This window comes from Camelus dromedarius, chromosome 34 (assembly GCF_036321535.1).
Source record: "Camelus dromedarius isolate mCamDro1 chromosome 34, mCamDro1.pat, whole genome shotgun sequence".
Taxonomy (NCBI): domain Eukaryota; kingdom Metazoa; phylum Chordata; class Mammalia; order Artiodactyla; family Camelidae; genus Camelus; species Camelus dromedarius.
The window spans coordinates 19,960,633-20,099,823 of NC_087469.1; the positions used below are offsets into that span (position 1 = coordinate 19,960,633).

General features: G+C 56.4%; 2 protein-coding genes and 1 long non-coding RNA gene across 6 annotated transcripts; 2 read left to right on the top strand and 1 right to left on the bottom strand.

Moving 5' to 3' along the window:
- Positions 1-508: 508 nt before the first annotated feature.
- On the top strand, positions 509-31,263 carry LOC105104230 (beta-galactosidase-1-like protein 2). Its single transcript, XM_031443339.2, has 19 exons — positions 509-607; positions 9,575-9,772; positions 10,686-10,754; positions 11,332-11,427; positions 13,369-13,477; positions 17,884-17,976; positions 18,568-18,649; positions 21,637-21,707; positions 24,327-24,411; positions 25,672-25,809; positions 26,277-26,357; positions 26,751-26,857; positions 27,389-27,529; positions 27,702-27,773; positions 28,023-28,101; positions 29,346-29,433; positions 29,670-29,781; positions 30,148-30,264; positions 30,455-31,263. Exons 1-19 carry the CDS (start codon positions 522-524, stop codon positions 30,539-30,541), a joined length of 1,911 nt encoding a protein of 636 aa, XP_031299199.1. The 5' UTR covers positions 509-521; the 3' UTR covers positions 30,542-31,263.
- Positions 31,264-32,858: 1,595 nt separating this feature from the next.
- Positions 32,859-54,721, bottom strand: B3GAT1 (beta-1,3-glucuronyltransferase 1). 4 transcript variants are annotated; one of them, XM_031443337.2, is made up of 8 exons: positions 54,342-54,721; positions 44,893-44,979; positions 41,070-41,162; positions 40,796-40,942; positions 37,380-37,888; positions 36,596-36,892; positions 35,738-35,838; positions 32,861-34,824 (listed from the first exon to the last, which is right to left on the bottom strand). In XM_031443337.2, exons 3-7 carry the CDS (start codon positions 41,071-41,073, stop codon positions 35,752-35,754), a joined length of 1,044 nt encoding a protein of 347 aa, XP_031299197.1. In that variant the 5' UTR covers positions 41,074-41,162; positions 44,893-44,979; positions 54,342-54,721; the 3' UTR covers positions 32,861-34,824; positions 35,738-35,751. The 4 variants fall into 4 exon arrangements, with proteins under 4 accessions (XP_031299196.1, XP_031299197.1, XP_010996214.2 ...); XM_031443336.2 differs by having other exon boundaries at positions 32,859-34,778; positions 41,070-44,979; XM_010997912.3 differs by lacking the exon at positions 44,893-44,979.
- A 37,773-nt stretch (positions 54,722-92,494) lies between these two features.
- LOC135319928 (uncharacterized) lies at positions 92,495-97,277 on the top strand. The gene is made up of 3 exons (XR_010379005.1): positions 92,495-92,774; positions 93,132-93,261; positions 97,216-97,277. It is a non-coding gene; the product is annotated as an uncharacterized LOC135319928 (long non-coding RNA).
- The last annotated feature ends 41,914 nt before the right edge of the window (positions 97,278-139,191 follow it).

Here is a 139,191-nt window from a genome sequence, read left to right on the forward strand (position 1 = left end):
ATAAGTCACCACTTAAGAAATTTTTTACTTCAACCCCCGAATTGTTCTAAGATTTTGTGTTGGCTTTTCAGGAGCCTTTAAGCACCTGCTCGCTAATGCAGCGCAGCGGGGTGACTTCATCCCTGTGCTCTGCGAGTGTGCAAGGGCTGGGTGTGCAATGCGCGCCCTGTACGCCTGCACCTGTTTGCACATCGCGAGCAGGAAAGGAGCCCCCAACACTCGGAGTCCTCTCGGGGCGCGGGAGGCAGGCGGGGACCCGGGGCGCGGGGGAGCTGCAGACCGCCGGACCCCCACCAGCACCCCTACCTGCGCCCCTACCGGCGCCCCTCCGGCGAGGCCCCGCCCCTGCCGCGCTAGGCCAAGCGGCGCGGGGGCGGGACCGTGGGCAGCAGCCAATGAGCGCAGACGGCCGGGCGGGCGGGGACGCGTTGCCCCGGCGACCGGCCCCGCCCCCGCGGCGAGCCTCGGAGAGGAGTGCTGGCTGGAGCTCTGTGAGCAGGTGAAGGAGCCGCGGACGCGCGATGCCCACGTGGAGCGCTCGGCGGCGGCCGGGCCGCACACTCGGACTGCTGCTGCTGGTCATCTTGAGCTTCTTGGTGCTCCGCAGGTGAGCAGACTCCCAGCCCTGCACACCTGCGTTCTCGCCTCCCCTCGCACCGGGGAGCCAGCCCATGAGCCCGCGCACCGCCGCCCGCGAAGCCCGAGTCCCCACGGGACCCGCTCTCCAGCCTCTCTGATCTGGAGCGCCGGCACCCGGTCCCTCTGCGCTCCCAGCGGCCTGGGTGACGCCAGGTGCTGCGCTCCCGGTCCCCGGGCGTCTGTGCCCAGGGCTCCCCATTCCTCCTCCTCCTGGAGGTCCCCAGAACGGGCCTTCAGACCCCTCTCCGACGTCCCCAGAGCCGCGCGCCCCTAGTCTTCCTGCGGAGCCCCCTCTGCTCTTCTCCCAGGTCCCCACATTTCCTGCCAAGCCTAGTGCTAGGCTTCTCTGTTCGGCAGAGGCCAGAGCTCCAGGGCTCACACTAAGGTCAATTTGGCCTGCCCAGTGCAGTCACGAGGACTCTGTCCCAAGGGTCCTCCAAGATCCTACCCTGGGTGCATTTGCCCTGTTCTAGGATTGATGAGCCTTCTCTCTCCACTCTCCCACCAGTCACCGGCTTACCCCTCTGCACTAGCCCCTTACAAAATGTTTGGGGGTGCATTTAGTGATAGAATAATTTACCCACAGCCAGTGTGGATGCTGGAGCCCCAAATTTTCCTAAACTGTGTCTGTTTATAGGATGCTACAGCCCTGACCCTATCTTTGAGGTCAATGACTCGCACTTTCCATATTCAAAACCTCCGGTGTTGCTGGGAAGGCAGGCCACAGTATCCAGTGCTTTGGCAGGAAAGTTAGTGTTGCAGCTGAAGGCTGAGCCCTTGGACCTGGCGGCAGGCATGCCACCATCGCCACCATCGGCTTTATCTTTTGCTTCTTCTCTGTCCCCGTCGGAGGTTCTCTGGACTTCCTCCAGGAGATAGGGAGGGACACTTTTGATGGAGGGCCCCTGACTCTTCCCATTACCCCTTTCCAAGACCTAGGTGTCGTCTTTGTTTGGGAGGTAGGACGTCACGGTGTTGTTTGGGATAAGGAGATGGTGCGCTTCTCACTCTGGGGCCCAGAAGATTTAAGGGGTATTTTGTTTTCCACTTGTTCCCAAGATGTCTTCTTTCCTGTCTGTGGCCACTTACCCCTTCCTGGTTGACTGGTCCTGGCACCTGTAGTTGCGAGGCTGATGCAAAACCCAGGGGGATTCCTCAGCACCTGTGGCCTACGGCAGGATGTCCAGGAACCAGTCCCCCAGGAAGAAAGGCCAGAAGTGTGCAGGGAGCATGTGCTGTGCCCACTGTTGGAGGTCAAGGACGTGGCAGTTCTGCAGGGGACCCAGACAGGTCACTGGGGGGTGGCTCTGAGGGGCCTGAGACAGGCAGGTGGTACACCCTGGCCATCCAGGGGAAGTGGGGGTGGGTGCTTGTGGGTGTCTGGCAGGACAGAGGGCAAGGTGTCAGGCAGCCGAGTGGCCATGAGGAAGCCTGGGCTCTCAGGGTGAGTGAACATGTCCCCGGGTGGAGTGGCCTCAGTAGGAGTTGGTTGGGGCTCGTGGGGCTGCTGGGAAGAGCCACAGAGAAAGAACGGCTGTGTCTTGAGCCCCGGAAGCGGTGGGAATGCTTAGGAAAGGTGTTTTTCCCGCTGAGCCTTCTTTCTGAGCAGGTAAGACAGAGGCCAGAGCGGCTCTGAACCTAGCTCAGGGCCGCCTCTTAGCGTCCTCTGGATGACTCGTCTTCCGGGTGTCTTTTGGACTGCATCACCCTCCCAGGGGGCCTTCCACCCAGCTTGCGCTGGACAGCAGGGATTACGTCTGGGGGCCTAAGCAGAACATCCTTTGTGGCTTCCTCTCCCTGCCCTACTCTAGGTTGACTGAGTCATTAACTGAGTGGGAGGTGGGGCCTCTGCCAGCTGGTGTTGGGGATGTGGGTGTGGCCAGTGGGACAGAGGTCTCCTGGGGACTGGCTACTTGGCTGATGACTTTGTGGGGCGAAGCTGTCAGGATCAGAGGCAGGTATTTGGATGGGGGAGGGGCTGCTCGGCTGCAGCTTTTGTGTCTGAGTTTTTTTTAATTTAAGTATATTCAGTTTACAATATGTCAATTTCTGGTGCACAGCATAATGTTTCAGTCATACATGTACATACATATATTCGTTTTCATTATAAGTTACTTCAAGATATTGAATATTGTTCCCTGTGCTCTACAGAAGAAACTTGCTTATCTATTTTATATATAGTAGTTAGTATCTGAAAATTTCAAACTCCCAATTTATCCCTTCCCACCCCCTTCCCTTCTGCTGTAACCATAAGTTTGTTTACTATGTGTATGAGTCTGTTTCTGTTTTGTAGATAAGCTCATTCATGTCTTCTTTTTTCTTTTTTTAGATCCCACCTATGAGTGGTATCATATGGTATTTTTCTTTCTCTTTCTGGCTTACTTCACATAGAATGATGATCTCTAGGTCCATCCATGTGGCTGTAAATGGCATTATTTCATTCTTTTTTATGGCGGAGTAGTATTCCATTGTATAAATATACCACAGCTCCTTTATCCAGTCATCTGTTGACGGACATTTAGGTTGCTTCCACGTCTTCTTAGCTGTCGTATATAGTGCTGCACTTTTTAAAAAATGATCTTTACCTTGGGCTGGTTCCTGGTCAATCACAGCTGTTTGATTACATCATATCCAAGAAACAGGAGGACCGTGAGGACTTTTCAGGAAGATTTTACCCTTTGGTTTTTAGTTGAAGAAAGGTCTTTTAAAAAGTTACCTTGATAGCAGGGTGATTGTCATGCAATAACCACGTGTTTGGCAGGGAGAATCTGCCAGGTTTTGATATGTGGACCCGCCCATGGACCCACCGCTGCAGTGAAGATAGTGAAAGTACCCATCAGCCCCAGAAAGTGCTTGCGAGGCCCTGGCGTCTCCCTGTACCCACCTCCCTAGCCGTGACGTGCTGCTTTCTGCCACCACACATTAGTTTGCATTTTCTAGAGTTTTTCAGAAGTGTGACCCTGAGGTACATCCTCTGTCTCGTTGGCCTCCTTCTGTCAGCATGTTGTCTGAGGTCCAGGACGCGTGGGTCTATGTCGGGGAACCACGGCTCTGGGCCTCACTCTCCCGCCTCTTCCAGCTGCCTGGACACAGGGATGCGAGCCGGTGTTGTCAGGGTGTGGTGCCCACTCAGGGCTTTCTTTTAATATCAGTGCATCCCTGAGCAGTGGTCTGGTTGGCTCGGCACCCATCACACCTGAGAGCTTAGCTGGCAGAGTCAGCAAAGAGGAGGCCGTCAGTTAGACCACACACCTCTCGCCTTCTCTGGTGCGTTCGTGTCTCCCCTGCCCCAGCACTGTTTGGATCTCAGGCCCCAGATCCTCTCAGAGGACAAGGACCCCCCCAGACCCCTTGGGGTAGATGGGTCACTCAGCCACAGAACCAGGTCACTTTGTTTGGGCCGAATCATGGCCAGTCTGTCTTCGAAGGACAAGTGCACAGCTCTGCCTCTCATCCTGGGCTCCTGAGAGGTCACTGATTTGATGAGTTTTGCCTGTTCTGGGCTCTGTGCATGAGGCCTGAGTTGCGTTCCCTGGGGGGGCTCTCTGCACGCTGTCCTATTCATCTGGCAGTGGAAGTGCCACCCCTCTGACCCCTGGGGGGGAAGCTCACACCCGAGGCAGTGGCACAGGTGGGGAGGAGGTGTCTGAGCCACCCTGGGCCGGAGGGTGGCGTGGGCTCTGAGAGTCTCGGGACAGTCCGAGCTGGCAGCTAGAGGGGACCAGAGGGTCTCAGCAAGCACGCGGACAGTGAGGGTGTGTTGTCCCAGGAGACCACTGGGAACTCAGCACTAAGGAGCCACAGGTATCAGGAAATTGGCCAAGGAGTTCTCTCCCTCTTCGTGCAGGTAAGGGGCTGGTGAGATAAAAGCTTTTCATCTTCCATTATGTCACCTTGAGTGCTCTTCTGATGCAGATTTGGGAGATGCTGGAGCTTAGAGAGATCTTTTCGGAACATGTAGTACCTGCCAAGGACTCTGGAGTCCGCCCCCCCGCCCGCCCCCTTGATCCTGCTGAGTTCTTTTGGAGAGGGGGCGTCTGCTGCTTCCTCTCCACTCCGTTCTACCTTTTGCTTAAATTGATTGCCTGGATATTAAAGGCTGTGTTGGCAGAGTCCCCTGGGGAGGGGCCCCCCCTGGGATGGAAGGGCGGGGTGGGGTCCCCAGAGGCCCATGGTGGGGAGGCAGGCCTGTCTTGAGGGGGTCTCGGGTGGTGACTATGGGTTGGTACCCGCTGCAGGACGGTGGCCGGGCCCCCCTTACAAAAGCACATTGTGTGTTCATGCCAAATTTACTTTGTGCCTGCATCATCTGTGAAGAGGATGCAATAGCTGAATAAAATGAGCTTCTCCCGCTCCTGGCCCCTGGGCGCCCTCTCCCCCACCGGAGGAGGTCCCAGCAACCGCTTCTCTTGGGGCCCCGCACAGAGGCCGGAAGCTGTAGCGTCTCCCCTTGTGTCCGAGGCTCAGGCTTATTCAAACAGCCCTCCTCCTGGGCATTGGTTGCTGCAACGTTGCAGGGAGTATCTGTTGGGTGTATTTCTGTGCCTAGAATGGCTGACCCTGGGAGATACTCATTTTAAATCCTGACGGACATTTGAAGTAAGTAAAAATAAGTTAGAGTAAGTAAATCAACATCATGTTCCGTTTCTGTTGGATCGGGCTGCGCTCTGAACCTGACGGGGAAATTCTGTTTGTGCTCAGAGCGTCTTGTAAGAACGAGCCCCACTCTTACATACCCAGGTCTGTCGGCCCCATGTGGTGGATTTTAAAGGCTGTTCACCACATTGTCCCCTGTTTGATGAAGTCCTTCCTTTCCGACTCCGCAGGCGTCTCCCAGTGTGGAAGCCCGTCGTCAGGGGAGCCCTTGGGGTTATCTTACAGAGCCGTCCTCTCCCCCGGGGCTCAGATGTGGCACTCTTTCTGTTTACGATGCTGGCAATGGAAATTTTTCCCAAAGAAAGAGTGCGGCGGCTTGTAACGTCAGGTCACTTTTGTGGTTGTTGTGTGGGTGATCACTAAGGAGGCGATATCGTCATTTCACAAGGGGGTCTCAAGCCTTTCTCTGGTACACGCTTGTTTGCGCACAGAGCCCTGTGGTCTCTAGATGTGGCCCCACCTGACCTGCCGCAGCCTGGTGCCGGCCGGTGCCTGGCGTGCCTGGGGCCTTCCTGGAGCCGCAGCCGCGCCACAGACCTGAGTGGTGCTGCAGGACGACTGGGCATCCCCGCGGAATCAGTGGCTTGCTTTTGGATGGAAGGCCAAGCCCTTTGGAAGTATTCAGTACCTCTCCCAGCAAAGGAGGAGTCAGACCCTCGGGCCCAGGCCAAGGAGCACATCCAGGAAGCTGGGCCAGGCCTGCGCACAGAGCTCCGTCTCCCGGGGCCGAAGTCCTTGGGGCCCAAGGGTTGATCCAGGAGGCAGTCTTTTGGAGCAGAGGCATTAGGGACACCGGCTGGGGCCAGGGAGTGGGTGGTCCCTCCTTCCCCAGCTGAGGGGGCATGTACAGGGCTGAAGGCAAGGCCCAGACATCCCCGGTGGGCAGTTCAGGGGGTTGGGGTGGCCAAGGAAATTGGAGCCACATCAGAATCTTGAGAGTGATAGACAGAAATTTGTATTTTGGACCCAAGTGAGGATGTGTCGTCCGGGCAGTTTAACGTGTCCGTCTGAGTGAACCCGGCCACTTGGACGGGTGGAGAGGTGACAGCGTTCTTGGTCAGCATCTTTAGTACGATGCCTTCGACCCAGATTCCGTTGACCCTCTGCTTAGGGGCCCTAGTGGGTCCCAGAGCACCTGGAAATTGGGTTTGTTAAGTCATCATCTCAGATTAGCAAGTGCATGTTATGTGTGGAACCAAGCCATTCAACCCTCAGGACCAGCAGGGACTCAGGTTCTGGGAACCAAACTGAGGACCATTTCTGCAGGTTCCTACCTCGCATACCAGCTTGTCCACAGCCTTGGTCAGCCTGAAATTGTGTGAGTGCTGCCCTGTCGCTGCTGGAGACAAACACCCTGCAGGGCTTGATGACTCTGTCTCTGCCGCTTCTGGGTGCGTGGACGCCAGCCTGTCTGGATCTGGGCACGTCTGTGTGACCCCATGGCAGGCCCGCCTATCCCACCCCGACCCAGTCGTGGTCACCATTTGCTGCACCTACAGGGGACGCAGGGACGCCCTGCGGCAGGGCAGGGGGTGCTCCAGGCCTGTCCTGATTAGCGCACTTTGTTCAAGGAGGGGATGGGGTCTGGCCCTCCCCCCCCACCGGCTGGGAACCCACTTGTGGGCCCGGCTCATGGGAGGGGTGCTGTGAGACTGTCACCTGCTCATCTGCCCATTTTCAACCAAATGTGTCCACTCGGTCCCTCTGACCACATCCCGTGACCTGCAGACCGTGCCCTCTGTCCTCAAGGATGGTGCGAAGTATGAGCAGGCTCCTCCCTCCCCCCTCCCTCCCCCCGTCCCCTCCCGACGACACCCCTGCTCCAGGAGGGTCTCTGCTCCACGTTTCCCTGGCAGCCTGCGCTGTGCCTGCAGGAGGGGTGCCAGTGACAGGATCACGGAGACCGTGAGGCTGTGTGAGGCCCCGCCGGGGTCCTGACACGGGACCTCCTGCCAGGAGCCTCTCAGGAGGCTGCAGACAGAGCAGAATAGTCCAGAGGACGATCAGGTCGGGGTTGAGGCCCGCTGTCCAGGTTGTTCTATGACCGAGAGGCTGCTCACCCACAACGAAGCAAAGACAAAGGCAACAGGAATTCAGAAGGTGTTAATATGAGCTCCGGCCGGAGAGAAGGCAGGTGCCCTGGTCAGCGAGCCTGCCGTCCGTCCATGTGTCTCAGTGGCCCCAGGCCCGCCCACGGTTCCCGTCCAAAGCCGTGCTTCCCAGTCTGTTACTACACAAAACACAATAGAAACAAGTGACTGGAGAAAGGACACAGACAGAAAAGTATACAAGGTACCGCCCAGCCTTTCATGACTGGCGTCAGTGGACACATGGTCACTGCCATCGCAGGGAAGCGTCCCCACCTCTGGATGGACCCGGCAAGGACCAGGCGCTGGCTGTGTGGTGAGGCCAGCGGGCTGGAGTGGACCATCTACACCCTCTCCCGCCCGTCTGCTGGCCGTTCCCCGAGGACACTGGCCTTCACGTCTGTGCTGTTGCCCCCGGTTTACTGTGTGTTCTTGTATCCCTGGGTTCAAGCGCCCTCTTCTCCCCGAAGTCCCCTCCGGCTCTGCCCAGCTGGTTTAGGTGGTTTAGGTGGGTTCTTCGTTCAGCAGTTACCTGTGCTCTTGGCCGCTGTCCTCTGTCGTCATGAAGCCGGCTGCCCAGTGGGGCCCAGCACATGATGAAAACGGGGGCCTCGTTTAAGCATCACTAAGACTTTCAGGGTGGGGATATGTTTGCATGTGGTGACGTGGTGGCCACTGTAGCCACGTCTTGTGCCATCAGGGTGTGGGGTTGCTTGTCAGGCCCCAAGCTCACTCTCACGGGGGCCTCCTGAGTGTGGGGCCCTGGAGCTGCATGGTCCCTGCTGCAGAGCCGGCCTGCCGTGTGTGTGCGCGCGCGTGCGCTCACGCGCGCACGTGTGGCTGTGTGTGTGACTCCCTGCAGCTCTCAGGACTGGAGCTGTCCTCCCTGGCCTGCCTGGGCGGTGGAGGCCGCAGATGTCGGGGTCCTCCCAGGGCTGTGTGCTCGGAGGGGCTTTGGCGGGATGGGAGCGGGCTTTCTGAGGAGCTCACGCTCGTGCAAGCAGCTGTGTGTGTGCGCCACATACAGTTGCTGAAGTGTGAACTGTTAAAGACTGCGGCCAGTGAGCAGCAGGGCCCTGGCTGCTCCACAGCACAGAGTGTGCATGTGGACAGTCAGAGCTGAGGCCCTTGGCCTTGTAGGTGGAGGAGAAGCCACGGGCACGTGGGAGAAGGAGGCCAGTGCTGGTGGCGGAGATGGGGGCACCCAGAGCTGGAGAGGGGCCCGCCCGCAAGCTCAGTGGGTGTTGGCCATGGGCCTGCGGGTCCGCCCAGGGCCTCCACCCGAGGCGCTGCAGGAGGAGCCGTCCTGGAGGGGAGTCTGGAGTCAGGACTTCTGGTTCTCACATGACTGTTTCAACCAGCGTGTGGTTTTAGCCATTGTTTCAAAATGAGTGGAAAGACCAGAGTGGTTTAGGGACTTTTAAAGCAAAGGAAAATCTGCTTTCGCACCAGATGCACTCACTCTGGTTGTGTGTCTCCAACTTTCCGAAACTCCTGGCTGGAAACTCCTGCTCCCACCTCTCTCGCTGCTCCCTCTGGCCGTCAGGAGACGGGGCGCAGCAGAGAAGGAGGGGTTCTTGGAGCCCTGAGTCTCAGGGTCAGTTTGAGGGCCTCCCCATGGCCAAACCGCTAGATGCCAAGAGGTGCTTCTTCCAGGATTAAGACTTTCCAGCGTCCCCCAAACCCGCCCTGGGGCTCCCTGTCCTGCCGGCTTGTCCCTGGGCCAACACTCCATCTTCAGGTCACAGTAAGACCTGGAATCTGGTCAAGAGCTGACACCGTTCCTAACCAGGTGCCTCTTTCCAGGTCTCTGCCCCTCACGCCCGGCAGCTGTGACCATGAGGTGGCTCGGAGGTACTGTTCCAAGCAGTCGCTGCTTCGGTGTTTAGTCAGATGGCCTCGTCAAGCTGGCCATCGTAGGAAGCCGGGTCCTCCCCCGAGTTCCCCCCCGAGTCCCAGCACCCACAGGCAGCTTCTCAGCCCTAAAACCCCTCCCCGTGCAGTGTGACCCTTCCTCCTTGCTGTGAGCACATTCTCCGTGTGAAACACCGCGTGTGTCTTGTGCATGGGCTGGAGGGTGAGGGTGTGGAGCTGGACGCCGGGCAAGAGGAAGCCTGTCCCGGCTGCACTCTCACTGCCTGGACACCAGCTCGCCCCCCAGGATGGGTGTCCGACGACTGCTCTCCTTGCAGGTGGAGCTGGCGCGGCCTGGTCCCCACGTGGCTGAGACACCGGCACTCGGGGCTGCAGGCCAAAGGCCAGAACTTCATGCTGGAGGACTCCACCTTCTGGATCTTTGGGGGCTCCATCCACTACTTCCGGGTGCCCCGCGAGTACTGGAGGGACCGCCTGCTGAAGCTGAGGGCCTGCGGCTTGAACACCCTGACCACGTGAGTGCGGCCGCCCTGGCCACCAGGCCGCTTTCCTGGGAGAGGTCCTGGGGTCTGCGTCCCGGGCCTCTTGGTGTTTTGTGGACTGGCTTTGAAGACAGTTCTAAAAAGAGTTACAGGGATGTTCTGAGCTAGGACAGCATAGCTGAACAAAGTGTGTAATTTTCCAGGAAGACTACCTAATAAGGTCCTTTTATTGCAAATGTGAGTTCTGATCCGGGGGGGATGTCCTCATGTGGTAGGGCTCCTGGAGCCGGTGGCAAGATTGCAGGGTGAGCATTTTGCTTTATTAAAGCCAGATAATCTGTATAATCTCTTGAGTCTGAACTGGAAGCTGGCAAGCCTCTCCCTTTACCTGTGCAGGCTTGGCAGGGGGGGAGGCTCCACCACAGCGGGGGCGGGGGGGGGCCGGTCCAGGAGAGAAGCCGCCATCCTTACTGTTACCACGTGTGACTCCACGCCTCTGCCTCCTGAGCGGGGTCCCTTAAAGGACCTGCTTCGTGTCCTTGTCTTCTCTTTAGAGTAAGAACCTCCATTCTGTCACCGGGTTTGGGATTCTGGAGGCAGCGGCAAACATGGGCTGATGATTGAGGGTTCCTCTTACCCTCCGTTGAACTGGGTTTCCTCTGAAGCGACTTCTCTGGCTGGGAGGGAGGGGGACGCGCTCGGGCTCCCCTGTGGCCTGTTTCACCCCCCCCCTCCCCACAGGAGGTGGCTTACCCTGGTTTCTCTGAGGTCCCTAAATCTCCTCAATTAGTTCTCGGTTCCAGTGCTGACACCATTAAGACAGTGCACCTAGGAAACACATCTTCAACCGTCATGACGGGTTTTGGGGATAGAAAGTGCTAATTTTTAGGGAGATAAAGTGGAATAAATGAACAGCTCATGCCTGTAATTCTCTTTCCTGCCACAGCTACGTCCCGTGGAACCTCCACGAGCCAGAAAGAGGCAAGTTCGACTTCTCCGGGAACCTGGACCTGGAGTAGGTGCTGCTGCTGCGCCCGCGACCCTGCGGGGCGGGGCGGGGCTCCTTGGGGCGGGCGGGGACCGTGGGCGTCTGCACTCTGCCCCCCCCCCCCCCCCCCCGAGAGCCAGAGAGAGACTGGGGTCTGGAGCCTGTTCCCAGGACCCGGGGGACTCGCTCCCGTGGTGACCCTGTTACTCCCAGGGCCCAGGCCATCTCCCCGTGCCCAGAGGTGTCCGTCCCCGTCCCCGGGGTGGGCCCCCCTCTGCAGTGCGGCCCATGCGTTCCGGCCGCCTGGGCGGGGACGGGGGCTGCCCCTCCAGGGCCGCAAGGCCATCCGGGCCAGTCTCCCTGTCGGACCCCCGTACCCCTCTGTGCCCCTCCTCCTGCCCCAGAGGGCTGTGCAGACGTCCTAGGCTGGGGGCCTCTGCTGTGACCTGGTGGGGGTGTCCCCTGCTCTGTGTGTGGGGGCCGCGTCCTGCCCTCAGTGCCACCAGCCCTGTGAGAAGAGGGGAGGCGAGGAGGGGGCGCGGTGGTGCCGAGCTGTCCACCCCTTGGCTCTGAGGCCTGAGCGCTGGTGACTCTGGCTCCCTAGGGCCTTCGTCCTGCTGGCCGCGGAGGTCGGGCTGTGGGTGATCCTGCGTCCGGGCCCCTACGTCTGCAGTGAGCTGGACCTCGGGGGCTTGCCCAGGTGAGTGGGGCTGGGGGTGGGGGCGGTGGGGCCTCCGGCAGTGGCTTGACTTGAATTCTGTGCTTGTGCAAAACGCTAATCAGAAATGTAGGTTTAATTTCATTGTCAAAGTTTATTTTTCATTCTGTCCTGAAGTTCCTTTTCAGAATAAGTGGCCCATTTAAGTGATGCCCCAGTTGTGGCCCTGGTCAGATTCCACGTGGTCCTTTTGTGGCGAGCAGCAGGGCCGCCATCCTCCCAGCCCTGGGCCTCCGTGTGGAGCCGGAACTCCGCGGGTTATTTGTCTGCCCCTGACCGGCCTCGCTTTCTGATAAGCAGGTTTTTAAAGCCCCAGTGTTGTGAGGAAGTGTAGGGGAAGCAGCTGCTTTGCTTCCTCCTTCGTCTTCAGATCTCAGACCTTAGTGCGCCGTCGTGGTGTGTGGTCTCCACGGGGGTCAGCAGTGTGTCTGGTCAGATGCGGACTTGGGCCAGAGTCCCCGGGCAGCACATCCAGTCCTCGTCCTCATCCTCGGGGCCACTGATTTCCAGCAAAAAGGTCTTCCTGTGAGCAGGAAGCCACCCTCAGTGCTCCAGCCAGTTAGCCTCCCCTCCCTGCCCCGCCGCTGGCGGGGGAGGGGAGGAGGCTGGTCCCGTCTGCTCTGTCTGCTGGGCCTTCTCCTGGGGGGCCCTCACACTCTCATCTCTGGAGTGACCCCACCCCACCCTAGGGGCCCAGGCAAGCAGTCTCCTCTGTCCCTGGGCCATTCAGCTTGGCCAGGGCACCCCCAGCAAGGCTCACACAGCCAGAGTGGCCTCCCCACACCTGGGGATTAGAAACCTGTGTGTCAGCGATGTCTCCGGCTCAGGCCCCAGTCGGGAGATGGGGGGAGGACAGGATTAAGTCTTGGCCGAGTAGCAGCAGGGGCTCCAGCGCTCAGACCTCCCTGCACTCACCTGTCCATGCAGGTCTGGGTCGCGGGGAGGACAGGCTCGTGGTGGTGGGGCAGCCCCGGGGAGGGGGCGAGCTGGGAGCACTGGGAATCCCACAGGATCCCGGTGAGGATGAGAGACAGAGCTTTCTAGATAAGACGGGGTCAGACCCGAGGGAGCTGCCGTCTCCTTGTCCAGGGTTACCTGACTCAGATCGATGGCTTTCTGACCCCGTTCCAGACTTCAGATCAGGATGAAAGATGCATCAGAGCCTCTTGTAAAAATACCAGTGTTGCTCAGAATTTCATGTGAGAGGGGAAACACCCTGGCTCCAGCTCTGGGAGTGACGCTCTGCTCACCTGGGGAGCAAGGTCACACAGGCAGGTTGCAGGAGGGACTAATCTTGGTCTCCAGCTCCTCCCATGAGTGGGCTCTGAATACTGATGAGGGGAAGGTGGGCATGGAGGCGGCTGGACCAGAGTTGGCCTCTCAGCTGCATCTCATGCTTCTTCTTCTGGGTGACCTGGAAGGTGGCACCTGTGTCCTCTGACCCTGTGATTCCTCATTCCATTCTCCTCACCCCTTTGTATTGAGACTGGAGTAAACGCTTGAAAACTGGGCCTTGAGTTCAATGAGAAGCCTTTCTCACGCTGACTGGCAGCCAGCCCTGAAGCTGGAAATAGAGTGGCCTCAGGGCTGTGACTTCTGGGGACACGGGGCCGTGACCTCGGGGGATGCAGGGCTGTGCCGTTTGCGGGAGGCAAGCATGTGACCTCAGGGGGCGCGGGGCTGTGACCTCAGGGGTTGCGGGGCTGTGACCTCGGGGGGCGCAGGGCTGTGCCAGGCCTGAGCCAAGCGGTGTCTGCCCCCAGTCTGTGGTGTAGCACCCTGCCTGCCACCCCCGCCCAGTGGAGGTGGCTCAGAGGTCCTCACTCGTTCCCAAGCTCTCTGACCCTGCCTCTTTCTCACGCATCACCCTGCCCAGGGCGAACCCACAGACAGCAAAACTAACCACCCTCCCCTTTGTTCAAGCTGGCTACTCCAGGACTCCGGCATGAGGCTGAGGACAACCTACAAGGGCTTCACTGACGCAGTGGACCTTTATTTTGACCACCTGATGTCCAGGGTGGTGCCCCTCCAGGTAAGGGTGGGCACGCTCTCCCTCCCCCTCCCCGTCCCCCAGTGGTGGCCGCAGCCTGGGTGGAGCCCTCAGGCCAGGGGCTCGCAGCACCTTTGACACAGGGCCCAGCCCTCCCCACGGCGGGGTCTCTTTGGAGGTCTATTTCAGTGTTGCCTCCAGGGGCCCTTGACGCCCGGATAACTGGAAACCCCCGTCTGTGTCCCCACAGCCCAGTGGCTCTGCTCTGCTGGGGGGAGTGTACGTGGGGAGGCCCCTGCCTGGGGGACGGCAGGACTTCTTGTAGTTGTAAAGTTACCACTGAGGACATTGCACGGTACATCCTTCTGCTACCAAAAAGGTGCCGCATGACACACCCAACATTCAAAGCATAGGCGTTAAAGCGAATTTTGGGGAGTATCTTAACATTGCATGTAATAATCGGAAACAGTGAAAAAGCAGGAATGAAAGTAATTAACCCAGTTGCTTCTGTAAAAATAAGAAGTGTGACGCCAAGAAGTTAGAACATCAGTAAAAACTGCTTTGAGTCAATGGTTTGGGATACTCCCAGCACACACAGATCAAAGGAACTGCTGGTCATTTGCATGGTAGGCAAATAAAACACAGGATACCCGATTAAATGTGATTTTCAGATAAGCAAGGAGTAAATTTTTTTTAGTATAAATGTATCTCCATCTGTTTTGTTTCTGATTTTTAGTTATTTGAGTTTTTTCTCTCCTATTAATCTGACTAAAGTTTTGCCAATTTTGTTGATCTTTCCAAAGAACCAGCTCTTGGTTTTGTAGCTTTTTCTCCATTGTTTTTCTAGTCTGTATATTTTCTCTGCTCTAAAATTTATTATTTCCTTCCTCTGCTACCTTTGAGTTTAGTTTGTTTCTCCTTTTCTAGTTCCTTAAGGTGAAAAGTTAGGTTGTTGAGTTGAGAGCTCTTATCTCTTCTAATGTGTTTACAGTTGTGAATGTCCCTCTGAGCACTGCTTTCACTGCATCTCATACGTTTGTTCTGTTGTTTTCATTTTAATTTGTATCAAGATATCTTCCAACTTCCCTGTAATTTCTCCTTTGAGATACTGGTTGTTTATTCACATACTTAGGAATTTTCCAGTTTCCTTTCTGTTGCTGGCTTCTAGTTTCATCTTATTCTGACTGGAAAAGATACTCCATATGATTTCAGTCTTTTAAAATTCATTAAAACTTGTTTTGTGGCCTAACATATGGTTTATTCTAGAGAGTGTTCTGTGTACATTTGAGAAAAACGTGTTCTGTGCTGTTGGGTGCTGTGTCCTCCATGCACATGTGGGGTCCATTTGGTCTGTGGTACTGTTCAAGTCTCTGTATCCTTGCCTTGCTGATCTTCTATCTGGTGGTTCTATTACTGAAGATGGGGCGTTGAAATCTCCTGTTTTTATAGAGCCACTTTTTCCTCTTTAATTGTCAATATTTGCTTCAAATACTTTGGAGGTCTGATGTTCTGTGCATATATGTTTATAATTATTATATCTTCTAAATTGACCCTTTTATCATTGTGTGAATATATATATGTATGTATATATGTGTATGTGTGTATACACACATACACACACACACACACACACCCATGTATATTATACAATGTCCTTCTTTGTGTCTTCTAACAGCTTTTGACTTTAAGTCTATTTTGGTTGGTATTAGTCATCCCTGCTCTCTGTTGGTTACTATTTGCGTAGAATATTTTTTTCCATCCTTTCATTTTCAACCTGTGATTGTCCGTAGATCTAACATGAGTGTCCTGTAGACAGCACATAGTTGGATACTGTTTTTTTATCCACTCTGCAAATCTGTGTCTTTTGGTTGGGGAGTTTAATCCATTTACACTTAAAGTAATTACTGATAGGAAAGCACTTACTTTTGTTATTTGTTTTCTGTATGTCTTATAGTTTTTTTTTATCCCTCATCACCTTCATTACTACCTTCTTTGTATTTAGTTGATTTTTTTTAGTGATAAGTTTTGATTCCCTTTTCATCTCCCTCTGTGTATATTCTGTCGATATTTTGATTGTGGTTACCATTGGGATTACATATACTGTCCTAAAGTTATGGCATTCTGTTTTATGTTGACACCAGCTTAACTTCAGTCACAAAGGCTCTACTCCTTTACAGCTCTGCCCCCTTTTTATTACTGTTGTCACAAATTATACCTCTATATATTGTGCCAGTTAATACAGATTCATAATTATTTTATGCATTTGTCTTTTTAAATCCTGTAAAAATAAAAAATGGAATTATAAACTAAAATTATAATAGTGCTGGTTTGTACATTTTTTTTCACATATTTACCTTTACCGGAGAACTTTATATCTTCATTTGGCTTTGAGTTCTCGTCTAGCATCTTTTTATTTCACCTTGAGGGACTCCATGTAGCATTTCTTGTAAGGCAAGTCTAGTGGTAATGAGTTCCCTCGGGTTTTGTTTGTTTGAGAATATCTTAAAGTTTTCTCTTATTTTTGAAGGATAGTTTTGCTGGATATAGAATTCTTAGCTGGTAGTTTTTGTTTTTCCTTCAGCACTTTAATATATTATCCCACTGCCTTTGTCCTGCAAGATTTCTGATGAGCTATCCACTGATAGTCTTATTGGGGATGGTTAGCAGACATTTGGTCCTGTCCAAAATGTGCATAAGACATTTGGTCCACGCTAAAAGGTCTTTGATGTTTGGTCTTGTCCAAGACCATTTGGCATGGTCCAAGTATGCACATCGACATTTTGGACAGGACCAAATTTCAAGGACCTTTTGGCATGAACTAAATGTCTTATGGACTGAATGTCTTATGGATGTTTTGGATAGGACCACGTGTCCTGCAAGGTTGGGGACCCTTTGTCCATGTCAAGTTACTTTTCTCTTGCTCCTTTTAAGAATCTCTGTCTTTGGCTTCTGACCATTTGATAATGTGTACTGGTATGGGTCTTTGATTTAATGCTCCCTGGAGTTCACGGAAGCTTCTTGGATTTGTATATCTATGTCTCCTCAAATTTGAGAGGTTTTTAGCTATTATTTCTTCAAATAATCTCTCTGCCCCTTTCTTTATTATCCTTTTAGGGTGTCTGTACTGAATATATTAGTCTGTTTACTGATGTTGCTTAAGTCCCTCAGGCTCTGTTCACTTTTCTTCTTTCTTTTTCCTTTTTGCTCCTCAGACTCAATACTTCAAAATGACCTGTTGTCAAGTTTGCCCGATCTTTCTTCTGCCTGTTTGAATCTGCTGTTGAACTCCTATGGTGAATTTTTCTATTTAGATAATGTACTTTTCAGCTCCAGAATTTCTGTTTAGTTTTTGTAATAGTCTCTGTCTCCTTATTGATACTCTCACTTTGTCTGTATGTCCTTTTCCGGATTTCTCTGTCCATGTTTTTCTTTAGCTCTTTGAGCATATTTATGACAGTTATTTTAAAATCTTTGTCTAGTAAGTTCAGTGGTGTGTTTCTTTAGAGACTGTTTCTGGAGATTTATTTTGTCCCTTTGAATGAGGTATGTTTTCCTGTTTCTTTGTATGCCATGTTTTTTGGTTGAAAACTGGGCATTTGAGGAAACAGCCCCTCTCCCAGTTCTTGCAGTCTGCAGGGACACCTTTACTATTCAGGGGGCTCTTGGAGATCAGCCTGGGATGAAGGCTTGAGATCATTTCACATGTTTCCTTGGCATGTATCCTATCCGGCTAGTGTGTATGTTTTTATTTATTTTATTTTTAATTTCCCCCGGCTGCTTTTATGCCTTGATTCCCAGAGTCTCACCCTGGCTTCTTCCTGTGGCCTGAGGTGTTCTTTGTGTTCCTCTGCCTGTGACACTTTGCCGCCAGGCATCCTTGGGTCTGTAGTCCCCAGAGTGCTGACATGCTGTGGGCCATGCCTGTCTTCTGCAGCTCCCAGCCAGAGGTCCAAACTGTACCAATATGCTCTGTCTGATCTCAAAGTCAGATAGCAGCGGCTAGTCCACCAGGCAGCGGGCAGCCTACAGACAGCTCTGAATGTTGCAAACAAGCTCTGTCCCTTCTATCCTGGGGAAGGGGACTGTAATCGGGGTGGGTCCTTCTGACTGTACCATGAGATACCAGGGAGGGGGCGGGACACCATGGAATTTCCTGCCATTTAAAAAATGTCTTCTTCTTGATTGGGCATTCAGTTGTTTGCTTAAACACTTGGCTTCTTTCCAAAGCCCCTACAAAGTTATTTTAGTCAGTGTGTAGTTGTTCATTTGATGTTTCCACAGGGGAACAGAGGCCTGGAGCCTCCTGCTCTATGTCCTCTGACGTCACTCAATTATACACCAAGCTTTCTGAGACCTGCTCTTTGAAGTGGGATGTATTTCTGGTATTCGGCGACGATCTTCTGTGGCTCCCATGACACCCATGCCCTGACTGTTTCTCTCTTCCCCAGTACAGGTACGGAGGACCTGTCATTGCTGTGCAGGTGGAGAACGAGTATGGCTCCTATAACAGAGACCCTGCCTACATGCCCTATGTCAAGAGAGTAAGCGTCAGCTTGGGCCCTGTCTCCATGCTCTTTCCGTGGGGTGTGTTACGGGCTCTGGTGTGGTGTGCGGGTCTGGTGCTCCTCTCCGGTCAAGACCACATCTCCCGGCACCATTTAGTAATTAGTGAACCCATTCTCCCTCCCTTTAGTTCCACAGAGTCCTCACCTGTTTACCCTTTGTTGGTTGACATTAGTGGAAGCACAGTTTACACGTGGTGTTGCCAGGGCCAAGGGTAAAGGATCCTTAACTGGGTGGCAGTGGTAGGGGGTCTTCCTGGGGGGCTGCTCTCACTCCGGCACCTGAGGCCGTGGCCGCACCCTCCGCCGCACGTTGGCTCCGTATGGGGAGTTGCTTCAACTCGCTGCGCTCGGGCTACATGCTCTGCCGGTTAAATGAGGGTCCCTGGGGTGGAGTCAGATATTTGGGTCCAGTGTATGGTGCAGTCGGGAGTGCCACGGTGGGAGCTCAAGCTGACTGGAGCTTTGTTGAAATGCAGGCAGCTTTCTGCACAGAACAGTCGTTTGCGGAGACTCTCCCCCTTTCTCTCCTTTGAGGAACGGCAGGCTGACTTGTCTGATCCCTCACAGGCCTTGGAGGACCGGGGTATCGTGGAGCTGCTCTTGACCTCAGACAACAAGGACGGCCTGAGCAAGGGGGTCATGGATGGAGGTACTTGCCTGTTGGGCATGTAGGGGATGGGGGACTGGGGCGGCACCCTGGCCTGGCTGTGCTCCCCCAGACGGCCTGAGCCACAGCGGAGTTCTCTGTTGCCTGTTCTCCTGTGTGCGTGGGTCTGGGCCTCAGGGGGTAGGGGAGGCTGGGACAGGTGGACTTGGGTAGACCCTGTGGCTGGCCTCTCAGTCCCCACACCGGGCCGTCGCCCTGCGTCTCCCTGTCCTGTGGACGTGCTGCTCCCACACAAGCAAGCCCTTTCTCCCCAGCCCCGTCCTGTTGGCATAACCAGGTTTTCTCCCTCCTGGTCCGTAACACCCGCACATAAACGTGCTGCTCTTTCTCCCCCCGATAGGGCTCTGCTGGCCCACGTCCCTGCAGGGTGTTCTGTTTCTCCGCTGTCCCCTTGACCGTCCCCTCCTCCATGCTCCCTGGCCCCTGGCCCCTTGCCTCCCGGTCTTGGCCCCAGGCGAGCCCAGTACCACCCTCCTCTCTGCACCAGCCCTGCCCCTTTCGGGGTCGCGGTGGCCTCCCCATGCATGACACTGTCCCCGACCTCCGTGGTACCTTCAGTGTCTTTTCCTTGAAACGTCGTCGTTCTCCCTGGCGTCCGGGGCGATTCTCGGACCTGGCTGGTCTCCTGGGGGCCTGTCCTCCCACCGTAAGACGGGCGCAGTTCCCGTCGCTTCCACGCGGGGCGCTGTGTCCCCGGCTGCTTCCTGGGCTCCGCGCACTGGCTCAGCACCTGGAGGGGCTGCGGCCGTGCTGGGGCTGGGCCCTCTGGGCGGGGCGGGCTTAGCTGCCGGCCTGTCCGCCGAGGCGCAGGGAGGGTGGATGCGCGCTGGTCCCCGCCCCTCGCGCCCCCGCCTCTCCTCCTCCCACTCTCGTCCCCGCCCCCAGCCTCCGGATCGCTGCCTGCCCCCCGGAATTACTTATTTTAAATGATTTAGTTCAAATAAAGTAAAGTAAGGCTTTCCCAAGGTGTAAAAGTAAAATCATAGGAACGCGCATAAAGAAACAGTGTGGCCCTCCGCGCCCAGCAGTGACCATTCTGAACGTTTACGCTTCTCGGGCATCTTCTCCGTAAATCTCGGTAACGTGGGACTGCGCGCTCCTTCCCGCCGAGGGTTCAGGTCTCCTCTGCCGCTCTGGCCCCGCGGCCTTCCTGGCGGTGCAGACCCCTCCCCGCCCTGACTGGCGGCCGCACTGCTGCTGTAATTACCCCGTTTATTTTCCTCTCCTGTTGAGGGCTTTTCTCTCCCTCTTCCTCCCTCCCTCTTTCCTCTTCCAAACTCCTGTCGCGGTGTTGACAGGTTTTGCGCTGTCAGATTCTGATCCAGCCCGATGGCGCCGGCGCCGCGCTGTCCCGGGCCTGACCACGGCCGGCACGCCTTCCCTGGGACTGGGCCTGGGTCCCCATCCTCTTGTCTGTCCGCCTGTCTGTCCAGGTTTCCCAGTGGTGGTCTCTGCGGGGCGCCCCGTCTGAGCTGCAGGGCGGGGCGGCCAGCTGGCCCCTCCCGGCTGTGCCGTCCCGTCTGGTCTCTGACCGCTTGTGGCCGTGCCGCTATGGTGACCCTCCAAGTGCTCAGTGGTTCATCCCCGCCTTCCCTGCTGTGTCATGGGTGACATCCTCAGCTGTTTTCCTCCAGTCCTAGTTCCTGGGTCACACTCACTTTTCTCTTCAACGTATTTCTTTCCTCACAGCCTGCTTATTCAGGGACTCTGTCTTTCTCATCTCTCTCAGGGTATTTCACTGTTTTGCACATTAACTGGTTCTGCTCTGTTCCCCATGTCTGGGAGCCTCTTGATGGATCATCCGGCGCTGACCCAGCAGTTTAGGGAAGAGGCACCGAGTGGCCCTGGGGGCTGGTGGGGGTGTGGCTGGTGCTCTCTCTGTGGGTGATGGGCGAGTCCGTGTTCCAGTGAGAGGAACCACGTATGTGCTGCGGGTGCTGCTTCGCAGGATGAAGTGATGCTTGAGGAGAACCCTCGGGCCGTCACTGCGCGTGTCTGGCAGTAGGAACGGCAGGGGTCACCTGTTCATAGTGTCCTCTTCCCACCAAGCCTCTGCTTTCCTGGGCTAGAGGGGGCGTGAGTCTGGGATGTGGAGATGCAGGGGGCTGGGGTGGGGGCCGGCGGTCCCCTCGGCTCTCAGGTGGGTTCCAGACCCACCGCCCCTTTCCAGGCACCCGAGGTATCCTTGAACTACCGTCCCGTCTCCCGTTCTTGCTCCCTACTGTCTCCTCCTCCGTCTTGTTTCCTGGGCTGTCACGGAGGACGGAGCAGGTGCAGGGTTCGCTTGGCCGTGCTGACTGGGCTCTGAGACCCTGCCAAGGTTTCAGACCAGCCCCCTGTCTCAGGTGTCCACTTCTGGTGAGGAGGGCCTGGATGTGCAGTCTTACCCAGACTGGTGGGTTACTCACCAGTGGTGTGACCTGAGACAAGTCGTTTAACCTCCCGGAACCCCAGCTATTGTCTGTCTGTCTGTAATCACTGGTGCGTCGGGGGGCCAGCTGCCCAGGTGGCTGCCCTGCCTCCCCAGGCCCCCCATCTAGGGGCAAGACGCAGGCAAGGAGCCTCAGGGCCACGTCCATGGTCTCTTTCTCAGGGATCCCGTCCTCTGGCAGAAAGCCGTTTAAAGATCTTGGGGGTGGAACAGAAAATCAGCCATTCCCTAAGATGTAAAAGGGAGCCTTGGTTTAGAAGGGCACCCTGTACTGGGCACTGGACGTGCAGTGTAGGCTCCAGGCTCCGGTCTAAAGAGTATGTCGATCGAGAGCAGTGCAGGGTGGGTGCGTCTCTGGGGGGTACGCCTCTCGGGGGGGCTCTGCCAAGTGGTGGGGTTTCTCCTGATGTTACAGGAAGTCAGCTGTGACTGGAGGTGGGAGACAGAGGCGAGATGAGTTAGTTGATTTGCCGGTGGGGTGAGGAGGGTCCAGGTCTTCCTGGATTTGGGGAGAACTCTCTGTTCTCCTCCATTGCAGTGCTGGCCACCATCAACCTGCAGTCACAGAGCGAGCTGCAGCTGCTGGTCACCTATCTGCTAAGTGTCCAGGTGAGTCAGTGAGCACGGACCAGGTTCCCAAAGCGGGGCTGAGCCTCCATGTGGGGAGCCTGCCCCTGGCTTGGGTCCGCAGACTGAGGGAAGGCCCCGGCTCAGCCCCGGCTCAGCCCTGGGCTTCAGCCTCCCTTCCCCAGGGCCCATCCCACCCCCGTGCCCCTCTTCCTGCCCTGGCGAGGTTGCTCTGAGGGGTCCCTGTGTCGGCTGGTGCGTGAAGCTAGTTTCCTGCCTCTTGAGAAAGGGGCACTTTGTGAAGCTCTGGGCTTGGTGCGCTGTGTCCCAGAGGCCTTTTGTCTGGAAGTTTGTAGACTCAGGAGTTCCAGGTGTGCTCATTTTGGCCCTAGGGGTTGAGGGAAGAGACATTCCCTGCCCGTTTGTGTCTGACCTTAACCTGCTCTGGGCCCGGAAAGACGGTTGTCACCAGAAAACGGGAGTCCTAGTCCCTTCCAGGCCAGGAGGAGAGGAGCTCCTGGATGTATCCAGGAACTTATGGTGAAGTCCTACCCTGACTGACTCCTCCGGTCTTAGGTCCGCGTCCTCTCCCAGGGAGAGCGATGATCTGGCCCAGGCCACTGTGACCATTTGGGGAGCAGAGGCTGCATCTCACCCTGTGTTATGGGGCTGTTGGTGGGGGAGGCTGGGTTGTCCCCTGTTCCAGCTGTTCCTTTTTGGAGCAGATGTGGTATCCAGAGGGACAGCCACGTGAAGCCATAACCACAGTGTGAAGCCGCCAGGGTGAGGGCCCCGGTGTGTGGGAGGTGCTACTGGAGTTTAGAGGGACCAGCAGGATGCAGAGAGGTGCCCAGGACGAGGTGGGACAGAGTGGGCCCCTGGACAGCTGCTCCACAGGTCCAAGAAGACAGCATGCAGGCGGCCCCGGCCCAGCTTGTGTCCCCGCTTCCTCCGCCTGCCCAGCAGGGGTCTGAGACGACAGGGTCTCTGCCCACCGGGGAAGAGACGTGTTAGGGAAACAGTTGCCCAGGAGCCAAGTGGGCTTGTCCTGGAGTTTTCCCAGGATAGGGATAGTGTTGTGCCCCTCACCTTCTCTGCCCTCTTCTGTGAAGTGGGGGTCACAGTGGGACCCCTCATAGGGCAGTTAAAGGTCAAGTGGGTGATGTCTGGGGGGAACTCAGGCAGCCATGATCCCCAGAGGCTCCTGCAGCGTCGTCCGCAGAGGGGTGGCCCCAGGCCATTCGTCCTGTCCACAGCACTCGTGGCCACAACGTGTGCTTTCATCCAGGAAGGGGCCGTTCAGATCAGAGGTCCTTCAGGGGGTCAGTGCCCCTGCCCTGCTTTACTTGGGGTGCCAGGCTGTACCTTGCCGGCCTGGGTCTGTCCAGTGCCTAAAAAGATGAAAGCAGGTATCCCTGAGCACATCTTCAGGGGGCAGCGTGTGCTGAGGGCTCCAGTGTCCCATCCCCTGTGATTCTCCCAGTGGCCACAGGAGACAGATTCCAGGACGGGGAACCCCTGGCAGGGGCAGGTCAGGGAGTCCTGCACAGTCCAGGTACAGCCAGCTCTTGGCTACGTCGGGCCATTGGTGGACAGCCCGGCCCCTCAGGTGAGGGACCCCTCCTGGCACTGGAGGCTGCTGACGTGTGTGACTTACTGACCTAAACGAGGTATAGGGTGTCCCCTTGGAGGTAGGCATCCATAAGGAAACCAAGCCACTGGTCTTGCTAGAAAATTGTCGCGACTTCTGTGGCCTTTCCTGCGGCATGGTGGGGACCTTCTACTCAACGGACCACAAACCTGCCACCATCCTGAAGGGACAGTGACGCCCTGTGCCAGGGGCCCCTGACTGCCAGGCTGTCAGTGGCAGAGGGGGTGCTTGATGGGCGAGGAAGACCTGCGGTACAGAGCCAGCGACACCAGCATCAGCCCCAACGCCTCTCTGGTGCTCTGGCGCTTCTGCGAACGTGGCTGTGCGGAGCTGGTCCCGGGAGTGATCTCTGTGTCCCTGGGGCAGTCCTGTGCCAAGTCAGGATCTGGAAGCAATACTAGACTCTGGACCGTCCTGCGAGGCATCGTGGTGGCAGTCTGCGCTGGGACAGCTGTGGTGCCCTGGTCTTCTGGTCTGGTTTTGCAAACTTCTGATGAAACTGACCTGGGCCTGGTGGAGGGCCCACCCCACAGCCCCCGACCCCTCCAGCCAAAGGGACGTGGCAGCTGCGGGTCTGTGTCCACATGAGCCTCTCAGAGAGGGTGACTCTGGTGGAAGGCTCTCCCTCCCTGGAGAGGACACATAGAGCTTGGCTTGATCTAGAAAGCAAACCGGTGTGAGGACCACACGGCTGTGCTGCTGGGAAAGGCTCACCTCAGGCGGAACCCGGGGTTCTCCACCAGCACCGTGGGCAGCATTGACACCACATCCACGGGGCAGTGTCTGCTGTGTCCACTTCGGTAGCCCCAGCCACTCACTCTACTCCGGGTGGAGGCTGCACATGGGGGACGAGCAGGTGCAGGTGCATTTGGTGCTCACCTGTGCCCTGCTTACAGGTGTCTGAGGCTAGGTGTGCAGCTGGGAAGGGTCCAGAAGTCGGAGGTGCTGGACTCCTCAGGAAGGGCCCCCATCTCCCTCAGCCAGCTAACATCTGCTTTTGTGGTGCGCAGAGCGTTCAGCCCAAGATGGTAATGGAGTACTGGACCGGCTGGTTTGACTCGTGGGGCGGCCCACACAACATCCTGGACTCCTCAGGTGAGCGCCGTGCGGGGCCGTGTCCAGCGCGAGTGTGAGATTAAGTTCTGGCTTGGCTGCTACGTGATGCAGAGGAGCTGCCGGGCTCCGGGGAGTCTCTGCCGCATAGTCAGGTCTTGATGGTCCGGAGTCACCAGTCCTGACGCATGAGGTGAGCGGTCGAACGGGGCTCTGGGACGCCTTTGTGAACAGGTGAGGACGCGTGTCTCTGGAGACACCTGGCCAGCACAATGTGTCAAGAAGAAGCAGAAGCCCTGGAGTGCAGAGCAGACATTGGGACGTGTGTGGCCCAGGCATCCTCCGTCTCCGTCCTCAGCCCTGGGCGCACCTGCAGACGGGTGTGGGCAGAGGTGGGCGCACCTGCTCCTGCAGCCTTGCGTGCCCATGAGGGACACAGGTGCACAGCTTCCTACATGGTTAGGTGTGGATCCCATCACCACTTGAAGGAAAGCAGACAGCCTGGAGGGCTGATTCGGTCTCTTGTTGATGAGGACCTGGGTGGCCCTCCCGTGGTCAGGTTAGCTCACCTGGCCTGTCTCCTGCAACACCTTCCCAGCAACAGCCCTGCTTCGTTAATGCACGTCTGACCGTGCTTACTCACCTGCCCCAGGAAGAGCCTAGCCATCCCATTTCCAGCAGGCGCATCGACACTGAGTGTGAAAGTAGTTTTGGTGCTTGGTGGTCTGATAGGTCCTCGTTCAGCCCTCATGTCTTGGACCAGTGCTGAGGTTTTAAACCGTATGTATGTTTGTATTTATCAGCCATTTAGATCATTGGTCTGCTGTTACTGAGTGCTGAGGGTTCACTCTCCAGTCCAGTGGGACCAGGGAAAGGAGGGGGTCAGAACCACATCTCTCTTTCTGAATCTGGTCTCCCTGTCTCCTAAGTGGGCGTCACAGGAGAGGCCCGCCAGGAGGAGGGGCCCGCCAGGAGGAGGGGCCCGCCAGGAGGAGGGGGCCGCCGTACTGTGGGCTGCAGACTTGGGTCAGTGCAGACTTGCCTGGGGTTCAAGAGCCCTGGAAGCCCAGGCCATGGGTCCGAGATCTGTCGTCTTCCCCCACAGCCTATGGTTGGGTTTAGTGGCAGCTCTAGGACGAGCGGTGAGGGGGTCGGAAGAAGGCCTCAGCGCGTGGCCCTCCCTCTCTCTGTCTCTCTCTCTCCCCCTCTCTCTGTCTTTGTCTCTCTCTCCGTCTCTCTATCTGTCTCTGTCTCTCTCTCTATCTCTTTCTTTCCTTCTCTGACTCCGCACCCACCTGCCAGAGGTTCTCAAGACGGTGTCTGCCATCGTGGACGCCGGCTCTTCCATCAACCTCTACATGTTCCATGGGGGCACCAACTTTGGCTTCATGAACGGGGCGCTGCACTTCCAGGACTACAAGTCTGACGTCACCAGCTATGGCAAGTGTCCCCAGCTCGGGCCTTTCCTGTGCACCCAGCTTTGTGGGTTTGGCCTTTGAGGGGAACTCCTCGGGACGGCTTATGGCCCCATCAGTGTGATGGCCAAGGTTCTGTCTGCGTGATCACTTCTGAACTTTCAGAGCTGTTGGAGACGGGAGGTCTTCGGAAGTCAGCCAGGGGAAGAGGGGGCACGGGCTGGGGAGGGAAGACCCTCAGGTGGGGGAACCCCCCTCCCTCCTCAGGCCTTGAGATGAGGCACCCCTGGCCCCCTGCCTGGAAATTCAGGGCCTGGCATTCTGGGTGGCGTTCAGTAGTATTTAGTAGGTGTGGTGTCTCGACTGATGACGCCCAAATTGCTGGACGAGGACCCTGCTGTCTGCTCAGCTTCTCCCCCTCCATCTGCTGCCACGCATGACATGTCCTGGGGCCCAGGGTCCAAGGCCATGACGGTGCTGGGTGTCTTGCAGACTATGACGCGGTGCTGACGGAGGCTGGGGACTACACCGCCAAGTACGTCAAGCTCCGGGAATTCTTCGGTTCTGTTTCAGGTACCTGCCTGTGTGGACCCAGGCCCTACTGGGCCCGGCTTCTGCTCTGAGACCCCAGATTTTGCTCTGAGTTGCTCCCCTCAACCCCAGCCTGCACCCCAGCTGGTCTGTGTGTGGGAACGTTCCAGACGAGGACAGGCATGTGTGAGGGGCAGTTCTCATCAGAGTTGGGGTCCCGCCAGCCCCACCTTCTCACAAGTGACAAGGTCCCTGAGGACATGTGGATGCCCCTGCCCGCCCCCGGCCTTGCCTTCCCAGTGGCGTCTCGGCTCGACTGAGAGTGGCCTGGGCCAGGGGCGTGATGGGCTGTGGGCAGGAGCCGGGCCCAGGGAGGCTGGAGGCGCCGTGACCGGGGGATCCTCTTGGACGGCCTTCTGTCTGCTTGTGTCACAGGGGCCCCTCTGCCTCTCCCACCCGACCTTCTTCCCAAGACGGCATACGAGGCAGTGAAGCCAGTTTTCTGCCTGTCCCTGTGGGATGTGCTGCCCTACCTGGAGGAGGTGAGAGCCACCCGCGGCCCTGAAGGAAGAGAAGCTGCTTGGCCGCGTCACGGTCTGGTCCCCACCTTCAGAACTCAGAGCAGAGAACCCACTCGTGCTGGAGCATGAGGCGGGAGGGACAGAAAGCAGCAGAGGAGGGGCTGGTCACACAGTCGGGACCTGGCCTCCAGCCTCGGAGGAGGTGGGGGATGGGGCTTCAGCCTCTTGAGAAGGGCGCCCCTCCTGGAGCCGCTTCCGAGCTGCCCTGGTGCAGAAGGTGTGGTGGATACAAAGCCGTCAGTCACTGCGCATTGGGCTTCGTGCTGCTCCCCCCCATCCCCACCCTGGTGACCGTGGGGAGCCATGCAGGCAGTGGGACGAGAAGTCAGGAGCAGAACCACGGAGCTCAACTGTGTGATGAGAAGTCAAGTGGAAGAAGTGTTCCTGCTGCCCAGCCGCCCCTGCCACCAGAGAGCTAACCCTGGGTCGGGGGGGTGCCTGCTGCCCGCCACCCCCGGGAGGCGAGGCCCTGCCCGTCTCTTCTCCATGCAGCCAGTCAGCTCGGAAAAGCCAGTCAACATGGAGAACCTCCCGATAAACGATGGGAACGGGCAGTCCTTCGGGTACACGCTGTACGAGACCACCATCACCTCGTCTGGCATACTCAGTGGTCTCGTGCGCGACCGGGGGCAGGTAGGAGCGGCCTGTCTGTCCCGCATGCCTGACCCTCCCCTGAGCGTCAAGGTGTGGAGAAGGCCCCTTGGCAGGAGTTGCGGCCTCCACCTCCTCCCAGGCTGGTGCATATGGCTCCCTCTGCCTGCCCCAGCCAATGGGGTGCGTCCTGGTCTGTCTGCTCGCTTGGCAGGTGTTTGTGAACACAGTCTCCGTAGGGTTCCTGGACTACAAGAGGAAGGAAGTCGCCATCCCCTTGATCCAGGTGTGCCCTGGGGCTGGTGGCGGGTGCTTGCCAGCTGCGCTCTGGGCAGGTGTGGGGGCGCCAGGCAGGGAGGCTGAGACACAGAGCTGCTGATGGGGAGGTGAGCGTGGCTTTCTGACCAGCGGGAACCCTCCCTGCCGTCCTCAGAGCTTAGGGAGAACTGGGGCTCCACGGAGAAACCCCGAGGGGCAGTTGTACCTGTGTGGCTGGGAATCAGGCTTTCCTCAGTAACAGCTGCATTCCTGGCAGGGGTTCATTTTGCTAAGGATCTTGGTGGAGAATTGCGGGCGAGTCAACTATGGGGATAACATCAACGACCAGCGCAAAGGTGAGTCACGACACATGCCTGGCTGTTCCTTCTCCATGGCAGCACACGGAGGCTGAGCTGTAGGTGGGGTCACGGGGGCCACTGGGGGGAGGGGGTCACGGGGGCCACTGGGGGGATGGGGGTCACGGGGACCACTGGGGGGAGGGGGTCATGGGGACCACTGGTGGGGGTTACGGAGGCCAGTGGAGTGAGTTGGCATAAGACATTTGCCTTCTTGGTTCTTCATGCTGAATTTCTTTTCTCACTCTCTCTGGAGCCCGTCGATAGTCCATTTTGTGTGGGAAGGAGGACACATGAACAAAATGCTCCTATGCTCCTCCAGGAACATCCCACCGATTCATCTTATTTTTCCTGGCCTTCTAAACAGTCTCTGTTTACATCTGCCTTTTTTTTCCCTTCTGTATCAAAACATGGGTGGTTTTATGTAAGTTATGAAGTCAGAACTCAGACAATAAATCAGACTGTGGCAGGAAGCCTGGTGGCCTCCAGCGCTCACGGGTGTTGGTCTTTGTGACAAGGGAACCTGCAGAGCCCTTCCTCACCTCAGGGAGATGTGGCCCAGCCCCGGGGGCTCTTGGACCCTGGGGACCAGCCCGTCCAGAGGGCCTCAGCGCTGCCAGGCTGCCCAGGAATCCCTGTGTTCCTCTCTGGGTCTCAGCATCTCCTCTGGGCGCTCACTCTGCAGGCCCACCTTCACTTCCCTTTTTCTTCTGGGGTGGGAGGCACTATAGCCTGGCCCTGGTCCCCGTCTTCGCCTCCCTGGGCCCCTGACCAAGGTGTGTCCTGGCCTCTCACTGTGGAGTCCTGTCCTAGTTCGTAAGTCACAGTCCTGCCTGCCGGAACTGTGTGCCCCTCCACACCTGTCCTGGCACTTAAGAGAGTCTGGGACCCCACCAAGCTGACCTGGAAGCTAGGCTGGAGCCGCTGTGAGCTCTTGGTCACCTGCCCCTTTGGCCTCATTTCATGGGGTTGGGATTCTCAGCCCCTGGAAGGGAGCGTCCCCCTCAGAGGGGCTCTGGCCAATGTTGCCCTCAGGCGCTGCCCCCCTGCACATCCTGGGGTCACTCACCACTTTGGGGTTGCTGGGGGAGGCTTTGAGTCGTGTGGAGAATGCCCTCAGGGAGCTGGCCCTTCAGAGGGAATCCTCGCCAGGAGACTTTCCAGAAATGTTTTTCGCAGGTGCCTGGGTGGTCAGCTGTCCCCTGCCATTGATCTTGCTCAGTGTCCCCGCCTCCTCCCCACAGGTTTAATTGGGGACCTCTATCTGAACGATTCTCCCCTGAGAGGTTTCAAAATCTACAGCCTGGAGATGAAGAAGGGCTTCTTCAAGAGGTCGGTCCCTGCCCCGCACAGCCTGGGAGCTGCCCTGGCCTCAACCCCAAGGCCCTGGAAACTTCCAGAGCCCAGAGCGGCTCCGCACCCCCTCCCAATGGCGGGGGAAGTGCCAGAGCTGGGGCGGATGTGCCCGTGGTACCCCCGTGCCCAGTGCTGTGCCCCAGTCAGCAGGTGGGGGCTGGGGGGCCTTGGGAGCCTAACCCTAACCCTCTTGTCCTCCATCCTGTCCATAGTTTCCTTGGAGACAAGTGGAACCCTGTCCCCGACGTGCCCACATTCCCTGCTTTCTTCCTGGGTGTCCTGTCTGTCCCCCTCTCCCCCTATGACACCTTCATGAAGCTGGAGGTTTGTAGCCCCGCCCTGCCCAGGCTCTGTGGGCTTCCCTCTCAGAGGCCCCACACTGCCTGTACCCAGAGGGTCTCCAGCTTGGCCTCCCTGGTGTGGGAGGGGTGGGCTCAGAGCAGAAGGACCACCTGGTGGACTCTCAGGCCCAGGCTCCTATGTCCAGTCTGAGCCTATGCACTCTGCCTGGGGGGCTCAGCACTCACGGAACGGGAGCTAGAACTCCCCACCTGTTAACCGCATGGCTGTTGGAACACCATCCCTGGGAGCTGAGAGAAGAACTCATGGCCTGTGTCTGTGTCTCTGCCTCCTGTGTGTGTGTTCGGTGGTCCTCGTGGTCGACTGACACCGTCGCTACTCTGCTTAAAGGGCTGGGAGAAGGGGGTTGTATTCGTCAACGGGCAAAACCTCGGACGCTACTGGAACGTCGGGCCCCAGGAGACCCTCTACCTCCCCGGTGTCTGGTTGGCCGAAGGCATCAACCAGGTGAGGGCACTTTTCCCAGGGACCGGTTCTCAACAATGCCCTCCCTGCACACAGTTTCCTTGGGGGCATTCGGCAGGCAGGAGGGGACAGAAGCCCCTTCTGAGTGGATCCCTGCTCCTTCCAACCGGTCCCCAGCCCTTCCCGAGGGCCCTGGTCTGGCTCCAAGACCTACCAGCTGTCTCTCCCCCAGGTCATTGTCTTCGAGGAGAAGATGGCGGGTCCAATGATACAGTTCACAGAAACGCCCCACCTAGGCCGGCGCCAGTACGTCGACTGAGCAGCTCCCGGCAAGGAACCAGCAGACCCTCCCTGCTGACCTGCCCGGTGCTGCCCCACCCACTGCCCGTCCAGAGTCCGGAGTGCTCCTCAGTCGTGGCGTCGGGGCCAGGACTCAGCTCTGCTTCTGCTGCAGTTCAGACCCTAACCCTGCAGACTGAAGGAGTGTAGGGGTGAGGAGGGACCCGTCTTCCCTGGAGTGCTTCTTGGCTGGGCTCTGTGCTGGCTCCTTCTGACTCCCCTTGACGGGCAGGCACGACTCCTGGAGGGTTTGCTCCTCTGAATGTCCCCCGGACCAGCCACGACCCTGACCCTGGGGCCCCTGTTTCTGAGCTGGTGTGCGTGGCACTATTTGTAGAGGATGAGGGGCCCTGGAGTCGACCTGTTTCTCCTTCACAACCCTGCCCGAGCCTTCCCTGCGATTCACAAGGAAGTCCGTGGGATGGATGCAGGCCACCTTTCACTTCTACTCCAATGGCGCTGACAGAGTCAGGAAAATGGGCACTTGTTTTCTGAGTGCGAGGAGCTCCAGTTTCACTCTGTGAGAAGCAGTAACAGCTGAGGAGGAAAGGTCGCCACTCTCAGAAGGTCCAGGAGGATGGGGGCACCAGGCGTGGCTGTGGGGGCGTTGGCAGGAGTGTTGGGGTGTCAGGGGCCAGCGCTGGGCCCCAGGCGTTGGTCAGGATTCCCAGGGCTTGGCGGGGATCTGGCACTGTGTTACGGCCTAGCTTCGCTGCCCTGAGTTGCAATAAAGTAACAGAGTTGAATCAGATCCCCCTTGGTGATGTTCTGTGATCCCTTCTGTGTGCTGGGAGCCAGAGGTGAGGGTGATGTGGGGCTGGGCTGGGGAGTGGGGACGCGGACTCTGCTGGCTCTGTGTGGTGGGCAGGGTGTGGCTGCCAGCAGCAGAGCTGCATGTGAGCCACGGTGGGGACTCTGCTTCCCAAACCACATCTGGAGTCTCCTGCACAAACTGATGATCTTCGATAGGAGTCTGGGTGGAAGAGAGAGGCCTCCCAGGGGTGGGGATGGGCAGGGAAGAGCAGGTGTGAGGCTCCCAGCACCCCAGCGTTGGCATCGCGTGCTTAGCTAAAGAGGGGACTGCCCTGGGGCAGTTGTGTGCAGCCACTGGGCCCTGGAGCTGAGCCGTCCTGTCCAGGCTCACCAGCTCTCCCAGAACTGCCGGAATGGGAATCATGGCAATGAGACAGAGACTGGACTCCGTGGGCAGGGCCAGCGCCGGGGAGTGTGGCAGGGCGCTGTGTGTAAAGGACTCCTGCAGGGACCCCCTCTGTAAGATTAATCCCCAGTTACTCTGCCACACACACCAGCTTGCACACGCACGGCTCTTTCCTGGGCAAGGACCTCCTGGGCCAGCCTGCTGTCCTCGACCTTACCTGTCAGATGACCCCAGCTTTTTGTCCAAGCCCCTCGGCAGGGAGCACCCTCCAGGCTTCGTTCAGGGTTTGTTGCCAGTGAGTGGCCTCACTCCTGTCTCTTTTGAAGACTCGTCAGCCCACCCTGTAAGTGCTGGAGGTCTCAGCCCCTCCCCGGCCCCCTCTTCCTTCGGTCCACACTCGTGCCGGAGGCCTCACCCTTGGGGCTGGTGACCAGCCTTCACCCCAGTTCTCTCCAACGTGGGCCGTGGTCTGAGCTCCAGGCACGCCAGCCGTCCCCAGCTGCAGCCCCGGTCAGCACACGCAGCCGCTAGGCTGGGTCTCAGGTCACTCTTGGCTCTTCCTACCCACGTCCAGAGTCCGACGGCTGCCCTATCCTCCCCTCATCCAACTCCACCGTCCCGGGCCTGGGTCACCAGTGGAAGCAAGTGACTCTTCCAAAAGGCTGGTTAGACTGAGTCCATCTCTGCTCCAAACCCTCCGACAGCCCCTCTCTTACAGGGCTGGTGTGTGCGGTGCCCCTGCTCCAGGGTCCGGCCACCCCCTCCTCTCCCAGTCGGCCGCCCCACAACGGCCTGTTTGCTGAACTCTCCCACTGGCAGGAGGTCCTCCTTCCTGGGCTGCTATGACCCTGGGCCCTGCATGTCTGCTGAGAGGTCACCTGGCTGGCCTGGGCAGGGGCCGGCGCCTCCCAGCTGCACGACCTTTCCTCCGCCCCCACTGTCTCCTTGAACAGATTGTGGCTGAAGCGCCCTGTTGTCCCTCTGTCTCCTCCCACGAGAAGGCAGCCCCGTGAAGGCAGTGCCTTGGTTTCCACTGCTCTGTCCTGGCTCCTGAAAGAGGTCCGTGGACCAGTGCAGCTGGATGGTTACATGAAGGAGAGAAAATAAGGCAGGGCTGACGAGGGCTAGGACTGTTAAAAACCATATTTGACTTTTAATTTTGAAACAAATTAAATACAGTGGAATTAAAACATCAGATGGTGCAGCTGCGTGGGCTCCACACCCCCCACCTCTGTCCTTGGGACCCCCGGCCCGAGGGTTTGGAAACACACTGTAGTCATGGGCCCAATTCTGATTCACAACGAAGTCGCTCCCAACAAAGATGAACACTGCAGTCCACCTGGGTATAACTATAAATAAACACACATGCGGCTAAGAGAGGGTGTTAGGTGCAAACAGCTGGACTGGCATCAGAGAGAGAGAGAGGGAGAGACTAGCCCAGCTTGCTGTTCACTGCCAACCTCCTGAAAACGAGCCCTGGGTTTTGGCCAAGAAGGTGGCCCCAGCCCAGCCAAGCTGCCCTGCACTCGGGCTGGTCCTGGAAGCGAGGCAGCCAGGTGCCCAGAGTCAACTCACTCACAGACCGAGGCCCGTGCCCACGCCCTCCCCACCTCTCCCGCCACCTGCTTGGTCCCCAGGTGCTCCCACCTGGTGGCTCAGGGCTCTCAGGGAGGTGAGCCCGTCGAACGGTCTCATGACTACGGGGGTCGGGGGGCGGCGGAGTTAAACCCATTTCAAATAGTCAGCCAGTGCTGCTGTGTGACTGTTAGGTCCTGGACTGAGTCCCACCTGCCTGTGCACCCACGCACGCACACAGGGGTGGTTCTCAGGGGTCCTCAGACCCGTCCTGTGAGTTTCAGTGGAGTGGGGCTGTTAGCAGTTAAAAGTGAACACCCCCTCAGTAGGCTCAGGCCCTTCCTCTTCCTCCACTGGGAGGGAAATTGTGCTTCCAACCGTCAGGAGCGTGAGTGAGAGACCGGCGGAGGCCGGCCGGCCGGCCCATCGGGAAGCTGTGCACGGCCCAGGGCCCAGAGCAGGGAGACAGGGGCCTCATCACCTGGGCCGAGGGCCGCATGCCGCACGTACTGTTCCTTCTTGGAGGTGGAGGGGGAGCTGGATGTGAGGCCAGCTTGCTCTATGTGACCCCCCACCGTTGAGGGAGAAGTGAGGTTTCCTCTCCCACTTTGTGTGTAAATTGCATGATTTCCAAAGTAGTGTGCACTCCGGCCTCCTGCCCTCAGTGTTCAGATCATCTCTGCCCCTTCCATGAACTCCTCCCGAATCCAAAGTCCCTCAGCAGGAGTTGTGGGGCTGCCCGGGCCCTCCTCCTTCCCTCACACCTGGGCCCCCTCGACCCCCTGTGGCCTGAAGTTCTGAGGGCTCTGGGGGCAGGGAGGGCTCCCACTTCCCCAGGCTCAGCCTAGGCAAGGGGCCTGGGGCCCACGTGGTCTTCATCCAGGTCAGCCCACATCCTGTGCTAGCTCAGGGTCCCACCTCCTTCCCTGTGCTGGAAGGAGCAGGCTTGAGGGACGAGGGTTGGGGAAGGGGGTCTACTCCCACCACGAGGTACGGGAAGGGGGAGCCCGTTGGCAGCCTGGCTCCCCTCACCCTGGGCTGGCTGCCTGCTGGGAGCAAGACAGTCTTATGCTCTGGAAACAGGAGCTGAGGAAAGCCAGACGGCTGTGTCTCCTCTGAGCAGCTCCAACTGATGCCGGGCCAGGGGCCGCTCTCCGTCTTCAGAAGTGCCTGGCCAGTCTGTGCCATGTGGTCGTGCGTGGGGCCGGGAGCAGGGATCGGGGGTGTGTGTGGGGGGTACTCTGCTGGACCGCCAGGTCCTTCACCTCCTTCCCAGCCCAGCATCGCTCCTGGGCTCAGGGCCCACGGTGTCTGCTCCAGCAGGCCCTGCCCTGGCGGGATGGAAGAGAACAACGGGTCTGGGGTTTCTGTGCTTTAGGGTCTCCGTCCTTTGTCCTGCCATCAGCTGGTCTCTCTGAAGGCCCCAGAGTAGGAAGGAGGGTGATGGTGATTCCTTAGAAGTTTGCCCCGGAGGGGCCACCAGCTGTGGGGAGAGGAGGTGGCCAGGACCGGGTCTGAGAAGGAGGCTCCTGTGAAGGGGAGGGAGGGAGGGTGAGGCATGAGGGCCCCCTGGGGGGGCCACCCAGGGGGTCCGCAGAGCTCACCCCGGGGTCCCCATTGAGAGGCAGTGGGGGCAGGCGCTCCAGTGTCAGGGATGGGGCAGGGAGTGATGCTCTGTGCCAACCGCATCAGTGGCACCGACCAAGGTAATTTTCTAATTTCAGGGACAAGACAGGCAGAATGACACCCTGTGGTCCCCGTGGGCAGGCAGTTGCCAATGTCATACAAAGCTGCAGCTTGACTCCCGGCCAGAGGACAGATGTGTGTCCCACGGTCCAAGCTCCTGCCTCTGCGACAAGACCACAGGAAGCCCACACAAAATCCCCAGCTTGCCCATCACCTGGTACCATTCACTCCATTCAGCTTTTCTGAATGTTTCTTTACTCCTAAAGTGTAGATGGAGCCTGTGACCTACTTCGATAGAGGGTTTTAAAGAATCAAACAAAAGTAGCAACATGCATGCAGAACTTACAGTTCCAGAGACATGCCTGGTACCCCAGCAACCCATTGTGCAGATGAAGACATTGAGGCCCAGAGACAGAAAGGTCAGACAGTGAAAAGTGGCACCTGGGGGCCGAGCCCAGCTCTGGGGGCCATGCTTCCACCATGACTGAGGAGGAACCCACAGGAGACAGAGCCTGGGCGAGTCCACAGAGCAGAACTTGTGAGGAGGGAGCTGCGGACGGGCGGTGCCCGGATGGCCAGGCCTCCCAAGCAGCTGGTGGCAGAACGACCCAGCATGCAGGGTTGGTGGACTCCTGTTGCTCCCGCTGATGTCTGCCCCATGACCACCACTACTAAAGACAGAGGGGACAAGCCTCGGCAGATCTACTCTGCATCCAGACTTGGGTGGCCTGCCCTGTGTTACCTCCCTCACCCTACCTGTGTCCTGGGGCTCAGATCTCCACCGTGGGGTCAGTGAAGCCTTTCTTCCCCTCGTTCACCAGCACCGGCTTCTCTGTCCGAGTGTGCCATACCAGGATCTGTGTGTCCAGAGACACAAGAGGATATGGGGCGGGCCCTGACCTCGCCCTGCCACCGCCTGCTCCCTCCCTCCCACCACTGCAAGCATTCCCTGGCCCCTCCATCCTGCCCTTGTTCCCTCGGGGTTTCCTCCTTTGTTCTTTATTTCTACCCAGCCCTCATTCTCGCTGTTTGTACATAGGATGCATTCAAAATATCTGTGGGAAACAGAACGTCTACAGCTACAGAAACAGACAAACAGGCCCCAAGATTTCCTTTTGCTTCTCATCCTCTCCTCTGTTTCTCGATGGGTCTCTCCAGAGGGAGAGGGTTCCTCTGGGCCTTCAGCTCAGACAAGTGACATGACAGCCCAGGCCCTAGCCGGAGAAGTCCCAGCTAGAAGCGCTGTGTGTGTGTGTGTGTGCGCGTGCGTGTTCTTGAGTACGCACGCAGGTGTGTGGGAGTGTGCACACGCGTGTCCACGTATGTTCCTGTGCATGTGCGTGCACGTGTGTGCCCACATGCAGGTGTGTCTGGTGGGAGGTCATGGAGCCCAGCTGCTTCTTGTGAGAGACAGATGCAGTTCTGGGGCTCTGCCCCGCTGGTCGCCCCTCCCTGCTTCCTCCTGCCCTCAGTGTGGCTGCCTGATGGGCAGTAACCTGCCGTCCTGGGAGGCCGGGTCTCCCAGGCCCTGTTCCCTTCTCCCTCCTCCACAGGGAGGGTTGCCTGGGCCGGGAAGGCCTGCACGACTACTGTCAGCTCTGCCGAGGGTCTGACCTTGGTGCAGTTGGCTGCCTTGGGCTCCAGGTCGTTGAGCGTGACGAGTTCTCGGAGGAGGCTGCTTTCCTGGTAGCCTCCCTTCACGCCACGCAGCTTGAAGTAGGCCTGGCTCCGCTGCAGGATGAGCCTCAGGTTGACTGCAAATCCTGCCATGTCGATTGCAAATGGCCGGTGGGGGTCGAACACCGTCTTCCAGCCGACCACCTTCCCTGCCCCGTTGACCCGTGGGGCCTCGTACCGAAGGCCGCCGACAAAGGCAACGGGCCACACGGACACCCTCCTGGTGCTGCGCATCTACAGGGGAAGAGTGTCAGGGCGCCTGCGCTGCCAACCCGCGTGGAGCCCCTCCCGCGGAAGGCGAGTCGTCAGTGAACTGTGTGTGGCTGGGCCAGGGGCGCTAGCCCACCTCTCCACCCAGGTCACACTCCCCTTCTCGCGCGATCTGCTGCCTGCTTTGCCCCCTCCTGCAACACTTGTCTTCTCAGGTTAGAGTCTGAAATGACTCCTTCCCCTCCCCACTGCCCTGACTCCCAAACCACAGGACCCTCCGAGGGTCGACACAGAACCCCCGCCCCTGCAACCTGCAACCGGAAGCCCTCAGACAATGCCCCGAGGCCAGGGCTATGGTCTGGGAGTCCCAACGCCAACCCCCTTCCCTTCAGCCAGTTCTCCCAGGCTCCTGGGGCCCTGCAGGCTGCCCCTCCCAGGATTTCCCAGGTTTCCCTCGCGTGTGCGCGGCCCGCACCTCCCCCGCGGCCTGCACCTCCCCCGCGGCCCGCACCTCCTCGAAGAGCTCCAGGCTGTAGGTGTTGTCGTCGTCTGCGAAGTACACGACGCCCGGCTGGCTGGAGTTGCGCGGGAAGGTCTCGCGCAGCCAGCGCAGGGCCAAGTTGCGCTGCATGGTGCCCCGCGGGATGCGCGGGTCGCGTGCGTCTCCGCGCAGCTTGTAGTTGCGCGGCGTCTCCACGTGCAGATGCGTGTAGTTGAGGCCGGTGTCGCGCAGCAGGCGCGCAGTCAGCGGAGTGCGGCGGGGCGCGTCCTCCACCACCAGCCAGTGCAGGTTGGGCACGTGCAGCAGCGTGTTGGCCATGCGCGTCAGCTCCGCCTTCTGCACTGGGCGGCTGTAGGTGGGCGTCACCACGTGGATGGTGGGCAGCGTGTCGGACCAGGGCGGGGGCCGCGTGTACACGTACTCCGTGCGCACCACCTCCACAATGTCGCGGTCGGACATGCAGTACTCCCTGGGGTCTGTGCCGGGAGGGACCTCACGCCGGGAGTCACTGCCGTCATCTGCAGGTGGGCGGAAGAGAGCTGTGTGGGCTGGCTCAGGCTACAGGTACCACAGGGGCCCCAGCCCTGCCCTGCCACACCTCTCCTCTGCTCCTCCACCTGCCGCAGGGTTCGGAGTTGGGAGGGGGCAGGGAGGCTGGGGCTGAAGGTCAAGGCTGCCTGCCTGACATCCTTTCCCGGGTTTCTCCTAATTCTGACTGCTAGAGACACAGAAATGACCTCTTCCTCCTTCCCACATTTGACAGCTCGGTAGCTATTGAGGGCAGCTGGCCAAATCCCAAGCCTGTATCCTCGGTTCACAAATGTATTGGGTTTAACGTGACAGAGTGTTCTGCCCTTGCCACCCTATGCCCTCCTCATCTGGCCAGAGCCAGTGTGGGACTGCAGAGCCTGGGCACTGCCTCCCTCTGCTGCCGCGCCTGAGGGCGGTGTCAGAACCTTCTCGGACAAAGCTCACTGTGCCCTGGGGTCTAACATTACCCTGCCCGGGTTTTCACAAACCCTCGCATTGGGGTTTCATAATCCAGCCTCTGAATCTTGGTGTGGAATTTGATATTTAACTGCTGCCTGTTGTTCTAGGGTGTCGCCCGTAGTTGTCAAGAAAATTTTGTCCTGATCCTGTCCTTTCTGATTCTAGGTATCCCCACATTTGGGCAAAAGGACAGAGTGGAGGCCTGTCTTAGTTCTGTGGTTTGGTGTCGGTCTCCTAACCTGCACTTTCTGGATACGCGCTTTCAACCATCTGGAACCCTACCTGTCCCTGCACCCAGCTGTGTACACCACGTGTCCCAAGGACCCCAGCAGGGACTTGGATGAAACCTGGTGGAGGCCTGGCCTCAGGTGAAACACTTGGAGGCATGGGGAGCCCCTCCTTCTGGCCCAGGCAGCTCTAATCACCAAGCCTTTCTTACATCCTGGACATCTTCCCTGTGGGCGAAGCATCAGTCCCACCACCAAGAGGAATCAGCACACTGGTACTCTCATCCCTAAGAGCCCTCCCTTCCTGTTTGGATGACTGGGCCCTCACTGCCCTCACAGCATCTCAGCAGGAGGTGGCAACGAGCAGAGGACAGACCTAGGATCCCAACACCTGGCTCAGACCCTGCCCAGCTCTGTCACGTACCAACCATATGGCCTTGAGCAGGGAGCTTCTGGTGCCTCAGTTTTACCAAATGCAAAAGGGAGCTGATAACAGTGTCTACCTTATCGAGTTACTACGGGGTTAAAGGGCTGGAACACTGCCCAGCAGGTCACTCTCAGCTCCTCTTGTATAGGAGGAGGGTGGTAAACAGCTCTATTCCCCGTGGCTTCTTGCAGCTACAGAAAGGATGGTGTGAGCGGTTACACCCAAGGAGGGAAGCGTGGTTCTGGAAGGATGCTGTGAACCAGCCGCTGCCACCTCTCTGCCCCAGTCCCATCATTAGCAGGTGGGGTCTGACGCTGGGCTCCGGAGGGGACACAGGTCCGGGCTCTCAGGGAGCTCAGACAGGCTGAAGGCACGACGGGACACATAGCGGCAGCCGGAACCCCGCCCCGGCCAGGGATGCGAGGCCCACGGGTGCAGATGCAGCAGGAAAATGAGCACAGATGCGGGGAGCAGAGGGGGCTTCCCGAAGCAGTTCTGGGTCAAGCTGCTAAGAGAACAATCTTGAGGAGAGGAGACTCTGACCAGGATATAAAGACGGGCAAATTCATCCCGCCCCGAGGGAAGTTTTGGTACCGAGGCTGGGGAACGAGACCGAGCCTCCCCTGCCTGCCTCTTTCCGCCACTGCAATCATCCCCTGAGTGGGTCTGTGCCCTGGGAGGCTGCCCGGGCCTCACAATGTGGCTGGGCAGGGCTTCTGCCACCTTTGAGCCCTACGGGCCTCCCTAACGTCTTTCAGTGCCGCTTTCGTTCGGTCTGCCTTGGCTGCTCTGGGGAGACAGGCGGCCAGTTCCCTGTCCTCAGGCAGGGACATCAGTGCTAAGCACAACAGCCCGACTTCTCTGACCCCAGAGCTCTGCCGAGAATGGAATCCACGTGGTGCTGTCTTCTGACATGTGGTAGTTATGGCCCCTCTGGAATGACAGGTTGCAGAATGACAAGCACCAAAGAGACATGTTGGAGTCAAGGAGAAAGGTCAGGGGCTCCAGGTGCCCAGCCTGGCAGAGGGCTCACAGCGACCTTCACCTTGGCTGCTCCTGGTGGAAGCCTTAGGACCCCCGGCTGAGTAAGACCCGACGTGTGATTCCATATCAGGAATCCAAACTGCTTCCTGGCCCCTGCCTGCCCCCAGATCACTCATTCCCAGGCCCACCCGGACCCTGCCCTGTCTCTGGGGTGGGCCGGGCATGCCCATGCCTCATCAGGCCCCCAGGTTCTCACACACATTTCAGTGGGAGAAGGGCTGCCCTGGAGGATGGTGTCTGCGTGTGGACGCAGGGGCGGAGGGTGTGGGACCGGAGACTGCGGGATGGGGGCAGGCCAGGTGAGGGCACATGCCCGGCCTTGGGGTGAAGGGAGCCCCCCGTGAGCGGGAAAAGGTCTGGCCTCAGAGCAAGAGAAGCCGGCTTTCCCACCCCTGCTCCAGGGACGGTCTGTACTTGGTAGGGCTGGATCAGGGCTTCCTGACCAGGAAGAAAGGGAGTAAACAGCACACTCTCCCTGGAAGGCTATGGCACAGCTGGGAATCCGCCCGCCCACCAGCCCCACCAGCCACTGAGTGTGCCCGGGGAGCGGGGACAGCATCTGGCCCCTGAGTCTCCGCATGTGTGGCAGCTTCTGTCAGGTCCCTGAAGCGGCCAAGACCCCCCCACCCAGAGGAGGGTCGTTGGCCTGGCTCACCCTATGGCTCCCCAGCTGCCAGCAGCCTTGGCTTTGGTCACCCCCATCACCAAAGCCCATGAGAAGTGGGCCAGGGGCTCACCCTTGTGTGCGGCCAGCAAGGGCGCGATGGTGCTCTGGTGCCACACGGTGACCAGCAGCGTCCAGGGCAGCACAATGAGGACGATGGCGAGGACATCCCGTCTCTTCGGCATCTCCAAGGCTGGCTGGGTCCACAGCTCCTCGTTACCTGCACGATGGTGGTGGATGGTCCAAACACAGGGGAGAAAAGAACAAGAATGGGCCAGGCAGGCTGGGCGTGGGGGAGCGGGAGGCCGAATGCTGGCCAGCAGGCCTTACCGGTGCTCACAACCTACCCATTGCCGAAGCAGTTCTGCAGAGCCCCACCCGACTGGAGGCTGAGGAGTGTGTTGTCCAGGATGCAGTCAGGAACCCTGCAGGGTGGACACCTGCAAGACAGAGCAGAGGAGGATGGCCAGAGACCTGGGTGGGACAGGCCCCAGCAGGGCTGGCTGGCTGGGGATACAGAGCATTGAGTTTCCTGGGTGGATCCCGGCTTCTGCCTGCTAACCTTTGTCCCCACAGGCACAGGGCATGTGCTGCCCACTTGGAGTCAGCAGGGTGCAGATGCAGACACACCTGCCTGGGATCAAACCCCAGCTCATCTCTGTGTTCCAGGCTTCTCATCTATGAAATGGGCACCTTCAGCACCTCCTTCCCGGGGCTTCTGGGAATTAAACAATTTAACGCCCGTGGAGCCCGTGGGCCAGATATACTCAGTGAGCATCTGGAACACATGAGCGTCTGTGAATGCTGAATGCTGGTGCCCCCATGGTTGTTCCACAGCCTGGATTAAGGGGTTGGTGCTGGGCTGGGTCCTCTGAGGACCAATAAGAGGCATTTGGAGGATGGGTCCTGGGAGGGAACACTCTGCTCTTGTTGACGTTGGTGGGACATTCTCGAGAAGCCCCCCCCGTGGGTAAGACAGAGCCCAGGTCTTGCAGCTGGGTGTCAACGAGGAGACGAGGCCGGGTGGGTTGCCACGTGCTGGTCAGATGGCACTCAAGTGGCAGCAGCAGAGGCCCCAGGAGAGGGGCCTTGCATGGGGAGATTGCCCCCGTGCCCCGACCTGGCCTCCCACGTGACGGGAGGTGGGCGCTGAGCCTCCTGACGCCATGGAAACTGTCACATCCCATTTCCCACCTTCCTCATCACTTCTGCCCTGAGCACCATGCAAGGTGCAGCTGGGTCCACAGGGGCGACGGGAGGGGGACCACCCATCCCCAGCACGGCCAGGAGCTGGGCTGAGCAGGATTTGGACCCTGGGTTTTGGAGGCAGTTTGTTTCCCTGTCCTTGTCTGGTCCTCATGCCTCGTGGAAGAACCATGTCATCTTTCAGTGACATGCACTGTGGTGTCCTGGGGTGGCCACCCTGCCCCCACCCCCCCTCAGCTCCACCTCCACAGTCTCTTTGGAGGCAGCTGGGGAGGCCCCCAGGTTAAGGTTACAGGCAGGGATGGTGGGGGCACAGAGAGCAGAGGAGAATAATCCTGAGGCGCGTGCTGGGTCTCCTTCAGACTCCCATGCCGTGGCCCCAGCAGGTGCTGGAGCCCAGGATCCCACCCCAGGATGCCAGTCTGGGTCTCCTGTGCTGAGTGAGCTCACGCTACACCCCTGCCGATCTCCCACCCACCCCAGGCCACAGACAGGCTGCAAAGGAGCTCTGTTTGGCTGGGCGTCTTAGGAGGAGAGGCCCTTCCAACAGGCCTGGCTGGGAGGTCTCCTCTGGTTCTGTGATCACCCTGGAGCTTTTCCAGGAGTCCTGGTCTTGGGGAGGGCACTACTTCAGGGTGGGAAAGCCACGGCAGGGTGAGCTTGGGGCTGTTCTGCACACACCCGGCCTGCCTGGTGCACTCAGGTGGCTGAGCTGGGGCAGCCTCCTGCCTCTGGCACTGGCTCCTCTGTGGGTGGTCTGGGCTGCGGTTTTAACAAGAACAGCTGTTTGGATGCACTCAGCACTTCAGTCCTCAGGACTCCTGAGCCGCAGGTGAGGACCTCTTCCCCGTTTCACCCGGGGCTTGCTGAGACGCGAGGGTCAGTGTCTCGTCCAAGTCACAGCACATGGTGGAGCCAGACCTGAGCTGCCAGACCCTTTAGGTCTGTGCTGCAGTCAGGAGCTCGGGAAGGGAGGTCAGGCCCCAGAGTGGGTCCCAGCACCTCCCCAGGGGGAGCAGGAGGGGGCCGGAGTGGACATGGGGGGATGGAGGCTGGGGCCGTGGAGGGAGGCTCTGATCCCATCCAGTCTGTCTGGTCAAAGCATCTATAAGAGGAGGGGGAGGGGGTGAGGCAGAAAAGCTCTAAAAATAAACTTAGCCATAAACCCAGTTGTGCATTAATTACTCTGGAAGCCATTACGGCCTGAAAACCCTATAACTTTAATGGAGACTATTATAAGCAAGCAGCAAAATTGTGGAGATAATTACCAGGAGGTTATTAAGCAGAGCAGGGAGGGCCCCAGCCTTGGGGGAAGCCAGCTAGCCAGCAGGGGGCGGGTCTATGGGAACTGGGGCCTGGGTCCTGGGGTGGGGGTGGAAGCTGTACCTACCCCCACCCCAGACCTAGAGGCCTAAGTCTGAGATGGGGTAGCTGCTCCTAACCCTAACCCTGAAGTAGGGGCTGCCTGCCTGTAGGTAGGGCTGGTGCCTCTGCAGACCCCGCCCTCGGTGGGCTTGGGCAAAGGGGGTGAGGCAAAGACAGAGGAGAGCTGGGTCACACTTAGAGGGGGGAGGGGCGTGGCACAGAGAACAGATGTTTGAGGGAGGCTCCTGCAGGCTAGAGTGAGTAGGGGCTCGTGTCTGCTACGGCCGCGACTCCCTGCCCTCCACCGCGGCTCGTGTCTGTGTCCATCCTCCGCCGCCATCGTCCTGTGCCCCTCAGCAAGTACAGATGGGGGCCCTTCCGCCCCTGGGCACCTCCCAGGGCCTCGACTGGACACAGATCAGGGCTGTAGAGAGGGGCATGTGAGCCCAGTGGGCCGGGGGCCGGCCCTCCATGGGGGCTCGGGGCCCCTGCTTGTCCTCCTCAGCCCCTGCCCTCATCTCCAAAAGTAGGGCTGGACTGGGAGCACCCTGGTGAAGTCTCAGTTCTGTTCCGTTAGCAACTTGGGGTTCGGACAGTGAGGGCTGTGAGGATGGAGAAATGTCCTGTGTGACAAAACGGGGGTCGGGGTCCATCAAGGCCAGAGTCAGAGCAAGAGGCCGCAACATGGCTCTCCAAGGAGCTCGGTCATGGTTTAAGGGCCAGTGAGCCCTGGAGGTGGGCCACGTCTGGGAAGACCTATGAGTTTCAGAGTGTCCTGGGACCTAGATCAGGGGCTCTGATGGGCCCGAGGCTGGGCTGGAGCCAGTCAGGCTGGACAGGAGGGGCGAGGCTGGGGAGGCAAAGCCAGGTGAGGTCGGCTTGAAGGCTGGACGGTCCCACACGTGTAGGGAGGCATCTTCCCGCGGAGGAAGCTTGTTTAAGTCTCAGCATCGGTGGTGGGTGGGGCTCTGGGTTAGGTTCCAGGGACAATGCGGAGGCACGGGAGATGGACAGGCGGCCTTCCAGCAGTGACCAGCCCTCAGGGAGGGGCTTCACATGGCCCTCTCTTGGGGGAGGTGCTGCAGAGACGGCATGTGTGCACCTGTGTGGTGTGTGTGTGTGTGTGTGTGTGTGTGTGTGTGTGTGTGAGCGTGGAGTCTGTTACACACAGACCACCCAACCCCACGTCTCTGGAGTGGGACAGTGGCTGGCTGGCTGGCCAAGGAGGCCGTGGGGTGAAGACTCCTTCCAGGTGACACATACAAGCCACACGTGTCAGCTCAGGAGAAGCAAGGACTGAAGCGCCCAGAGTTGGATGGACGGTGGTCCCCGATGACTGCGCAGTGCAACCCAACACTCCTCCTGGCCAGTGCAGCTCCGCCCTCTTTGGAAGCAGGCTTCAGCCTTTCCCGGGAGCTCACTGCCCTCTGGGAGTGGGAGGGCCGGGCGCTGTGCCTGCAGCCTGACCTCTCCAGAGTGACAAGACCTGGGGATGCTTTGGGACGCTCAGTGAACAACCCAGTGCCATATCCTTGAGGAGTTTCCTGACATTTCCCGCCAATCTTCACCTAATTTGGAGAAGTTTTTTCCCAGGCTCACCTCATGGAGTCGAGAGCATTCCACTTAGTTTTCATAGAAACGACACATTCTTTTCTTTCCAGCTCACAGTTCATGGTGTGTCACATTCTGTGACAATGAGAACAAGCAGGACCGTCACAAACAGGCTGGGAACAAATATTACAGATGCTCGGGAAGGATGCGGCTCACTGGCCACCAGAGGGGACCCCAGGCTCCCACTGGCCTGGGTACCATTTAGTGCACGGACAGAATAAAGGACATTGGTCTTCCAGGGATGGAGGAGAGCCCCGGCTGTGCCCGCGAGGAAAGAAGCCGTCCTCGTCTTCCAGGAGCCCAAGCCCCCCTGGGCCTGGGAGGGATGCGGGTCAGGGGGCCGGGGCTGCAGAAGGCAGGGGAGGGGCAAGGTTGACAGAAGCTGGGGCCCCGTGAGGGGAGGGTTGACCCTGCCCAGAGATCTGTGGGAGCCCTAATGGGATCAGGGGACGAGTACTGATTCTGCTGCTGCTGCTCAGGAGAGCCGGACACCAGAGCTATTCAGCTCCGGTCCAGCCAGTCCACACTCCATTAGCCGGCCCCAGAGCCCTGGCCCCCGGCCCCCATCCCCGCCCTGCCTGACAGGACACGAGTGGCCTCTCCACCCGCTGTCCTCGCCCTGGAGCAGGTCCCACAGCTCACTCCACTCTCAGGAGGGAAGTGAGGTCCTGGACGGCCGTGCTGTTGGAGCAGGTGAGGTTCAGTTTTCATGATGCCCAGCCCTTTGGTCTCCACTGAAGGCTGAGAGGCAGGCAGGGGGCTTCATCCCCATTGTACATATGAGGAAATTATGGCTTGGCAGGGCCCAAGGTCTGGGAGTTAGCGGAGCTGCTCACACCAGGTGCCTGTGCATGCTGCCTCCCGCCTGCAGGCCCAGGACAGGCTCCCAGCTCACTGGGACGGCCCTGCCCTGCCCACCCTGGTCAGCTGAGGGCCCAGGAAGGGGCTCCCCCACAGTTTCATGGTACAGGCTGCTGGGGAGGGAAGGCCAGGCCCTGGGGGCTCTGCGTCCTGCCATGACTTGGCCACCTTTGGCCTTCACTTCAGAAGGCCTGGCAGGAAGGGCAGTGTGGACTCTGTGCCTCTCCCCACCTTGTCGCCTCTCCCCAGGAGACCAAACCCTGGGCGGGGGCAGCAGGGAAGGCCAGCTCCACTTGGGCCTGGTGTTAAACCCCACATGACAGCTTTGGTTTCTTCCAGCCGAGCAGAGTCAGAAAATACACTTCACTTTTTGCATGTTTGGGGCAGTTCCCTTGTTTGCTTTCTGGTTTTTCAGAAATAGCCTTTGGATTAGGTTTGGATTCTGACTCGCTGAAGACTGAAAACAGGTTTGGACTGCGTGTTAACATCCGGTTCACTGTGGAATCTGAACAGATCGAAAACTTCGGTGTCATCCAGGCTCTGCCGTGCGGCCACACCCACCACTCCCTGCGGCCTCTCCCGTTTCCCTTCCACCTCTGCCCACGGCTGTGTGACCCACATCCAGTACAGCGCCTTCCCTCCCTGCAGGGCTCCCGAGAGCTCTGGAACCCACCAGACCTGCCCTTGTCCATCCAGATGGTGACTTCCCCTCCCACCCAGGGTCTGGGCCAGCCCCAGGGGCACAGGTTGAGTCCAGATGCCCAGAGAGCAAGCCAGGCCCAGCCTCAGCCGCAAGCACCCCCTTACTTCCCTCATTTCCCTCCTCAGATTGGCCTCTGACCCCTGCTGTTGCCTCTGCCATGGCCCAGCGTGGGGCCTGCATGTCCCTGTGTTTTATCATGCCCCACTCCCTCTCCCCACTGCCCTCTTGATGCTGTCTGACTTGGCCTGTAAGCCTGGTGAAGGCACCAGAGGTGCCTGCTGCCTGTCCGCCTGGACGTGGAATTTGCCATTCATCCTGAGAGCTCCTGAGGCTGCCTCCCTGCCTGACCCCTTACAAACCAAAGAGCTCCTGAGTGACCTCACAGTGCTGCAGCCCACGTCTTCACACACGTGTGCATGCATGTGTGTGTGCATGCATGTGTGTGTGCATGCACGTGTGTGTGCGTGGCCAACGCCCGGTCTGAACGAGTGCATGTGTGTCCGTGGGCGTGTGTGCACACCCTCGGCTTCTGAGCCTGGCTGGAGCCCTCCTGTGATTGGGTCTCCACTTGATGGAAGACCAGCTCAAGAGCAGACCGAGGGCGGGTCCCCTGTGCCTGAGTCACAAGCTCGGGGAGCAGAGGGGCTCAATCCACAGCTCCCAGGACCGTCTCCCCACTGCCTCCATCTCCTGGCTGCACCCCGCCACTGGGGACAGGCCAAGCAGAACTGGCAGCGGGTCACCCTAGCACAGATTGAGATTCTGCCCAGACAAGGTCCTGCCTGGTTCCAATACAATGATAGCAAAATGCCCTTGAACACGCTGACCTTTCCTGCCATGGGCCCATCTCTGCCTCTCTGGGTCTCCCCTGTGGATGGGGGTCAAGGAGACCCCAGCTGCCCCCCAGCTCCCAGAGTCCCGGGTGCCCGGGAGGTGGGGGATTGGGGGCCCAGTGGGTGCCCCTTCAGCAGCCCACCTGGTACCTCTGCTGGGAGTGCTCTCCCCAACTTGCTCCTGCCCCACCTTTGGGGACTGTCACATGGGCTGGGCACTGCATACATGCAGTTGGCACTGGACAGTCAGGGGAGCAACCAGAGGCCCAAATCAGACGCCTAGGACTCAGCACAGAGGTGTCTGCACCACCTCCCACCCGACAGCCCCCGGGCTGGGAAGGGCAGTGGAGAGACACCGCAGTTAGCACACTGCCCTATGGTTGGTCTGGCATCAAACGACCCCCAGCCTGACAACGAAACACATCCACATGGTGGGACACAACCTGAGGGGAAGAGAATCCTGACACCTGTTAGCACGTGGGACCCCAGAGGATGCTGCACTCAGGGAGAGGCAGCGCAGCAGGACCAACCCTGTGTGACCCACTCACAGAGATGTGTAAGTGGTCAGACCTCTGTAGACAGAGAGTGGAAGGGCAGGTGCCCGGGCTGGGGGCTGGGAGCTAGGTCGGGGGTAGTTTAACGAATACAGAGTTCCCCGTTCGCAGAAAGAAAAGGTTCTGGAGGTGGATGGTTAAGATCACTGAATGATGAATGTTCTTAACAGCACTGCACACTTAAGAGCAGTTAAGATGCTACATTTTAATTTTGTTGTGCTGTTGTTCTAACCACAAAAAAAGAACCTGCCATCCAGAAGGTCTGGGTAGATGGGTCAGACACACCTGGACATTGAAGGAGGGGCACAGGAGGCCTTCCCTGCAGCAGGGCTGGGTGGGCACCTGTGTGTTGTCCCAGTGCGTGCAGCTCCCTGCTGGCTGTTGCTTGGCAGGGTAACCGCCAGGAAACACGCACAGGGCATGGCTGTGGGAAGCCCCCAGAGGCTCCAGATGAGTTGTTAGGAATGAGCAGGACAGGACGTGGACAGATGATGTGTGCGTGTACACACACACATGCACACACATGCACACATGCATGCCTGTACATACTTAAACACACATGCACTCATGCACGTGCACACACAGGGCAGCCCACTGTGTCCCCAGTCCTCGGGCGTGGAGGGAGGTGGTGGACATTGGGAGCAAGTGGGACACTTGTTCCCAGAGTGAGATTTACAGGAGGGAGAGGAAGTTAACATCGACAGGTGATGAGGTAGGTGAGTAATACTTCAGCTTTAGTTCAGAGCTTTTTGACAGAAAAAGAAGAGAAACACGTGATCAGAGTCTGTACAGCAAGTTGAGCTCAACTGCCCAGGAGCCGAGCGTGGGTCCCGCCTGGGCACGAAGGGGCGAGGCACTCAGTACACGCATGGACGCCCCTGGAAGGAGGTGCTCCAGGTGGCCTGGTGTGGCCTGCTCCACTGGCCGCACCCTTCCAGAAACTGCATCTCCAGGGACGCAGCCCTGACACCTCTGAGTCTGCACTTACCTCCCAGCGTGCTGGACAGTGGTGGGGATGGGCTGAGGATGGCCTAGATTTGCTCGGGCTGAGAAGCCCACCCTAGAAAGACCCCAGTCAGCTAATGGGGACCCAAGGCTTTGGGTCTGGTCTGAGCAGAGCCAGCACCCCAAACCCTCTCGAGCCATTGCGGGCCCAACGGCTCACCCCACCTGATTTCCAGGCTGACCTCATTCCTTCGGCCAGAGCATGCGTGAACATACCATGCAGACTGATGATTCACTGGTTTAATTAAAGTTTCACATGTATTTTTAATGTGTCGCCTGTGGTCTGAACCAGCTGACCTTCCCTGGGGCCCTGTCAAGGCAGTTTAGGTCTGTCCTCTGGGGTCAGCTGTCATGAGGGGGACAGAGGAGGCCTGTGCCGGCGGGTGGGTGGAAGGGGCCTGGGGGTCCAGTGTGGGTCTCCTATCCTGAGCCTGGGGAGCTGCTCCTGCCACCCCATTGCTCGTCTCTGTCCTGCACAACATGGGGGGGCCTGAGAGCGGGAGGGCTAGGCTCTGAGGACTTAGGCCACCATCTGGGACAAGGCACCAAAGTGCTGTGTGACCTGAAACAGGAATGGAACCTTTCTGGGCACTGGCTTCCTCATTGGTAGAAAGGAGGAAACAGCCTAGAGCCACAGAATCCGCCCCTTTCCCAGTCTGGGCCAGACCACCTGTGGGTCCACGGCTAGCTCGTAGCTGCAGATGCTCCCCAGACCCATTTACTCTTTTCTCTGCCTTCGCGGCCAGTGGGCTCCCTTGCTCCTGCCTCCTGCTCCAGGGACGTCTGTAAAGGAGAGCTTTCCGGGGTCAGCAGCACAGTCTGGGAGGAAAGCTCACATGCTTCATGCCCCTCCCATTGTAGATGAAGAGACAGAGGCTCCCGAGATTCTGTCCCTTGGTGAGTGGCTGACACACCTGGTGCTGGGACCGGCTCAGCCAGGTGACCTCTAAATCCTGTCTGCCCAAGGCCCCTCTCCCTCTGCTGGGCTCTCCTTCCCTCAAGACCAGGGGCGGTAGCCCAGGCGGAGCCCTCAGGCCCTCACCCAGCAAGATGCTGATGGCCGGGACCTTATTTGCTCCATTTATTTTTTATTTCTATTTATTTAATTTTTGAGGGGGGGGAATTAGGTTTACTTATTAAATTATTTTTTTAATGGAGGTACTGGGGATTGAACCCATGACCTCATGCAGCTCCTTTTATTTTGAACGCGTGGGGGCTCCAGAAATGGTCTTTGGTGGGAGTGGTGCCAATAAACGGAATCTCAGGTGTGCCCACTTCCCCCATGCGTGTGGCCATGTTCGTGTGCAAAGACGGACACCCCCCGTCCTCTGTCCTGGGGAGAGCGAAGCAGGCCCACCCACCGGCCTCATGCCTGTCGCAGGTGAGGAGAGAGGCTCAGAGGGGTCAGAGATGGAAGCAAGGCCATGCGCCGGTTCCACAAGGGTTCGCTACGTGAAACGTTAACTGAACGAACAATAAAAAATTGCAAAGCAAAGCACTTGCTACTCCTCTTCTGAGTGGTTAATGTGATTAACCGTAACACTCAGTCCTGCCTCACAGACATCCTGCTATCGTCCTCGTTTAGAGATGAGGAATGTGAGGCACAGAGAGGTTAAGTACTGGCCTTAGGACACACAGCTGTGGCGGCAGAGCAGGGATCTGAGTCCAGCAGTTGGGCTCCGTGCTCGCAGCACCTGGCTGAACCCTCTGTGCAGAGTCTAGGGCAGCATTTGCCAGGAGAACTCTGTGATGCAGGGAATGTGATGGCTACTAGACACATGTGCTACTGAGCTGAGATGTGGCTGGTGTGGCTGGGGGACAGCCCACCTGGAGGAAGAGCAGCCCACCCCATTCCAGCATTGGGCTCAGGCTTCTGAGTGATGGTTACATGAACAGCCCAGAGTCTTGAGCATAAAGGGACTCATGGCCTCAGAGCCCAGATTGTTCGACTGCTTCATGCAGAAGAGAACGAGATGGAGGGAAGTGAGGCAGAGAGGACCGCCTGTGCCCAGCCTCACACAGCAGTCGGCGAGCATCCGCAGACCAGGGCCAGCTGCAGGTTGGGTCCACTCCTGGTACCCACGGCCAAGCCTGCCGTCTCTACACCCCTGCTCCCCTCCTTCCCGAAGCAACTGTAATGGCTTGAAGAGAGAAACCCGGTCCACGAGTCTAAAACTGCAGGCAAGTTTTATCCCCAAGCCCATCCAGATCCTGGTGGCCCAGACACTCTCCACTTTGGGCTTATTGCTGGCGAAGCCCTAAGCCCTGCCAAGCACTTGGCTGGGAGGCCGCTGCTCTGTTATTGCTGGTGTGTTCAGGGAGTGCAGACTCATTTTAATATTGGCTGGAGCTAAACCTCATTAGAAAAGTAAATTTGCTATAGCTGCAAAAAAGAAAAAAAAAAAAAAAAGCAACCCACACAGTCCTTTCTTCCAAAGCTAAATAGAAAACCTGATCTGACTCTGACGCTTCAGTTCCCGGCGTGGCCCACAGCCTGGAACACAGTAGGTGCTCAGTGAATGAGCACGAAGTGGGGGTTTGGAGCCATCTCCATCCACCTCGCCATCCTTCAGCACAGACACCAAGAGGCCACCGGGTTGGAGCTCTCATCAGTTGCATGGATTTTTTTGGACAACCATTGGCTGGTAAGTGAAAGGACCACATTGCTACTGATCAGACATGGAAACGGTATTGCTGCCATGATGGGCAAGGGGGCACCGGGAAACAGGCACTGCCAGGCAGAGAAGGCCCAGAGTCTGGAGGCATGGGAGATAGGAGAGATGGCAACCCCAGTGTGACTGGCTCCGGGTTGGCCACAGAATGGCTACTCCAAATTCCAGAGCCACTCAGAAGACGTGCGGAAGTGAGCAAAGTCCAGACACTACGGTGACATCCACCTAGAACTCTACCACAAACAGCCTGGTACAGAGGGCTCCTGGATTCACAGGCCTTCAGGGAGCCAGGGCTTAGAGGGCTCAGCTTCCCCCACAGTCCACCAGCTGGTCATGGAGGGCCTGAAGCGGCCCCGCCTGGCTGAGCCCGTGCCCTACCCCGTGCTCAGCGGGGCCCCCAGAGGCCTTCCGGCTGGAGACCTGAGGCTGCAGCAGGAGGTTTTCCTTCTCCTTATCTCCAGGTGTCGGGTGCCCCCAGCCCACTGTACCCAGGGCTGGGGGTGGGGCAGGCCCCAGGAGGTAGGGGAGCCCTCAGCACAGGGGCTGGTTCCCGGCCACGTCTCCCTGAGGGTCCCGGTCTCACAGGCGGTCCCCCTTCTGCCTTCGGGCCTCCCTCCGAACCCCACATTCATGCGAGCCTTGGGAAGAACCTTCCTAGGAGACTGTGCCCCTGCTTCACCCAGGGTTGGGAAACTCGGGAAGGAAGCCGGCTGCCGCCCCCACTTCCCGCCCCACTGGGCTCCCTGTTGGCTGCTCTGTGAGCCTGCTTATGTCCCTTCTGTCCCTTTGTCTGTTGTCTCTCGCAGCTGCTCTGCCTGCCTGACTCTCAGATTCTCTTTTCCCGAGCCCTGCTTCCCTTCCCCTCCAGTTCTCAGCCGAGGGGAGCTCTCAGGCACCTCTGTGCCAGCTCCTCCTGCAGCCAAGCTGAACCAACACGCCCAGATCCTAGGGCTTGGCTCCAGGTCAGCTCACCCTGCGACAACTCTCACACTTGCAGGGCTCCTGCTCTGTCTCCCCCTCGGTGCTCACGACCAGGGGTGTACAGTGACCTGGTCCCCTCACCCCTCGCCCCTGCCCCTCAGAACTGCGGTGGGAAAACCCAGGTGGGTCCAGAGGCCCGAGGGAGGGGACTGGGCTGGCCCTGCCAGCATCTTCCTCTGCAGCTCCTGGTCTCTGCCTGTGCCCCTCAGTGATTCACCTGCCTCACACTCTGGGGACTAGCCAGTGCCTGTTCAGCCAGAGACCTACATGCACATATTCAGCCCAGCGCCCGTGGGCCTCTAATGTGCCTGAACACACAGGGATGCCCAGGTGTCCAAGGGCCTGGGACAGAATGGGCACGGCAAGCCACTCGGCACCACTGCTGAATGGGGCCCAAATCCATCAGCCCTCCCCATTCCGTACTCCCGGCAAGCCTTTCTGCTCCCACCCAAAGGGGCAGAGGGGAATGGCACGCAGCTCCAGAACCTTAGGGGTTGCTGGGGATGGACTGAGCACAGTGCACAATCTCTTTGAGGGTCTCACGGGGGAAGGGTCTTCGTTCCACACGGAGGGAAGGGGACTTGAAGTTTGGTCCAGTAAAGCCAGTAATGGCCCCCAGCTGTGCAGGTTTGGGAGGAAATATGTCCATCTCTGTGGTGGCCACTGACAGAGATAGGGAGACACAAGGCACAGAACAAAAATTTCAGAAAACCTCAAGCCATGTTCCTGTGAAGCCACACGCTGCACAACCCCAGTACCTTATGAAGCTGTGTCCCCATTTCCACACAAATGCACACAATAGTGTCACAGGCTATGCACTAAGACATCCCTACCCAGTCCTGTGAAGCAGTACACGCCACAAAACCCACACTCAAGTCCAAACAGGCACCCCACCCAGACTGGTTCCCATGCAGGTGTAGCTGCCCTTGCCCCCGTCCCCCTCCAGGCACGGGGCTGACAATGGTCAGCAAGGCCGGCTTCAGAGTCCAGTGCATCAGAAATCCCTGGAGTCCCTCAGCCCCAGCTTCTGCAAGAATCCATGCAGACAGTGCCAGCTGAGACTAGGCCTGGCCAGAGAAGGGGAAGGGGAGACTGGACAAGGTCTTGTGTGTGTGTGTGTCTCTTGACCTCAGCGCTTGGTCCCAAGCTGTCACCTCCTTCCTTGGCACCGCTGGATGCCATGGCCTCTTTCTTCCTTCTTTCCTGCCTCAAGTCTCAGCTCCTTCTCAGAAGTTATGGGCTCTGACTTGGGAGGGATCAGGACCCCATGCTGGAGCCCCAGTGCAGCTGGTAGAGGGTGAATGGGGTCATGCTTCCCTCCTCCCTCTACACTGAACATCCTAAGGACCCTGGGACACCTGGCCACCTCATAGCCCCTCAGCATCCCCGGCAGAGCTGCGGAGACTTAACTCGCCGGTGGCTGCAGCCTCAGAGCGGTTGAGGACAACGCTGGGGAGCCCGTGTAGCGGGTGCTGGCCCCTGAGGCCCGGGCCCCCAGGAACCACCTGCTGAGGTGGGGAGGGACCAGCAAGCTGAGAGCAGGCTAGCTGTTGGGAGCTGCTGAGAACCAGCTCCCCACTCCACGCCGCCCAAGGAGGGCGGGCATCGCCCAGGTTTTGTTTCAAGGCCCCTCGGCCCCAGTCCGGTTCCCGGCGGCTCTCCAGCTGCCCCGCTGCTCGCACAGCCACACACACGCACACAAGCACACACACGCACACAAGCACACACACACACACAGGCGCGCGCACACGCGCCCAGGAGGACATGGCGCGGGTACTGATGCGGACGCATAAAGGGGCTCTGTGCGCGGCGGCGAGGGGGCACTGACCTGCGGCGGCGAGTCCAGATCATTCCCGGTGAGGTCCATCGCGGGCGGCAGCCCCTACGCCCCGGCCCCGGCACCCCCAGGCTGCTGGACCCGGCCGCGCGCGCCTCCGTCCCAGGGGGCTCTCGGGCTGCGGGCCCCCGGGGGCCCCTTCATAGCCGCTAGGTCCGCGCCGTCCGCCCGCCGCCCCGGCCCGGCCTGGCCTTTCTGCGCTTAGCTCAGGAACGGGCGTGGGGAGGGGAGCCGGGCAGAGAGGCCGGAGGCGCGGAGGGGAGTGGGGCGGGCGGGCCCCAGGAGCGCAGAGCGGAGGCGCGGGGGCCGGGGCGCACGGCCGGAGCCCAGCCGACTGGGCCGGCGCAGAGTCCCCTCGGCAGCGGCGGATGCGCCCCGGCCGCCGCGGCTGTGACAGCGCAGCCGGCCCCGCCCCCGCCCCCGCCCCCACCCCAAGCGAGCGCCAGCTGCCGGCGGGACCCGCGCGGCTGATGGTCGGTACCAACCTCGCCCGCTGAGGCGGGGGCGCGGAGGGAAGGGACCCCCGGATTGGTATCACCCCCGCGCCCTCCCCGGCGGAGGCGGCCCTGGAGCTGCAAGCTGGAGCCGGGGCTGCGGGCGGAGCGACATCTCTGGGCCTTGCTCTCTGGAGTTAAAGCCCCCCACCCCCACCCCGCCTCCATCCCAGCGGCTCCTGGCGCCCGGCTTGGCAGGCTTTCTCAAAGGGTGATTGTTTCCGGGCCGGGCAGTTGAGGGGCGGTTCTCTGGGACCGAAAGGCAGAGCCAGGAGCTGGGAGGGTGCCGCTCCCCCTTGGCTTCAAGAACCCGGAGAGGGAGATGGCTGGTGGGGCAACTGGTACCTGCCAGGATACCAGGGTGCCTGTTGGGTGGAGATGGGTGTCTCAGGCTCCGGCCTACAGGGGGGCCGCACCTGTCAGCACTGCTGCTTTCCGAAGGCCTGCCAAGCTGCTGTGTGTCCTTCTGGACATCCCCACTCCCCCTCACCCCAGTGCACTGGACATTCCAAAGAAAAGGCAGCCGGCAGCGTGGGGGCTGGAGAGAGGCTGGAAAGGGAGCAGAGGGGAGCAGCGGGACCAGCAGGCTGCGCAGGAATTTCCCAGGGCTCCTTGGGCAAAGAAGCCCCTGCATGTTTCCTGCCTGTATGTGCTGGGTGGGCGGGAGGATGTGCAACCAGTGAGTCCTGGGTGTACACACGTGTGTGCATGTGTGTATGGGGTGCAGATGTAGCCGTGACACGCAGTCATCTATGGGGACACTTCTAAATGCTCTTTTATCAAGTTGCCAGAGACTTACAGGCTATCCAACATATGTTTTTAGGGTTTGCATCCCTGGCTGGTCCTCCTACTAGACACCTGTTGTCAGGGCCACCCTGTGTCCGCCTCACAGCCCCAGAAGGCAGCTCCAGTAGGTGGGTTCTGACCTTAGCGGGACTAGAGGATGTCAGTGCTTCTAGTAGCTCAGACTCCCATCAGGTCTGAGGACTCCTTCCCTCACGTGGTGATGACTCTAGACCCACTGTTGGTGTTGCTGGATCAAAGTGGCACCACCAGGCAGTGTGTTTCTATGTACTGTGGACCCATTTCCCATCACCCTCTCTGCCCTGCTCAGTATGCAGCCCTGCTCCTTCTGAGTATGTGTGGTGGGGGGATCAGGTGGGACCAGGGGCTTCAGAATCAGCTACTTTGTTCAAGACCTTGAGGTGAGGAAGGGGTCCCACCATGCACACCACCTCAGGGACACATGAAAATATAACTAATTATGCTTCTAAGGACAACTGTCCCTCCCTCTCACTGCTTCTTTTGTCCCTGTGTTTAACAGCCTTCTTTGCCATCAAGGAAGTTCTGCCAAATCTAACCTGAGTATGTCCTGCTGCAGTGCAGGATCCTGTCCTCATTCTGTTAAAGAGGCAAGAATTACAGCGAGTCCTGCTCTGCTTTTTCCTCCCCTGTTTCGACAATCCTTGCTCCTTGAGACTCTGCTGAGAGAACCTTTCTGATTCCGAGTTCTCCTTGCCTCCACATTGACTGGAGAGGGGAGGGCTGCCCAGATGAGCCCAGAAGAGGGGCCTGGCCACCACTTTGCTTGAGTACAAACTGCCTCCCTCCCCAGAAACCCCCCAGAGCCCCTCCAGGTCCCTCACCTCATTTTACAAGCAGGGAGATGGAGGCCCCCAGGGGGCTCACCTGTGTGGGAGCACAAACTTGGCTTATCAAACTTTGATACTGTAAAAATTGCTTTTACCAAATCATATTCTCACCTTTATGTATTCTCATCTTTATGTAAGGGCATAAGAAATGTATAATCAAAACCAATGCTTTCTATATTTGTCATTATACTGCTACCTCAAAGCAAAATGTCTGAGAGCACAAAAGACTAAACTCTCAATACCAGTCACCACCTCATCTAGGGAACTTAGCTTAGTTGCCTTGAAGCTGCTTTGCTAGCAGGATCTGCTACAAACTGTCTCCTTGCCGTAAAAAGCGGAGACATGCTTTGCTTGCTTTGCTTAGTTCGAGGTCATAGATTCAGGGCCGCTTGTGCTTATGGAAAACCATAGCTTGTCCCCTGCCCTAACCGGCAGGACATGCTTCGCTCATCAGGCGCAGGTGGATAGTGTGGGCCACTCTTGCTCACAGAAGACTGTGACTTAGGCCTCAGCTGGGGGTAGCTGGGCTGCTTCGCGTGCTTAGATGATTTCTGATCATAGTATGGAGACTCTGTGGTGGTCTGGGTTTTCATTATCAATTATTCGGAACACTGTAACCTTGCTCACCATTGAAATTTAAAATAACCATTTGTACTATCAATATCGTAACCTTCTCTCTAAGTATAAATTAAGATTATAATGTTTCTGCTTTTCACTAACCGAAACTGCTGGCCTGCATCCCTGCAGGTGTACCATGCCCTTTATTCCTATGACGTATTTCACTTTGATTCTTTTGTTTGACTATTCTCAATAAATACAAGAGCTTTGGAGGAGCTCGGAGAGTTGGTCTCTAGCTCCCTCTCACTCTCTTGACTTAATAAAGTCTTGAGTAATCTCGTTCTTCCGCGGTGGGACTTTTGCTGGACAAAACCCACGACGACCAGAACCCACACACCTGGGAGGGTGTGAAGGCATGACAGAGCCACCCCATCTCTCCATCAGCTCCCCCAGGACAAGGCCTTGGGAGGGGGCCGTGTGGAGGCCCTGCCTGAGTGACACACTCTGGCTGCCAGTCTCTTCAGAAGCAGTCAATCCAGGGGTTGGACTGCCTGCTCTGAGTCCTGTCTGGTCCTGACCACTGTGACCGAGGGCCCTCTCTGCAGGTGTCAGGCTGCTCGCCCTTTGTCTAGCGGGAGGGTAGGCAGATGGGACAAGTGGGGCGACTGGCTGTACCCTCACCATTCTTGGAAGAACAACAGTGACAATAAACCCCTTTCCAGGAGGACCTATTTTGTAATTTAGCCCCAGGCCCTGCTTATGGAGTTTTTAAATATTAATTTTTAGAGCCAAATAAGAACAGTAATGTGGGATTAAAATTAGCATAAACCTCGGTGAAGAGAGAACAGCCTGCTGTTAGTTTGAGTGGGAAGTTTTGGCATCACCCCAAGTGCACGGATGCACAGAGATACACAGACGGCTCTGGGGACAGGAAATATGCACACAGTGGCTGATACATGCACAGACACACACAACTACACCCTCCTATACCTTGAAGGCACATGTGCACGTGTGCGCCCACCCGTACATGTGGTTTGCTGAACTGCTGCCTTCCTACGCTTTCCTTGTCTTCCTGTTGGCCTCTGCAGTTCCGTGGGAATCCCTGCTTTCCACATCTGGATTTCCAGCCTCCCCCTCACTTAGTCCTGCTCAGAACATCTGGAGCAGCCCTGGGTCTCCTGAGTGACTGCTCTTCCTTCCTCACTCCTCTGCTGCCAGGAGCGAGCCCCCCTCTCAGAGGCCCCCAGAGCCTAGCCCCGCAATGTTTAGTATGCAAAGCTGGGTCTGTCCTCTGGGACAAGCCGTTATGTGTTTACTGTGTAGTTAAGCAGGATGGGAGCCCTGCCCCGCTCCGGTCCAGACCCAGCTTCTGCAATCCGACTCCCAGAAGGGTCCCATAAAACCATCATCTGCAATGCAGAACTCACAGGACATCTAGGAGGGTCTGTGGGTTTTCTCCAAATCACCTGTGCCCTAATTTAATATGAATAACAATTAGCTTGCTCTTATCAGTTAATTGTCCCCCTTGTGGGCTCCCTCTGTCTTGGCCTCTCTCTCTGCAGGAGCTTTGTTCTGCTCCTGATTTGTAAGGATGCTTCCTTTTCCAACAGCCCTTCCCTATCAGCTCACCCCCCAACTCCCAGAGAGGTGCCAGAAAGCAGTGGGTGCCCCCTGCCCACCTGGAATCCAGCACCCCCCTCAGCTGTCTCATTGTTGGGACCCCCATTTCTAGGGAGCCATCCAGCACCCCCTGGACCTACAGCAGTGGTTCTGAGATGTGAGTGTGAGGGTCCAGGGTCCATCTGGGTTGGGGCAGGAGGGGAGCTCCCCGAGGAGCCCAGGGCATCTGGCAGGCACTCGTCAAGCGGCCTGCGGGGATCCGGCTGGCTGTGTGCAGGCTTCTCCTGGCCCAGAGAGATGAGCGGAGGCCTTTAACTCTTCCCCTTCACTGGGAGGCCTCTGGGCGGAGCTCTGGACCCTGAAGTCCTCGTTTCACATAACAAACTGGAAACGGTCCTTTGGTCACCAGGACTCCCAGTGCCCTCTCTTCTCCCTCCCTCCTGTGGCAGCATCCTTCCTGAGCTGCATCAAATCGCTGCGTCCACAGGAAGACACTGTCGGTGGCTTCAGACGTCTTCAGTGAGAGGACTTTTGTCTGGCTTTGTTCCCCTGCAGTTGAGGGAGGCCTGAGAGGCAGTGGGAGGGTCTTGTGACTTGGAGGAGAATCTATCAGAGGCAAACGTGGGACTATTCTCTGTTCTCCTGGGGAAGAGAAAGCAACCCACGTTGCCCCATGACCTGCCCACTCCCCTAACTGCCCCTCAGAGCCCACTGCCTCTAGTCCCTCCAGAACCCCTCACGACCCAGGCCTGGGCCCATCTCAGGGTGGGTCCTCAGGCCCCCAGGCCCCACGACCCAGCTCCGGCCCCCCTGCCCTCTCCCTGCAGTCCCTCCTGGTGCCCAGTCACCCGGGAGTGGCTGCCTTCCTCCAGGCCCCTTCCAACTCGCCTGGAGACTCTTGGTCATGTGTGCATGCTTGCAGGTGTCCAGCCAACGCCTGATGCCCATTCTGAGCATGTGGGGTGCGCCAGGCACTGTTCTGGGCACCAGGTCATGGCAGTGGTGACATGCAGTACCTAACAGCCACTGGGAAAGTGAACTCAGAGTAGGCCCTTCCCTGGAGCAGTGCTCTCAGCCTCCACGTGCCTCAGCTGGTCTCATGACACAAGGTATCACTGTGAGGTGCTGCTTATGAGAGGTTCCATTATAAATTCCACTTTGTAGGTCAGGAATCTGGGGCATAGTATCCGGATAAGTGAGCCAAGGTCACATGTTCGTAGGTGACAAAGGTGGTGTCTGGAGCGGGCAGTCTAGCTCCAGGGCACATGCTGTCGTCATGTGAGAATTGCGTGTGCTGCTGGGTGGGAGGCACGCAGAGCAACAGAATAAACATGGTGCTGAAGCATGTGTGGGATGGGAGCCGGCAGGTGGGGTGAAGAGCTGGGGAGAGCCTGGGGAGGCTCCTCACAGAGGAGCATCAGGGGCAGCCTCTGAGAGGTCAGCGTTGAGCACTGATCAGCAGGTAGAGGGCCAGCTGCGGGAGGAGCTGGAGACCAGAGCCGGGTGAGGGGAAGCAGTTGGCCAAGCTGGGAGGCAGGAGGGGCTCAGTGTGTCTGAGGGACAAGATCCAGCAAGTGCTGGTGGGGGTGTGGAGGGACAGGGCAGGGTGGTGGGGGTGGGAGCATCCTCGCACTCACGTCCTCCAGAGAGAGGCTGTCAGTAATGTGAGGGGTGCTGACTCTCCTCCCAGCCTCCCCATGGCTAGGGCGGCACCTTTCTGGGATTTGGAAGAGCTGAGGAAGAGATTGAGTCTTCCCTTATGGGGCTTTGATTTCACTCACTCACTCACTCACTCACTCACTCATCCACTCTCCTGCCGGGAGCTGGACCAGGGGCTGAAAACAGGGAGATGAAAGACAGAACTCCTGCTTTCAGTCCAATGGTCCTCTCAGCCCAGGTCTCCTGCATTCCAGCTTCGTCACTTCCCATGTGAATCCCCTGGATTCTTCGAAGGGAAGAGGCGGGCAGAGGGGTGGGTTTTCTGGGGGCAGACCGAGCTGAGGCAGGGGCTGCTGTGGACAGCAGAAAGTAGGAGCAGAGTGGGGATGGCCATGGCCTGTAGCCTCCAAGTCCTTTTTGTCATCGCCTAGGGTGCTGCTTGGGTGGGAGAGGAGGACAGGTGCAGGTAAATTTCAGACTTAGAGTAGTGAATTTTTACCAGGCATATTTTGAAAGAGAAGTTTTGTGTTAACAGATTTGGGAACTGTTGTTGTGCTCAGAGTATCAGAAGCAGATCTCTCTCCTCTCTCTCAGGATTCTCCAGGCCTGTGAATTCCTCCCTTCCTCCTCCCTCTCTCCCTTCCTTCCTTCCTTGGGAGCCAAGAGAAGGGCAGACACTGGGGGGGGGGGGGATGCTCAGAGTTGCTGGGCCTCGATGCTCCCTCCCACCCTGCAGTGTCCTGGTGTGGTGATGGTGACCAGGAGAGAGAATGCACACTGGGGGCTCCCCGACAGCCTCATCGATCACAGGAAGCAGAAGGGGCTGGCCTTGCTGAGGCCATCAAATCTGTCACGATTTCTGGGAAGCGAGGGAGAGGAAGTGTGAATGGATGCATGGAAAAGGTGTGGACCGAGGACCAGGCTTTTCCTCAGTGTTGGGAAGAAGTGAGGGGCGAGGCCACTGGAAGGGCTGGACGTGTCCCAGCAGCAGGCCGTTCGGTGAGACCCCAGGGATGGCAGTCCTGAACCCCCAGGATGTGGGGGTGGCCGGACCCGGGCCTGGAACTGGGAAAGCGCATGTCACTTGAGGGCTGTTCCCCGTCTGAGTGCTCTTGGATCTCTGTAGGCTGGTGGGTGACCTGTCCTCGCACAGCCCACGATGGATGAAGGGCAGGAGTTAGGGAGCCCACTGGTAGGGCCCTCAGGGTCAGAGCGCATATCTGACAGCCCTGATTCTCCAGCTCAGCTTTCTGCAAACGGATGGTCACTTGGGGCTTTATGGTCTCCAATCAGTCATTCGGCAGAGCAAACATCTTAAATCCTCAGTAATGCAGGTTTTACAGTCTCACATCTACATGTGTGCGCTTCAGCACCGAGGCCAGCGCCACTCATGCGACATCTGTTCTGACATCTGGACGCCAGCAGTATCAGGACTCGGGAAGCCCCCTGGGCTAGGCAGGAGAGCCTCATGTCATGGGGGCTGCTGGGCTCACATCCACAGAGAGCCCTGTTTCCAGGCCCCAGAGTTGTGTTTCTTAAAGAGGACAGGATTGTCCTTAAAGTGACTGCTCAGAGAGGCTTCGAGGAGAACGAGATGTTTGGGGGAGGATTGGAGAAGGTCAGGAGGGCCTGTGTTCCAGGTGAGGGGACTGAGGGACACCAGGGGGACACATCAGCAGGCTGGTTGTGGGTGTGGGGACACGATGTGAAGTCTGAGCCACGCGGGGAGCAGGACACAGGCCATGGGCCACTGGAGATGTTTGCCATGAGTGGGTGGAAGAGTAGTGATGGTGTTTCTGCCGACCAGGGGCATCTCAGGTCCTCTAACTCCCAGGATTAGAGGTCATTAAGGACCAGTGGTCCTGTGTGTTCTCCTCTTTCTGTTCTCTCTATTTTAAAAAAAGTACACTCATTTGTTCACTTGTTCAGATGATGTTTATCGAGCTAGTTTCTGGGCAGCCCATTTACTTACCCTCAATGAGCTTACAGTCTGACACGGAAGAGGGACAGCTAAAGAGTAGGGTGAAGTTGCTGCTGTGACCCAGGTGCTGTGTTCTTGCTGCAGAGGAGGCAGGGTGAGACCCTGGTGCAGGGCTCCCCAAGTCAAATTCCAGCCCCCTCTGCACGCTGCTGCCCACCTGCTGGAACCTGGACGTGGGCTCCATGACTCAGCTCCAAGTGGGCCAGTAGATTGCTGGAAACCCACCTTGTGAAGTGGCATTTGCCTATGGATGTGACAGTGCCAGAGCCCTCCCTCCGCCTGGCCACCTGTGGTCATTGCACACTGCCTGGAAGGACTGCACGGCTGTCACATGGGAAGCCACAACAGACCCCCAACTTGAAACCACCTTTGACACTCCCAGCACTTTTGAGGGGCACTGGGACGCCCATGTTCTAGATTAAGGGCTAAGGGGAAGGATGGGGTGTCCTGACAGTGAGAGGACTTGGGGAGACCACCAGAGGTACGGGGGCAGACCCTCTTGATGACCTGTCCCCTCATTCCCTGGTGAACCACTATCATCCTGTTAGTTGCAGCTGACTCGTTTGTGGTAAACTGGGCTTAAGAAGCCTTAAGCAGAGGGAAAGTGGACATTTTAGCTTTATAGTTGGACCCACAGAGGCCCAGGGAGGCCGTACATTGTGACTGCTGACCTCCCGCCTGCTCTGACCCACAGCAGGCCGAAAGCCAGGACGTTACAGTGGCCAGAAGGGCCTCCTGGGGCTGAAACTCTATTCATTCATCGTGGTGTGAGCAGTGAATCTTTCTGCCTCTATTGAAGTTCCCATAATTAAACAGGCAGAGAAATGTATTTCATAAAATATGTATATTGTTTGCTTTGTACAAAAGCTTTTTAATCTCTCTTAGTTCATAGGCAGGATGTGCAGTGGGTATGGAGAAACAGTCGTTCACTGCACATTAAAACCAGATGCTGGGCTGTGGCCTCTTCTGGGGTGACTGCCTGTCTCATTGTCACCTCCACCACCATCACCACAATCACCACCGCCATCACCACCATCACCACCACTACCATCATCATCACCATCTCCACTGTTTATTTGGTCCATGTATAATTTCAGATGAATTCTGCAGGAGAACAGTGTCTTGTTCATCAAACCAGCCCTCTCCCCCAGCACAGTGTTTGGTATGTGCTAGACGCCTAATGAAAGTCAGATGCTGTAAATGTTTATTAAAATGAGTGAGTGAAAAAATGAGGTTTCACTATGTGGGGTTGTCTGTTCCTGAGTAAACCCCAGGAGATGGTCTCCCCTCTCCCCAGTTGTATGTGAGGAGACAGTGGCCCAGATGGGGGCCTTGTCCTGACCTGGCCCTGTATTGAGTCTGACCTCTTAGAGGTGAGTGTCCTGCTCTGTCTGGGCCTTCTTCCCCAGGCAGAGTGGCCCTAGCTTCCCCACCCTGCCTCCCCCTGGCCTTAGCTGGTGCCCCACCTGGGGTGAAGGCAGCCCTCGACCCGTTTGGCACCCATGTCCTATCAGACTCACATCACTCCCACGGACAGTGGTTCCTGTCAGCACTGGGCCTGGGGAGTGAATGCCTCATTATCAGAGGGAGCTGGCAGGCAAGGACGATTGGGCTAAATTGATTGTATTTTCCAAGTCATCACCCAGCTTCTAATTCTATCTGTGAGATGAACTAATTTGAACGAGAATTAGCTTCTAAATTGAGAATTTCAGCCCTTGACCAGAAGGAGAGGAAAGGGTCTGTGTGAAATCTAGGCGGAGAAGGTTTGTGGGCCTGCGACAGCCTACCCAGGAAAGGGCCCTGTGTGAGGGGGTGACGTACCGTCGGGACGGCCTGGTCCCTCTCTGCCGCCCGACGCTGTCCTTCCACCATCCCCCGTATTCACAGAGGTGTTGCAGAGCCAGCTGAGTGAAGCCCTGGGCAAAGCCAGGGCGGTGGGCAGGGGTAGGACGAAAGCACCTTACTCCTCGGAATCAGGGGACCCACCAGCCAGCCACGCAAACCCCGCAGGACAATCCATCCCTGCACAAGTGCCTGATGGGGCCTCTTCCATTTCTGTTTTAACCCACAGCCAGGCGCCCCTTTGCCTTTAAGTCTCCCCAGTTCCCGCTCTGTCTGACCCTAAACTAGAAAGTTCCTTCTATTGAAACTGAAAACTGCCTCCCTTTGACTCTTCGGGCTATATCCCCGAGGACAGTGCCTCTCAAGCTTTAAAGTTCTAACTTAGGGATCTCCTGGTTCTGATTAGAATCTGATTAAAATGGAGGTGCTGATCCAGAAGGCCCTGGGTCCTTGTTTCTAAAAGGTTCTACGGTGGTGCTGAAGCCCTGGGCCCACAAGGCTCTCTTTGCGTGGTGAGGGCTCCCGGGCCCACATTGGGGTTTGAAGGCAGCGGCACGTGCATCTCTTGATCTCTTTCCACCAAGACAAACTTGCTACATTCCATAAACTCGCAGCAAACAGGCTTATGATTTCGTACATTGTCGAGCCTGGGGGAGACCGCCTTCAAAAGCGATCTTGCCTACTGTTTTTTCATCTTGTAAATGAGGGAAATGAGGTCCAAGAAGGACCAGAGATTTGCTGAAATCACAAGGTCGGTGGAGCTGGGAAGAGCTGGGCTGAGCCGGCATTTTCCTCTTCAGCTTTGCCTCCTTCAAGTGCCGGAAGTCAGAAGAGCGAATGAGAGAAGGGACAGAGATAAGGGGAAGGTGTGGGCCTCTCACTGGCACTGCGGGGGGTTAAGGGCAGTGGGATGTAGTGGGTCCTGCTAGGGAGAGATGGACGGGGCTGGAGAGGTGTTTGTGAGGGAAGGAGGCAGGGATGCGGGGAGGAGGGACGTGCCCACGGAAGGAGCGAGGCCTTCGGGCTACCTTGAGTGGGAGAAGGTGCTGACAGTGGAGGGAAGAGAGGACTGGATACTGAACGTGTTGGAGAAAATGGACAGCCGTCCTTCCTGGGCCCTGCAGGTCCGCTGGTGCAGGACTCTGCCCGCTGTGGGACTCTGCCCGCTGCACCATCCACCGTGCACAGGACTCCCCCTGCCGCACCGCTTTGCTGACGTGTTTCCCCGCCTGCTCACAGGTTGCGTCCTGAGGGTGGGGACCGCGACGTGCTCACCAGCACTTTCCAAACCAACTCAGGGCCTGGCAGGTGCTTAGTGCATGTTTTGAACAGAACACCTGACTAAATAGAAGTAGGAAGTCAAAATCTAGGGCTGTACAGGCAATAAAGAAAATCTGATTACTGCAGACGGAGGAAAGATACCTTGATAGGAATGTGTGGTGGAGATGTAATTAGAACTTAGACTTATGGGTCCTGGGTGCACAAGATGAGGGAGACTGAGGAGCTAAGTCTGTGCCTCAGAGAAACAGGGGAACGCGGGGAGAGTCGCATTTCTTAGGAAACACTAAGAGTTCTATTCTGGGCATAAAGTTTGAGACGAATATTAGGTATTTCACGGAGGGCCTGAGGTGGCTGTCGGGTGTGTTGGGTCTCCCCAGATCCTGGGGCGGTCGGGCTGGCCTGAGCCCTTGCCCATCCCTGTGGCTGAGGGAAGGCTGCCTGCTCCCCCGCCCCCTGGCCTGGGGTGGAAGCGGAGAGCCTCCCTCCTGGAGCTGTGTTGGGGCCGACAGCTCACCCCCAGGGCTCACAGGAGTTTGCGGGGCTCAAGGGACGCCAGCAGCTTGAAGTGCCCACGAGATAAGCACGGGGCAGCATGTAAGGATGAGGCCCAGCAGAACGCCGGGAGCAGGACACCAGGAGCCACGCCCAGCTCCAGCTTGGAGTGCCCAGCGGGGGACCTTCTAGGGCTGAAAGTCATGTGTTCCGAGTAGGAAAATCCAGGAGCCGAAGTGAAGAACAGGTGGCAACTCCTGAGAAGTAAAATAGTGGCTTCAGAGAGCAGGTGGAATAAATATCTCAAATATGGAGCGAAAATAAAGCCCTGGGGGATTACGAAGAGAAAAGAAATAAGATATTCAGAGGACAGGTTCCGGAGACGTCACATGTAAATGGTAGGATTCCAGGAGAAAAAGGACAGATGGAGGCTCGATACATAAAGGAACAATACAGGAGATTTGTCTTGGTTTGTCAGAGCCCTTGAGTCTAGAGGCTGAAAAAGCTCCTTGTGTTCTGGGTGAGACTGAGGAGAAGCCCCCGCCAGGAGCCGGGTCATCCTTGCCCCCCACCAAGGCTGGGATGAGAGTCTTTCCTCAGCACAATGACGCCCTCCCACTGCCCCTGGGAGGAGCTCTGGCACCTCCGGTCTAATGGGTCCCACCGTCAGGGTGGAGGGTGATGGGACAGGGAATGGATTTAGACCACACCCGAGGCGGTGGCAGGACCTGCCCTGACGTCCATGTGTCCACAGAGCATGCAAAGGACCGAATCCCAGATACACATGGAGGCAAGTGGGTGAAGAGTCACTGTCTGGGTTCGGAGGGTGGAGGGAAATGGGCATATTCCAGATGCTGAGGGCTCTTCTGCGAGAGAGGCTGCCCTCCCACCTTCAGGGGCATGAGGCCAGCATCTCCGAAAGCCTGCAGGCAAGCTCAGTGATGCGGAGCCATGATCCATCCACCGGCCTGGCAGGGCTAGTGTACAGGGGCAGACACCTCAGATCACTTCCTGTCCTTCCCGGGGCTGAGGACCAGTCCTTTACCTGACGTGTGGGAGCTGTGGACACCTTGCAGTGACGTGACTGCTGACCAGCCAGGACCCACAGGGTCTGCAGCCCTACGTGAGCAGGGGTGGGTAGCAGCAGGTGGAGCAGCTGCGACAGGAGAGGTTCTGGGGGCTGGGCACGGAGGAGTTGGGACACACTCTCTCCAGCGGGAGGACTTGGGGCCTGTCCCTCACTGTGCTGGGAGAGGCAGGCTGAGGAGGTGAATAAGCAGAGGCAGCCCCCAGACCAGCCCCAGGACAGAAGCTGTTGGACGAGAGGTCATCCAGCCCACTTCTGTCCACCTTTCTGGATGCCCGTGTGAGCTAAGGAACATAGCACCCCACACAGCTTAGGAACCACCGCCGGACTCATCAGCTTCTCCTTATGAGGCGGTCAGTCCTTACTGTGCTTCCAGGGGACAGGAGTGGGAACCCACTTAGGGTCACTGAGAATTGAGGCTCTTTTGTGTATGCAGAAATGAGAAACTAAGGATGGCTTGGCCCCTTGGTCTGGCTCACCCTCCCTGAGCCCACAGCCTCGCGTGGGCTTGTGTGGAGCCTAGTCTTCACTCTGGGCCTGTGTTACTTACGTTGGATGTTGGGGGGGGTGGTCCCAGGGGGCCGCATCCTTCCACCTTTGCCCTGGCAGTGAGATGCGCTGCCGCCCTGCAGCCTGGGCCCCCTGCGGGGGGACCCCTGCTCCTGCTGCTGCAGCCTGGAGCTGGGCCTGCTGACCTGTGAGCACGAGCAGCTGCAGTTTTAAGCTGCGGTGGTTTGTGGGCTTGTTTCCATTCTGCAGAATTATTTGTAGCCACAGCTAAAGGATGCTTTCAGAGATGATGTGTCACTGAGACCGTCCTCAGCTTCTTGGGCCAGAGAGCCACTGAGGCGGCTGTGAAGACAGACTCCCAGGACCGCAGGAGAGGCTGATCTGCTCATTTGAGAGAGGACCCAGGAATCCTTATTTTAGATTGCTGCACTGTGTGCTGTGACAGGTGTCTGCTTGCTACACACTGAGTGGGAATGCATTTTCAACTGAGGACTTTTGCTCTCAGGCAGGCTCCAGATATTTCCCCTGCAGCCTGGGTTCGACAGCAGAGTGTGTGTATGTGTCTTTGTGTGCATGTACATGGTGGGGGTGTGTGTGTGGTAGGGACGTGTGTGTGTGTGGTGGGTGTGTGGGTGTGTGGTGGGGCACATGTGCATGGTTGGGCACGTGTGTGCACATGGGTGGGGGGACGTGTGCATGGTTGTGGCATGTGGGGGTGCAGCCCACTCGTCCTGCAGCTCGGGACCCTCCTCTATGCACTGTGTGAGGTGCAGTTCTAACCTGGCAGGTTGTTCAGGAACTTGGTTAACGTTGTGCTCCGAGCTGCTTGCAGCTGCAGCTTCTTGAAGGAGTTGCCCGTCCCAAGACACACACACACGCAGGCACACACCCAGGCGTGCGCACACACACGACAGCACTTTTCTTTCTGCAGAGATCCAATTGGCCTCCTTGTTGCTGACTCAAAGCAGCTGTTTATTTGTTGTGTTTGTGTTTTCAGTTGTTGTGATGAAGTTTGCTTCCTTCTCCTTTAACTGAATTACGCGTCATTCAGCTCCTCAGCGTGCGCTGCACAGGGAGCTGGGTCCTCCTGCTGTGTAGGCTTCGGATCCCTTCTCTGTCCTGCAGCCCAGTTAGAGCAGCGGAGCCACTGGGCCCCTTGAGAGAGGAAGACCAGAAGCACAGGTGTTCCTCTGGCCGAATCCAATGTGCTCTGTCATCTCACCTGGGGTGCGGCTCGGACCGTGACAGGTAGGAACCCAGCGTGGTGGGAGGAGCACGCTCTCCCAGTCTCATCCTCACACTCCCGTTGTGAGTGTTGAGAATGCAGGACCCACATCTGGCCTCTGATTCTGGGTCCCTTGGCCACACTGTCTGAGCTCAGGTCAGCTGAGTTGAGGCACAGGGGAAAGGGTTGGGGAACAGGAACACGCAGAGATGGCTGGAGGCCAGTCATGGACACAGAATTTCAGAAACTTCCTTTTATCTCTTGGGACCCATGTTCTAGCAACACCAACCTTGGAGGAGCCAGAGAAGCTCCCATTAGCCAGATATCCCCCCTGTTTTCCCACAGCTGAGCCCTGGCCCCACCTCCCGCAGCCTCCACACAGACATACCTAAACCATCTCCATTGTCCTACTGGGTCCCGAGGAACCCTTCTCACCTTTGTAAGTGGTTGGAGTGCGGTGTGACCCTAGTCATTGCTTCCCTTCCCTGAGCCTGAGTCTTTTTAACGCTGGAATGGGGTGGCTGGGCGACATGAGCCAGGTCTCAGATTTCTGTTAACTCTAATATCTTCGATTTGCACGTATGACTGTGTCTAAACTTAGTTACTTCTTAGTCATCGTGCAGTGAAATGGTTTAGCATTGTCGGTTTAGCATTGAGGTGATAAAGATCCTTGCTTCTCAGGTAAATCGGTCATGGTGATGGGCTTGATACCATTCAAAGGGGACTGGGCAGGCGCCAGAACTGAGGGTTTACTCGGCACCAAGTACATCTGGGGTGGTGAGGTCAAGAGACTGGGCAGAGCAGGGCAGCCTGGGGCAGGTTTCAGCAGCAGGGAAGCCAGCCAGATGGGTCCCAGAGGCCGTGGCAGTTGAGGTAGGCTAAGAGCTCGGCAGGTGGGGCAGCCAGGAGAAGGTCAGGCTGGCAGGCGGTGGGTGCAGAACGGTCTGGCAGCTGCAGAAGGGGACCTGCTGTATGCACACCAGCCCTGGGAGAGGGCAGCAGGAACTTCACACACTCCATGTGGGGGAAGGACCACAGTCCCCTTTCCTGGATGTTGTCTGGCTGCAGTCCTGCTGGGTGAGGCGGGGCTGGTGCTCACCCAGGATGCTGGTGGAGGTCAGCAGGGGCCACAGACACTTTCCCCCTTGCCCTCCCCTGCACCCGGCAGGTCAGCAGGGCAGTGGACTGCCCGGCAAGATGCCAGGAGCCTGAAGGGCTTGTGCACCAATGACACACCAGCCCAGGGTCCAATCCACTCCCCTGCCCCTCCCAAGTAAAGTGCAGCTTCTCACAGCAGGATTAACTGACGCTTTTAGTAACAATGCAAGGAAATCATATTTTTCTTTCCAATTAAGCCTCTAGGAAAAAATAATCCAAAACCAGAATCCTGAACAAAGGAATGCTGTTTCTTAGAGGCATTAACCCAGTGTTCTTCCTGTCCAGCCGGGGGGAGGGAGTCCCGGCCCCTGGGCTCTCCTCCTGCAGTGCCTCCTCCCTCCCATCAGTGCGGTCTCCAGGGAACACTTCCTCGTTAGTTAGCAACGGAGGGGAAACCGAGTGTTGGGGGGCGAAGGCACCTGCTCACGGACGCCCAGCTGTGGTTGGCAGGGGTGGGGGGGTCCGAGCCGCTGGCTCCTTGGGGAGGTGGCATCACACATCCCAGCCCCTTCATCTCTCCTGTGGGATGCCCCCTTGGGAGCCGCCTGCGGTACTGGCCGCAGCCGGGCTCTGCTGGCTCTCCAGCTCCGCTGGGGGACCAGGACCCTGTTAGGTGGGGGCTGAGATTTAAATCGCTTTTTTGACCGTACCTCTTTCTAGTTTCTCTCTGCTTCTGGGCTAGGAAAGGAAAGGAAGGAAACAGCACTTACTGATTTCCTCCGCGTCTGGGGCCCTGCACCTACACTGACTCATGTAATTAAAAATGCCCCATTTACCATGAAGACCCTGAGGCTAGCACTCTTTCCCCTTCCTGTGATGCCCATTTCTCTGGCCCTGGGGCAGGGCTGGGCTTGTCAATCACACCTCTGTGGTTCAGACAATAAGCCACTCCCTCAGGCTTGTCCAGTTGAGCCGGGGGCGGGGGGGGGGGGGGGGGGACAGCTGTGTTATTTATTTGGGCCAGAGCCACACTGGGTGGGCCCACTTGTCCATGTGGGTGGGTGGGTGTCTGAGAATCAGAGCGCGTCTCTGCACCCTCCAGGACTGGGGATGGCCCTTCCCCTAGAAGTCACTGGTGGTCACTGGGGCTTGGACTCTGTCCATGGCACTCAGCACACTCAGCCCACTGCCTGCCCCTCCCAGAACCTCCTGGGCCCTTGCGCTGCTCCCACGTGACTGGTTGAGGCGGAGAGGAGACTGGCTAGAGCAGCAGACCCCAGAGTGGCCAGTGGGGGGCCCTCGGTCACTGTCGCCCTGCCCTGCTTCAGCCCCGGGGCAGATGGCCTGGGCTGGCCCCGTGCCCTGTAGGTGTGTCAGGCCCGGGTTAAATTGAGTTCCCTGAAACAGGGGTTGGGGGCTGTGGACAGGACCTTCCAGGTTTTCTAATCAGTAAGCAAATGTAGGCACAGCACTTCGCAAATTGGCCTGGCGACTCGGAGAACAGAAGGACTTCCAGGACTATGTAGTCCAACCTAGTCATGTCAGAGATGCAGACACAGGCCCCAGGGAGTGGGGAAGCGAGCGGGCGGGGGTAGGGTTCACATTCACTGGTTCTTTTTCGGGTGATTATGCTATGATGTTGCTACTTTCTACATCCTGTTTCTCATCTTCATTTTGGCTCCATTTACCAAACTATTTCAGATCAAAATGTTCATTTGGGCTGTAAGTTAGCTGAGTAACTGCTATATGGAGGCCACATTAGAGCCAGTGGGCAGAGCTCTGCTCCAGGGAGGGGCCCTGCCAGACACCTGCATCCCCCACGCTGGCCCCCACAGCCCCCAGACAGAGCGCCCCACACTCACAGGGGGGCCTCGGGAAGAAAAGGACCGGAGAAAAGTGGGCATCGTAACGATGTCAGTTCTTCCCACATAAACTCAGAGGTTCAATTTTTATACAATCAAACTGATTTTCCAGGGGGAATGGAAGATGACAAAATATTTTTTAAGTTCATTTGAAAAAGCATACAGATGAATAGCTAAGAATTATGACAGAAGTTGAATGAGGGACGGAGGTCTGTTTTCCTGGCTATTACAACGTATGATACATTACCGAGAATACAATGCAGTGGTTATTTACAGCCCAGGGGGACCCAACAAGGGACCTCACATAATACGGGAGGTTTGGGGTCTCAGTGTGGGAGGGAGAAGGGGACGCAGTAGATACTGCTGGGAAAATAAGCAGTTTACAACCTTACTTTATACTGTGTATCAAAAAGGGTATGTGTTAGTGGGAAAAAAAATCTAACCATATTGAAATGAGAAGAAAATTTAAGTCAGTGCTTACCTCTCAATAAAAAGGTATTCAAGGCATAAAAGTGACTATGAAATAAATAATTATGGATTTGATTACATCAAGAAACCCTATATGTCAAAAGGATTCTACTACAAAAAGGCAGATATAAAGGAAAAAGAGCTTTCAAAAACAGAGTAAATTGTGCCGATATCGGCTAAAAATTCCTAAAACTCAATAGGGAAATAGGCAAAGATCGTAATTGGGCAGTTTGAAATATCAATGACTAAGAAAATGCATCAGAAATGTTAATTCTCCCTCGACATCAAATGCTAATGAACAAGAAAGAGATACTATCTCATCTACCAAGTGAGAAAAGATTTTGAAAGAATACGTTTGTTGGGCTCCCAAGAGTTGAGGACATACTGGCACTTGCTGACGGGGAGTCACCAGTGATAAACGGTTACTTCACCTAGAGGCCGCTGTACACATTAGGACGGTCTAATCAAATAGTTCTCCTTCGCGTCTGAGATTCACGCACAGTGTTGTTTATAATCACGACCAAACGTTCATTCATTCGTCACGCCATTGGCTCAGTGAATATCCAGATGTGCTGTGTTCTAAATCCGTCTCCGATGCCCGGGTCTCATTGGTAGCAGACAGTGCACGGTTTCTGCACTTTGTGGAACTTACCTTTAGTGGAAGACAAGGTCACAGAGGAGTTAACAAGCGACTGAGAGTTGTTCAGTCAGCAAGTCCTTACAGTGAAACGTTATGGGACCATAAATGTGACTCCATCCATCTGCCTGTCCAGCAAGCACGGGTTGAAGAAGTAACTCGCCCGGGGACTACACAGCTGTCAGAACGGCACTGCTCCCACCCCTGGGGCCGTCGCGCAGCCTGGAGGTCCTGCTACTGCTGCTGAGGATGCTGGTGGAAGAGGTCCAGGACCAGGTGGCTGCTAGGAGAGTGCATTCCCCAAGAGGGGCCTCAGGGGAATCTTCTAGAAGAAATCCCGTCTCAGCTGGACACCCGAATGATAATGATCAGAAAGAGAAGCGTGTTGCAAGCAGACCTTGGGGAGGGCTAGGAGAAGTGAGGACACAAGACTGCATCCAACACGACACCAACGGCGTAGAAATCTGTCAGACAGACCAGGAGGAAGTGTTGGCAGGGCTGGCGGGGACCCCCTGCCCACTCTGTTTGTGGAGCTGGGCCCAGGTCTGGCTGGGCTCTCTCCTCCCAGGCCCCCGGTAACCGCTGGCCAGTCCTCAGTGCGCCGTCTGGGCCGTTGACTGCAGCAGCACCCGGCGCAGAGATGGTCATCGTGGCTCCAGAGGCTTCGCTGGTTAGGAAAGTGCTGGAGCGGCACGGAAGAAGAGGGACCACCCCGCCCCCACCCCCGACCAGAGAAGGTGGGGAGTCGAGTTTTCTGGTGAACTGTGCCCAGGGGACCGCAACATTTCCATGTTGTTTTGGTAGAAAAGCCTCTCTCGGACGAGGAGCAGGAGCGTCTGCACGCTGTGCGGGTGAGGCTGGAGGACGGCAGGGCTGCGGGCTGCGGGCTGGGCCAGGAGCCAGCTGGGGACGGAGTGGCGGGTCCTTCCTTCCCTGCACCCCAGCAGCCCCAGGCCCGCTTCTGGTGGGAACCTCTCCACTCCCCCAGCCCCTCCCTTGGACCCCCCACCTCCAAGAAGGCCTCTCCCAGCTCTGTGGCCAGGGGCTGCAGACATCCCGCAGTTTGGTCCTTCTGACCTCATCCTCTGTGTCGGGGGAGGGCCCCTCTCTCCAGCTGCTCTCCTCAGGAAAGCCACCTCTTTGTGTAGGGTCTCGTAAGAACCCTCACCTGACCGCTCAGATCCCAGCAGACCTCTTTCTCTGACTTGTCTGGCGTTCACTGTCAGAAGCACTCACGTGACACTGATCACGCTCTGCTCTTTACGGTCAGTTGTTCATGCTGTGTGTGGCTCCCCCGCCCCCGCAACGTGTAGTGTTGTTCCATCTACTCTGAAGGCGACCGTCCCTTTCCACCTGCTGAACCCCACTGCGCACTCCCAGGCCCAGCTGCAAAGTCCCCTGGTCCGAGCTTCCTCTCTGGCTTTTTGTGACTCGCAACCCACTTTTATTCACAGAAGGAATTCCCTGCAAAGCTAGAAACTGCATCTGGCTTGTCTTAGCGTGTCCTGAGGTGCCCGGCTCAGCGCCAGGGCCTGATGGTGATGGTGCGATGGACGCTGAGTGTGGGCGTGAGTGAGCGCACCTGCGCTGTGAGCTTGACTGAGCCGTAGGTTATAGGATTGGCTGCGTTGTGCTTTATTTCACGTGGCGCAGAGAGTGCTGTGCACGCAACAGTTGCTTTCTGAATAGGATACACTTTATTAGCGGCAGTGTATGTACGGATAACATCATTACTGACATTCTTGTGCAGCGCTGCCTGCCTGACAGAGGCTGTCGGAGAGAAGCAGGTGCTTGGTCCCTTTCTCACCCTGGTGGGAGAAGCCCCTTCTGGAGCCGCCCCTATTCACAGGGGAAGAAGCCAAGGCAGCGGGATTCTGATGCGGCCCTTGCCTGCATCTGGGGGTTGGTGCCATGGCTGGCGTCCAGCTGTGTCCCAGTCGGGGTGCTTTCATGAGGCTCCCTCGCGGGAGGTAGGACTTGCATGTAGGCCGTCACGCCTGCAGGAGCAGAGTCAAGGTCTGCGGGCCGTCTGTCCACCGGCCCGTGTGGACCCTGGAGACAGGATTCCAGGAGCCACCCAAGTGCCTGAGCAATCCTGGGACCAGTGACCAGCTGGGGACCCCTCCCAAGACTGAGTTCTGGGTGCTGGGCCCAACACCAGCCTGGTGGCTTGGGGCACTTTGGACAGGAGGCTCCTCCGTCCCCTCCCGACTTCTTGGTGGGAGGCGCTGACTGTGCCTGCAGCTGTTCTACCAAACATCTCAGCAAGGAGAAAAGAAAACAAAGCCAAACCCCAAAAACTCCAACTCAGCAGAGCTGTGCTGTTTGACTGACTGTACTCATCCTGACAATTTCTGTCCGTGTCCTTTGATCCCAACTCTAGAGAGAAGCGTGGCTCAGAGATGATAATTTGCCACGGAGACAGAGCCCCGCCTCCCTGAGAGGGCAGGTTCTGCTGGAGAGGGTCCCCCGGCCATCTCCTCCATCCTCGACACACAGCGCCTCGGCTATGTGCCTGGTCGTGGGCTAAGGTGAGGTGGCACAGGTTCCCGAAGGCAGTCCTGGCCCCCAGGCTCTGCTCAGCGGACCCCAGTCCTGGCTCTCGGGAAAGCCCTCACACAACAGGTTTGGGTCCTGCTGCTCTGGCAGAAGGCTTAGGGGGAAGGACAGCTGCGAAGGACCTGCGGTAGATCCAGGGCCCCTCCACGAGTAGCTCGGGGGTAGGGGGATGGGGAGAGAGGACAGGCAGCAGCCATCACCCGAGGGTGGGAGTGCAGAGCAGAGACACAGGGGAGGCTTCTGACCTCCCTCAAGGAGCCAGTGGTGAGGGTGGGTGGAATGGGACTGGGTTTCTCAACCCACACAGTTTCTTCTTCTACCAAACCCAGCATCCTGGGGAGAGAAATGGATGATATAACGTCCGTTTGGTGTCAGGGGAGATTCTGGGAAGCCTGGTGGGGACAGACCCGCTTCCTTCTTGGGCCTGCCGGGCTGACTCCTGAGCCAGGTTGTGGGACGGGGGCCTGGGGGCACAGAGTTCTGCAGCCTCTACCCAGGGTAGGAGGCAGTGCTAGGTCTCCCCGACCCCTTTGGCCGGACCCCTTTCTGTATTCCTGGGCCCGCTCCTTCCATGCGGGCTCCAGGGTTGCACAGCTCTGGGTGAGAGCATGGGCTGCCCTATTTCCTGGAAAACTCGTTTCACCGCCCTGAGCGTCTGCTTCCTTGAGGCCCCACCTGGTCACATGGGTGAAGCCCGTCCCTATTGGCCGTCCTGCTCTGAGGGTGCAGTGTCCTCCGGGAAGTTGCCCACACCCCTGCGAACCCACTGGTGGGCAGAGTAACCCTGGTTCCGGGGAAGCTAGCATGGCATTTGGAGGCATGTTTCTGGCTGGCATATTCTGAACCACCTCTGAGATTCCAGAGAACGTGGAATACAAAACCCTGCCTTTGGTGACCAGGACTGGGTCATGAGCCCGGGCCAGGGGCCGTGTCAGCACAGCCACCCCTGTGGGGTCAGGGAGGGCTTCCTCTCCTACCTGGGTTGGGAGGCTCAGGCTCGACAGCCCCAGGAATTTAAAGTCTTGACCTCTGGGTGACAGTGGGCTTCACAAATCACCCAGAGATAAGATAGCTGGATCTGATCTCTCTGCATTTTCCCCTAGGCCTTTTCCGCTCTTTGCTGCAGCACCAAAGCTGCATTAGAGAGCCCAAAGTGCCTTTGTAAATGGTCTGACTCCAGAGATCTGTGGTCTGTTTGGGGGGTTGTGGGGGAGAGGCAGGCTGGAAGCTTCTGGAAAATGCCTGTGGGACCTCCCCCTCCAACACCCCCAGCTCTGTGGTTTGCTGCAGGGACCCCTCCTGCTTCCCCCAAGTGGTGTGTAGAGGGGTGATGGGCATGTGTCTGTCCTGAGGACGAATTTAAGGAAAGGATGAGAAAGAAATAGAGGTAAGATGTACTTCACAGGTGGACCCCGACCCAGTCCTCAAGAGGCAGGGACCCCGGGCCTGAGGGCAGGCGAGGAGGCCGCCCACCCCAGGAACAGGGGCCAGCCCTGCTCCCAACCTGGCGGCCCACAGGACCCTGTGTGGGATCAGAGAGGAAGACTGAGTCATCCCTCTCTGCTGCCTTTCTGTCTTGGCGTGTCACCGGATGGCCTCCGCCAAGTCCCAGGTGGGACCCCCAGTGGTGCTCCTGTGGGCTTCGCTGTCCAACGCAGGGGCCCATGGAGGGTGGAGCTCATGGCCGAGGGCAGTTCCTGGCTCACTTTCCCCTCCGGTCTCCCAAGGGTGGGCTGCCCGGGGCCACCCCTGTTCTTCATGTGCTCCCCGTGGGGGTTGCTCATCCCCTCCCTGCAACTTCACACTCCTTACCTTTGCACGAAGCCTCAAGCTCTGAAGATGCTGGGGGACTGAGGCATGAACCCCACCCTCTGACGAAGGGCAGACCCTGGCTCTTCCTCCCTCCTAAGTTCCAGTCTGGCCTGTCTGTCGACTCATCATTTTCAACACAGAACCCGTCACCTTCTAACTTTCCTGTGGTTTCTGGTATCTCCATTCTCCCGGTCACCTTCCAAATCCTGGAGCCACTGTTGACTCCACTGGTCTCACCCACGTCCCTCCTGTCTCATGTCCAGCTTCCTGCCCATCTTTCCCCCGGGGTCAGCCCTGACTCAGGCCCTCTGGCCACACCTCTGGGCTGGGCTCCCTGCAGGCGGCAGGTAGACTGATGGTCCCAAGGCTCTGCTTTGAGGAGATTACTTTCACAGACACATGAAGAGAAGCAGTTAGGCAGTTTTTCATGTTAAATCTCAACCTTCTTTACAGGTTTTCAATGCAGCTCATCAAAACTGTCACCAGCTAGAAGGTCCCACGTTTTCAGCATCCAGGGAAGGACCTGCGGAGGCACCGAGACAGATGTGGAGCTGGCTCTGCGGGCTGTGTCCTCCCCCAGGTCTGACCCCCCGGGCCATGGCCGCTCGGACCTACCCCAGGCCATGTCCCCTGGGTCCCCCCAGAGCCCGTGGGACCCCGTTTCACTCAGGAGGGATAAGCAGTTGCACCCTCTGGACACCGTCAGCGTCCATCTGCCAGAGGCCGTGTGTCACAGAGGCTAGCAATGGGGGCTGTCAGGTATGAATCTTACCGTTGCTGGGTGGGGGTCCCAGGGGGCCCAAGGGAGGTGCTGGGGTGGGCCGAGTGCACAAGCTTCAGCCCCAGGTATTGACCAACCAGCAGGGGAGCAGATGCCCCAACCCAGGGATGGGGCTAGAAGGAAAGGGGGCTGGGGTTGGGCAAGAGGAACTGTTTTCTGTGACAGCTCAGTGGACGTTGCTGCCACAGTTGGTGATGATTAGGGAGGTAGCACTTCTGAAGAAAGGAAGGCTCTGGGAGAGATAAATAATTTGGTGCATTCTGGAGCCAGACTCCCTGAGTTTAGAACCCAGCTCCAACCGTTAGTGGCTGTGTGACCTTGGCCCAGACACTCACCCTCTTTGGGCCTCAGTTTTCTCACATGTAAGATGGATATAAGACAGGGTCGTGGGTTTAATTTTGACTTAGGATCTGAAAAGTGCTTTGACACAGCGAGTGTGGCTGTGGTGCGGGGGCAAGGGTGGACTGGGTGGGACTGCTGACTGGCTCACCCTCTGGTTCCTGCACTTGGTTTGTGTGGGTCGCTGCTCCAGGCAGGGTTTGACACCACCCCCAGGCCTCTCCTCCCACCCGCGAGAGGGCTGCTGACTCCTGGCATCTCCAGCCCCCAGGAAGCCTTCTTCTTCCTGACTCAGCTTGCCAGGGCGTCTGCGTCCTCTGGTCCCAAGGACCTACTGTTAGAGCCGTCCCCTCGACGCCTGTGTGTGGTCCCCGAGCTATGTGTGTCCTGTGAGTGGGGCTTGTTTTCCCGGTTGGTTTGTCCACGCGCCCTTGAGAATGTGGACGCTAACACGTAAGTTCCTCCCAGACCCTGCAGTGTGCGGGTGGCCGGAAGCACTCCAGGAGTCCTGTCTAGTTGATGTTAATTCCCTCCCGAGACCGTGTGCTCGCTGCCTGGTGGCTAGGCTGGGGGGTGGGGTACTGCGGGGCTGAGGACGCCCCGGACCCCCTGGGGCACAGCCTGATGTTGGCACTGCCTTTTCTCTCACTAACATTCTCAAAGCCATCCACCTGTGGCAAAGATTAGCACGGGCTGAGTCCAGTGGGTTCCTCTGCCCCTTGCTGTCCTGAGTGCAGCAGGAGGAAGGTTCCCTGACCAGCCCCCCAGGTAAGAAAGTGACAGTGAGCTCAGGCAGGGTGACAGCCCTTCTCGGCTGGGCAGGGCAGCACCACAGATGCACATGTGTCCCCGACTTGGACTCAGACTTGGGCTTCCAATACCCACAGGGGTGCTCACCTCGAGGGCCATCTAGAGGAGGCCGCTCTGCCATGAGGGCAGCCTGCTTTCTGCGCCAGGAAATAACTGACTTGGTCCCACAGAGAGAGCGCGTTGGTGGCAGTAAAAGGCCTCAGTTAACTGCTTTCGTTTTAGCTGCGTTCTGCGTCTCCAGGAGAAGGAATGCGGGTTTTGGAGCCAAGTGGCCAGACGCTCTCAGGAAAGGCGACACACACCCTCCTTCCCATTGGGTCGGGCCTGCTCAGTGACAGGGGCACAGGGTGTGGCAGCCACTGCCAACCACAGGCTCTGACTCTTCCACAGGCTCCTGGCGGGCAGGGCAGGGGATGTGGGGACCAGCTCCTCGCTGACTGGTGACCCATGGCTGACGGCCTCTAATGGGCTGACCCACTTCTGGGCAGGACAGGCTGCTCTCTGATCTGCTTTTGGAGAATCCCAGATTCATCACATGTCTGCTGGCCCCGCGTGGAGGAGGAGGGTCCTGTGTCCAGGACGTGGCTGTCAAGGCGGGGTCGGCGGGCGGTGCGTGTGGTGGCCCATGATGCCATCAGGTCACAGGGTGATGAGGTGGTGATGCTGTGCACTTGCTTGGACCAGCGCCTGGCCCCACATCCTGTCATCCTCTGATCCTGCATCCACCTCCCCTGATGTCCATCTTTGAGGGACTGCCCTGGTCTCCGTAGTCCTGCTCCAGCCATGCCCAGGGCCTCCACCTCATGGGCTGGTCCACAGACCAGGACGTGGATGGGCCTCCCAGGCCTGAGTTGCCCAGTGGACCCCATGGTAAATGCGTAAACATTGTTTTGAATGAATGAGGAGGTTTCACAGGTGTTTACTGAGTGCACGTTCACTGGGGTTACAGTTAGACCCGGAAGGACTGTAAACAAATAAAAAAGGAAAACATGTGTACCTGGATGGTTTTGAGGACAAGAAGAACAACAAAGAAGCAGGGAGGAGATGCCAGGCAGGGCAGGGTGGGGAGGGGCGCGTGTCAGGAACAGTGGTCTGAGTTGGGGGGAAGCACCTCTGGCCTCTCTGTCTGTGGGGTGGACGGTTCCACCCTAGAGTCAGCACCTCTGAGGGCTTTGTCCAGGCCTGGTGCCAGAGGGTCTGGTTTCCTGGATCAGCCCTGGGGGCGGAAGAGAAGGGGACCCCCAGGCTGGGCCGGAATCCCCGCTGGAGGTGAGACACAAGCTGGCGGCCTCGAGAGCACGTGGTGAGGACCGACGTCAGTGGTGGGGGCTGCGGGACTCCCCAGGGGCCTGAGGAGCACGTCACAGCAGAGCCAGCCAAGGCTGCAGTGTTCCCACTCCACTCAAGGCCACAGAGGGACTGTCCACTCCAGGAGCGTCCTCCTCCGCCCGCCACCTGGCCCGGCCTCAGTTCCACCTCGAGTGCTTCCTTAAGGTGGACGCACTTCTTCCTCCTCTCCCAGCACCGAGTTTCATTTTCCAAACAGGGTTTTACATCTTGGCTCCTTCCAGAAGCCTTCCAAGACTGGTCGGGTGAGAACCCACAGCTTCCCTGGCCCCAGGGCCGTGGGCGACTTTCCCCAGCCCTGACCTCCCAGTGTGCTTTTCCCAGTGCAGGTTGGGTGTGAAATGTGCTGCTGCTGAGTCACTTTGGGAATTGTGGGCTAATTCCCCTCATGCTGCTAATTTTTTCCCCTTCGAATGAGTGGCCTTTATAACATCTTTAACAAAGTCTTTGAATTCAGCAGATTCCTAGAAAGCAAGTCCCTCCCTCCCTCCATCTCTCTCTTTGCCCCTCCATCCTTCCAGTATTTATTGAGCCCCTACTCTATGCCCAGATTTGTTTTCAGCCCCAGGAACACAGCCGTGAACAGTGCAGCTATAGCTGCTGTCAGGGGAATTGCATTCCAGAGATTCTGATCAGTAATATGAAGTCTTTGGGTGTTGCTCATGTCGGAAATGGAAAATGTCAGGTCTGGAAGGTACTTTATAGATCACCTAGTAAAACCTCCTCACTTCACAAATTAGGAATCTGAGCTCAGAAAAGGCACATGTGTGGCCAGAGGTCCCGCAGCTGGTCAGGGCCAGAGCAAGAGGAGCCCAAGTGGGGCACAGAGCATTCCTGCTGGGTGGTGCGTCACCAGCCCGTCGTCCCCGGGTCTGCTTGGTGTCTGAGTGGGTGGTTTTCAAGGCTGAGTGACATCGTGGTCTCAGTCAGAACAGGGGATACAGCGACATCCCAGGTGACTGAAATCTGGGACGAGGGGGAGCGTTTCTAAAATGGAAACATCTTGTGTCTGTGGGATGCGGGTAGTGTCTCTGGAGGGGTATCTCTGGGGCGCCTCTGGGAGGTGGAGGAAGAGACAGGTAAACACGGTTGGCCTTGCAGATCTTCACCCCAAGTCTGGGCTCCTGGGGGCTAAACACCCCCACCCCAGGCCCCCTGCCCACTTGTCCGGGCTGGACCCCAGCTGCCCGAACTGCAGCTTGGGGTCTTGTCCCCCTCCCCCATGCCTCCTCAGGACCCTGCCCTGTTGGCAGCTGTCTGCTCCTCTGATGCAGAGCCTCGCTGGGAAGCCTGGCCTTCTCCTTGGTTCCTTCCCACAACACTTCCTGAACTTGCACAAGGCTAGTGTTGAGTGGTGCACTGGACAGCTGGGGGTATCCGGGGGCGTCTGCATGGGACTCGGAGGAAACAGTCATCACATTCCATCTGTATTGCTTAAGGTTGATGAGAAGTTATGAAACATGCAATTTAAAGGACGATATTAAATAATGCATTTGTATAAGAGTTCCAGAAATCCATAAAAATGGTTAAATGAGGAAGTTGAGCTGGCTTTCATGAGCATAACTGTTTTATGTGTTTCAGTTTTGATGCTTAAAATAGCTACCAAGCCACATCTGCCTCAGACGTAGGGGTAATCTGTTCAAGCTCCAGATAGGCACCAGTAACTAGAAACTCTGTTCATGCAAGTAGGTGATGAAAGTTTTAAAACCATTCTTTTACAACCACTCAGAAACTCAGAACAGTGGAAACTGTTCAAAGGCTCAGAGGGCCTTCCCGCTCCTTCCTGACAGAGGTGGTGCTGGCGTCGCCTGTGATGGTTTGAACAGCTTCTTTATTGGCCTTTTCGTGTCAAGCACTTTGAAACTGTGGCTGTGTGTGTCCCATTCGAGCAGCGGGCTCTCTGCTGGACGGTTCTGATGCACTGGCTGTGCTGGAACATGAGCCCCCAGTGCCCTCCCCTAGCCCTCGGGGACAGTTCCACTGCACGTCCACAGGCAAACAGGACGGAGCCCCAGCAGCTCAGCAGCACCTCTTGGCCTGTGTCCCTCCCCACGTCCCTTCACCCCGGTCCAGGCATCCCTGCTCAAAACCTTGACAGAGCAAAGCCTGTCGTGCTGTGACTCTGGACTCCAACCGCAGAGGAGGGAAGGCGCGAGCCACTGGAGCAGGTGAGATGTAGGGGAGAAGGCGGGGGGGGGAAGGTGGGGAGGGCAGAGGACTCAGGGCAGCAGAGGAAGGGGTTGCCCGGGTCCTGACGATGTGGTGTGGACCTCCCACGAGGAATGCTGGGGCTGCAGGTACCGCACGGAGAGCCCTGCCTCCCTGCTGGACAGAGAGCCCAGGCTGACGGCTCCTCTAGACACTCACACTTCATCCAAATGGCCGACCTGGAAAGCGGGACCCAGACACTGACGTGCTCCCTGCAGTTCCTTCGTTAGGTCACGGTCCTGCAGGGCCTGCCTCTGCGATGAGGCGTGCCTTCCGTGGGACGGTGACGGTGGTGGAGGTGATGCCGATTCACGTCCGCACAGTGACCGCTAACACCAGCAGCGTCCTCTAGTCCCGGACGCCGTTGTGAGCCTAAAGATAAGGGCACATCCGTGTGTCTGACCTCACAGGTGAGGGGGTTGAAGGTCTGAGGACAGGGTGACTCACCCGCAGTCAAAGCCGGGCGTCTGACTCAGCCTGGACCTCCGGGGACCAGCGCGGGGCAGTCGGAGGAGACAGAGGTGTCCGGGGTGGTGACTCTTGCTCGAGACCATGGGGACACAGTACTCTCAACACGGGACAGCAGAAACTGTGTGTACTCAGGGGAGGGCAGGCGGTCAGGCCTTTGAAAGATGTTGGTGAAGCTGGGGCTTCTGGTGGCTGTGCGCGGGTGAGACGGAGGAAAGGCGTGGCTGTTCCAGCACAGTGCCCACCACCAGGGACTCCTGCAGGATGTCTGCGATGGAGCAGGGACCACCCTCCCCACCAACGGCCAACACGCAAGGAGCATGGTGTAAGAGTCTGTACGCTGCGGTGTGTCACCCGCAGGGCAGCCTCTCACCGGTCTCACTGCAGGGCAGGGCTGCTTGTTCTCAGGGACCCCTGCTATCTTCCAACGCCCTGAGTTACACAGCCCTCTAGTCACAGTTCCCCACAGACACCGGGGCTGCAGACCCTCCCTGCTTTCTTGGCATCGCAGAAGGGAGGGTCTTGCCCACCCCACTCACGGTGGTCACAGGCTCTGATCCTGTGAAAGTGCAGTCCGACGCCTCTCCAGGAGGTCCCTGCGGTCAGCGCGGTTGGAGGGAGGCGACCTTGTGATGTGAATGGAAGATAAACGTTGCATCTGATGACACAATCTGAGCAAATTTCTAAAAGGCTACTTTCCGAAATATCTATTTGTCCAGCTGCCCGATTAAGATCGATAAGGATTTCACAGTGTTCATCCAGGGCAGCAAACATTAGGGATGTTTTGTCAGTTGACTTTCTTTCTCTTCTCCAGACGTAAAGCACTCCCGTATTTAGGGAGGGGCTCATCTCCTCGTCAGCGGCCCCCCGGGCCTGGAGTGGGAAAATCCACGAACACGTGTTAGTGGGGCTGGTCTCAGATGGGTGTGGCGGGTGTGACTCCTCACAGGTGCCTTGTTCAGCCCTGTGCCACCTCTGGGGGCTCTGCCCAGACACCAGTGTGGTGGCAGGCACACCTGCCCCCTAGCCAGCCCTCCAGTCCTCATCATGGCCCCGAATTAAATGTGCAGCTCGTAAGGCAGTCATTGCCACGTCACCCGGGCCAGGATTTACCTGCTGTGGGTGTGTTCCGTCTCCCCAAGTTTTGGCGCCTGTGCAACACCCATGGGACTGCGCCACAGCGTCTCACGGTGGCTTCCGCTGGGTGTCCTGACACTGTGCTCGCTGCTGGCAGGTGCACGGATGCCCGGGCTTCAGCCTCCAACCTGCAGAAAAGCACTCCGAGGGCAGTGCAGGTGGCAACCAAACTGCAGTGGGGGCGCAGGGTCAGGCACGTGTCGCAACTTCCCACAGTGAGAGTCCAAGTCAGTCAGCTCTGCCTGATCGCACACCAGCTCCCGAGCATCCAAGGCTTTTGGTTCTTACATCGTTTCCTGTAAAAGCGATGCCCCAGCCAAGGCTGTGACTGCACAGATGACTTCGTGGGTGACCCTGATCACTGGCGCAGAGTCAGCAGAGCTGGGTCCCGAATGGGAAGACGTTTTAAGACTATCTTAGGCAACTTGTGGAACTGACTGTTTTCTTTTCATACACGTGAGAGAGCAGGATACAATAAAAGACTCTGCCACGGGGAGCCTCAACAGCTCTTCGAACAAATACAAAATAAAACCATGCTGTAGGAATGCACTGTGTCTGGTTAATTGGTAGTCTTTTGTTTCTTAATAAATTGTACATAAAATTATAAATGGAATATAATTGTGTCTTAGATTCGTTGAAACACAGAGCTAGGTAAGTCACCATATCCGTGGATCCTACGGTAATTCTCACATGACAGGGTCGTGTGGGTGTTTTCCCCGCTTCTGATTGAGTTCGGGTTAGTTTGCCACTGTTTTCTTGGTGATGATCAATTTTTGTGTCGATGTGGTGTCTGGTTGTCCAGTCAAATTCTGGTTGAGATGCTGTAGGTATGATTAACGTTTCCGACCAGTGGACTGCAAAGAAGTGGAAGGGATTATCTTCCACAGTGGGGGGTGGGGCCGGGCCAAGGCCTCAGGACCCAAAGAAGAAAGGGTTCCAGCTCTGGCCTGCACTTCCTGGCTGCCCTGTGGATTTTGGACTTGCCAGTCCCTGTAATCCTGCAAGCCAGTTCCTTAAAAGGAAGTTCTTTCCATGGGTTCTGCTTCTCTGGAGAAGCCAGATGAACACAATATATGCTGGGTGGATCTGAACAGTGTGGCCAACATAAAACAGCAGAGACACTATTCCTGCCCCAGCGGGCTGAGCCCGCTTAGCGGCCCGCTCTCCTCTGGGAGATCTGCGGGCTGACCCTGCGTCGATCCCAGGCCGCTCCCATCTCCCTGCCTGAGACCTGCGCTTCTGGCTGCGGGCACCCTCACCACTCTGCCGCGTGAGCCCTTCGAGGGCCGCAGGGACGCTTCTCCTGGACGGAGGATAGGAATGGCCACCTCAGAGCAGCTTGCCGTTTCCGAGCCACCTGCTCGGCCGGGCCGCGCGTGCGCAGAAGTGACTGAGCTGTCCTAGTGGCTTCCCCAGCACAATCCATCATCCCTCAACTGTGCGTCTCTGACAGTTAATTAGAACCCACAGGACTGAGTAACGAACATCGCACTTGGACTCACAGCTTTGCTGATGGCCAGCGGCGGCCCTGCCCCGCTCCTCGTCCATGATCAGCGCGTCTTCACCAGTCATTCTGCCCAGTGTGCTCAGACGGCTCAGTCTCACTGAGGGGCAGGCCTCCCTGGCCAGGGGCAGGAGTCCAGGGATGGAGGGAAGAGAAACCTCGGTGCTGACGGCCACAAAGCCCATGCTTTCCCGGGGCCGCAGTGATGGTGGGTCCAGGAAGGGGGGATGTTTGAGCTGGAGGGACCCTAGAGTCATCCAGCTGAATCCTTTCCTCCTTCAGAGGCTTAAAGAGGATGCGAACGTCCCCCTGCCTCCTGTGCTGTGCTCTCCTGTTTGCCCACCTGGGTCGGGGGACGTGCAGCGGATGGCAGAGGTGCTGGCCTCTTGCAGGAGCAGCCGCTGCCCACGTGTTGGCCCCACCAAGGCAGTACCGCTAGCTCACCTGCTGGCGTTCACTCTGTTCTGTTGTCACCTTCTGGGGACCAGTCCCACCCCAGAGACCAGGAGGGGCGTGCCTGAGAGAGGGGGCCCTGCAGAGAGCCAGCTCTGTGACCCCCCAGAGACGTGTCCTGCCATGCTCTTTTTGGGGCCCACCTGTTCCCCGTGCGCCTGGTGCAGTCCTGCGGTGGTGGTTCCCGGGGGCAGAACACACATCCCGGCTCCAGAACCAGGTCCCCACACTCAGGCTGCCTGGGATTCAAGCCCCCCTCCATATGGCGGGCATACAGCAGTGTCCATGTCTTAGATTCTACAAGGAATAAATAGTGCAATGCATAAAGCGCTCAAAGAACCTGAGTGGGAGCCGTCACTCCCACTGACTCCTCGTCTCCATGGGGCAGGAGGTGGTGCCCCTCCTCCCTGCCTTGGGGGCAGGTGGACGCATTTCTAGTCTCTTCTGACCGTCAGAACCCTTCCCAGGCCTCCCTCCTCAGCAAAGCCGAGTGACAGGTGGCAGGCTGCGAGAGTCGCCTGGCCGGCAAGGGTGGTGTAGCTGGACCACAGGGCGGGATGCTGCCCGCTTCCAGACCGGCTGGTAGAGAGCTGCCTCTCCGGCCCTGAGTGGCCTCTCCCCATCACCAGCTCCCCAGGACAGCTGCCCTGCCCATATCTGGGAATCTCCAGACTTGTGCCTGTAGGACGCTGCCCAGTGTCACAGCTGATCTTTATCCTGATTGGTTGACACCTGTGTAACACGCTTGTCGAATATTTTGAATTTCATCCCATCCTTAACATATTACTGACTGCTTATCCTGTGCTGGGCACCGTCCCATCTGTGTCAGATGCACTAAATCACAAAGTCCTCACAGCCACACCAGGGGACAAGTGTTATCACTGCGCCCGGGATGCGGAGACAGGGCGAGGGCTCTCCTGCCCAGGGCCACACAGACCGAAGAGGTAGAGTCGACCCTCTAACCCCTGGGCCCCCTGCCTTTTCAAACCAGCACGAACAAGGACAACCACCCAGGAGAAAAACGGGCGAAGCGTTTGAACAGGTGGTTTGTGTGCGCATGGGAGAGACATCGATGCACACTGAACCCACAGAAAGCCTTCAGCTCCTGTTGTCTTCAAAGGTTTTAAGTAAGTGCAAGTAGCAACAATAACGAGGCATTTTCCCACGACCGTATTGGAAAGGATTTACAGGACGGATGGAACCCAGTCTCAGAGGTGCTGTGAGGATTCAGACAAACGCTGCTCCAGGGACTGTGGGGACATTTGGGGGCAGTTTGGTCGCATGTGTCAAATGCAAATGAGTTTGCCCTTTGGAAGGGCAAGTTCACTGCTGGGTTTACCTTAAGCAGGAAATCACAGCCCGAGGGCGTTCATAAAAGTACTGCTTGTAACTGCAAAGCAGCGGAAACCACCAGAACGCTCATCAACAGTGACTTGTGAGTAAATTACAGCAAATCCTGACAATAAAACACCGTAACCCTTAAAAATGGTGGTTCAAGTGAAACCCTGGAGGGACATTTTGCATAAACAGGATGGTGGGGCAGCTTATGCAGAACGGTGTGGATTGTAGAGAATTATTCGCGTCCGTCTACACCAGGGGTTCCTCTGGAAGGAGGGGTGCTTCAGAGCCCTCCCCAGGGGCGGGTCTCTAGGGGCAGGAGACTGTTTTATCCCCTTTGGGGCACAATTTCCATGTTTGAATATTTACACTTGAAAGGAGTCATCCAAACGGTCCAGCCCGCGGCCTGCTCTGCCGCTAAGCCTGCCTCGCCCGTTCCTGCCCCGACACCACAGTCTAGGCTTCTGCTCCGTTCTCCTCTTGCTCCTTCTGACTCCTGACGGACCCTCCCCGGGTCCCCGCGGGCCCTTCTCTTGGAAACTGTGAGTGGCCGTCTGCCTGTGGTGGCTGTGGCCTCCTGACCTGTTGGCCTCACTGCGCATGATTAGAACTAATCTTGGGTATGTTTTCAAAGGTCAGTCAGCCCCAAGTAATGCAGGCACTCGAAATTCCCAGGTTATTCAGAATTGTTAGTAGTGGGCACAAGCCCTTTGAGGTTCTACATCCTCACTTTGCTAATGGAATTAAGACCCTGAGCCACCTAGGGGCTGAATGCACTTACGCCCCTTCAGAACCGAGTCCAGGGCTTGGCGCAGCCATGACCTTGGCCACTCCCATAGCGTCAGCTCAGGAAGTCTGCATGAGGACACGTTTCAGGGCTGAGCATTTGCAGGGACGTTCACCGGGGGCCCTGAGACAGTGGGAATCATCTCCGTCCGTGATGTGTCAGCAATTAAATAATCCTCTTCCTAGTCTTTTCTCAAAGCTCTTTTGCTGGAGGTGTGGAGCTGCCTAACACCCTTCCTGATTACCTGAGCTGCACCTGCAGCTCTCTCTCACGCCTTCCTTGCAAAGGGTGGTTTGAAAGCTTTCAGGCCGGTTCACACCAGGGAAACACCGTATTGGAAGCACTTGCGCTGTTTCCACACTTGGCAACAGGAGGTTGTCAGCCAATCTCTTGAGCTCCTCGGAGCTTTCAAGGGCGGACGAGGATCCTTCCCTCTGTGTTCAAACATGACACCAATTCACTTACAGACGAGTACAGTTCTAAGAGACCAAGAGTGAGGCTCAAAGCTCCTCCACTGGGGCATTAATTTTCTATTAAGAACAAAACTAATGAGTTTAGCCAATTTCTGGTGCTCGTAAAGTCGTGCTTTTCATTATCAAGGTTAAAAGCCTGCTGGAGACACCGGCACCTTGAGGGGAGCCCCAGAGCTGGGGCTGGAGGTGCCGCCTGCTGGGCAGGGGCGGGTGGCGGGGCTTCGGGATATGTGGCTCAGAATTAGGGCCCCATCCGCTTGCTGTGTTTCCTCTCACCTAGCACCCCTCCTGGCCAGCGACCAGCAAATCGCTCAGGACAAAGACTTGTAGATTGTAGAACAGTTGTTGGAAGATGACTGGCCTCTGCCACATCCCTCCCAGGTCCCCGACCCCTGACATACCCCCCGATTCCCATGAGAATCTCCAAGTCTCATCCAGCCACTGCCGCCGGGGCTGTCAGTGCTGCGGGACTGGCAGGGCCTCAGCACCCTCCCAGATATGCTCCTTCTGGCCTGGAGTCCCCTGGGCAGAAAGCCCCCTAGTCACTCCCGGCTACTTAACACTCCGCTTCGCAGAGAAGATAAAATACCCACAGATGAAGATGACCACCTTCCATGAATGGTCCACGCAACCGCTGGCCCTGCTGGGCAGGGGTGGGAGGCCGTCGCCAGCCTCCAGGGAAGCTCCTTCGATGTGTCCCCTGCGTCTTCGGCTCCACCTCAGGAGGGTCCCTGTCAGTGTCCTTGCTTCCTTGGACTTGGCCGTGGAGAGGTGGCCCTGCAGGCACCAAGATCTGACCCCAGTGCTGTAGGGCCAGGGAACAGGGCTTTGCTGTCTCAGGCTGATGCAGCCTGGGTGTGGGAGCTCTCCAGAAACACGGTTCCACAAATCCCAGTTGGCTTTGGTCTATTTGCTTCTGAGTATTTCAGCAAGCAAACGACCGCAGCCCCAGATCTCCTTGTCTGGACACAGCTTTTAAGCCAGAATATTTGTCTTACTCACTGGCCTCTGGAGCTTGGCCCTTCCCCTTGGCTCATAAATTAACAGTGACCCTGGTGATAACAACCTTATCTGATCTTTGTGGGGCATGGGCCTCCCTTTGTCTTCAAGAACTCAATGAGAGGCCTGATAAGGGCTGATAAGGCCTGGGGTCACAGTTTTGTCTTCTGCCAGGGCTCCAGCTCACAGCCCCCACTCATGACGCCACTCGCTGGTTCTCTGTCAAAACCCTCCTCCGGGGGATGCGGCACCTCCTACCCGCCCAGCTCTCTCCTGTGGGGTTTTGTTAGCTGACAAGAGGGAACAAACCACAATGACACTGTCTTGATCCCTCCCCTCTGCCGGTGCTGCGGCTCGGAAGGCCTGTGGCCAGACTGCTCAGGACAACAGCTTTCCAGGGTGTGGCTTTGCCCAGGTCCTGCTGACTCCCTGGCCACAGCTCTGCTCCCTTGGTTCAGTTTGACCAAGGGCAGCACCAGGCCTGGTCTGAGTCGATTCTCAGTTAGAAATGCCTGGCTCTTTCAGGGGCCGGACCCCACGTGGCGTGAACACATGAAAGTTAACCAGCAGCCTTGGCTCCTCCTGAGGCTGAGCAATGGAGCCTCCTCCCAAGCCCAGGGCTGCCTCCCTCCGCCCAGCGCAGGTGCCCCCCAGCTGGGGTTGCCCCACCTGCGATGGGGGTGCCATCCTCCTGCCTCACGGGCGGCTGGAGGGAGATGTGGGGGTAAGTGTCCCAAGAGCAGTCACGTCTTCAGGAGTGTGTTTTCCTCTCTGGAAAACTGACCTGCAGCTTAGAGGGGCTTCCAACGCGCAGAAACACAGTAGCAACGTTTTTGCGAAGTTCCAGCATGAAGCCAGCTGGACGCGGGGAGCACTTCCAGCCACTTCCCTGCTGTCCTTCCCTTTACCAGCTCTCCTTCCATGCCCCTCCCCACTCCAAACCTGCTCCTCAGCTGTGCCACAGCCTGAGGCTGAGCGGGGAGCTGCCTGGTGAGAGGGAGTCCCCCCACCAGTGGCATTGCGATGGGCCAGGCGGTCAGGAGGAGACCTGCAGCCTCAGTTGCAGGGATCAGGAGGGCTTTCTTAGGAAAGCTGGCACCACAGCTGCCAGGTGGCAGCGTGGGTCCCATGGCTCCCAGAGCACAGACAGTGAGGATGGCCGGCTGAGCTCTGGTTGGCCGGGCAACGGCAGGGAGGACCTGGACATCGGCACTGGGGACATTTTGAGGACATCCTAAGCGGGCCTGGATGGGGAAGAGGAGGAAGCTGGGCGACGTGTGGGCTGTGGGTGGGCTCCTGCAAGGGGAGCACCATCCGAGGGGCGGGGGCTTGCTACCCCCACATCTGGCTGGGGTTCCTGCAGCACCCACATTTCATGGGGCTGGAAGCCAGGGCTCTGATTCCTCAAGCACTTCTACCAGGAGCTTCCCCACGTCCTAGGTCTGAATTCCTAATCAGTCCACAGTTCTTCCTCCTCCGTTGCCAAAGTAATTCAGCTAAAATCAGATCTGAACCAACTGCTCCCCTGCATAAAAGCCTCCAATAGCTCCCCATCACCCAGAGACAGATGGTCTGCTCTGAAAGGGGCTCTGGGGCCCTGTTCCAGCTTCCCTGACCTCCTGCCACTGATGGCCTCCCCAGGAGGGATGCCCCAGGCCAGGTGCTGCTCACCTCCGTGCCTTCTCCTGCTGGGCATCTCACCCTCTCTCTGGTCAGTGCCCAGCCACCCCTGCAGGCTGGCTCAGGCATGCATGCCCTTGCCTACCATCCTTCCCACCCCTCCCCCAACACCAGCCGCCGTCCCTGCGCACTTCTCTGTGGATTCTGCCCTCTCCCCCTGCACTGCAGGCACTGGGCCAGTGTTTGTCCCCCACCAGCCCTGGTTCCCTGGCCGTAGCTCTGGACTTCGCACATGCCAGCTGCGGAACTAGAGAGGGGATGGGGCTGTGTTCTCTAACCTTTGGCTGGGAGGCTGTGTCAGTAGATGCATGGAGGAGAGTTGGGGGTGGAGTCTAGTCCAGGTGCTTGTCCCGCACCTGCCCCTTGGGGGTTCATCCAGATCAGCAGTTCTGGGGCCCTGGGCGGTCATGACCCTGCTGGGCCTGGGCTGCACTTGGCAGGGGCGGTGCCTGGCCAGAACTCACCCACCTTGTCCACAGGTCCCAACTGTGCTTTGGCTGCATGCCCAGCTGGTGTGCGCAGCCTTGGGCAGGTCACTGCACCTCCTTAGGCCTCAGGCTTCCTGTCCCTAAAATTAGCAGGAAGGGCCCACATTCCTTTGACGTTCACCCAGCCCTGAGGCTCTGAGCTCCCTTTGCAGCAGAATTGCCCAGAGTGGAGGCTTGTGCAGAGGAGAGGAGAGGAAGGCAGGGAAGGAGGTGCCTCTGCTCCACGACCTTGGGGACCTCGGGGACCTGGCCTCTGTCAGGTTCTGAAAAAAGCTGAAATGATCATTTCTCTCTTTCCTGGTAACGAGCCCTGATCGGGGGTGGGGGGTGCGGAATAGGGAGCCCTGCCCCACAGAGCCTTGTCTTCCCACCTCTTCCTCTGCCCACACCCTGCCACAGCCGAGCATCAGTCAAGGAGCTGAGCCCTCCTGGGGGGCCTTCACCCACAGGGTCCAGAAGCCCTCGGGCCCTATAGCAGTGGGGATTCAGGAATCTCTTGCTAATATTTCAAAAGAATCTAGTAAAGACTGTGTTTAGATCCCCGTGAAAGCTGCAAAGGCAACTGGAATGTCAATGTCTTTAGTTTTGGCTGGAGTCACAGAGAGGAGGTGAGGGTACCTCGTCCCAAGCTGCTCTGGGGGCTCAGGTCATATCTGTGACTTGTTGAAGAAAGGGGGGCAGAGCAGCAACCAGAGTCCAGCGCACGCTTCATTGTGACGTGTGGGGACACAGTGAAGAAGAAGGACCCGGAAGCAGCAGGCTGATCCTTGGGTTGGTAAGTGGGGCTCTGCTGTGGGGCGTGGGGGCCTCTCACCAGGCCGACCAGGCCGCGCCCAGTGCGGCGCCTCCTGACCTGCAGGACTGGACACACGCAACACTCCCTCTCAGTGGGGAGACGCACCCTGAGCGGGGTCTCAGCACCAGGTCCGAGCCTCATGCGCTGTGAGGCCTTTATAGGAGGCGTCCCACCCCTAGGCCCTGCGCTCTCTCCGTGAAGGTTCCAGCATGGTTCTCACAAGTTGGGTGTGAGGGCTGGGCGGGACGTCCTGAGACCCTGAAGGTAAAAAGTCGCTGCTCGTCCAGGAGGGCCGAGGAGGTGACGAGTGTAAAACGTGTCCCACTCACTCCTCAGATGCCTCCTGCGTGACGGGCCCTGCGCTGGGCGGTGGTGTTGGGACGGCCAAGACACCAGTTGCCCCGGCGCACCGCAGAGACAGGCACACAACTGAAGACATCGACGGCTGAGTCAAGAAGTGAAGGCGGTGAGTGTAGACGGTAATACTAGCCTGTTCAGGAAGGCGCCATCACTGCTGGTTTGGGGACCAGGGAAGAGGGAGGAATTTGTGGATCAAGAATCTCAGTGGGAAGAGAGGCTGAGGGTGCAGCTGGGCAAAGACACAGGTGTGTACGAGCCGGGGGTGCAGGGAGGCTTTGTCAGGGGTCAGAGTTCACCTGTGTGTGAGGTGAGACAGCTGGGGGCAGGTCTTAAAGGGAACCAGAGCTGGGGTGGCCATGTGGGGCCTGACTGCCCTCCTGGAGGGGCCTGGAATTGCTCACACTCAGGGCTCTGTCCTAACTTCAGTCCCGGTTGAGGATAAGGAGAGAGGGGACCAGACTGTCCAAGCCCTGTGTCCTCTGCCCTTGTGTCCCTTCCACCTCCTGCCCATGCAGACTCAGAGAGCCAAACATGTATGAGGCTGGGTCCTGGCTGGACCCCACCCTCAGCCTCAGAAGGGAGGGATCCCAGGGCACAGCTTATCCAAGTCCCGGGGTCCCCCTTGGCTTGACGACTTGGGTCATTGAAGTCTGCAGAAAGTGCTCCTTGGGGACCAGTTTGCAGTGAATTGCAGAGGCCTGGAGCTTGCACTTGCCAGCTGGGAAATAGCCCTGGCCGGAGCCTGCCCAGCACGGGGAGGGAGGGGCCTCTGTGGAGCCAGCACCGGCCCGTGAGGCGCTTTGACCCTGAGGCTCAGAAAGGTCAAACCCGGGCCCTAAACCCCGTGTTTAACGAGGGAGGTGCTGGGGTGTGGACTGGAGAGCTCCTTCTCCCTGCGCAGAGCACTTCCCACCCGACTCCCTGGCCCTCTCCTCCACCCGCTGCTGAGATCTCAGTGTAACTGCAGAAGGTTTGCCGGTGTCTTCTCTCTGCCCCCAGCATCACGGTGGCTGGGCCTGTGCAAGAAGATGACCAGATGGTCTAGGAGATGGCCCATGGCTACCAGCCCCCTACCCTCGCCACACAGGCCTTTGGGTGGCCTCTCCAGCAGACGCAGGGTGACACCCCATGCTGTGTGCAGCCTGGCTGTGTCTTGCTCAACCTTGGGGAGTCAAGGGGTGGGATCTGAGGACACAGACATGGGGGGGTGTGAGGACACAGCTGGGGGAGGGGGAGCAGAGAGGACCTGCTGTCTCCATGTCCCTTTGGAGCCAGTTCTGACTGTTCTTGGACACCCCCCATACCCCTTCCCTGAGCTGTCCCTCCTGCTGAGGTGGATTCCTCCCTCCAGCACCTATGAGGCTTCTGTGCAGAGGCTCCAGGCAGAAGAGGAGCTGAGGGTGGTGCCTCCAGTGGTCATCCAAGCGGTCGCCCGAGGCCGGGCGAAGGCTGAGGCCGTGGGTGCCCCCCTGTGGGGGCTTCTTGCTGAGGTCAGCAGTTTGCAGCTTCCCTGCTGCCCGCAGAGGCTGCTGAATGCATTCCTGTGACTGTCCGGCCCCCTTGCCAGAGACCTTGTTCCCCGAGCCCGAGGCCTTCCAGTCGGTGCCTAGGGAACTCCCATCAGCATCTCCGTCTCCTCCCTGCAGCGGGAAGCTGGGGGCTCCCCCAGGGCCATTATACAATATAGAATCCAGCACGTCAGTCTGTGCCCTGATCAAGTGGATCTGAGGAAGTGCCTCCTGCAGGACTGCTGCCAAGGCTGGAGTCACAGAACAGAGGCAGGTTCTCCGGTGGAGGGTCTGCCCTCCTTGGAACCAATCTTACTGTGGAGGCACCATGAGGAGCGGTACATGCTCAGTGAGACTGCAGATGCGTTGTGCCTGTTAAGTGGACGTGGGCTCAGAGGGAAGAGGGGTGGCCAGGGCGAGGCTGAGGGGGGAAGCCCATCGGGGGCCAGGAGGGCGCAGAGAGCATCCTGGAGGCAGAGACCCCGAGGCTGCGTCAGCCCGACTCTAACCCACAGCTGGGAGATCGTGGATGAGTGTTTCCATCGCTCTGGGCCCCCGCCCCTTGTCTGTGCATCATGGATTTTGGACTAGATGACGTCCAGAGATTTCACCAGTCCTGACGTTCTGGTTTCTGTAAGCCTTTGTGGAGAAGAGATCTTTGTGGTTTCATTATGTTTGATCTCTGCTCTTCTTTCTTGGGAGAGACTATATTTAAGGAGGGAACCCAGAGGCTGGTGGGAAATGACCCCAGGGACCTGGGAGACGTGCATGTCCGCCTCTGACTGTGGACCTCTCCTCTCTGAGCTGCACTTCTAGGGATTGTGTCCAGGGACAAATGGGTGGGAGGGGCCGAGAACTGTCCAGCAGGGGGAGCTCCTGAAGCCCAGGACGGAGTGGGGTGTCCATTCCAGAGAATCCGGTCCTTCCAAGGAGCTGGAGTGGTGCCAGATGCCAGGAGGGAGGAGAGGTGGAGCCTGGATCTTGTCCCTGAGTAGCGACACCCAGGAAGGGAGGTCTGCTCCAACACCATGACTTTTGCTGCTCTGCTATCGAAAAAGACTGACCTTCAATAGTGCAGGGTTCAGAGGACAGAGGGGGAAGTGAGCTGTGAACACTCACTAGGGGGCTGGGGTTGGGAGTGGCTTGCAACACGCGTGAGCAATTTGGTGGCACATTGGTGGAATTTCGAACAGAAGGGATGGCACTGGCCAAAAGAGATTTGCAACTTTGCAAAGGGTGAGGAGGGAGTGCTAAGGAGGAAGGACAGGGAGGAGAGGAAGGAGGATATTGGAAAGAGGAGGGCGGGGAGGGAGGAAAGGAGGCAGGTGTGGAGGAGCCTGAAGACAAGCCCGTGTGAAGCCCGCGTGCTCGCTGGCTCCGCTCCATGCTGTGGGCCTGGAATTCAGCCTGAGTGTAGGGGAGGAAGGGAAGAACGGAGGGGCGGTCCTAATGGAGCCGTGCTCCTGAGAGGCCCAGGCCCTCCTGCTGTAGGGACAGGGCACCTCCACGGGTCCAAGGTCCAGGAGGCTGGGCCCTTAAGGTGGCGGAGACAGAGCTGCCCCTGGCCTTCCTTCCTCCCTGCTGAGCCCCTCCTCCCTGGGTGACCCTCCTGTTTGTGGGGTCACTCCTCCTGAGGCGGAAAATTGGTGGCACGTGCCCAGAGATGAAGGTTGCTCCTCTGCTGGGTGTTAGCTGCTTCTGGGGAGCATCCACTCCTCGGGGTAGATGAGGCTATGGAGAGAACACGGCACCTGCGCCGTCAAACCCCTGCCCCGCGCCCCAGCGCCTGGGGCTGGACTCCTGCCCCCTCCTTCCCTCTGGGGGCCTCCTTGGAGCCCACCCGTTCTGAGAAGTCTCTGTCGCCTACGCTCTCATGCCAGCATCGTCTTTACTAAAAGCCCAACTGCTGAAGTTTTCACTCGGCAGTTTGGAATCGACTTGGTATTTCTGAAACACCGTTTAACAGACATGCATCCACTCCTGTGGGGCTGCCTTCTTTCTCCCTTAAACTGGTCTAAGGGAGGGCTCTGTGCCAAATGAGACTCTGTTAATATCCCCACCAGCAAAATGCACTAGGTTATTTCCGTGCCTGAGTTTCCTCCCTGCACAATAACCTCCTCCGTCCCTTCCCACCTAGAAATCAGGGGAGGCAGTGGGATGGGAGAGATATGCCTCAGTTAAGACAAAGGCCTCTCACAGCAGATGGCCACTGGAATTGTTTCCTTCTGTTATTTATTGCTGGGGCTTTCACACAGGCGTTCAGCCCACACTTTGAAGCCTCAGCATCAAGTAACAGTTGGGGCCAACTCCCTCCTGCTGAAACGCAGGAATAATAATCTTTCACAGCGAGGCAGAGTTCGGTGGTTTTCCGTAAGAAATTCTAAAGTGTCAAGATTCTCATGGGTGCATTTTGCTGGAGAGGGAGTCCCCAGGGGTCCCAAGTGGAGAAGGGTGGTTGATTTCTCTAAAACAGGCTGAGAACAGTACAGGTGGGAGGTAGTGCTGCCCTGGACCACACGACCCCTAAACCTCTGATTTTATGACACTTCCAGCTCTGGCTGAACTCAAGTTTCTGCTCCTCCCTCCATGCTGCCCTGCGGACCTGAGCTATTCTCTCCTCTCTGAAAGAGAAGGAAACGTCCATTATGAAGATCGATTGATATCATTTGAATCTGCGTGCAATTAAAAACCAAACTAAGCACATTCATTAAAATCTAACCTCCTGGTTTAACAAGCTTGGTTCTGGAAGTGTCTGCTCAGACCTGGCCGAGAGGAAGTGAAGAGAGGACTCGGGGGAAGCCCAGCTGTCGGGGCGGTGGCCTGTGGTTCTCTGCCCTTTCCATCCAGATGGGTTTGCAGCACCTGGCCAGGGTTCCCACAGTGCAGGTAGGGGAGGCACTCTGTGCTAAGAGGGGCTTCCTGCACCCCTGCCGGTCACTGCAGGCTCACCTGATGCCCGTGACTGAGGGCTCTTCTGGGCTGGGGGTTTGGGCACACTTACAGCAGCTCCAACAGCAGGCTCCCAGCCCTCCTGCCCCACCCCCACACAGCCATCACTGCCCACCATGGACTGGGTACCACACCTGTGTATCGAGAAGAAAAGGATTCTTAAAGATAGAGAAGCTCCCCCTTGGCTTCTCTGAGAGTTGAATTAGGCACTGGGGATTGAACCCAGGACCTCATGCATGCTAAGCATGTGGTCTACCACTGAGCAATAGCTTCCCCCACTCCTGATGGTTTGTTTTGCAGGATAATAAATTTCCTTATTGGGTTGGCTTGTGAGCTGGGATATTTGTACCCATAGATAGTCGTGCATTTATTTCTTACACCAACAGTCTTAGGAAGTAGGTATTACTATTAAATTCATTTTACTGGTGAAGAAATTGATGCTCAGAGTGGTTCAGTAACTTGCCCGAGGCCATGCAGCTGGGGAGTGCAGGGGTGAGCCAGGCCACTGCAGAGCCATTGCTCCTGGCCGATGCTCTGCCCGATAAAGCACAGGTGGATACTCATCTGAGTCCCCTGGGAGGCCAGCTAGATGGACTGGAACCTGCTGGAGTGGGTCCCTCCTGGTCCTCCTCCCCCAGCCAGCAAGTAACTGCTGCTGACAGCATCTTTGATTGCAAAAGGTGACAGTTCATGTCTCTCATTTCATCATGCTACCCATCAGCAGACAGCCAGGCTCTGAGAACAAATCCCACACTGACTCATCTCCACAAAATTGTGGCTGACCACAGGAACCACCTCCAAACTGCAGGCTGCACCCGGGCATGAGTCTCCAGAGGGCCTGTGCAGTGTGTTCAGCTCTTTATTCTGAGACTCAGCCAAAGTTCCCTCTGCCTCCCTGGCTGATGAGTCCTGCCCCTTGGCGCTGGTCTGGCAGAGACTGAGCCCACGACGTGGTCCTCCTTGTCCCCCTGGCCTGGGCTCCCTAAGTGGTCCCTGTGGTCACATTGTTGTTTGATCCCGTTAACCATTTGACCCAGCAACCATTAGGACACAGCTGGGTTATGGGCCACTTTGTCACAATGGCCCGCCCTCCCATGTCCCTTCCCTGCATCCAGGAAAGTGCTAGGGGCGTGTGGGGGAAGGGGGCTCCCGGATTCGGGACTAGAACCCAGGGGAGGAGTCAGAGCAAAGGTGGGAACAGAAGGCAGAGAGAACACAGTGGAGGGGGCATCTGACCTCAGGGAATGGGAAAGGGGGCTTAGGGGTGACACTGACAACAGCCCCCACACCTGCATTTTCATCGGTTTGGAGCCTCACAACCCCCAGACCGTGGACTGAGTCAGCATGACCAGGGATGTGTGACAGACAGAACGACAGTCGCTGTCCTGTTCTTGAGTCATTATTTCGGGCTGTCACTTTGCTAATGACACAAATCACCTCATTTGACGCTTCCAACAACCCTGTGAAGGAGGGACTATTACTGTTCCCATTTTACAGGTGAGGAAATTGAGTCCCAGGGTTTAAGGGAGTTTAGCAAGGTCACACACCTGGTAGGCATCAGAGCCTCAGGTCTTCTGGCTCTGAATTTCTGGAGCCCCAAGCGGCCGAGACAGAAGGCTAGTCCCTGGGCCTTTAGCTGGGCCTCAGGAGAGATGCTCCTCTAGTGGCAGAAGTGGGTGGAGATGCCAGGGGTTGGCCTTTCATCAGGGGTGCCTGAGTCCGCCACCGGGATTTGCTCGCGGGGCTGTTTGTTAGCGTCCAGGGCTTTTGCTGACGGTGCAGTTTGCAGAGCTGTTGGTGGAAACGAACATGGCAAGTGTGAGACACACAAGGGCCTGGGGCGGGCGAGGCCGCCAACTGCTTGGGGAGCTACCCTTCCTTTTGGCGTCCACGGCCAGACGTCCTCCCTTCCTGCCGACCTGGTCGCGGGAAAGGCCTGCCATGCTTCCCTTCCGTGGCCAGGTGTGGGGCTCTGACGGACATTTCAGCACGTTTTGTGCTGGAACCAACTCTGGATTCAACTGCTGGACCTCTGAGCCTGTGTTTTCATGGCCTGTGATTCTCGTACAGTAAACGGGGGAAGAGCTCAAGCCCACGATGAGGAAACCTTGATTCCTGTAATCTACCCCCAAGCAGAGTCATCACAAGCCACTTGCTGACGTTCTAAACGAGAAACATGGACGAGCCTGCGGGATCCCCACTGCCCGTCTCGGGGCCTGGTTCCCTCGGGCCTGGGCTGAGTGAGCCTGTGCAGGGCATCTGGGTGCCATCCCTCCTGGGCCAGGGGGCAAAGGAGATGCAGTGGAGCCAGGAGAGAACAAGCTGATGAGACACCCCGCATCCCGCTCAGGTCAGTCCTGTGAGCACCGTTCGCTTGGGGTCAGCCTCCTCCCGGTTTGAGGACAGAGCTGCGTTGAGGGCCCAGGGCTGGCATCCAAAAGCTTCATCCGCTGGTGGTGAGTCAGTTCATTTAAGGAGGAAAAGGCCGGCAGAGGCGCGGAGAGGGGAGGAGAGGTGTTGGTTCCCGGAGTCGGGGGGCCTCGGGCAGGAGGCTGCGTGGGACCAGGGCAGGGGTGGCATGGAGCGGTGGGAGGGGGCAGTTCCTTGCCTCAGACCCAGAATTAACCCGCCCAAGCCTCCGAATCCTCCTCCATGAAATGGGGGTAGTGAGGCCCATCTCACTGGACTGCAGTTGGACACGAAGGGAACTAGAGTTACTTTACATGAGGTCCTTCCTGTGAATGCCAGTTTCTCCTCTGAACTCCAGGGGCAGCAGATGTGCAGGGAAGAGCAGGTGTGTCCAGAAAAGGCCAAGAATTGTGACGGTCCATCTGTCTGTCGGTCCAGCTGGGGCATCTGAGTAAGAGTAGGGTCTCGGTCTGGGGTAGGTCACTCCCCATTGGGCTCCCCAAATAGGCCCTGCCCCATCTCAGCACACAGTTCTTGGCCAAGGTGACTGGGGCCTTAGAGTTGAAATTATGTCAGTGAAGTTAAGAACCTATGGAGATGGCAGCTGCAGAAACTGAAAACCACAGGGAAGCAGGTGGTCGAAGATCATCATGCAGGAGCGGGTGTCAGGGCCCAACGGTGTCCCCCCGCCATGGGCTCCAGGTGCTGGAATCAGCCAGCAGGTGCCTCTCAGACCCCCTCCCAAAGAGAGGTGAGCAGATCTGTGGGCCCAGGAATCTGCATGCATAAGGGAGCCTGGTGATTCTGACCCTGAGACCCTGAGCTGGGAGCTAGCACCCACCACCCACCTTGCACACACCACCCACAGCTGTGGTAGTGGGCTCAGCTGCATGTGTCCCTGGAGACGCCGCGTTGTGCACACACATGCATACTCATTCGGCAAGGGTTTATTGAAGACCTCCTACGTACCAGACACCGCTGAGCACCACCGCATGTCTAACGGGCCAGGCCAGAGTAGGGAGCTCAGCCAGGGCAGGTGGGAGGGAGCTGTGTGGGGTGGACAGACAGGAGGTCACTCCCGGGGTTGGGAGTGGGGAGGCCAGGCTCAGAAGCAGGAAGGAGAGACTTGAGCCCAGCGGGTGGAGGCAGATCACCTTCCCAGCACTGCGTGGAGGTGAAAGTGTGATTTTAACGTCAGAACTGTGTCCCCATCTTGGCTGTGCTGCTGGTGTTGCAGGTGGCTCCACTGTCTCAGCCTCACTTCCCTCCTGTCTGTGTAGGGGTGGTGCTACTATCACTTCATTGGGGTGTTGTGAGCTGGGAGGACGCTCAGGCTTAGAGCGGACATGGGATGGGGTGCAGGGAGGTGGGCAGCATGAGGCTTCCTCTAGGGAACCAGGTGCGAATGCAGATTCCTGCATCTATACCTCCCAGATGCTCCTCCCCTCAGGTGCTCCTCCCCCCAGGTGCTCCTCCCCACCAGATCTGATTACTCCACACGGGGTTCTCTCTTTCTGCCGATTGGACCATCAGCCGTGCGTTTGCAGCAGTCCGGTGGCCCCATATCCCCCGTGGCTCCTGCTGGCACTGGGGTGCTGGGCCCCGTTGCTGTTCTGTTCTCCCGCCAACCCGGTGCTGACTCAGGGACCCCTGATTCCATCCTGAACCCTAAGACCAGCTCCTGGTGCTCCTTCAGACTGGAAGGATGCCCATCCCTCATCACCCGCCTGCCCCACCAGGACTCACCTCCAAGGAAAGAACTTGGGGGAAATTGGAGCAGCTTTAGGCATATACGCTAGGGCATAGCAGGATCTCATTAAAATACAGAGAGATTAACACAGTCTAATTCCCTCAATTATTAACCGTGTACTTGTTCTCCAGAAAAGTGCCCATGAAAAATTAAAACAGAGGAAAATGGTCGTTCACTTAAAACTGCTCAGTTAATCTGTGAAGAACGTTTTATTCAGCACATTAAATGGACACGCGAGGTCGGACACCTGCTGGTCCTGCACCCTTGGGCACCTCCATTGCGGAGGGAGAGGCAGGAGGATGGGGTGAGGGCCCAACAGCAGAGCCCTCTGCCCGGTTTGTCATCCGGCCCAGATTCCCAGGTTCTGAAGGCCGACATGGAGCCAGGAAAGCTGCTGCCCTGGGGAGGAGGTAGGAGGCCTGGGGGTCCTCGGCTGTTCCTGCGGCCACCAGTGCCTGAGAGCATCCCCTTTCGTCCCTAGTACCATGAGCGGGCCGAGGAGAACTCAGTCCAGACCCAGCAGGGCAGAAGGGGGCGACTTTGGCCCCAGAGGGCAGGGCACAGGCCCACCTGACGTTTGCAGGTGAACAGAAAGGCCAGAGGGGACCTGTCTGGGGCCCAGGTGAGCGGATGGCTGGGCCACTCTCTGCTGAGTGTTCCCTTTCCTGCCCCTGGACCTGAGCTGGGCTGGGGGTGGAGGTGAAGAAGCACCTGTTGAATGAATGAAAAAATGAGTAAATAAATGAACAAGGAAGGGGGCCCAGGCCTTCCCAGGATGCCACAGAGGCCTCCACCTGCCTGCCTCCCAGGCTCGGCTGTGACCGGGGGACCCACAGGCCTGGAAGACCAGGCACGTTTCCTGCTGGCCCCACAGACTCCCCTCTGGCTGAGTCCTGGCCCCTGGGAGTCATGGGAACGGGGCTCCAGTACCCACTGGCTCCCCCAGGGTCGCTGAGCCCCTGCGAGGGCAGCACTGAACGTGGGACTGGGGCCGAGGTCTCCAGGCTGAGCGGCTCCCGCACTGCAGTGCTCTCCTGAGCCCGTGTCGTTTCCCTCAAGACACCCCCAGAAACTGAGCAGAGGGGTGAACACGGCAGCCAGGTCTGGGTGTGGGGACGGGGCTGGAGAGGCGCTGGTTGGTCAGCAGTTGGTGCAGCTGGGTGGGGCAGGCAGATGGGGGAGCTGGGCATCTCTAATGGTCCCCAGCGAGGCTGGGGTGTGGAGGAAGGAACGGGGCGAGGGCGGGAGGGACTCCCCAGCAGTGTGCCACCCTCAGGAAGGATGTGCAGATAGGGTCCAGGAGGCTCTCTCAGAAGCGCAGCACTTCACAGTTGGCAGAAACACAAGCCCGGGGCCGCTCAGTCACGCGCACAGTTGAGTTGCAACAATAAAGCAGGTCTGAGGGAACCACAGTTGCAACCACGTAACTATACACTTAGTCTGTGTCTAGTGGGTGTCTGCATCTCCAGTCACTCCAACTGGATCAGAGATTTAAAGGCAGACCAAAAATGGGCCATAAGGTTACCAGGCAAATTAAAACACAGGAGACCCTGAGGATGCAGGAATCTGCACTCACACCTGTTTCCCTAGAGGGAGCCCCGCCGGCTGAGAAGCTTCTGGGTCCAGAGGTGCCAGGGAGCAGGAGCTGGGGTTAGACACATGGGCCTGCGTCCTGGGACAGGGGTGCTGGGGCACAGAGACCACTTTCTCAGGCACGAGTCTCGGTGAGGGGTGTTGATTTCCAGGGAGGAGGGGAAGACAGGGTGGGGGGACACCTACGTGGCTGAGAAGAGGGGCCAGGACTGTCCTGGTGACACCCCACCTCTGCATGGGGACTGGAGCTCAGATGGGCCAGGGGTCGGCCTGAGCCCACACAGCTGTCCCGGCAGAGCTCTGCCGCCCTAGCCCTGACCCTGGCCTCTCTGCCCCAGGGAAGAGGGAGCGGGAGTGGGATCGAGGAGGTAGTTCTGCTTTCCCCCTGCTGGGCCCTAGAGGGGAATCTGGGGGTGGAGCAGGCTGGCACACGGCTGCCTTCCAGACTCGGGAGCACGGGATAGGGGGAGCTGGGTTTGGAGCAAGAGGGGCCCTGAGTCAGGTTCACTATAGGAAAAGGGGGGGCTCCCCTGAGTCAGGTTCACTAGAGGAGGGGGGATCCTGAGTCAAATTCACTATAAGAGGACGGGGTCCCTGAGTCCCGAGTCAGGTTCACTATAGGAGAAGGGGGATCTGAACCAGCCTCACTCTAGGGGTGGGGGACAGGCAGCTCTGGAGCCCAGGGTCTCCCCCAGCCGGGGCTAAGCCCACCACACCCCAGCCCCGTGGTTCCAGCACTGAAACCTCATGCTGAGTCAGGGATGGATCTCACTGCTGAGCGTCTGCTGACGCCGAGGTCTCCAGGATAATTACCCTCCAAGTGCCAGGCTATTTCTGTCTCCAGCAGGAGGACAGATCAGGAGGGGCAGGGTCCAGAAATAGCATAAGCAATTAGCAGGCAGGCTTCTCGGGGCAAAATTACCGTGTGCAAATTAGGACCTGGCCAGGTGAACCTCTGCCCAGTTGCTGGGTCCGCGAGATACGGGGGCATCGTCCTTGCCAGGCCCTCACCTGGCCTACAGCAGGACCACTGGTCTCAGGGTCATCCCTCCTTACAGAGCCCTTTCGGACCTGGAGGCCTGGGTGGGCTGAGGGGTTCCCTGCCCGGCACCACTGCCGTGACTTCCACGATGGGATGGAAGGTCGGGGAGGCTCTGCAGGGCCCCGCCTACTCCCCAGCAAGCGCAGCTGCTTTACGGAAGATGCATTGGACCGTCGGTCCTGAGAAGCAGTTTGGGACGGCGCCCAGATCTGAGTCAGGAGACACGGTTCAAGCTTTGGAGGTTTCACTCTGGAGCTCTGTGTCCTTGGGCGAGTCACGTAACCTCACTGAGGGTCCTTTTTCTTCCCTGGACAGTTAGCAGCCCAGACATCGGTATTAGTTGGGATAGGCTCCCCTTCCGTAGTGAACCTGCCCCCACCCCCCAGTTCCCTGGGTCTCACTACACTTTGTCCTCCTTCACCGTGTCCCCAACTTATGGGGAAGGAACAGGTGGATGAGAAGAGGGCCACAGAGTTTCTGGGCCAGCATTCTCCAAACCACTGGTGCCCAATTGTGTCTTTCATTTTCTTTCTGTTAGTCCCTGCGGTCTTTGGAGAGGAAATCGTTACATCATAACCATGTGGCTGGTATTTGCGAGACTCTTCTAACATTGGAATGAACGAGAGATGACTGGCCGTCAGAGGCGGCAAGTCCCTGGCTGGTCCCCATCAGCTGGGGCTCAGCTCAGACGTAACAACTGAAAAAAGCCGGCATCTGGGCCTCTGCAGGGCTGGTCCTGCCTTCAGGAAATCCAGTGGGGGCCCATTTTTATTCTGGTCCTTTTCTCACGTCGGCTCTGATGAATCTTGAAGCAAAAGTCTGAGGCCGGGTGAAAACAGACTGCACACGAGGTCACCACCCAGGTCTGTCCTCCTAAATAAATGTCACCCTTCCTGGTCTTGCTACCACCCTGGGCCCTGCCAGCCTCCCAGATCAGAGACCCCACTGAGGGACTGTCAGTGCTCGGCCAGTTCCCCACCCTGGTTAAGCAGGTGAGAAAAGACAGTCTGCTGCCTAAGGCCTGGCGTCCCTTTCTCCTCTGGGTGGGAGTCCCTTCACTCTCCAGAGCTGGCAGGTGCTGCCGCCCAGACCGCCTCAAATCAGGCTGGAGACTGGGGACCGGAGCTGGGAGAGGACGGGATGTTTTTCTTCCGAGGAGGACAGTAATTGCAGGGACACACAGTGAGCAAATAGTTCTGGGGGACTCCCTCTGTCCCCAGCAAGGCTCCTGCCCCGAGCAGCCCTCTGCTTAGGAGGTGCTCAGACTCCCTTTGAAAAGACAGGCTGATTTGCCCGACACCCAGTTCCCTGGGGCAGCTGAGGGGTCAGCTGAGCGGTCAGCACACCAGGCCCTGACCTTGGTGACGTTGCTGTGTGCAGTGAGGAGGAGGCACAGAGCACGCTGGCGAGGGTAGCGCCTGAGCCAGGCTAGCAAGTGCCGAACGCAGAGCCCTGAGGAGCGGACAGTGTTATCATTCTCATTTCACACCGGGAAGGTGAGGCACAGAGTGGGAAATCAGCTGGCGCAAGGACAGACAGCCCAGGGTGGCAGAGCAGGATGGAATCCATCCCCTTAACCTTAGGGGCTCCCCTGGGTGTCCCTAAGAGCAGGTGGGAGGGAGTACTTGGGAACTGGGCTGGCTGGTTCAGGCCAGCATCACCATCTTGACCCTTACTTAGGCAAACTCTTATCTCTTGTCCTAAACCTTAAGTGTTCTCATCTGTGAAATGGGACAGTGGGACCCACTCCAAAAGGTTGTTGTGAAGGTCATGTGGCAGGACACTGAGCTGCCTCTTGACCCCAGTCCTGTCTGTTCCCAGGGCCAATGTGAGGTTACCTTCCCAGAGCCCACGGGTAGCTGCCGCATACTAAATTGTTGTCTAGACTGGTCTGATTTCTAAGGCTGAAGGACAAAATTTAGAACTGAACACCCTGGAGATTTGGAACCTGAATACTATTTCATTCTTAGCAGCTCCTGCCAGCAGCCCCAACTTCCCTGCTGGGCCTTGAGGGCTGACTGTTCAGAGGCCAAGGTCACTTGCCTGGGGTGGGGGACCCAGGACAGGCTGGTGGGGGCGTGGTCAGTCATCTGCACGAGTCAGAGAGCAGATGGAAAACGATCTAGTGCTTGAGGAAGATTGACTTTCCTTATGATCTTCTCCAGTCGTAGTAAATTAAGTTGTGAGCCTGGAATGGAGGGGCTGGAAGGAGGGGCCACTGATGCAGCGAGGGGAGACGGCAGGGCACCGGGGCTTCTTCTGTGACGCCTTCACCTCTGTGGCCTCAGCTTCTCCAGGCTCCCAGGTCAAAGGCTTATGTGTGATGCCAGGTGAAATGTGTAATCTCATCTGAAGTTTAAGGGCAAAGCGGACCCCCTGGCCCATGTGGAGGAGAGTCTGCATCCGAGGGAGTCAGTGCACTCTCTGAGGTCCATCCTCTGCCCAGGAAGTGCTAGTCCCGGGGCATGGGGGGCAGGAGCCAGACTCTCCGCTCACACCTGCGACCACACAGAGGATGCGCCACCCCAGACCTGCTTCCTGCTCTCACGCCCACCTCCTGGGACTTCCGGGGACAAGATGAGGGGGTCCTCGAGTACAGCCTATCAAAGGCACTGGTGCCCATGTTCCCTGCCTGTCTCTGGCATTGCCGCTGCTGAAGCCTCTCACAGCAAAGCAGCCAGCTCCATGGACATAGGGAGGAGGTCCCTCCAGACCCGGGATGCTACGTGGGCTGCAGGGAGGTGAGCTTTGCAGGAGAAGAGCAGTCAGCCAAGTGGCCTGGGGAACTGCCCCTTCTCCCGGCCGCACAGGACTCCATCTCTTAATGGTAGGGGCACAAGGATGGGGGCTTCTGTCACGTTTTCAGGTTAATTAGCAGGATTGAGGTCACAGGAGCTGGGAGATTCAGGCTGGGGGATGTTTCTGTGGGTTTGCAGAACTTCCCGTCATCTGCCCCATGTGCTTCCGTGGGGTGGGGGGCTCAAATGGTCAAGAATGTCCACGCTCCTTCCAAACAGACCTGGGCTCATCTCCTACCTCTTATTGTCACAGGCTGTGTGATTTAGATCAAATTACTTAACCTCTCTGTGCCTTGGCTTCCTCTTCCTCAGTTGAGGAGAGGGATAGTGGGAGCACCTCCCCCAGGCTGGTGAGAATTACGTGAGACGAGGTCCGTGAGCTGCTGGGGTGGGGCCAGCGCTTAGGACATGCCCGCAATGTGAGCGCTGCCTGCCCGTCCCCCTTGTTAACAAGGCCTGCTGTCCCCCCAAGAGACCCCCTCAGCTGTCTGTTCTCACCTGGGGCCAGAACCTGTGCTTTGCACTCACCTTCTTGCTCATTAAAAAATTTTCCCATTTCTTATGGTTTCATTGATTTTTGTGACTTTTTGTCTAGCTATTTTTTCTTCATTGAGATATGTATTCTCTAAAATTGATGAGTCATCTATCAGTCAATCTATCTACCTACCATCTGTCTGTCTTTCCTCTGCCTACAACTATATTACAACCTGGCTCCGCCCGAGGTGCTCTGCCCTGGGGCCTCTGCACCCCATGAAACTTGTACCTTGGGGTCCCCAGGGAGGGAGTTGCCTGGGCTGGCGTCCACCTTGCCTCAGTGACCAACAGGACTTTCACCACTGTAATCAGGCTGATTCGAGCCTTTGAGCTCAGGGTTTTGGAAATCTGAACTTGGTGAGCATTTTTTTCCCTAGTAAGGGGGTGTTGCCTGTGCCCCCTCCCTGGCTCCCCTGGACACCCTCCTTCCCTGGGGCCCTGGCATCTTTGGTGGCCTCTCCGCCTCTCCAGCCTCCCAGTAAAGGTCAGGCTTCATATCTACATCCGTATCTGTGCCTGTTTTCCATTTCTCTCTGTGAAATCCTTCAAGGTTACCTCCAGCTGGCCGCCCAGCTGCTCAACTGCTGGGAAACGTCTCCATGGCAACAGTTCCTGCTCTTCCTTCTTCCCAGGCTGGAAGCTCTGCCCCAGGGTCCAGCACCTGAGCGGCGCTGGTTTCAAGGGGACGGGCCAGGCCCCCTGCCCTACAGCTGCCGTGAGAACCGCGTAGTCTTCCAACTCTGAGTGCTTCAGCAAAGAAACCAAACGACTTGGATTTCTCCCCAAAATGCCATCAGTAATGGCGGCACTAGGCTCCTCTGAAGGCTGGTGAGGTTAAAAGAGGGATGACCCGTGGCTCCCTGCAGCCAGCTGAGGGAGGCGATGCCACCTGTGGGGGCTGTGTGTGGGACTGGATTCCCTGCGGAGGGCCTGCAGCTCTTTTCCAGAAACAAGGAGATGCCCCAGAGAATGGGTAACGATCAACACTGTTCTGGGCCAAATTCTACCAGTTTTAAATAATGCCATCGCCTTTGGAAGCCTGGAGGTCCGCAGGGGCCTTCATAGTAGATGAGCCCCCCTCCCTTCCCAGGGCTCTGCTGGGGGATGCCTGGGTGTCCTGTCCCCACATCACACATCACTCGGGCCTGGGGGGCAGGGCCCTCAGTGCGAGGGAGCAGCAGTGGGCATGTCCTCCCCACCTTGAAGATGCTGGTCCAGACCTCTTCCCACCCTCCCAGGTGACGGGCCAGACCTGGGTTCCCCACCTCGGCCTCTGTCTCACCGGCCTGTGTGGAGGCCAGTCCTGCAGATTCTGCCGCCCTGGGACCTCAGGCTGACCCTTTTGCCCTCAACCCTACCCCACTGCCAGAGCTGGGTCCTCAGTGCACCTCCCAGGACCAGTCCCACAGCCTCCTGCGGTCTCCCCCGCCAGCATCCACCCTGTCCTACTCGTGCCAGTGACCCTGGGAGACCCAGGTCTCGTTCTCCAGAGCCTGGCCTGAAGCCCTCATGGCCCCTGCTCTCAGGATCGGACCAAACCCCTGGGTTGGTGTGCAGACCCCTCCCCTCCCAGCCGTCCCCTGTTCAGGGCCCCTCCTCCTCCCTGCACTGGGTCCCCTCCTGACACTTGGTGCTGGCCCTTTCTGCCTATGGCCCTTTTGCAGATGTTTGTGCTGACTCTGTGTGACTGTGTGTCCCCTGGACTTTCATCCTTCCTGCTTCATGGCTGTGACTGTGGCCCACCACTGTCTCGTCAGTGCCCAGGGCAGTGCCCGGCTGAGAGGCTGCAGGATAGACAGACACGTGGGCAAAGGGAGGGGTGACGTGGATGAGTGAGCACAGAATCGGTGGGGAGGGGGGCCTTTCCACACTGGGAGAGGTCTGTGAATTTCCGAGGGTCCCGTGGAAGTTCAGAGGCATGACTCAGCTCAGGACCAGGTTAATCTGCCCCTCAGCCGCCCAGGGAGCCTGGAGGACAGAGCCAGTCCCTGGGCCGACCAGCACCTGCTCACAAGGGACATCCATTCCTTAGACCTCCTGTTTCTGGCAGAGCCCTGGTTCTCAGCTAGAGACAGCCCAGCCCAGAGCTCTGGGGGCCCCTTCCCTGTGCCACGAGGGGCCCTGCCTTCTCTTGATGGTTGAGGCCTCCTCTGGACTTCAAGACCCTGACCCTGGGTCTGGCTCCCTCGGGCAGGCCCCCCATCTCCGGCGACACTTGCTTGTATCCAAGCACGGAGCAAGGAGGCCTGTGCACCCGGGGTGCCCAGTTAAACGTGCATTTCATGTAGCAGCACGTGGTTTTAGTGTAAGTATGTCCTTAACGCCACAGGGCATCCTGGTTATTGTTTCCCTTCTAACTCAGCAGCCCGGGTGCATAGTCACCAAGGGCAGAGTCAGGGCAGAATCCAGTGGGTGCACGGGCATTCCCGGCTCCAGGCTCCATGGGCAGATTCCTACCCACACCAGCAGAGGTGGCAGGGTCCGACCCTCACAGCATTCCCGCCTGAAGCCCAGCCTTTGCTCAGGGCTCAGGGCACCCCCTGCTCTTCCCCTAGCAAACTCGCAGCCCCTGACCTGGGTCTCTGTGACGGCCACCAGCCCCTGCTCTCAACGCTCTTTCCTTGTCCCTAGAAACTTCCTTCCTGCCTCTACAGCCTGTGCTTCCTCACAGGGAGGTGGATGAACCCTAGGGGAGAGGCTCTCGCTGCAAAATTTCTCTTTGCTAAGAGCAGAAGTTCATCCATCAATCCCGGTGGAGGCTCTGAATAGTGATCCTGACTCCCTCGCCGGCCAGCTGCCCATTTTTCAGGATGAGGAAGAGGGACCCTCACCAGGCGAGACAAGGGAAGGCTCCCCTAAACGGCCTCGCTTGTCCATTGCTTGTGTGTCCAATATAGGACAGTATCCATTGCAGGGGCTGTGGGCCCTGGGGGGATGACACTCTCCACAGAGACCCCGTGGCCTGTGAATCACTCAGCTGGGGACAGGCAGACGCAGGGGAGGGCGTGGGGGAAATGAAACAGCAGACATGGAGGGGTGGGTGGGGAGATGGGAGGCCTTAGGGTGGCCAGCACCTGGTCAGGGCGCAGCGGGATGGGGCCTGGGGGCTGGGCCAGGCAGGGAGCAGGCGGAGTTTGTATTCAACTGTCCCATGAACATTCACTGGGAGTCGTGTGCCAGATGTCATGCTGGCCTCCGTCCAACAGACCAAATCGTTTAATGCCCACAAAAACTCTCAAAGGGATTTTTATTAGAGTCACAACAGATGTTACTGTTCAAACTGAGGTTTTCTGAACTGAAGAAACCCATTGGTGTGTTGAGGTGTCAGCCGCCCTCCAGGGTCCTGTGCAAGCTTAGTTGTGGGGTCACCCCAGGAAACGGGGCTCAGAGACAATGGTGCATTTGCCCAGGCTCAGGGCACCGTCCTCCCCTCCACCAGGAGACAGCACAAGTGAGCCATGAGCACCTGATGGACCTACGGGTGCCCAGCGCCCTGTTCCCCAGCCAGCCTGGCTCCTTCTTTGGGTCAGAGCTGACCCAGTGGCAGGCGGCGGCCCCTCCGAGCCATGATCTTGGGCTGGTGGGGGGTGGGGGTTAGGGGGGTCCCTGTGGTCACTGTCCACCCCTTGGGTCTGGATAGCACTGACCTGCACATCCTCTGAGGGTCAGTTTGTCTATCAGATGTCTTTCTCCTTCCAGCCTGTGGCCTCTTTCCTGGAATGTGGCTCCTGAGGGATGGGACGGCTCCTCCTGCTGCCCCTGGCCTCCCAATGGTATGCATGTGCGTACGTGTGTGCACACGTGTGTGGGGACAGGCCCACGGCTGTCTTCTAACTGGCGCCACTGCAGACAGAGTAGTGTTTTCCTGACCTGTTTTGCTGCAGACAAATTAGGGGTGAAGGACAGGGTGTTTTGTCTCCTCTTTCACTCAACACTATTTATTGAAAACCTACTAAATCCCAGACACCTTATAGACTTTGAGGACACAGTAGTTTAAAAATTTCAGAAAACTCATGATGCTAATTTTATTGGGGGATACAGACAATAACCAAATGACAAAAAATATTTGAAATATCAGGAGTTCATAGTGCTCTGAAGACCCCTAAATCTGGGGAGAGGGAGGAACCAATTCAGAAGCTTGAGGCCCCCAGGGACACAGGCTGGAGGTGAGGGACCCGATCCTGGGCTGTGGGCGCCCCACTCCGGGCAAAAAGCCGTCAGGTGCTTGAGGACACGTGTGCTCAGTGCTTGTGATTCAAAGGTCAAGTGGTTCGACAGCTGGTGGGCTGTTTGCTGAGTGGAAAACAGCACAAAATGCTCAGAGAAAATGAATTTAGTCAAGAGGCGAGCGAGCCTCCTGGGAGGAGGGGCTCCCACGTGGACCCGGGGCCATCTCGGGGCTGGTCAGGGAGGACTCGGCATCTCGGGTCCCTGGAGCTCCTCTGATCCGAACCCCTCCGCCTTTCCCACGGACCTGTCAGCCCCATGGTTCTGAGTGTCCTCTTGGGGGCAGTCACAGCCCCTCCCTAAGCCCTCCCGGCTCATAGTCTGTGTGTGTCCCCCACTTTGAGTTTCTTACTCCCCTGATCCCTCCAATCTAGGGTAGGGACAGTTAACAGCCTTCCCTCTCGCCCCTCCCTGCTCCCCCAGGGGACCTCGTGTGGCAGCAGCTAGGCCCTGCCCTGGGCTGTAGGTCAGCACTGGGCAAAGAAGGATCACACTACTAGGCGGCTCTGCCCACAGGACGGGTGTCAGGGGCAGGGTGAGCCAGCAGAGCTTCCGGCACACAGACATGCTCATCCTGGCCTAGCTGCTGCCGTGAGTTGTTCTTATTAAGCACAGGGCAAGTGTTTCACCAAAGTCTGCCTGATTCAACTCTCACAAATTTACCTATTATTCCATTTTACGAACAAGAACACTGAGGCTCAGAGAGAGTGGGTGAACATCGTAGGTCACACAGCAATTATGAGGAGCTGCAGTTCCACGCCAGGTCTGCGTGACCCAGAGTGGCCTGGGGTGGGGCCAGACCTGTGCCTCCTCTTCCTGGGAGCCAGGGCCGGGGAGCACGGGCAGGAGGCACATCTCACGGGGAATTTGGAATCCAGCTTTGAAGCAAACAGCAGTCAGAGGACAGTTGGATGCAATGAAACAGTTTGTGTTGGAATCTATTATGGTCCTGACATGAATTAATTATGACCCTTCTGCAGGAGGAAACTTCATGTGTAATTAATGTTTGCTGGAGGGAGGAGGAGCAGGGAGGGTGGAGGAGCTACCATATTTGAGGGGGGCCCGCGGGGGACGTGATCCTCTCTGCTGGGGTCAGGTCGGCAGAGACCCTAACGTCAACTGCCATGCCCCCGGGAGAGGGAACACCACACACCTGCTTAGTTCAAGCTGCACAGCAGCCTCGGGCTACATGTTACAGATGGGGAAACTGATCAGAAGACTTGCTTGGGGCAACACAGCCGGGAGAGTGATGGTGTGACCGTCCACCTCCCGCCTCTAGACCTTGGGGCTGAGCCCACACTTGGACTCTTTCTAGCTGCGTGATTGTGATCAAACCACTTAGCTCTCCAAGCCCCAGATCACGTGCCATGAGGGAGACCAATTGGAAAGTCTGCCCACTCACTTTGGGGCCGGAGGAACTCAAGGTGGGCATGTCACCTGCTGTGTGCCCAGCGTGAAAGCTAGAGACCCCATCCCGGCAGGCTGTGCTGGTGTCTGGGCAGTGCTGACAGCAGAGATGGATGAGCAGGGCTGGGGCCCACCTTGGCTGGGAGGCCCCACAGGCTGCCGGGTGCTCCCTGGGGGCTGGATGACCAGGGACTGTCACAGTAACCCTGCAGCCATACCCACCAGCGTGTTCACAGGCCAGGCTCAGGCCTGTGGGTATAGACACCGCCAGCCCAGAGCGTCTGCAACGTCCCTGTGAGGCCTGTGTGCCTGGAAGCCAAGCATCTCCAGATGACATGCGCCTGGAAGTCTGCGGGTCCGCCAGGTCCTGAGGCGAAGAGAACAGAGAGCCCAGGAACTTGAAATCTGACTGCTTCCCTCCAGGCGTCCTCCCCTCTGCTCCTGCCGCCACCCCCCAGCAGGTCCCCACCCCTCGCCCGAGGTCATCTGACTCAGATCTCCCTCCTGCCGCCTGTCTGTCTGCTCTCACCACCAGGCAAGTTAAGTTCACTTGTCCCGAGCACAAGTGTTCTGCTTGGTTCTGCACTTGATGGCCAGGCCCATGTGGACACCAGACAAGTGTGGACTCAGTGAATGATGAGGGGGAGCGAGGGCTCAGGGGTTGCTGGGCGGCCCCTCCCATGGGGAGATGGGAAGGAAATCTGAGAACCCTGAGTTGAAAGCCTCCTACCACATACTGACCTCCCCCCAAGGCGGGAGAGAGGGCCCCCCAAGATGGGAGAGGGGTCCCCCCCAAGGCAGGAGAGGGCCCCCAAGATGGGAAGGGGTCCCCCCAAGGTGGAAGAGAGGGCTGAGAGTAACTGCAGTGGCGAGGGGGCCCCGCCGCCCCAGCTGGGACGGGTCAGCACCGCACTGATGAGCTGGTGACTGCAGGCTTACTTGCCCTGTTGTCGTGGGCGTGGCCCTCACCTCCACGTCTTCCTCCCCAGGCCCCTACCCCAGCCTAATCACAAGAAAAACTTCAGACCCCAACTGAGGGTCATTGTACGAAACACCTGAAGCATACTCTTCAAAACTGTCAAGGTAATAAAAATCAATGAAGTCTGGAAATCAGCCAACAGGGGCTTAGGAGACGTGATGACAAAATGTAAGTGGCTTCATAGATGAGGCCCTGGAGCGGGAAAGCAACCTGGGGAGAACAAGGAGATGTGAACACTCTATGGACATCATTAAATGCTTTACCAATATTGGGTCATTAGGTGTGGCAGATACTATGGACAACGTAAGACGTTAGGATGGGAACAATCTTCACAAACAAACAATTTAAGGCATTGACAACAGAAAACAGGAGCAATCGGAGCCTCTGGGTGTGGGTACGTGGGAACTCTGCACTCTCTTCACGGGTTTTCTGAAAATTTAAAACTATTCAGAATTGTAAAAGTCGTCAAAGGGCTCCTGGTTTCTGGCTTCTGGCCAGTCTTTGCTCAGAGGACCTGGGGGACACTGGCCGGAGCCGAGCGGATCGGAGGCAGCCACGAGGTGCAGGGGCACCTGCGGCTCCCCCGTGTAGTTCTCTCGAGAAGCCCTGCAGAGCCGAGAGGCACACACTCAGCTCATTCAGTTTCCAACCAAATATTGACACTTGAGACATCACTGGAGGAAAGTCTGCACGCTGCTTACTTTCTTGGGCTTCCTTTGTGAACTGTCCGGGGATCCTCTAGGGCATCTGGGAGGCAGCTCATGACCCGCATGTCGTGGTCTTGCTGTCCGACCCTGGTTCTGGGTCGTGTTGGCCTGAGGGTTGCTGTGGGTGTGGTCCTGCAGGGGCCAGTGTGGACCAGGGGGCAGCACCTGATATGGTCATTTTCCTGGGAGGACAAGCTGTCCCCAGGCTGTGCCTGGTCCGGGGCATCCGCTGGGCTGTCAGCTTTATGCCCAGGAGCCCAGGCTCATGTCCCTCCAGGAGGTCAGGGCAGGACTTGTCCAGTATCCACTGCCCTGTGGACCTCACCAGCTCCCTTCTTCCCACAGAGCCATCCTAGGGGCTGCCAGTTTGTCTTTTAAGTTCTCAAACCCAAACAGCAACAGCGACGCCCAGAGGTGAAGCCCCCCATGGACATACTGCTCCAACTGGGGACCCAGGTACGGGCATGGGAAGATTTCCTCGTGATTTTAATGAGCATCTAAGATTTCAGAGAACAAAAAAATAGGGCCCCAGGTTAGTCTATGATGCACCCCTTCTCACTCCTGTGACTGCCAGGGGGACTTCTGAATGGAGTGCACTCCCAGCCAAGTGCTCTGATTAAGAGCTGAGATGCAGGGCCGGTGTCCAGACAGCCAACAGGGGAGACACGAGGTATCAGTGAGTCACTGCCCGGCCGGCTAAGGGTCACCTGGTCTGCAGAATGTCTATCGGGCCTTTCTACTTGCTGGCCTGTGATCTCTTGTCTTTGTTAAACTAACACAGTTTCAGTTTTCCAGCAAATGTGCTCAGGAATGGACAGCTACGCATCCTGTGGGGTGTAGGGGGAGTTGGGGGGAGAACCCGAGCACCTCCAGCTGGATGTGGAGAGTCCTGAGGAGTCACCGGACAGAGGGGCAGCTGGAGAAAGAGGAGGAAGAGGGAGGAAAGGGGGTGGAGCGGGACCCACAGACAAGAAAACCAGAGGGTCGCAGTCTGGCCGCGTCTGCGACTCTGCTGACACTGCAGGGCCCTTTAAGGGGGGAGGGCCGGGGGTGTCTGGTCCCATGTTTTTCCCAGGAGGGGACTGGGACCCTCACAGGACGTGGGACCATCTTACCAGATGTTTGGCTCAACGGAAGGAGGCTGCCTGCCTTTGAACGGCTGTGTGCAGAGGATGAGATTGGACACTAATCACCGTCCTGCTGTAGGCCAGGCACTGTGCAGACATAATCCCATTCTATCCTCCAGTGATCCCTTTGGGATGGAGATGCTCGCTGCTCTTGTGGAACAGGCAGGGAAGGGCGGCACCAGCCAGGGTGGAGGGAACAGGCCGCCAGGCAGGGTTGTCTTCCTGCGGGCGCACAGCCTCCTTCACCCCCAACCCACTGCAGGCAGGGAAGCCCTTACCCTCGGAGGGACTGCATGAGGATGGGAGCTTCTTGAGGGATTCAAGCCCAGGCTGGTGGGCCCTTGCCTGCCGCATGTGGTGGGATGTTCAGACTTCAGATGGGGACGCCAGGTGACTCTGCCCACAGTGCTGCCACGAGTTTCCTCCAGACTCTGTGACCACCCGAGCTGGGACTAGAGCTGGGTCTCCTGACTGTCTGCTTCACTGATGCTTTCACGAGAGTGAAGAGGAAACTCAAACAGTGAGAGGCTTACGCGGAAAATGCAGAAGTAGAGAAGAAGAGGAAACTCAAAGGAGATGCTTCCAGTGTAGGTAGGCAGGGCCATCCTCACCTGTGGGGCTGTGTCTGTGCCTCAACTCATAGGGAAATATTTTGAATTTTTTAAATAAAATTAACTTTGTTCATCTTCCCGGCCTAGGAAGTTCCACCTTTAGATATTTCTGTCTTTGGACTGTAAATATTTTCAGTCTAAACTAGACACCCCTGAGAGGAATAACACACAAGGTGTAAGGGGAGGTCGGGTTTATCAACTCCTGTCCCTCGTGGTCTGGGGGTGAACAGGCCTGGGGGGGGGCTGGCAGGTGTGAGCTCGGGCCTGGGGGGCTCCTAAGAGGCCTGCTGCCCACTTCTCAGCATTGCCTCCCTTCAGACCAAGAGGTAACAGGTTACTTTTGCTGTCCTGACTCTGACTGAAGCGGGTCCTCCTCAGTCAGGGCCTGCAACTTTGACCAGACCCAAGGGGCAGTGGCAGAGGGTCTCAGAGAAACCTCGGTGAGAAGGAAGGACTGGAGGCCTTAACGGTTCAGTCCCACATGTCCAGAGAGTTGTTCTGGGGAGAGGGTGGTGCAGAGATTCCATTAACACCGTGGGTCAGGGACTCAGGTCCTCAGGAGGACTATGGCTGCAGGAGGCCTGCCCTCGGGGACACGGTGGGTGCAGGGCTGTCCCGCCAGGTCAGGTGACAATGGCCCTGCTCTGGGAGGGACGAGACATGGGGAGCCCTTAAGGCCAGGGCCTGGGACCCCTGACCTTTCAGGCCCTCAGATTCTGGCTGTGGCTGCCCTGGCTCCAGTGCTGGGTCGTCATGACCAGGGACCGCGTGTCTGTGGGGTCAGATGGAGAAGGGGCCAGAGCAGAGGGGGACTTTGCTGTCTGGCTGTCTGTCACCACTGCTGTGACTCTGCTCAAGTCAGGGCCTTGCTGGGAGGGTTTCCTGTCAGAAGGGTGAGGACAGTGTGGCCTGGTGGGGACCAGAGCCAGGCAGCCCTCCCCTGTGTCCCAGATCGCCTAGACCTTCCCTCCACTTCCCGGAGAAGAGGGAACTAGGAAGAAGGCAAGGCCACCAATGCCCCCAGCCTCACTTTCTTTGCCCTCCGAGGTCCCGTGAAAACACAAATAAGTGAGGGAAGGGCTAACCTTCCGGCCAATCGCAGTTCAGCTGCCCTGCAATTAAACAAATCTGCAAGCCCACAACACGTATTTACATCTCATTAGCAGAAGCCAAATGCAACAACGGCATTAAAATTGAGAAATGAGGCACAATTATCCTGTCACAGCAGTCGGGGAAGTTGTCAGGGGCTGGTTTATTCATTAGTTTGCACAGAAGTTCAGCAGCTCCCTAATTGTGTGCTCTACTTCCCCTCCTCCTCTTGCTTAAAAAAATCATTTGAAGCTTTCGTTTCCCTGCAGCACAGCCGCCTGGAATGCGGGCAAGGATGGCGGGACCTGGGAAGGGCCCCCGACCTGGACCCCGCGTCAGGGCCCAGCCAGGCGGTGGCGGAGCCACGGGTGACAGGGATGAGGGGGCATGGTCCCCCCAAGGTGCCCAGATCCCTGAGAGGTGCCATGCGGTGTGGCCCCTTCAGGTGCGGCCATGCCCAGGGAGGGGGTGCTGGAAGTGAGGCTGGTGATGTTGGCGGGGACCCCACAGGGAGAAGCCCCTCTGTCCCTCTGGGAGGACAGGCCCTTCCTCACCCCGCCAGCTGGCCTCAGGCTTTGCAGTGGTGCTGACGTGACAGGGCTTCTCGGGGCAGCATGGCAGGGGTGTGGGAGGGAGGGTGAAGGTTGGGTCAGGCAGCCACAGGAGGCAGAGGCAGTGAGGTGGGTCTCAGGTGGGGGCTTCAGTAATGGGGGTGGTAAGGGGACGCCCTGGTTTCCAGAGCGGGTGGAGATGTGGAGAGACCGGGAGGGAGGGCGGCTGTAGGGTGGGGGTGAGTCTAGCCCTGGACGCATGGCTTTGGGGTGCCCTAGGTCAGCAGAGTGGCTCTCCCTGCGTCCAGGGGTTAGACTGACTGGGTGCTCGAGGGTTCTTGAGCAGGGGGGCTTCCTTGGACTTCGGTCTTGGAGCCACTCCTGTCCCCTCTCTTGTCACTGCAGCTGCTGTTTGATCCCTGGAGATTGTTGACATCTTTTTTTTTTTTTTTTTTTTTTTTGGCCCCAGGAATGGAACCAAGAGAGACCCACAGCCCTGCCCTGGGCTGAAGAAAACTCCAGACACCCCGACCACGGGGAGGAACACGGAGTCATTTTCTCTGAGACATTGCAAGGAACGTCCAATGCTTTCTAGCCAACAGGAAAGGCCAGGGAAACCTCCCTCCCCTTCCTGCGGCCCCACCTGGGGCACACAGCCCTGGGAGGCCAGCTCCCGAGTCTCTGACACGTGAGGCCTGAGCAGAGGGTGGCCCTCTAAATTCCTTTTAGTCCTTTTTTCCTTTCCTTTTTTGATTTTGAAATAACCTAGTATTTTTTGTTTCATTTTTTTCTATCATCTTCTTCTGCACACCTTCTTCTGCAACTTTTCGTGGTTACTGTAGACAGTGCAACAAACATCTTTGACTTCTTACCATCTAGTAAAATGGCTTTTCTACCACGTCTCTGAATGTTTCAAAATGCTGCCTTTTGCTTTAATGATATTATGGTTAGTATTCATTTTAATTCGACACGTATTTGAAGTTCTACAAGCTGCGGCTGTGATCGTTTTCTACAGTCGATATTCACTTTATTGAGCCATGTGTTTTCACTTCCTGGTTATTTTCACTTATTCATGCAATGCTGTGTTTCTGTTGAGGACATTTCCTTTCAGGCTGATTAATTTACTTAGTATTTACTGTAGTTAAATTTGTGGGTGCTATTTTGCCCACATTTTTTAATCCAAAAGATCATTTTAAAAAATCACCTCCATTTTTATAAGATTCACATTTTTGTCTTTTAGTGCTTTAAAAATAACATTTCATTATATTTTGGTTTCAATTCTTTCTCTTGAGGAGTGAGCTCTTATTATTCTTCCTTTAAAGGTGATTTTCCCCAGCCTTAGGTTGTTTTAAAGAGCTCCCTCCCTCCCTTTCCCTCTGTCTCTGTCTCCCCCTGTCTCTGTCTCTCTCTCCTTCCTTGTCTTTTGGCACTTTGACGATGGGACGCCTATTAGCGTATTTTGGGGTATTTATCCTGTTGAGGTTTGCTGACTTTCGGAAGTCTGTATGCTGCTGTGTTTTGTCAATTTTCAGTGGTCATTCCTGTGGGCAGTGCTTTGCTGAATGCCATCGCCCCAACCCTCTGCTTCCCCGGTTACATTGCACTCACACCTGCTGCATGTGTCCTGCACACTCTCTGCATGGGCCATCCTTCCCCTCAACGACTCTTGCAACTCACTAACCCTGTGTTTGGCTACTATTGGCGTGATTTTAAATCTGTCAAGTAAATATTAATAATCAATCAATATTTAATAATTGACTAATACTCAGATATTGCATTTTCACTTATTTATAGGTTCATATTACACATGTCAAAATGTCCACCTTTCTATCTGTAGTGTTGATCTTTTCTACTATTCACAGCGTTATTAAGCAGAGTTGTAAAAGTTTCTGTTTCTCATGCCAATGTCCCCTTTTTCTCTTAATTAGCAGGCTTTAAAAAAAAAAACTCTTTTGCCTGTCTAGTGATGTTTGGCTTTACTGTGTGTCACAGATTGTGCATAAAGAGCTTTAAAGACTGAAGGTGATGTTTCACTCCTCAGGCTGGAGTTTCCACTTTCCTCTCTGAGGCAGAAGGGGGAAGACTTAGCTCCTCAGTAATAAAAGGAGCTGTATTTGGGCTGGATTGCAGCACAAAGACTCAGCTTACATGCAATGGAGCAGACAGATCTCCGTCGGGAGTGAGTGGAAATCTGTGTGGGGACTTCCTCTGGGTTCTTCCCAAAGCCTGGGGTGCCTGTGGGAGGTGAGAGCAGTGAGGTCCACGGGGCGGCTTCTGTGGGTCCGAGGACATGTGAGGGCCCTAGAGGTGCACCAGCCCTGAGATATGGCATCTTAGCTGAGACAGAGCAGGAACAGCTCCTGCACGTGCACCTGGAGGAGACACAAGGAGCCGTGGCTCCCTGCAGAATAAGGCCACCCCACCCGAACTTCGCAAAGCCTAAAATTAATCAACACTTTGAAAATAACTTTGGATTTGGAGGCTGAGTTCTGCCCGTCAGAGGGGCTAGGATTTCCCCAGGTTCACATCACAGCACATGGAACCAAGACTGTGTTTAAGGCAGTACACGTGTAATTGAGTTAATTATTAGCACAAACCATCATAGTCTTCAGAGAAACATAACAGAACCCAGAATTTCTGCAGTGAGTGATCAGTGTCTTGTTAAAAATAAAATATTACTGGAGAAACAAAGAGACAGGAAAACCGATCTGTTGGCAAGAAGTAAAATCTATGAATGAAAACCTTTTGCGATGGCCTAGACGTAGGGTTAGTAGACCAAGCACTGAAAGTGGTTGTTGTAAATATTTTAAAGGACTTTTAAAAATGAATTTGAATGGGTGAGTAGGTAGGGACTGTCAGCAAAGGAGTGGAAATTATGAGCAAGAGTCAAAAAGAAATTCAGCACTAAAAATAGAATAACTTAAGTGAAAAAATTTACTGACTGGTCTAAACAACAGATTGGAAGTGGAAGGAAAAAGAATTAATGAATAAAGAGGCAGTAAGATGAAAATTACACAATCTGAACAACAGAGAAGAGAAGGAAATTGGAAAAAAAGCAAAGTGTCCCTAACCAGTGAGACAACATTACATGATGTAATTGGGTCCCAGAAAAAGTAGATCATAAGAACGTGGCCATGGCAGGTCTTTGAGGAAACAGTGGCCAAATATACCCTAAATTTGAAGAAAAACAGATGCAAGAAGCTTAGCAACCCCTTAGAAGGACACATACAGAGAAAGCCACACCTAACAAACTCCTAAAGGTAAACAATGAAGGCTGAATACTGAGAGCAGTTTGAGCAAATAGACCCCCAACAGGTGGGGTCGTTGATGTGCAGGACGGTGACGTTTCATCGGGAAAGCCAAGGCCAGAAGATAACAAAGCAGCATCTTAAAGATCTGAAAGGAAAAAAAAAGTGATGTCAATCCAGAATTCTATATCCAGTGAAATGTCCCTCAAACCTGCTGCAAAAATAAAGACATTTTCTGATAAACAGAAGTTGTGAGACTGTTCTGCCAGCAGACTCCATGGGGGGAAACACTGAAGGATGTGCTTCTGGCTTAAGGGAAACGATACCGGATAGAAACTGGGATCTGCAGGAGGAGATGAAGGCAACGGATATGTTACGTGAGTGGGTCAGCATAGAAACTGTCTATTTTCTTCATTAATCTTCTCAGCAGACGGATGTGGGGGTCTAACATGTGGAAGCCAAAGGTACCACAACGCAAAGGAAGTGGAGCCAGGAAGTGAAATTATCCCCCTTTAAAGGTCTTCCACGCTTGAAGCATGAGGTTGGAAGTGGGGTCAAGGGGTACAGTATTAACTGTAACCAGATCCTGGTAAGATACATCTTATTTTATGGGTATTATAGTCCCCAGAGGAACCATGAACAAAATAGTAGTGAAGAGGTCAAGCTTAGAAACTAATGCTGGAATGCTGAAAAACACAAAGGGCCAGTGGAAAACCAGCATCCAGAAGACAGGCTTGGACCTGGCTGTACATGACCACTCAGTGTCAGTGGACGAACCGTTCCGACCAGGAAGCAGAGCCTGTCAAACTGGGTAAGAGGCCTCGGGACCACCTTACAGTAGGTGGAGGGCAGGAATTTTAAATATAAACGACAGGCTGAAAGCAAAAGTAAAGGGCGTGTCTGCTCAGCCCCTAGCTGGCGCTGCCCCTGCGGGATCCCAAACTCCAGCCTGGGACCCCAGGAAGGCCCACAACCTGCAAACGTCTCGAGGGGGAGGCTGGCCCTCTTCCCTCAAGTGGGCCTGTGCTTCCTGAGAACAGCAAGACTTCTCTGGAGACCCCATCCTGACTCCTGGAAGCGTTAGGCTCTGAGCCGACTCCACGGTCTCCCCCTCCGACCCCAGCAGACGTCCCGGTGGGGTCTGAGCGTCTCAAACCCCAGCCTGCTGCTCTGGCCAGCACAGCCGCGGGCTTTGCTTGTCGTTCTTTCCTCTCTTCCACCCGAGCCCAGAACCAGCCAACACGCCCTCCGGGAAAGCAGCCTGTGGCCTTCCCTCACCTTCCGCTCACTCGGCAGTGTTCCTTTCTCTCTGGTTTTAGTGCCTTTGCAGATGTGACATCTGTACTTTCTCCTGCCCTTTTACCACACTTACTTCACTTTCTGCCGAGGAACTGGTCACCTGCCACACCCAATGCCTTCGCTGGCCTAGGGGATGGGGCGCCCCACCCAACGGCCCTTTGGAGTGGACCTCAGGGTTGAGGGTTGAGGGTTGAGGGGTCTGGGTGGGCGTGGGGGGACACCACCTACAAGCACAGGGTGAGGTGGACATATTGGCTCAATGCCATAGGATCCTTCCAGAACCTTCCAGGCGTGCACAAGGAAGAGAGTCTAATTTCTAGAGTTCATATTCTAGCCACAACGCCACGCTAGGATGAGTTCCTAGAAGAGAGAAAGGGTTACTTCTGGCTGGAGGAGCACACGGTGGCCTGGGACTTGAGGCAGGGGACAGGCTGCAGCCCTGCTTTGTACTGAGACGTGGTTTGGGTAAAGGTGTGTGAGCTTGTGTCCTCAGCTTCCCTGACTGCGAAGTGGAGAAAACAGAAGTGGGTCTCTCGCAGGGCTGTGTGAGGGTCCAACACAGCAGGTTTGGAGAAGGTATCTGTGAAGCACAGCCCCAGGCCAGAGGACTCCCGTCCGTCTCTAAAGCAGGCACTGCTGCGCCCGGGCTGATAACCTCAGGAGGCTCGGTCCAGAAAAAGGGCCGTGTCGTCTTTTTTTACTCCGAATCAGTAACCAGTTCAGGCTTCCTTTGTTTCAGCATTCAAAGGCTGGGTCTTCAGATTTAAAACCTTCAAAAAAGCAGGCAGGGGCTCAAGGCCCTTGGGATGGAGCAGAGGCAGTGTTTTGGGTCAGGTCTGTTCTGGGACTGTTTGACCTCTGGGGCATCTGCAGTGACCGGCTGTTCCTCAGGGAGGGTGGGCCCTGCAGCCCAACTCAAATCGCTGAAATGAGCCTTTTCTCCAGCAATTCAGCAACCATGTTATTTGTCACCGAAATAAAGTATCCAGTTTCCCCCGCAGGTTTCAGGAAGCTGTTTTCAGCTGCATCTCCAGCTGGGTTTATTTCTGAAGAGCTCATCCTGCAGGTTGTGGCTGGCAGTGCTGAAGGACATCGGGCAGTGTCCCTGCTGGCTGGTCTCGCTCGCCCCCTTGGCCAAGGAGGTCTGGTGGCACAGGGAGGCAGAGGGTGGCTCTGGCGTGAAGAGGGTCCCACTGGCCGGGCCAAGCCTACAGGGGAGTCCGTGTCTGCCTGGGTAGTGCCCCGAGGGCTGCGAGGAGTCTCAGCTTTTGTCCCTGGAGGCCCAGACCTGGCACACCTGCACTCAGGAGCCTCAGGCTCCCTGTCCACCGTCAGCCCGGGGTCCCCCCGAGCACCCACCTCCCGCTGCAGCCGTGCAGCCTGGGCCTGGAACCAAGGGCAGAGTGGAGGCTTCAGGATTGTTCTCAGAGTGGTGGTGCCTGTCACACCAGCTGCTCACGCTGGAGTGTCACCCCTGCCCAGGGCTGTCCTTACTCCACGACTCATGACAGAGAGAGGCAGTGAGGGCCGGGCTGCCCACAGTAGAGGGAGCTTGGGCACTACTTTCCAGATCAGGCTTTGAGATTTAGGGACCAGGAGTCAACATTTTAGACTTTGCAACTGTAAGGTCTCTCTCAACCATTAAATGTGGGGACACCAGCCATGGGCAGGTCCACGTGAGTGGCTGCCCTAGGCCGTGTGTGGAGGGACCCCTGCTCGGTGCAGATTCAGAGGATGTGAGCTTCTTTTCCTACAAGTGGGGTGACTGCAGCTCAGTCACCCCAACTTGGCCACTTGGTCCCTCGGGAGGGACGCACTGTGCAGTGGACACTGTTCTCTGGGAGAGGGGAGGGCCTGCTCTCTGCCTCTGGGCTCAGGACTCAGCGCGTACCCAACCAGGAGCCCCTGAGCTGGTCACCCCCGGGTGCCTGGTCCACAGGTGGGAGGACCCCTGGCGGGGGAGTTTTCACCAGCTGCTCCTCCTGCTCTGCTTGCTTGCTCCCACAACCCCCTGCCCCGTTCACATCCAGAAACTGGCTTCTTTAAGTCTTCCCTCTTGTCTAATGGTATACAGCACGCACTGATTAGGCATCTGTCTTGGGCTGTGCGCTGAGCAGTGTACGGGGGCACAGCCCTGAACCACAAGCAAAGCAACAGCAGCGAGGCCATGACGGCAGTGGGAGCCTTGCTGAGGGCAGAGGGCACAGAGGCCCAAGCAGGCGGCCCAGGGTGGGGTCCAAGCTCCTCTCCCCCGGGCCTGGAGGTCCCAGTGTCTGTCCCACCCAGACCAGAGTGAGGTGTCTGCCGGCGGACCCCGGGCAGCCAGGGCTCCCATGGGACCCCACGGCCACAGGGCCTCACCCAGGGGAGGGCTTTCCCACTCCCTCGCTGAGTCTGAAACAGGAAGGGAGCAGGGCACAGCCATTCAAGGAATGCCACAGCAATTCACATCAAAATGGTGACAGATTCAACCCCCAGGAGGCCTCGAGGCTCAAGATGATGGGAGATTTAACTTCTGCATCAGTTACTGCCTGTTCAGCCCGAGAGCCACCCTGGGAGGTGCGCAGAGCAGGCTTCACCTTCTCCTTGTTACAGAAGAGTGGATGGAGGCTCAAGAAGAAAGTGGTGTGTCCCAGGAACAAGGGCTGAGCTTCCGCCCAATCCGTTCCAGCACTAGACACAAATCGTGTTCTGTGTAGGAACCACATACTTCACAGTGGCTACGAGGGAGAGGGAGCATGTAGGGCCCCAGTGATGCAGGAAAACAGATGTGGGGTGTGAGGAGGGCCGTGTCCCAGGCCTCGGTTGAGCCCCTGGGATGCCCCGCCAACTGTGGGTCCTTGGCTTCGCGCAGGAAAGAATTCAAGAGCGAGCCGCAGTTGAGTGGAGGTAGGTTTATTCAGAGATACATCGAAAGGCAAGAGAAAGGCCACGAGGTGTGGGTGTTGGGTGCTCAGATTAAAAGTAGGTACACACTCCATAGACGGAGTGCGGGCCATCTCTGGAGAGGGAGAGAGAGAGGTGGCAGCTCTGAGGGGCAGTGTTGCCTGTTTTTAAGGGCTCAGCGGCTTCAAATGCTGATAAGTGGAAGGACCAGTCTAAGTAGCCTGGGGAAGGGGCCGGGATTCCCAGGAAGTTGGCCGTTTCTGACTCTTTGACCTTTTGTGGCCAGCCTCGGGACTGCCATGGCACCTGTAGGCATGTTATTCATTGTGCTAACATATTACAATAAGCATATAATGAAGCTCAAGTTCTACTAGAAGTTAAATTTCCCACCATCCTGAGCCTCAAGGCCTACTGGGGGTTGAAACTTTCACCATTTTGATGTTAATTGCTGTAGCATTCCTTGAATGGCTGTGCCTTGCCCCCTTCCAGTCTAACCAGTGCACCCAGTTGGGTGCCAGGACTCGGACCAGACTCCCTGTCTCCTGGGTTAAGGGCCGAGTCAGAGCTGCTCCAAGCACAGAGGACTGGAGGGTGGGGGGCAGCTTTGCTGGGAAGGAGGGGCATGGCCTTGAGGGCAATCAGTTAAACCTAATTCAATCTATGGAAATATTTGACTACACCAGTGTAATTTATTATGCAAAGTTGCCCTTTCTGACAGATGGAAGTTGCTTCCATAAGTGAGGTTGCAGCAGAAGAGGGTCCCGCAGGCAAACAGACCCAGCTAGGGACCGGCCTGTGGCTCGCTTTCCATGGGACGTATGTCAGGAGGTGACTGAGGAGGGCGTCTGTGCGCCGTGTCCAGGCCGTGTGGCCCTGAGCGTGTCCGTCCGCCTGTCCCGGCCTCTGTCAGTCTTGCAGCTTCCCGAGAACAGCACTGATGTTTGCTGAACCGGGAACCCTCACTGGAAACCCTTCCATCCTTCGATCCTCACAGCAGGAAGCGTGGGAAGCCCTAGGGGTAACGCCTACCTGTTCATTTTGCAAAACTCATCAGACAAACACATATTTGATTACTTTTATGTAGATATGTCTTCCATTAATTTAAAAGTTTGTGTAAAAATCAATCTAAATTTCTGTGAAACTTCTGTAACCATGTATCATCATGGGGCAGGTTCACAGCAGAACGTATGAGCTAGAAGAGTGTCATGATAAACATTCTTACTCTGGATTGTTTTCCACGCACAGCTGCACTTTTTGTTTAAAATTGGATTCTTCCTCATCCTCTGACTCCCTACTGCTCAACGTAGACTAGTAAATGCTGCTGCCATTTCAAAAACCAAGCCAAACAACTCTATTAGGATTCTATTTTCAGTCTCCATTAGAATTTAAGCATGTATAGTCAGGTATCCATTAAGAAAGCTTTCAGATGAAAATTTTAAGGTGTTAATTGATCCCTCAGGGGCATTTGAAGTTCTTTTCCTTTTGTAGTTTCTTTGAAGCTTTGAATGGCTTCAACAAAGAGGCACCGCTGCTGTCAGTCCAGTCGGGATCTAATTGTTTGCATAAAAGCCCTTGGTGCCTGTACTCAGAACGAGATTGACCTGCATTTCGCGGACTTTATAAAGTTTCCTTCTCTGTGAGACTGGTAAGTTTCCTTTACTCTGTTGAGTGTTTGCTCATGTCTGTTTTGGAGATGCCACTGCGTCAACCTTGGAGGCCAGCACTGCAGCACAACCTCAGGGAATTCGTACACAGGAGGAGCCCGCAGCCTCAGGCTGGAGGTGGGAGAGTTTGCTCCAGGTGGACACCACCTTACAGGCCGTGGGCTCCAGAACTGGGTCTGTGTCCCAGGTAATTTCCCAGGGTCCTACAAGGGAGTTAATTCTATATTCCCATCTCTGAAGTGAGGTAAGTAAGTTACACTCACCGATCACAGACACTTGCAATGCCCTTCCACAAGCCCAGCCCCTGCAGGCGCTGCAGATGACTCTGCAAGGAGCATGTCTTGTCCCCAGAATGAGCTCGTGACCCTGCAGGGGAGACAGAGGAGCAGACTTTCAGCTGCAGTGCCGAGCGGAGGCCACCCCTGCGCTATGTGGGTTCAGTTGCTGCCACCAAACCTTCCACCCTCCCTGGGGGCCTGTGATGCTGGAAACCCCTTGGTACGTTCCTGGCAGCTGGGTTGTTTGCAAGCCTGAAAAATGGTCCTGTGCTGTCCTCTCAAAGCTGCCGCAAGATGCTGGCTACCAAAAATAATCCTACACACTTGTACTGAGTGTTTACTGCCAGACCTACGGTAGATGGCTCTGTGTGTGTGTGTGTGTGTGTGTGTGTGTGTGTGTGTAACTTTCACAACAGAACCGCCTGTTACTTCTAACAAGTTTTACATGAATTTTGTGTTCACAACCATGTTCTTGTACACAGTGCAGTTTATTTCCTTCTTTCCAGTGCTGTATTTCATTCTTTTTCTTGCCTTATGCGCTGGCCAGAACCCCCAGTGAGATACTGAGTAGCAGCAATCAAAGCAGGAACCCTTTCTTGTTCTTTCAATGATTCACTGTAAGTACGATGCTTGCTTAGCAGGTTGGATCTACAAGAATGGCAGTTTCGTGTGAGTCAATGTAACAGGTAAACCTCACAGAATTCATAATGTTTTCTTCTGGTCCTAAGATTTTTTCATGATGAATGAAATTCATAAAATGCATTTTTTTAAAAAAATTAAGTAGTCACACATTTTTTCTCCATTTTTAATTAATGTCCTGGGTTACACAGACACAATCCCACCCAGAAGGGAAGTGTGGCTGGAGGTTTAAAGAAATTTTTTTTTATTAACAGAAAATTTTAAGAACAGTTTAGATTTACAAAAAATGGAGCAGAAAGTACACAGAGCTCTATGTACCCCGACATGAGTCCTCCCTCAGGGTCCCCACTCTTACGTCTTGCATTAACTTGTGCGCTACATCTGGTACAACAGGCATATCAATATTGATACATTATAATTAACAGAAGTCCAGAGTTTACAGCAGGATTCTCTTCTTCACTGTCCACTCCATGGATTTTGAAAACGTATAATGTCATGTTTCCAACATTACCGTCCCATGCAGAGTATTTCACAGTAGTTTCAGTAAAACTGCCCTAAAATCCCCCTGTTTCTCCCCTTCCTCTCCCTGAACCCCTGGCAACCACAGATCTTTTTACTGTCTCTGACTACAGAATGTCATGGAATTGGTATCAGTCTGTAGCTTTTTCAAATTGGCGTCTTCCAAGTAGCAATGTGCATTTAAGTTCCCTCCATTTTTTATGACCTGATAGATGATTTCATTTTATTGCTGAATAATATTCCATTGTGTGTATTACCATGTATTATTTATCCATTTATCAATTGAATGGGATGATGGTTGCTTCCAAGTTTTTGCAGTTATGAATAAAATTGTTATGTACATTGACATGAAGTCTTTGTGTGGACGTAAGTTTTCAACTCATTGGGATCATATGATAAGAGTTTAGTTTTTTTCTTTTCATTTCAAAAACCAGAATTTTATTTCCATTGCATCAAAGACAACAAAACACCTAGAAATAAACTTAACCAAGGAGATTACCTACACTTTGAAAACTGTAAAACATAGTTGAAGGAAACGGAAGATGATACAAAGAAATGGAAAGATATCTTGTACTCTTGGATTGGAAGAATCAACATTATCAAAATGGCCATACTACCCAAAGCAATCTACGGAAATGATGCAACCCCTGTTAAAATACTCAAGACATTTTGGTTTAAAAGCACCTGTGGACGTGAGACTGTCTCTGTCTGTGCCTCCTCCTCCACTCCCCACGCCCGGTGCCCAGTCATCTCATCCTTCCCTGTGCCCTGTGCAGGGTGCCCCGCTTCCATTACGTGCCTCCCAAATCCAGCTGTGTGTCCGTCCGTCATTAGAGTAATACCACATTCTAGCCTTCTTTCCCGGTGGCGTCAGGTTGTTCTCATTTTCATCACCTGAACTCTAGGAGATAGGGTCACGGTAGTCACCGCATTGAACAGTAAGCTGGTGCCTTCTTCACACAAAGCATGGTAGTTGGTCCCCAGGCCCATCGGGGAGGGACGGTTACTGTTCACCATCACACACATGGCAACTGAGTCACGTCTCTCTGGGGGAGGCAGCGACGCCTGAGCTAAGGTCACCGTTCCACAGGAGCTGCGAGCAGTGCGCGCATCCCTGTGAGGCACCCTTTCCAGGCCGTGGCCGTCTCAGCTGTGTACCGGACACGCATGGTCTCCGGGAGTGACCTCAGCTCGCTGAGCCTCAGCCTCCCCGCGAAGCTGGGGTCGGTGGTGTAGCCTCCCAGTTTGAGCTCTCAAACACGGTACTCTTCCCCTCTCTCTCCGCCCCAGTTTCTCCCGGTTCAGCTGAGCCTCTGACGGCTCAGATGGCCAAGCAGGTCAGGGCCAAGCTGTCGCCCCTCCACGCATCTTAGTGAATCACAGCGTCACGGTATTAAACTAAAAATGTACCTTTCACTGTCAAGAAGCAGTTCCACATAAATCCAAGAGTTCTTGGCTGTGAGAGTTGGATGTCTTGGCCTGGAAATGGAGAATCTGAGCCAACTCAATAACTTGGTTCAAGAATTTGCAGATTTTGATGCCAAGAGTGTCTATGCCGCATTTGGCCCACTGAGGATTCAGATTTCAACACAGGCGTGGGCTTGGAAGACGAACATGAGCAGGGGGCTGGGCCGGTTGTCTGCCACAACCTCAGCAGAGAGAGGCTTCAGATGGACGACCAATAGGCAGACAGCCATGCCAGGCGGCTTTGGGTCTGGGGCAATTGTAAGGGTTCTGATTTGTGTTTAAAGAAATGGAGAGACTTTGGAGAGTCATGCAATTGGGTTTTCATCTATAAAATGATCAGAATTGAACTTTTATCTTTAATTAGTTACAATTAGGTCATCACACAATATGCAGAATTAACAATGATTTTTGATATATATGTATATAAATGAATCACTGCTGTACACCTGAAACTTGCACAACATTGTAGGTGAACTATACTTCACTTGAAAAAACAAAGCAAAAGCCTAGTGCTTTTGGATCAAATGATGAGCTTGCACCTAGGAGATGTGTTAAGTCCACAGAAGCCAGCAGAGTCCCCGGGGTGCATCAGGCTCACAGCGCCTGGCTGCTCCTTGAGGGAGGAGTCCCCGTTGGACACCATGGCGGACACCCTGTAGGAAGATGCAGGTCACCTGGCAGATTGTTGCTCGGCAGATCTGGACCTGGCTTAGAGTCTCCTTGTCCTCCCTCTGGAGTCTACAGGGGTCGTCTGGCCTGTGTCCCGGGGTGTCTACCCTTCTTGACCTGGGAAGCCCACTTTCTCCTCCTAGATCAGACCTGCCAGGACGCTCTGTCCTTCCCTCCCGCCCCCGCCCCTCCACCAGAAGGTCCTGGTTGGAGACCCCTGGCCACTGAGCCTCAGCCTAGCGTGACCTCTCTCTCGTCTCTGGGCTGCAGGGAGCTTCTCAGGGTCTCAGGAAGTCACCTTCTTGGCCGCCTGTGCCAAAAGCCTCCTGTTCTGTCCCCCAGGATCAGGGAAGCCTGGTCCTCCTCAACCCCAGGTCACCCTTCAGCTGTACCATGAGTATTTGCCACCAGCCCGAGTCTTTCTGTGACCTGTGTCCCACCACTCCCAGCCCTCCAACCGGGGAGGCGCCTTCTGTCTGAACCATCTGGGGCCTGGTGGTAGGTGTGGAAAAAGCCAGCACCCACCCCTGTTTTAACTTTGTCACCGATTAGGTAAAGCCCCTTGGCATCCTCAGAGGAAGAATTGTATTATAAATTAAAAACATATTTAGAAATATCAGTATGATTATTATAATGCATAATTCAGTTAGTTAAATGTGTTTTTTTTTTTAAAGAGGAAAAACCATGAAATATATCTTCCTTGTAAGGGCACGGGTTATTTCTTGCAAGCGATTAGCTGTCACTGAATCATCAATTTTTTATTCTATTGTGTGTCTCAGGCTATTTGTTCTAATTAAAAACCATGCATGAAGCTAAGCAAACCTGCCTCATTCTGTACAAATGAAGCTTTCAGCCCTGCTCTGTCTAAACATCCCATATGTCCGGACCAGCAGTCCCCCAGGAGGGACCAGTCTCAGGATGTGGGCAGGGTGTGGCGTTCCTGACCTCAGCCCCAGCCTTGCAGGAATGCTACAGCCCCCAGGACCCCTGAGGATGGGCCTGCAGAGGGGGGTCCATCCCAAGTCCCCTTCCTGCCTGGGGCAGCTCTGACTCAGAGGACGGTGTGCAGAGGGAGCCCTGGCACCTCCCTGTCCCACTGCTGTTATTCAGGCCCCCAGGGGACGCAGGCCACTGTGAGGGGTCCCTGAACTCTGGGCCAGGAAGGAGGCTGGGGCTGCAGGAGACCAGGGTTGGGAGAAGGAGGTCCCAAGATGGAGGCTCCTCCCTGAAGCCTGTTCTCTGAGATGCCGTCTCACCTGTGGGCTTGTGTCCTGGGTTCCAAGACAGACAGGATGAAACTGAGCAAGTACCCCGCGGGGCCTTCCCAGGGACAGAGCCTTCCTACCCCGCATCACCCTGTCTTGTCTGTAGAAAAAGCTTTAGCCTCCAAGGCCTTCCCTGAGTTCCAAAGAGCAAATTTAATCAGAGAAGTGAGCAAATGCAGAAACAAAGGAAAACAGTCAAGCAATAATAACTAATAATAGTTTAGTCATGAAACAAAAAGTCAGGGACCTTTAGTTCCCCCTCAAGGGCTGTAGGTAATATTCCGAGCCACAATCCTGGAGCTGTTTTCCAGATAGTAAAACCCCAGCAGGTGGGAGAACTTAACCGCATGCTGCCCACCAGCACGTGGACCCCAGACTGTTGGAACCGGAAAACTGCTCATTGAGATTCCTGAAACCTCACCCTGTCAGCATCACCAACCAATCAGAAGAATGTCCACGAGCTGATCCTGCACTCACGGCCCCCTCCCTCACTTTGCCCTGAAAGCCCCTCCCCAAAGCCAGTGGGAGCTCAGGTCTTCTGCGCGAGCTGCGTGGTCTCCTTGCTCAGCCCCACTTTGGATGCCCGCAGTCATGGCTGCACTTTCTTCATCATGACCCGGGCGGTAGACTGACTTTACTGTGTGCAGTGAGGGGTCCTCGGTTTGGTTCTGTAATGAGGAGTGGGTGGTGCCGAGAGGCGGTGGGGGTGAGAGGTGAGCTTGGGGGCAGGGAGGGGCGATGATGTTCCCTGGGAGACACGGTGGAGGAAGGTGTTTCTGGAGGACAAGGCAAAGAGAGCTGAGCAGTGATGGTGAGGAGCTGGTGTCAGAGGGCTGCTGGCTCTCCCATTGGCCCAAAAGTGAAAAAGATGGAAAATACAGACAGAAATAGAGCTTCTCCTTTTGAAGGGCTGTTCTGAGGTCAGCACTGCACACAATGGGCTGGGTCTTGGCCTCATTCCAGACTCCTCCAGCCCGGCCCCCAGGTGTCCCCACATCCAGGTCTCTGCAGGGAGACGCCCCCTGCCCGCCCAGCCCACCACCCAAGAGACCACTCGTTTCCGTTGTCCGGACCCTTCCCAAGACCACCCTCTGCTGTGAGTCTGGGGCCCAGTCTGTCCTGGGAGATTTTCCTTCTTTGGGTATGGTCCTGATTGTTCCTTGGCTAAAGGCTCAGGAACCAAATCCTCTTGATGGTCTGTAGGCCAGTTAGACAAGGTCCTGGGGCTTTGGCAAAGGCGTCAGTCCTCACAGCTCCGGGCGCTGGTGTGCATGTGAGAGTCAGAGGGGGACCCTCTCATACTCTGCAGGGTCTCTGCTCCTGCAGGTGCTGTTCCAAGGGTATGATGCTAAGAAGTGAAGTTCCCAAGGGGCTGAGGATCCAGGGGAGAAAGAGAGGGAAAGTGTGGGCAGGCTGGGGTGTCCTCTTCCAGGTCCAAGGTATCCTGGTTCCCGCGACCTCTGCCCTGGAGACAGAGCCCTGGAACCTGCTCCCACCCCTTCCTAATTCCACCCTCCTGCTGCCCAGGAATGCCTGTTCTAGTGGCAACACAGAATCTTTCATTTTTAACTTGACTTTTTGTTTTGCGATAACATGCAGTTGGAAGAAGAAATGCAGAGAGATGCTTGTACACTTGACCCGGTTTCCCTAGTGACAACATCTGGCAAAACTCTAGCCCAGCATCGCACAGAGGTATGACCCTGACGCATTCAAGTGCAGAGCCACCCAGGCCCCCGAGAGTGCTTGCTTCCCCTTTGTAGGGGCACCCACTTCCCTCTTGTCCCCGCCCCCCGGCAATGACGCATCTGTCCTCCACTTCTAGTACTTCGTCACTTAGAGACGCTACAGGCATGGAAGTACACAGTGTGTACCCAGGTGGAACTGGTGATTTTCACAGGGCACAGTTCTCTGGAGACTTGCCCACACTATTGTGGGTACCACTGGTTCCTCCCTTTTGATTGCTGAGCCCCGTCCCGTGATGGGAGATGCTGCAGTTTGTGTGATCAACCACCACTGAAGCACAAATAGGCACAATTAGGTTTTTTTTTTTCTAGCTTTTGGCCACTCTGAAAAAACTTGCTTGAATATTTGTGTGCATGTTTCTGTGTAACATGGGTTTTCATTTCTCTGAAATAACAGCCCAGGAATGCAGTTTCTGGGGGATATGGTGCCTGGGTGCACACTTGGCTCTTTGAGAAACTGCCCAACTGTCCCCAAGGGGATGTGACGTTCTCCTCCCACCAGCTTCATCCCAGCACGCGAGGAACCCGGTCCTCAGCCCTCCTGTCATCACTGATTTTTATGTTAGCTGTTCTTTAGATGCACAGTGACATCTCATTTGGGTTTTTATTTGCATTTTCCTAGTGACTCATGATGTTGAGTATCTTTCATGGCCTCGTTTACCATCTGACCTGTATAATCTTTTAAGTGAAATATCCCTTCTTGTCTTTTGCCTGTTTCTAACTGGACTGGTTATTATTTTGAGTTCAGAGAATTCTTTATATATTCTAGACGCCAGTCCTTCATTGAACACGTGGTCTGCAAATATTTTCTCCCCACCAGGACCGCACATTTTCATTCTCTCAAGAGTAACTTTTTCAGAGTAAAAGCTTTTCATTTTGATGAAGTCCAGCCCATCAATTTTTTTCTTTTAAGAATCAGGCTTTGGATATCAATTCTATCCCTAAATCCCATGGGGATTTTCTCCTCATTATAAAAAAATGTTTTAGAGCTTTGTATTTTATACTTATGTCAGTGATACATTTTGAGTTCATTTTTTTTTTTGCACAAAGTATAAGTTTAGGTCAATGTTATCATTTATTTATTTACCCACGGATGTCCAATTGCTCCAGCACCACGTGTTGAGAAGAATTTCCTTCTACCATTGAATGCCTTCTGCACCTTGAGCAAATCATTTGGAAACATTTCTGGGCTTTCTTTCTGAGCTCTCTCTTCTGTCCCATTCACATGCATCATCCTCCTACCAGTACCCTGCAGTCTTGATTACTATAGTTCTCTAAGATGTTCTGAACTATGGCAGAGTGATTTCTACTTTCTTCTTTCAAAATTGTTTCAGCTTTTCTAGTTAAATTTTAGAACAATGCTGTTCGTATTTATAAAAAGAAGTCCTGCTGCGATGTTGATAAGAATTGCCTTAAACCTACCTACCAGTTGGGGGAGGATTGAAATATTTATTATATTGAGTCCCCTAAAGCTTCTAACCATGAACATGGTATGTCTCTCCATTTATTCAGATCTTCTCTTATTTCTCTTATTAAGATTGTACATTTTTCAGCAAGTCCTGTACGTTTTGCTAGATTCACAGATAAGCATGTCACGTTATCATGAGTGAATGCGAACTGCATTACTGTAGGCTTATCTTACCTGCCACAACGTTGTTTTAACTACTTGTTAGCATATTCCTAGGAATTTTCTGTTTCTTTTCTAAAAAAAAAAATTCTATTTTTGTACATTTCTAGAACTTTCCTGCATAGACATCATGTAAGCTGCAAATAAGGTCATTTTATATATTTTTTATTATTTATATATTTATTTCTTATCTGCATGACTTTAATTTTCTTTTATTGTCTTATGTTGAAAAAGAATTGCAGGAATGGAAGTTCTTGTACCACACAGAAGAGGGAAAGCATTTATTCTTTGCTCACTAAGTGTAATGCTGCAGATTTTTATAGTTTATCATGTTGAATAATTTATCTTGGATCCTTAGTTTTCAGAGATTTCTTTAAAAAATCACATTTTTTGATAGTGTTTTTTATAGTATGAAGGCTTCAGTTTCGATGAAGCCCATCTCATCCGTGTTTTCCTTGGTTGTATGTGGTTTAGATATGTGTCTAAGAAACCACTGCTAAATCCAATGTGGCAAAGATTTGCTCTGTTTTCTTCTAAGAGATCATTTGAGCTTTAACTGCTGCACTTAGTTGCTTTATCTATCTTGAGCTAATTTTTGCCTGCGGTGTGAGGTAGGGGTCCAACTTCAGTCTTCCCTGTGTGGGTAGCTCATTGTACCAGAAGCTTTTGTTGAAAAAATGTGCTTTCTCCATTGAATTGCCTTGATCACGTAGGGAAACAACTCTTATCTGGGTCTCCCTGGACGAGTTGGTAAAGTGTTGTGAAAGGGTCATTCTGCTGTGACTGTTCCATGTATTACACCAAATATTTACAATTATAGTGTTGTAATTTGGGCTGTAGGCAGTCATACGGGCTTTAAAGAAACTAAGAGAAAAAGCAATCCTTTTTTTAACTCACATATTTATCATTTTAAACATGTGGGTGCCACATTTTAAGGGAAATGTCTGAGAAACACAAAGGATCCGGCTGAAGGTCGGCTGGGGTCCCTGTAAGGGGGGGACCAGGAGGCAGCCTATTCTCAGATGGGCTTGAGTTCCTGTGTTGTCTTCAGCTTCCTGGCTGCTCTGACTCTAAGAAGCTTGGTTCCTCAGCTCAGGGAATACTTGGCGGAAAGAGCTGGTGGGCGACAGAGTCTTCGGGTTCTTCCTTGGCCACCATGGCCCATGGCCTGGAGGACACTGGACAGTGCAGGATGAGGGACTGGGACCAAGCAGCTCTTGTGTAACAGACCCCAAACCCGGGGCACAGGTGTTGGGCCTGCCCGGTCCAGCCTCCGCATCCACTCTTACTCGGGACCCACACGGCGGCCCCCAACCCCTTTCACGTCCGTCCTCCCACACTCCTGGCTGCTCAGGCCTGGCCTAAGACAGTGAGGGCTTTACTTGTAAAACAGTTTTTACTTTTCAGTGTGTATTCCCTGTGGAAAATGAATGAGATTCAGACAACACAGAAGAAAATGCAAAGCGTCTGCAACCCTCTCCGCTCCAGAGATCCTTGTTTTAACATCCCTTGTTTGTGCATTTTCTCGTGATGCCTGGAAATAAGAGGTTTATGGACAAATAAATCTGTCAAACCTACAGGATAAAGATTTGGGGAGCCCTGCAGAGAAAGACCTATTTTACCTTATTTACCCAACTCACTTGACTACAGAGGTCATCACCCCCTGTGAGACTGGTTTTTAGAACTCTCTCTTTTAGCACAGGATTCCTTTGGTTCAGTTCTAGTTGGGCAAATTCGCCTCTGGCCGTTCCGTTTGCAGCTAAATAAACACATTCTGCATAGAATGAATGCCCATTGTTTAATACGCATGGATCTAAAGGGCTGGAAGAGCACTGAGGTCTATTTAGAAAAGTGTCCCAGACATGTTTGTACATAATCAAAATAGTAAAGCTGCAAAGGGCCCCAACAGTCAACACTCATCGGGAAAAGAAAGAATTTCATGTAGCAAAGTCTCAGCATATAAGTGCTTTCAGAATGAAGGACTTTTGCTTCCCTGTGTGGTGCTGGAGACCACACACATACACACTCACACACATATATACACCTACACATGTGCACTTACACATACGTACACAATACACTCACACACTCACAGACATACAGACCTACACATGCATGCTTACACATACGCACACACTTACACAGTCACACAACTACACACACTCACACATATATACACACATACACATCCACACATGTGCACTTACACATACTTATACAATACACTCAAACAATACACTCATACACACGCTTACATATACACACACACACACTTATACACATACACACAGAGACTTACACACTTACACATACACAGACACAGACACTTATGCACACACTTACACACACATACACATACACACACAATGGCTGTAGAGAGAGAGCTGGGTGGGGAGTCAATGGGGTGGAGACTTTTCCGAGAGTCTGAAGAAACAGGCCAGGGAAGAGGGCAGAGAGGAGCCAGGAGGGCCGGAGGATGGACCTTCCTGCCCAGCTTATCAGCTCCGTGAGGCTGCCGGGAGGGACTGGGCAGTGGCAGTGAACACTGTGAAGGTGGGAACCCTGCTATAAATGCCAAGCCAGAGCTGCATCCATAAATAATGATGACTTTATTTTCCCCCATTGCTAATTAGAAACAATAATATACAGGGAAACAGAAGTTACTTAATGTGTAATTATTCAGTCAGCAATTTTCAAATCATAAATATGGATTGCTCTGAGTTATCATGTTCGAGTCATCTGAAATAGAGCAGCGTATGCAAATGTGATGAACACATCCAAGCACCGAGCTGCTCTGAAATGCGAGGCTGTGTTTCTGTTTTGAGTAAAGTGATTGTTGCAGCCGGGGTGAGTCGTCAGCACTGCAGAGCAGTGGTTTCATGCACCGACTTTCTGCTCCCGCCGTCACGTGGGGCAGGTAGCAAGCTCCCGTAAGACCCGAGACCAATTCTACTCTGATAACTAAGTGTTCTGGTGGAGGGTCAGAGGGGAAAGCAGCTGGACAAGGCGCAGCCGGGGTCTGCCTGCGCGCGGGGAGGACGGGCACAGCGCCTCCCCAGGGAGCCCTCAGCCCGGCCTCCAGACAGGCCCTGCGCCAGGCGCCCGGGCCCTGCTGCTCTGCAGACCAGTGAAGCGGCACTTGAACGGCTCTCTGGGGTCTCAGACTGAAATTACAGAAATGCCAGCCTCCTCCCCTTGTCAGCCAGTTCTTACTTGGGTTTCATTATCTCAGAAAATAACACCTGGCCAGACATGCGAGCTCTGCAGGCAGAACTTGCTGAGATACAGACGTGGAGTCATGCTGACACCTCCCGCCTTTGCCACACACGACGCCCATCATTTCTGCCTCCAACATCCACCTCTGCTCCCCACACTTCCGCCTTCACAGCCTCTGTCGAGCTGTAGCCGCCCCCCACCTGGATGTCACCACAGCCCCTCAGCCACTCTCCCCA

Coding starts and splice junctions, on each gene's coding strand:
- LOC105104230 (XM_031443339.2), top strand. CDS start 522: ATGCCCACGTGGAGCGCTCGGCGGCGGCCGGGCCGCACACTCGGACTG. Junction 26,858..27,388: donor TGCTGCCCTACCTGGAGGAG/GTGAGAGCCACC, acceptor TTCTCCATGCAG/CCAGTCAGCTCGGAAAAGCC. Junction 27,774..28,022: donor TCGCCATCCCCTTGATCCAG/GTGTGCCCTGGG, acceptor CATTCCTGGCAG/GGGTTCATTTTGCTAAGGAT.
- B3GAT1 (XM_031443336.2), bottom strand. CDS start 41,400: ATGAGAAGCCTGGAACACAGAGATGAGCTGGGGTTTGATCCCAGGCAG. Junction 40,943..41,069: donor CAGAACTGCTTCGGCAATGG/GTAGGTTGTGAG, acceptor ACCATCGTGCAG/GTAACGAGGAGCTGTGGACC. Junction 36,893..37,379: donor GCCTGGAGCTCTTCGAGGAG/GTGCGGGCCGCG, acceptor CTTCCCCTGTAG/ATGCGCAGCACCAGGAGGGT.